Source organism: Chrysemys picta, chromosome 4, assembly GCF_011386835.1.
Source record: "Chrysemys picta bellii isolate R12L10 chromosome 4, ASM1138683v2, whole genome shotgun sequence".
Lineage (NCBI taxonomy): Eukaryota > Metazoa > Chordata > Testudines > Emydidae > Chrysemys > Chrysemys picta.
The window spans coordinates 27,762,080-27,868,687 of NC_088794.1; the positions used below are offsets into that span (position 1 = coordinate 27,762,080).

The following is a 106,608-nucleotide window of genomic DNA, read 5'->3' on the forward strand; positions in this document are numbered from 1 at the left end:
GTAGAAAACCATGATTAAATCGATTCTTCCTGACTAGTGATTTAAATCAAATCCACCCTGTGAAGAAGTCCATGGGTTCAGCCCACCCCACTTCTTCCAGTGCGTCAGACAGCAGTAACTGATGAGACTAACTGCATGGACTGCCACACACCTGGGACGTCTCACTTTGGTACTTGACTTGAGCAGGCAAAAAGGAGCGTAACTCTGAAGATGCTCCTTCAGCTGTTACAGATTAGAAAGAAGTCAAGAGGAAAGGCTCCCAGTTAATATATACAGACTAGTAGAACTGCTTTTGAGTTGAGTGCAAAAGCAGCATCTGGAATTTGATTTAATTAACTGATTTTTTAAACAAAACACTGGGTGATAAAAATCCATTCAGGCATATCAAACAGTCCAAATAAAAGTCACTTCCAGCCTAAGACCAAGCATGAAGATTTCAGATCAAAAGTTAGAGGGCACTATAAAAGCCGTACATTTTAACTACTAAGGAGCAAGTGAAGAGCTCAGGCCATGAAGACAGCAAGTCCTACTCATCTGAGATATAATCTTCCATGCAGCTCTTTTATTTGGGCATTTAGCTTACCCCAAAAAGATAAGCTACGTAATGCTGTCAGTTGTCCATTCAGAACATCTGCACTGCCATCTTAGAGACATACAATCAGACAGGGGTTCTCAAGTGCCACACAACACCATGTGTACACATAAGGGAGAGGGCATAGAAGGAAGTAAAGTGACACTGAGAGGGCAGTGCTGTAGTTTAGTAAGCCTCTGCTCTTCCCCACAGCACATCTCGAAGTGTCAACAAAAACCCACCCCAGACAGGAAGGAAGGTGGCCTTGATTATTTTAAAGCTTTTATTCTATGCAAATATTAAAAAAAACAGACCTTAGAAAAGTTTTTTTTTTCCTTTACACAAAAACCAGGACAACATTGAAACGGCAGGTGGACAGAAGAGGGACATTCTCCTTCCTCAGTACTTTTTCAGGTTGTAGGGCAGGCCCAGTGTAGACTTGGTACCGGGAAGGGGTGGTGAGTGCCAGACAGCAGAACTGGTGCGTTTGAAATATCGCGGCTTGTTCTTGTAGAAAATGTCCTCCAGTTTAGGACTTATGATCAGCCCAAAGAGTGTCTCGATATTTGGAGGGTTGTAGTATTGGTATGTAACCGCTTGATTAAGTGGAGCCCCTGCGAAAATAACCACCATGTTACATGAGCAGTCTAAGGGTACGTCCAGACTACCCGCCGTATCGGCGGGTAGCGATCGATTTATCGGGGATCGATATATTGCGTCTCGTTAAGACGCGATATATTGATCCCCGAATGCGCTCCCCATCGACTCCGGAACTCCACCGGAGTGAGCGGTGGTAGCGGAGTCGACGGGGGAGCCGTGGCAGTCGATCCTGCGCCGTGTGGACCCCAGGTAAATCGATCTAAGATCTGTATCTTTTTGCGGATACAGACTAACATGGCTGCTACTCTAAAACCAATCTAAGATACTTCGACTTCAGCTACGCTATTCATGTAGCTGAAGTTGCGTATCTTAGATCGATCCCCGTCCCTAGTGTAGACCAGCCCTTGGTAGCATCTCAGTGCTCCTGTTAAACCTCACTCCCTTGGTACCATGATTACTGCAAATCAGTGCATGAAAGTCAAGATCTAAAAGCAACCCTCCAGGCTCTCTCGCCCTGCCCACAGAGCCAGTCCTGGAAGAGATTTGGGGTGGACATGGCAGATACTGAATTCTCAGTACTGGATCAAGGTAGGGTTTTGCCTGGCTTCATACAGAACCTTACATTCCCCCTCATGCAGAGAATATAATTGGTTTCCAAGGCATCTTTCACATTCCAGGTATCCCAAGTACTGTGGAAAACCCATCACTGAAAGAAAGGATTGCCAGGCACTGGTGAACTCCCTAGCCTTCGGTTTTCAGACAGTGCAAAAGCACTTCAACTCCAGGGATGGGCACAAGGGATTCCAAATTAACATCCGAACAATAGCACCTGCAAGAATGCAGCTCCTGCTCAGATTACCACTCAAAGCTAGTACCATATGGAACTGCAATAAGCTGAAGTCTCGTGCATTTCTGGCCTAAATTGTGGCTTCCTCTACTTCTAAGCCTCCCTGAGAAATCTGGGGTCTTCCAAATTCTCATAGATGAAGTTTCAGTGGGTATAACAAGATCTGCACGTACCAGTGGCCCAGACAGGGATGGGCTTGCGGGGCTGGCTTTCATCATCTGTGGAGTCATCACTGTTCAGATCCAGCCCATAGTTATTTGGATTTACCTTGGGGAATCTGTGTTCTTTTGATCCTAAAGGGGGCCCCTGATAGGAGTCAGAGACAGGAGATTTCTGAAACCAAATAGAAAAGTTAGATATATAGCCTTAAAAATAATCAATTACCTTTTAATAATACTTCTATGTAGTGGTGCTGATGAGACAGCTTGAGTTTCTAGAAAGAACCCATTGTTGATTTTGGTTAGTCTATTATTTATTTATGATAGAAATATCCAAGGATCTAGGAGCAGGAGATTTACATTGTGTACTCCAAGAATCACTGGTGCCAACAGCAGGTGGTAGGACAGCTAATGTCAGCAGCAACAAGTTTATTAATATATACACAGTATTGCTGCTATCCATACAACACTAGGTTTGAATCACACATTACTGTTCTGCCATGAGTCTCCATGGGCAGGAGAATGAAATAGATACTCTGCCCTGGAGGGAACAAAGGTGAGCCATGGAAGACAGGAAGTGGCAATGGTGTGACTCTGGCAGTCAATGTCACGTTCATACCTGATCTTCAATCCCACTCCAAAACACCAGATCCAGAGATCACGCCTGTCTGTTTATGGGAAGGCAACAATAGCCACATGATAATTCAGAAGAAATATACTGGTTAAATAATTTGGGCTGGGATTTTCAACTGAGCCTAACTTCCTTAGATTCTTGTCAAAGCTTTTATTATTATTTTTTTTAAAATAAACTTAACCTAGACTGGCATCCACATGCTCCAAAAGCAATACTGCAGGGCACTGTCCTATAGTAACCACACACTGCAGAGTGTTTGAGACGTAAATGCCATTGCTATAGGGCAATGACCTACAGAAAGTGCAGCTTCCCTGTAACTGCAGAGAGCAGCCTCTGTAGCCACTCAGAAAAGGCTTACAAGCTTAGCTCTAGTCTTAAACTGCATGTTACAGCACAGAAAGTCACTCCATGTGCCAGTGGAGATCCTTGTGTAGTAAAAAAAGCACTCTCTCTTCTCCTCCCCACCCCCACCCCCCGTGGGGGCTGAGCAGGCTGCTTTGGCTGTGCTTCCAAACCCATGCCAACTAAGAGAGTTTGTGGCGGGAGGATTTAAGAATTGAATGTGGATCTCTCACCTAGTAAGCTACCAGGCTGTGCTGAAGCGTAACATTTTAAGCTACAGGACTGCTGTATACAACACAGTTTACTGAGTTTATCTGAGTCACATTTGATGTCAGACATTTGCTATTCTATAATTAACCTGAAAAAAAAAATCAAGCTAAGTGTAGAGACTCATCTAAAGCCATGTGTTGCTGATAACTTTTTTTTTTTAAATGAGCTGTATACAATCAAGAGATCAACATCAACAATATCATTCTTGGAACAGCAGCAAGTTGCCCTGTTTTTTCACCCTATAGGTGTTCAGCAGCACCATCTTTCATGCAACAGGAATAGTATGGCTGGAAAGTACAACTAAAAGCAGCAGCAACAATTACTCGGATTGTAAACCCACTGATGCTTGTCTATGCAGTACACAGTACAGGACTGAGCACCATTAGCTGTTTGATAGTTCTTAGGTAGGAGGTGGGAAGATGGACAGTCACAGGACCTGTTCCTTCCATCTCACTCCCTCCGTACAGCAGCAGAGGCAAGGAAGCGACTTATCAGAGCCTGCTTGGTGCTCCTGTTCTACAGCAACAAAACCTTCTGAAAAGCACACACACCTAAGGGGCTTCATACAACCATAAAGTGCTTCAGGAGTCAGACCTTTTTCAAACCAAGGGAAGGAGTTGCTGACTCAGTGTTACACATCTTCCCCACCCAAAGAGAACGTAAGCGTCCTGCATTAGTTGTCAGATTCTACGCATAGGGGACAAAAGTCAACATTTGAAGAGCCACCCACTTAACCACCTTTGAATCCCTTCTTAAAGTCTCACTTGCTGTGATGCCTACAAATTGTTTCCATCTGGCACGGGAGAGGCAAGTGCCAAGAAGAGACTTGCATTTTTTCTGATAGTCTCTGTTCATTGTGTAACTACATTCCCCTCACCCTCTCCATTTGTCCACTTGTCACGTCCCATCCGACCCCTGGACTGTAATCTCTCTGGAGCAGGGAGTGTTACTTGTTTGTATAGAGCCTAGTACTGTGGGACTCTGACAGAAATTCCTAGCCATAATACAAGCCATAAGAAGACATGAGGTTTTTAACATTCAACTCCCGACTACAGGTAAGTGCAACACCTAGTCATTTTTAGAAATAAGCGTAAGAACCCATGAGACAGTCACGCAGGCCAATTTCACTATATAGAGAGAGTTTGCTGAGAGCAGAAAAAAGGGCTTTGTTCCAGCATGGCTGAAGAGGGGCAGTGTGTCAAAATGAGACCCACCACCTGCTGCAAGGACATTTCTTATGTGAACCCAATAAAGAGTCCCTCATTTTTCCAGTGAGCTATAAAATACAGTCACAGAATACAAGACAAATCAAGTTTCAGATGGTATCAGGCATCAGACAACCAGAAGTTATGGAAGAGGCAGTAGCTGGCTGCTTGAAAAAGCAAAGCTGATCCATTATGCCTTAAGTCTAGCTTTTCAGTTTGATTCACCAAACACATCTAGGCTAGAAACACAATGGTGTTTCAACTCCAATGGTGGTAGTTAGAGAGTTTAAAGCAACTTGAGAAGCATGGAAGTTTCTCAGCTACCTGATGTCACTAGTGAGAGGCTACAATACAGCACCAACTCCCAGGATTCCTCAGGATCTAGTGCCATCATGTGGCCATTTCCTATCACTTGTTTTACATTCCAAACAAAAGAATTCTCTCCATTGTTTCTGTGTTGAGCCAAGTTTCTTATGGCTGCTCAGATAAGAGACATCCCTGCCCTCTGTGAAGGAGAATGTCCCATACAAAGAGGAAAGGCCTCCACGGACCCAGGAATTTAGAGCCCAGTAGACATTGGAACCCCTGTCTTTGCTCAGGCTCTTGGCTCACTCACCTCCACTGTTATATTCAGCCATTTACTGGGAACAATAGCAACAGATTCTGGTGGCTTGGTTTTATTTTCCTGTGGTTGCTGCCGTTCCTGCTCTTCTGGACTCTGTTCCTCCTGTTAACAAGTCCAAGTTATAAACAGATCACCCTGTTTTCACATCTATTGAATCTGACTTGTCCTATATGAGAGGCCCTAGTCTCCCATTCATCCCCTCCCTCAGCAGGATGGGACACTACCCAATGATGGGGACAGAAACTCTCTCCACAGTGGAGGAACAGCAGCAATTCTTTGTTAGACTCCAACTCAGCCTCTTGCTGATTTGGAGATTATAGGGCGCACTGCTACCCTTCACTAGGAGAATGCAGCTGGTAAAGCTAAAGGCATGCTCAAGGCCAAAGACAAATAGAATAAAGTCCAGTGCATGACACAGAGTCTCAACTCCCCACCTTCTTTTGGTTTTCCTCCTCCTCTGTAACCACTGCCAGCTCCATCTGCAGGTGAAGGGCCTTCCCCTTCTCTTGCTGTTTGTGACTCCTGGCAAATCAAAGCATAACCAAGTGAGTCACAAAGGACCCAGGTCACTTCCCATCCAGGATGCTCAGATACCTGCTTTCTGCACCCAGAACCCTCCACTATAGCCCATCGCTCACACCCTTCTCCTAGTACTGACAAGATCTGCTTTGCCATGCTTGTCGCTCCGCCCCCTTCCCTCTTCTCAGGGGTGTGGAAACAGGCCAGCTCTCACCTCTCCTTTGCCTGTTCCACCTGTTGCTGCTCTGCCCGTTTCTTCAGCTCCGCAATCTTCCTCCCTTTGTCCTGCTGTTCATCCTCTCTCCTCTTCTGCAGGAGCTCCTGCAACTTGCATTCATCCTCCTCCTGGGAAGGCAAAGCAAGTCCACTTCTATGCTAAATGGGGAGGGTGGGTGAGTTATGGGTCAAGTGCCCTTTCCTAACCTGAATGATACCTACTCTGACCCATCCTCATCACCACCACCAGAGTCTTGGACCTTAGTTGTGCAGCCCCTCCTCCTGCCCCCCACATTTGCTGTTTATATAAAGAGGGACATCACCACCCCCAGCACTTATTGCACCTGGATATAGGTGACAGCACAAAGTTACCCATCTCCAGAATTCATTTAGTCATGGAATTGCTAGGAAGTCTGGGATGGAATTATGCACCTGAGCTTTCCTAGTCCCTTACAGGAAATGGAGGGCTGAGTGTTTGGAAAAAGACGGTTACTCACCGTTGTAACTGTTGTTCTTCGAGATGTGCTGCTCATATCCATTCCATTAGGTGTGCGCGCGCCGCGTGCACGATCGTCGGAGAATTTTTTACCCTAGCAACACCGGCGGGTCGGCTGTGGAGCCCCCTAGAGTGGCGCCTTCATGGCGCTGAATATATACCCCAGCCGACCCGGCGCCCCCTCAGTTCCTTCTTGCCGGCTACTCCGACAGTGGGGAAGGGGGGCGGGTTTGGAATGGATATGAGCAACACATCTCGAAGAACAACAGTTACAACGGTGAGTAACCGTCTTTTCTTCTTCGAGTGCTTGCTCATATCCATTCCATTAGGTGACTCCCAAGCCCAACTTAGGTGGTGGGGTCGGAGTGGGACATTGCTGTGTGCAAAACCGCTGATCCGAAGGCAGCATCGTCCCTGGACTGCTGCACTAGTGCATAGTGAGCTGTAAACATGTGGACTGATGACCAAACCGCCGCTCTACAAATGTCCTGGATCGGAACTTGCGCCAGGAAAGCCGTCGAGGAAGCTTGGGCCCTCGTGGAGTGAGCGGTGAGGTGCGGTGCTGAGACACCTGCCAGGTCATAGCAAGTCCGGATGCAAGACGTAATCCAGGAGGATAGGCGTTGTGAGGAGACCGGTGAGCCTTTCATTCGGTCGGCCACTGCAACGAAGAGTTGCGTCGTCTTTCTAAAGTGCCTTGTGCGGTCAATATAGAAAGCCAGGGCCCTGCGTACGTCCAGAGAATGCAAACATTGATCCTGGCGAGTAGCATGTGGTTTAGGATGAAAGATCGGGAGAAATATATCCTGGTTGATATGAAATGGAGAAACCACCTTAGGGAGAAAGGCAGGATGTGGACGAAGCTGCACTTTATCCTTATGGAAAACTGTGTAAGGGGGCTTGGATGTAAGCGCCCTGAGTTCAGAAACGCGCCTTGCTGAGGTGATGGCTACGAGGAAGGCTGTCTTCCAGGATAGGTACAAAAGTGAACAGGTGGCCAGTGGCTCGAATGGAGGACCTGTGAGCTTGGAGAGAACCAGGTTGAGGTCCCACGTCGGAACGGGCTGACGTTGTTGTGGGTACATCCGGTCTAAGCCCTTGAGGAATCTAACGACCATCGGGTTAGAGAATACCAAGGACGCGAGTTCTCCTGGGTGAAAGGCTGATATAGCGGCCAGGTGAACTCTAATTGAAGATATCGCCAACTCTTGCTGTTTTAGGGAGAGGAGATATTCCAATATGAGAGGAATAGGTGCCTGTAACGGGGACGTGGCTCGTTGTTCGCACCAACAGGAGAACCGCTTCCACTTGGCCGAGTACGTGGCTCGTGTTGAGGGCTTCCTACTGCTCAACAGAATCTGTTGGACCGAGAGTGAGCATTGTTGCTCTGCCTGGGTGAACCATGAAGCAGCCACGCCGTGAGGTGAAGAGATTGCAGGTCGGGGTGACGCAGCCGGCCGTGGTCCTGAGAGATGAGATCTGGACATAATGGAAGCGGGATCGGTGTCTGAACCGAGAGTTCCAACAGTGTGGTGTACCAATGTTGTCTCGGCCACGCTGGAGCGACCAGAATTACCTGTGCCTGGTCTCTGCGCAATTTGAGCAGTACCTTGTGGACCAGAGGAAACGGAGGGAAGGCATAAAACAGGTGGTCTTTCCAGGGAAGGAGAAACGCATCCGAGAGGGAGCCCGGAGCTCGACCTTGCAGGGAGCAGAACACGTGGCACTTCCTGTTGTCTCGAGATGCAAACAGGTCTATCTGGGGAAACCCCCACTTCTGGAAGACTGAATGTATGATGTCCGGATGGATAGACCACTCGTGCGTCTGGAAAGACCTGCTGAGTCGGTCCGCTAAAGTGTTCTGGACTCCAGGGAGGAACGATGCCGTGAGATGGATTGAGTGGGCGATGCAGAAGTCCCACAGGCGAATGGCCTCTTGGCATAGAATTGACGAACGTGCTCCTCCTTGCTTGTTGATGTAAAACATGGCCGTGGTGTTGTCGATGAGAACTAACACACAGCGGCCACGTAGGAGATTGAGAAATGCCTGGCACGCCAGGCGCACCGCCATCAGTTCCCGAACATTGATGTGCAGGGCTAGCTGGGGTGCAGTCCACAGGCCCTGGGTATGGTGTTCGTTGAGATGGGCGCCCCAACCCAGAGATGAGGCGTCTGTGACCAAGTGCAGAGAGGGTTGTGGGGCGTGAAATGGCATCCCCTCGCAAACCACACTGTGATCTAGCCACCAGGTGAGGGAGGTCAGGACCGAGTTCGGGACCGTGACCACCATGTTCAGGCTGTCCCGATGTGGGCGGTATATCGACGATACCCAGGTTTGGAGTGGGCAAAGCCGAAGTCTGGCATGCCTGGTTACGTACGTGCAGGAAGCCATGTGACCCAGCAGGGTGAGGCACGACCTCACCGTGGTAGTTGGGAAGGCCCTTGAATGAGGCCCGTGATGGTACAAAAGCGGTTGTCTGGCAGGATGGCTTGTGCACGTCTGGAGTCTAGGACTGCGCCGATGAATTCTATTCTCTGGGTAGGTTCTAGAGTGGATTTGTCCTTGTTGAGTAGGATGCCCAACTCGTTGAATGTGTGCACTATTATGTGGATGTGAGCTCGAACTTGCTCTTTGGTGCGACCGCATACCAGCCAGTCGTCTAGGTATGGGAACACCTGTATCCCTTGCCGACGGAGGTACGCTGCCACGACAGCCATACATTTCGTGAACACTCTTGGGGCCGAGGATAGGCCGAAGGGAAGGACTGCAAATTGATAGTGCACTTTGCTTACTACGAATCGCAGGAAGCGTCTGTGAGGCGGGTAAATTGCGATGTGAAAGTATGCGTCTTTCATGTCGAGGGCGGCGAACCAGTCTCCAGGATCGAGGGAAGGGATAATGGCCCCCAGAGAGACCATGCGGAACTTCAACTTTACTACGAATTTGTTGAGTCCGCGCAAGTCCAAGATGGGTCGCAGACCTCCTTTGGACTTGGAGATGAGGAAGTAACGGGAATAAAATCCCCTGCCCTTTAACTCTACTGGAACCTCCTCTATGGCCCCCATAGCAAGGAGCGTGGAAACTTCCTGTATAAGAAGTTGCTCGTGAGAAGGGTCCCTGAAGAGGGACGGGGAAGGGGGGTGGGAGGGAGGAAATGAAGAAAACTGGATAGCGTATCCCCTCTCCACCGTGCGAAGGACCCAACGGTCCGAAGTTATAAGGGACCAAACACGGTGGAAGTGGGAGAGGCGATCCCGAAAGGAGGGGGCTGGATCCTGGGGGATGACTGGGGCGCCGTCCTCGACCGCAGCTTCAAAAGTTCTGCCTGGGCCCTGCGGGTGGCCTTGGTGGCCCTTGGTTCTGACCGGGTTGAGGGCCGGTCCACCTTCGTCTACCACCTCGCCCTCGCCTCCGGGCCGAGTCCTGTCTCTGACGAGGTGGGGGGGGAGGGTAGAAGCGCTGAGGCTGAGGCCTAAATGGCCTGGGCTGAGGACCCGCAACATGCATCCCCAGGGAGCGCATGATTGTCCTGGAGTCCTTGAGACTCTGCAGGCGAGAGTCCGTCTTCTCTGAGAACAACCCCTGTCCTTCAAAGGGCAAATCCTGCAGGGTTTGTTGCAATTCCGGGGGCAAACCCGAAACTTGGAGCCAGGAGGTCCTTCGCATAGCGATGCCTGAAGCCAGGGTTCTCGCAGCCGAGTCCGCTATGTCCAAGGAGGCCTGTAAGGAGGTCCAAGCCACCTTCTTACCTTCCTCTACCAAGGCCCCAAACTCCTCCCTGGACTCTTGGGGAACCAATTCCTTGAACTTCCCCATAGAGTTCCAGGAGTTAAAGTTGTAGCGGCTCAGGAGCGCCTGCTGGTTAGCCGCTCTAAGTTGCAGCCCTCCGGCTGAATAAACTTTACGGCCAAACAAATCGAGGCGCTTAGCCTCCTTCGATTTGGGCGCCGCGGCCTGTTGACCGTGGCGCTCCCTTGCATTCACTGATGCCACCACCAGTGAACACGGCTGGGGATGGGTATACAAGTACTCGTAGTCTTTGGAGGGGACAAAGTACTTTCTTTCCACCCCTCTCGCTGTGGGTGGGATGGAGGCAGGAGTTTGCCATATCGTATTTGCATTAGCCTGGATCGTGCGGATCAGGGGTAACGCCACTCTTGATGGGGCATCCGCCGCGAGGATATTTACAATGGGGTCCTGCACCTCCACTATCTCCTCCGCCTGCAGGTCCATATTACGGGCCACCCTACGTAGGAGGTCCTGGTGAGCCCGAAGATCTATTGGGGGTGGACCTGTGCACGACGTGCCCGCCACTGCCTCATCCGGAGAGGAAGAGGAAGATGCCTCCGGTGGTAAAGGATCCAAGGGAGGGTCCTGGTCTCCCTGCTCCTGGGCCGGAGCATCACCTGCCCTTGGGTCCAGGACGTCAGGTGGTGCGGACACGGAAGCCTCCATGCCCCCTGGCGGAGGCCGAGAGATGGTGGACTCTGGGGCCCTTCTATCGGAGTGACCCGAGCGAGAGGTCGAAGTTACTGGAGCCCCTTGCGCCTGATGGTACGCCCACGGGGTCCAGAACGACCAGTGAGATGGGCCATGAGCAGGGTCCTCTGCTACCTCCTGCCAATGGCCTATGTCTTGCTCCTCGGCTTGCCCCTGAGGGGGGTATGCCGATCTCGATAAGTCCTCAGAGGAGCGAGACACAGATCTCGATGGCCATGGCGGTGCCGAGTGCGCCGAGACGAATCCCGTGGGATGCGGTGCCGCACGGTGCCGGTCCGGAGATGTTCTATCTCTACGCGGTGCCGGCGATCGGTGCCGAGATCGCGATTGGTGCCGATGACCTCGCCGGTGCCGGGAGTCGGATCTGGACCTGGACGAGGACCTGGAGTAGGCCCGGTGCCGGGAGCGGCCTCTCGACGTCGAGCGTCGATCGTATCGGTGCCGAGAACTACGTCTCGATGTTGATCGGTGCCGACGATCATAGCGGTGCCGAGACGTAGAGCGGTGCCGCGACGATGATCTTGGCCGCGAGTACGACCGGTGCCGAGGTGATATCCGGCGCCGGGACTGCGAGCGGCGTGGGGACCTGCTTCGGGACTCGGACCGGTGCCGTGGTTCCAGCCCCTGCGATGGAGGGCGCATCAAGGCAGGTTTCCCCCTAGATTGGACCGGACGAGTCAACGGTGCCGGCGGTGCCGGTGGTTGGGGCGGTGCCGGCTCCATGAGAGCGATCAAGTCTCTCGCCGTCGCGAAGGTCTCTGGGGTCGACGGGAGGCACTGTATCACCGCCGGTCGCGGTGGTGACCCTGTCTGCACCGGACTCAACGGCCTCGGAGCCGGAGTCGACGGTGCTGGAGGCACCTGCTTCCGGTGCTCCACAGGCGGACGCGGCTCTACCCCCGGCACTGGGGGAGCCGGCGTCTTCGGCACAGAGGTCCCCGTCTTATGGGATTTTTTATGTCCCGGGGATGATGAACGGCGCCGAGGCACTTGCTGTGATTGCGGTGCCGACGAGGTCCGGTGCCGTGGAGGCTTGTCCGACGCCACTCGCGTGGTCGGAATGGTCGGTGCCGCCGGGGCACTGAGCACCAAGGTGCCGGGGCCTGACGCGCTGATGGAGCGTCCGGGCTAAGTGCCGCCTCCATAAGGAGTTGCCGGAGCCGAAAGTCCCGCTCCTTCTTGGTCCTCGGTCTGAAGGCCTTACAGATCTTGCACTTATCTGTTTGATGGGACTCTCCCAGGCACTTCAGACACGAGTCGTGCGGGTCACTCGTTGGCATAGGCTTAGCGCAGGAGGCGCACTGCTTGAAGCCGGGAGCCTTGGGCATGAGCCCGGCCACGCGGCCGGGGGAAAAAGGGGAGACAACCCCCTTAATCCCCTTGAACTATATAACAACTATTAACAAGTGAAAAAACAAACTATTTAACTATAAACAACTAGAACTATAACTATAACTGTGAATGACTGAATAAGCTAGGGAGAGTGGAGAACAGCTACGCCGCGCTCCACAGTTCCAACGACCATCAGGGGCGGTAAGAAGGAACTGAGGGGGCGCCGGGTCGGCTGGGGTATATATTCAGCGCCATGAAGGCGCCACTCTAGGGGGCTCCACAGCCGACCCGCCGGTGTTGCTAGGGTAGAAAATTCTCCGACGATCGTGCACGCGGCGCGCGCACACCTAATGGAATGGATATGAGCAAGCACTCGAAGAAGAACTAATACCTACGTCTGAAAATTTCAGCCCTATGGAAAAGTGTATATGAAGGAGAGGTCAGTAAAAACACCATGCACATTTATGGTGCTATGCAACTCATAATGGTGAGATGTATTAGAACATACTTGGAGAGTGACCTTACCCCACCCTCACTGGGAAGGAAAGAAGTGATAAGGTACTTCAGTCACAAAAGGAGTAGGATATTGGGGGGTTGGGGAGGGAGAGAGAGAGAGAGAGAGTCTGTGTGCGTGCATGTCTCTCTGTGTGTGTGTGTTTGGAGGTAAATCTATTCTGACATACTCATTGGCCTGTTCCCCCACAGCTATTTACTGGTTATTGTTCTGCCCTCTTCCCCATATGAAGCACACTGCGCAGATTTCCCATCATTCTGTTTTTCCTCTGCGAACTCTTCTCCTTAAAGATGGGACCTAATCTTGCTCTTACCATCTGCAGCACTTTCTGTTTTCGGGTCTCCACTTCACCAGTCTTCTTAACTATTTTTTTCTTCATCTTTTCTTCTACCACCTTCTCTTCTCGCACCTGAGAGAATCACACACATCAGATCTGGACCCTGCCGAGCCTCACACGGGACAGTCTTGACATGTTTATCTACCATAGAAAGAAGAGTCAGGCGCTCTTCAGGAGTATGGGGCCCCCATCACATCCCATGGGGGAAGATGCCTTTCTCTGGAGCAGAGTGAAAGTCCAAAGCCCCAGTGAAGCGTATACATATTTTAAAGGCAGATGGCACCCAGTGCAGCAACTTCAGCCCCAGTCAGAGTTCACAGGAGGAGAAGACCATCACCAGGAATAACTGTAAAGAGTACATGAAACAGAGTTACACAGAATCCAAATTACAGGATGCCATATTGCTACGTGACCTTCATCAGAACACGGAAAAGCCAGCAGGAAGATGGGCTTTCCTTTTGCTTGAGGTATAGTTTTCTAGCACGCAAACGGATGTGCAAAATGAACAGGGGACATGGAGGTGAGAAGACCACAAATGCAAGATTCCTTCACTTTAGCTGAGTGGCAGAGCAATAAGCAAGAACATGTGGAAAGGAACACATGGTTGTGAGAAGAGTACCAAGGACTGTATGCAGTTCTGGCTGTTAGTGCAAGGGAAAGATGCAGTCCTTTAGTCTTTCCCCATAACCTTGGAGGATGGATCCTGAAAAGATCTGCTTTATGACCCATCACCCAGAATGGGAACAAGCTCTGTAGCCTGTTCAGTTTTTGTCCTCATTTGGAAGGAGGAAAAAAGGGGTTCAGTTAATGTCAACCTTCTCCCAGAGCTTAAGCCAGACATACCAAGCTGGATCCCCAAGCCCTTGGGCTGCCCCAGGACAGTGGTTTTCAAACTTTTTTTCTGGTGACCCAGTTGAAGAAAATTGTTGATGCCCGTGACCCAACGGAGCTGGGGGGATGAGGTGGTGAGGGCTGCAGGGTGGGCCAGGAATGAGGGGTTCAGGGTATGGGAAGGGGCTCTGGGCTGGGGGTGTAGGCTCTGGGGTGGGGCTGGGGAGGAGGGCTTTGGGGTATAGGAGGGGACCCTGGGTTTGAGGGGGGACTCAGGGAATTGGGGCATGGGCTTACCTTGGGTAGCTCCCGGTCAGCTTCCTGCCTATCCTGGCACCGCAGACCGCGCTGTGCCCCGGAAGCGGCCAGCAGCAGGTCCAGCTCTTAGGTGGAGGTGCGTAAGCCGGGAACTGACCAATGGGAGTGCAGAGACGGTGCTTGGGGTGGGGGCAGCACGCAGAGCCCCGTGGCCCCCCTGCCTAGGAGCCAGACCTGCTGCTGCCGCTTCTGCAGTGTCGGAACAGATAGGGACTAGCCTGCCTTAGCCAGGCAGCACTGCCAACGGGACTTTTAATGACCAGAGCCGCCGTGACCCAGTCCATTCCATTCCATTTTCTGATCTAAGCGCAACCCTTCCCATGAACCTGACTCAGCACTACCACCTGCTCCTGCCCACAGGGTCAGCACTGCGGTGACCGAGCACACCCATGGCTGCATACTGTGTGCTGTGGAGTGAGTGTGCCAAGGAGCTGCAGGGCCTGTCACTCTGCAGTGCACACACAGCACAGTGAAGTGGTGGCAGCTGGCAGGGGTGGGGCACACAGCTGGCACTGGGCTGACTGCACAGGCAGGAGGATGAGAACTGAGCCAACCCAAACCTGAGCACCCCACTCAATACTTGTAGTCTGGTTGCAGGGCACAGGGCCTGCTGATAAGACACCACTACTAGTCCTCAAAGAGCTTAGAGTACCATAGACACTGAAATCCATGATAGGAATAAACAACACTGTTGCATGGACTTGACAGAGCAGAGCCTTTCCCTGTTGAACAGAGGACTACAGATAGGCCCTGAAGTGACTCTTTTTGTGCTAATACCGAGTGGCCTCATTACTCACTCATGGCCCCTGTGGTCAGTGTCACTAGCATCGAGAATTTTAGTAACTGCTGATATGTTTATCGCACAGTGAGGCAATCCATCGCTACCCCCTACTAGGTTCACTGCCCATTGCCGTGAGAAAACCCAGCTGTCCGTAGGGGCTCTGTTTCCAGGCTGGGTCTCTTACCTTCTCGGTCTTCTCCTCACTTTGAGAGAATTTCTGTTCCATCCGCTTTTTCTTCTCCTCTTCCATCTGCTCCACCCGTTCGCGAGCCTGCAGTGCCTTCCTCAGACGCTCCTCACGCTTCCTGGGGGACAAGTGGGGACAGTTAGCTTTGGCTGCACTGGGGATTTGCCCTGGTTACAGCTATCAAGGCGCCAGCACTGGAGCAGCTAGTGCACTGGTGCAAACCCCCAATGCAGAGTGTAAGAGCCTTGCATTGGCTCAGCCTACCCTTGCTTCAAACTGGGGTAAGCTCCACTGGCACCAGCAGCAGCTGTACACCATCAACACTAGCTGTTTGCACTAACGTAGCTGTAGCTAGCTACCAATGGCAGTAATCAGGGCAGGTCACCAGTGTAGACAAGACCTTGAAGTGCTTCAGAGCTGAGCCAGAAAAGGAGCAGCTGGAGGGGCAGCCACTCACAATTTCATCTCCTCGAGGCGCCGTCTCTTCTCTTCCTCCACTTTCTGTTTTCTTTGTTGCTCGGCCTCCTGCTTCTTCCTCAGGCTCTCCAGCCGCTGCCGCTCCTTTTCCTGGGGTGGGCGGGAAGCTCAGATTATACCCAACTGCTAGGGCTTGTTTCTGCCCCAGGCTACTTGGGCACAGGAAGCCAGGGACAACACACCTAGGAACTGCAGCTTCAGTCAGAGACACATTCACACTCCCTCCGGAATAGGCACATGTGTTAGGAAAGAGACAGTGCTGTTTTGGCAGCAGTGCTAGTTCAACAACTTCATTTCCCGAAGAAGAAAAGGAGCTTGGAAGGTGAGTGGGGCAGTTCTCTTGTGTAGGACACCTCAGGCCCAACATCCAAGCAGAAACAGTTACTGCAGAGGACATGTTCAGGCAAAGACACCATCAGTGACTGTGCTGCTGTATTCACCACAAACCACCTAATGCTACTAGCCAGTGTCAGTGCTACAAACATGAAGATTCCTCCATTCTTTTCAGAGCCCTGAAGGGGACCCCTTTAGGTCCTTTTTAGACACGTGGTTTTTAGTCTAGAAGATAGAACATGAGACCTTTTAAGTCATCTCGTTCATTCCCAGTGGCTAAAGCATGATTATTCCCTACAGTATATTCTCCAGGGCTTTGGCCAGTCTAGTTTGAGTGACATAAGTAGTATCACTTCCACTGTTTGCCTTGGAGAGCGTTTTACACACCACGAGATGTCCAATAGCAATCCCCTTCATCAGAGATTCTCAGTTTGTATTTGCCATGGCTGAGTTTTATCCAGGTACTGTTAGATCCCCTTTGGGCCACTCTGAACAATTTTACTCACTTCCTGGTGTACACACCCTCCACATGCTGCCCAGTACATCATCATTTCGCTCTCAGATGAGACTTGGAAGAAATATTAGGTCTGCATGCAGGTTAGTGGTGAGGTTAAAGAGCTGCAAGTGCCCATTAGAGAGGAAATAAATGTGTCCACTATGAGCCCACAGACTCTGTGATTAAGGAGTCATTACTTACAACAAAATCCCCCTGTTTAGATAGAAAAGAGGAGAAACAAGGATTACTGCTTTTGGAGCTAGCCAAGTAAACCTAGAACCACAACCTTTGGACTCTAGTCTCATTTTGCTCAGTGGATCTCAATGCGCTGCTTGTCTTACAACTGTCCAGCAGCCTGTTGGGCAGCAGAGAGCCAATTTCAAATTCAAAGAAGTGTCCACTGACCATCCTAGAGTTTGGCAATCCCAGAATATGATGAGTTTGGGCTGAATGTGACAGAGTAGCCAAGATTTCTCTACATGCATAGGAAAGCTTTAAGGAGTTGATGTTCAAGGTCACAATATGTATTGAGACTTTGATATTAGCTAACTGATAGGGGTAATGGAAGACCAGATTCATTATGATTTTTAGGTGCTTCTATACCATGAAGGGGTTATAAAAATGCACATAAACATGCAAAAATACATCCAAACCTTTGTTTCCCTGCATGATCTCCCCCTCACCCCAATGCAACAGCTGATGCCACCACTACCCCAGGAACAACCTATACTCCTGGGGGAATTCTGTGCCACTGTGCAATGCAGAATTTTGCAGAAATTAATGTTGGGCATGTAGAATTTCCTCCCCTCCACCCCAGAAATCAGCTGCAGAGATTTTGGCCACCACTAGGGCCTGCTGGATCAGCTCGCAAAAAGAAAAACCAGGGCAGGGAGTGGGTGAGGGATCTGGAGGGTTCCCAGCAGCTGCAGTTCCTAGCACGCCCTGAAGGAAGGAGGTGGCGGCATGAAGGAAACTGTACAAGCCCGGGACCCAGCATCAGGCTGTTTCTCCCTCTGGATCCCTGTGCTCTAGGAGGGCAGGGTCTGAGAGTGTGTGGGCTGGGGTGGGGATGAGTGAGTGTCTGGCCCCCAGCTGGGCTCTGTGGGAGTGGGGGCAGAGACGCAGGAACTGGGTTGTCGTAGGGGTTTAACTCTCTATACTTGCTGACTGGTAATTTTGAAACAAATTGCCAAAATAATTGAAACTGGCATGATTCTATAGTGTTTACCACCAGCTTTGGGCTGCATTCCCAAGCAACCCGACTCCAAGAAGACCTGGTCCCGGCGTGCCGGGGGCCGCTACCGGCCTCACATCGTCCACGGGCACCTCTTAACGGTTTCACAAGGTGCCCATGGACGGTGTGAGGCCGGTAGCGGCCCCCGGCGCGCCGGGACCGGGTCTTCTTGGAGTCGGGTTGCTTGGGAATGCAGCCCAAAGCTGGTGGTAAACTCCATCTAAGGCTAAATACTGGCACGAGAATGATTATATAGTGTTATTTTGACAAATAAAACGTGCAGAATTTAAAAAAAAAAAAATTGGCACAGAATTCCCCCAGGAGTAAACCAACCAGGCAGCCATAAAGACAACTGCTACAGGGGAAACTATCCAAACCCAGTACTTTGCATGGAAGAGACTGTCAAAAGGATTTTCAATGAATTAAGCTAAAGACTACAGGCAGTCAATTTCATGCTGATGAAAGATATTAGCATGGCAGTGCATTCCTGTACACCCCTTACCCTGACACGGCCTATGCTGTACTCTCCTGTAACACCAGCGTATCTCACTCTGGAGGGAGCATCTTCAGGCATCAAAGGGAAAAATAATCTTCATGGCCCATTCAGTTTTTAGCCTCTCTGCCAAGACCACTGAGAGAGGAGAGTTTGGGTGCTGGATCGGACATTCAGTCAGCATATCAGAATGGGAAGAGTTGTGATTTAAGTTTGCTCCTTGGTACCATTCCTCATTTGGAATCTTGAACGGCTTGTGATGCAGATTTGCAGTGAGCATTTCAAAGCAGACAACCCTGCCCCATACATTTGCTCTTCCCTTCTCACCCTCAAGGGAAAAGAGATCGTCTCTACCTTGGAATCCGGTCGGGTAGGAGTGTTGCGTTTGATAAGGTTTTTCATGACACTACTGTGCCCTGTGGACCCTGGGGTCACGAGCAGCTGGTTCTTCTGCACAGTCTGTAAAAAGTGTTTGAATGGACGTACGACCTACAAGGAGAGCAGAGGGCATCAGAAGGGGATCCAGAATAGGCAGAGTGATGTGGGGCCATGGAATCTACTCACCTTGTTGGCTGGGCTGGGCGAGGCTAGAGTCTTGCTTGCAGGAGAAGAAGTGGTCTTACCATATGAAGGAGAGAGGTCACAGTCTTCTAGCTGCTGCCCATTACATAGCTCATCCACTGCTTGCTTATAACTCTGTCTCCTGAAAGAGTAAAGGGTGTGTTACATTGACACAGCACAGGAAACAGCATTCCTGGCCTCCACTGCAGCCTTTAATTCGTTTTATACAACCCCTCCTGCCTACTCAGCACCATCAAGTGATCTGTGATGCCTATGTGAACACACCACATATTCAGAACATGCAGCCATGAAGATGCTAGAAAAAGGGGATGGAAGAGGTGCAAAGGGTGGAGGGTTCCTAGATTTACAAAACAATTGAGATATAGCCTATCTTACTAAGCAACCACAATGTTATTCTCCAGCCCCAGCTTCAGTAAGTGATAGATACGAGTTTCTGATAGACACCTGTTTGTCACAGCCAGCATCAGTAATGCAAGGTGGGGCAGGGCACGCGGCATAGTCAAAAAGTGTGTTGTGTACTGTCCATACCCAGCACCATGTGAAAAGTTTAGTTTGCTTTGAAGAGTTTTTGTACATTAGCTTATTTGTAGTGCCAGAATTTGCTGCCACTTTTCCCCCAACTACAGGGGATGTTGTAGATTTCACAAGATCAAACAGAGCCTCAATAGGGGGACAAGAAGTTGAAAAAGGACAGAACTGAGAGCAACAACTGCATTTAAATAAAAGAACAACAGGAGTACTTGTGGCACCTTAGAGACTAACAAATTTGTTAGTCTCTAAGGTGCCACAAGTACTCCTGTTCTTCTTTTTGCAGATACAGACTAACACGGCTGCTACTCTGAAACCTGCATTTAAATAGGCTTTGGTGGATCTTTTACTACCATTCTCTTGTGTATGTAGGAGAATCAACAGCTGGGGAAGCGAAGGAAAGAGCCAAGCTGTTAGATCTTTTAGGCACTTAAGATAAGAGTCTGTTCAAATTATTCTATGAAGGTACTGCACAGCCATCCTTAGCCACCCTACTCCTCCCCTCCAACCAGCACTTAGAGATTTACAAACAATTCCTTACTACGTCCCTGGGGGGGGGGGGAGGGGGGGAGAGAAGAGGGTACTAGTCCCATCCAGAAAATGGAAAGCAGACATAAGTGACTTGCAGTCATACCTAGGTTCTAGTCCCATCTGTGCCTAATTCACTAGGCCATGTCGCCTTTCAAGAGACCTATTTTGTATTAAACTGATGAAAATCTATAACCCAAAAATTTTGGTACATTATGTGGATTTGAAACCCTCTTTGGTCAATCATACCAAAGCTTTCAACCAAGGTACTTGATAGATAACAACTTAGTCATTCCAGATCACTAGTTTATTTTTCTTCTCTCCCCCAGCCTGAGGCCAAGGAGGAACATACCGGATACTCGAGGGCTGTTCTAGTGGCTTGGCATTCTGGGGCTGCTCCTTGCTCCCACTGCTCTGAGAAGTGCCACTTTTTTTCAAATGGCTCTCTGTGAAGAATGCTACAGTTAGTTCCACATGAAAGGTTTCCTACAGCAGAGGTCCAATGCCAGAGGTTCTTGTCTTCATGGCTCCCAAGACAAGCCTCATAAAAATACTGCAGAACACTACTGCTAAGAGCTGTGCCAATCAGAAACCTTATACTGAGCTAAAACAGGAACACACTAGCTATTTTAAAAACAAGTTTTGTATCTGTGCATTAACCAACATCACAAAGAATAGTATTAGATATGCAACTTGTATGATCACACCCCTCTCTGTGTAGAGACCCTTGATGAGACAGATATGTTAGTCCATAAGAGGACTCTGGACACTCCACCCCCATCCCAATAAGATGCTCTAACAGGATCCTTAGGGGATTACACACTTACTGCAGTGAAAGCTGATCCCATCTCATAGCTCCTCACTTTGAGGCAGAGTGAGATGGGAGGGGCTGCAATCTCCTCTTGTTCCTCCTCAGTTTGTTTCATGCATCTCAAGATAGTGTTACTAGTCCAAACACGAATTACTTTTGCTCTTAAACACTAGACACTGAACCAAACTGAAGCTTTAAGATATTTTCCGACAGTTCCCCAACCATTAGTTGCTCAGACTGAAGTGGTTTGTACTGAGTCTGTCCAATTGCTCTCATTTATATCTTGCACATTTATGAAAAACTCTGCTGAATGATCTAGCACAGGACAAATCTTACTCTGCTCTGGAGACAGCAAAGAGCCCTTGCAGGATAAGTGAGGTCAGTAGGTGGCAAAGATGCAAGACAGACTATCAGATCTTTCATAAACCCCAAGGGACCTCCACAGTCCCATGCTTCCTTGCTGCTCCATCAACACAGTTTTAGCAATATTTACCTGCCTGCTGCTCTGCCCCATTCAGTGGTTCAGTCTGAGCTGATTGTTCTGCAACAGGGCTGCCTTCATTTGGAATAATGAAGGTTTTCTGCAGGTGTTTTGGAGCCTGTAGAAGGAAGCAGACTTTAGCAAGACCCCCCACAGAAACAGGGGTTCAGCAAGCATTGTGTGTCCTGGGAAGGAGGAAAAGGAAGGTTGCTAACAAGCCAGGAACTGCTCTTTTCTCTTTGTAAGGGCAGGAGGGCAGACTCACCGAGTGCTGTTCTGCCTACTACGGACACAGGATGCCTGCTCATGGAGCAAAGGCACAGCAGGGAGGGGGTGTTACAGACACCACCCATCAAAAAGCAGAAGAGTCAGATTTGTCCTTCCTCCACTGGGACTTTAAGGTCAAGATTTTTCTAGACTGACTAAGCTATCTCAGGTTGGGCACCCAAACTTGCTAGAGAGGTCTGATTTTCAGAGTCCGTGCTCAGCAATTTCAGGGGGGGGGGGGGGGGAAGGGCGTCCCTTCAAGAGTTTCTAGTTGGACACCCACAAACTGAGGCATCCAAGATCACTAGTCACTTTTGAAAATCTTGGCCAAGCACCTTTAAAAGTCACTTTTAAACTGCCCTAGATTGAGGCTGCAAGCGATTCCCAGCTACTGGGGGAGAAGGGGGGGGGGCAACAACCTCCCTGCACCAGAAGGATTAGAAAAGGCACAAATTCCATAGGCATTGGCACCTCTCCTCTCCTTACAAACCAAGCACTGCACCGTAACACTCAAGCCACACAGCTCTCCTGCACAGACACGTGTGAGAAGTGAGGAAAGCGAGTGATTCCATCAGAAGCCTACACAATCTTGGTGCACAGGTCTTCAGACAGGTCTGTCAAAGCTCAATGGAAGCAAGTTGTAAAACGATGCTGACTTGGGAACTGAAATTATAAAATGTTCTGATACAAATCCTTAATTTTACTCATGTTTTATTATAGTGCCTAGAGATTCCAATGGAGACTGGGGCCCAGTTGTTTGTTAGGCGCTGTACAAAAACAGTAGGGAAGTACGAATCCATGTCCTAAGAAGCTGACATTGTAAACAGACACAGAAGGGTGAATAAAAGGGACACGATATAAAAGCAGAAGATTGGAAACCAAGACAGAGGGTAAAGGCCAGATTTTTAAATACAAATATCATTAAAAATCTGTCCTTAAGTGACTCACCCAAGATAATACAGGAAGTCTTGTATTTGAAGCCAGGTCTCTGAAGTCTCATAGTCTAGTGCCTTAATATACCAAGAACCAAGTTGAGACAGAACAATCCCCCAGACACATTCTCCAGTTTCAGTGACCGTGATTCTATCAGTTCAGCAGAGAGATCTAGACTCCGGAACTAGCAGCTAAGAAGCAGTATAGTTAACTTACTCCATTTGTCTTTGGAAAGCCTGACCTGGGCCTTACCTTGTCACATTCAGCATTTGGTTCCAGTTCAGGCCTGAAGAGAGAGAGGTGTTTTGACAAGTTATCTGCTCCCACAGAGGAAGTAAGGAAATTATGGGTTTTATTCTTGTGGTGCTTCTGTCAGAGGCTTCTAGGCACCTTGGAAGAGCATGTTACAGGTGACCAAGACCACAATCTGACAGTCGGCTTCAGTATAATTATATCTAAGTGTAGTGGGGACAAGATATTCATTCTGATCAATGGAGGAACTGTTCGTACATGCTAGAGTCAAGACTCATGCACTGAAATCTAACTCTACAATCTTCAGGCAGAGAGTGAATTTACTTCAGCATGAGACCCACAGACATAACCCTGTTTGAACAGGCCAGATGGGGGTGGCACAGTAAGTTGCTGAGTTATATGCTAGTGAGTTTATGCCCCTTGTAGAAGGTCTTAGCATTGCTCAGGTCAATAGGTAGGATATGCCACAGCCCTGGGGCACAGACAGGTGAACCTGCCCTACCCTGCAAGTCTTGGAGACCACAAACTGCACACCTCCCCAATCTGGTGATGAGAGTGGAAAAGGACATTAGTTCACAGGGTTCAGGAAGTTAGTAAGATACATGGGACACAACAAACCGGAAATATTCACAGACAGAGCCTAAGGGAACAGTTTCTTAGTCAAGCTGGCCAATATCTTGCAGTGCACGGTCATATTTTGCACAAGCTAAAAACAACGCATCAGCCTTTTTAGGTAGCTCAGTACAGATATCGGAGAGAAAGAACAGAGATCATACCAGCCTTGCTGTCAGAGAGGCTTGCAAGATATAGTCAGGGTCTGAGGAAGGGCCACAACTATGTAGCAACTACCAATCCCAATCACACGTGAAGATTACAGCACAAAGTATTCATTTAGTGACTGGGCATAGGAACGACCTGTAGAGTTTTCTGCAAGATTTTCCATAGCTTCTGCCTATTTGACAGAGCAGCCTCACCTGACATTGCTGGTTGCATCTTCATCCACAAATACCTCCAGGGAGCTGTGGCCTGGAAGGAAAAGGATAAAGCAAGACACTAGCTAGCTTGGTGGTCTTAAATCGGATGCATCCTATAAGCAGCTATTCCTGTGCAATACAGCCCCTCTCTCCAAGGGACACATTGCATTCCCACCCATAGATTTCCATATGCGCGCAAAGCACCCTTGCTTGACTTTCTACAGCTAGAAGTTGCTACATAGTGCAGTGAACTTAAGCACCATAATGGCCCAAAAACCATTTCAATACCTCCCAAGCTTCCTTCCACATCAGCTGGAGTAACTCTGGAAATACAGAAAGATGTTCTCAAGTCTGTATTATGGAGAGATCACTAATAATTCCATAGTTGAAGCTGTGGAGAATTTCAGTTGGAAAAGGGGTTTAAATCCTCATTAAGGATGAAAGCAAGTGTATTTTGTATTTTTGGTAACTGTGCACTTATTCTTTGGGGGCAGATTCAATATTTTGCAGCATTAACAAGTAACTTCAGTAGGTTAGGACTCAGCAACTACTGTCTGAAGTTTCAGGACTGGTGTTTCTCTTGCCCATCAATTTACACATGGCTTTGACTTCAATTGGATCTCCACAGTATTTCAAGCATAGGTTAGGTTTCCTTTTTTTTTTTTTTATTAATTAAAGTTACAGTTTTTACTATTCCTGTAGGACGACAGCATGCCATGGGGCATTTAGTTTTGATTGCCTAAAATCCACGTGCTTCAGCCCTTAAGTGACCCAGCTGGAAGCCACTTTGCTTCTACAAGCAAAAGAGTTTAAGGAGCTGACTATCAGCAGACACTTTCAGAGCCCAGAGACTGTGCAGGAGTTTGAGCTGGAGACACAAGAGAACTGTTGTGTCTTGAAGCTTTAAGACACTGTAAGGTGAGATTTAAAAATTTCAGTTGTACCGAACCCCCTGCACAAGCAGCATTGCAGGTGGCTCCGAGCCCCTCTAAGTCAAACAGCACACTGATGGACAGACAGAGCAGAGAGGCTCTGAATAAAAGGACACACAATTGCTTTTCATACTTCACAAACTTACAGCTCACGTGGCTGGAGGCTGAAGAGGACTCCCGAGCTGCCTTCTTCTTAGAGATAGCCCTGCTGATAGATTTCCGGATCATGCTCTCTCTTTTGCTGGCCAGAGAATACTTCTCTGCTAGCGAGGTCCTGCGGTGCTTATGGGACTTACCCCTCTGGCTTCTGCGTGCAGAGGGATGGCTCGATTTGGACCCTGTTGAGGTCCCTGTGCTGTCCTTTAAGTCCTGGAAAAGCTCCTTTTCTGGCCCCTGAGCAGAAACATCACTCTCAGCTCCGGGCTCCCCATTTACAGCAGCTTTTGGCGTGGATGTATTTGCTATTCTAAAGTTGGCAGCATCCCGGTCTTCTCCTGTCCCCTTTGCCTCAGGAGTGTCAGGGATCACCAGTGCCGAGGCTGCAGACATAGGTTGAAGTTCAGTAATCTTAGGCTTCTTGGGAGCTTGGTCATCAATACTCAGGGAGATGATCTCCAAGGCCTGGTCTATTATTTCAGGCCTATTCCCCTTCAAATACAAGTCAGCACCACTGTGGTTGTCAACACTGATTTCTGTCAAGGGAACCCGCTCTTCTACTAACAAGATAGTTGGTGTCTTAGCCACTGCCTCCGATGGAAGAGAAAACTCTGCTTCAACCTTGGAGTGGAATCTCATTGTTGAAAAAGAAGCATCGACTCCCTTTTGAACATCACTGGGTTTTTCCAGTCCCTCTTTGCTTCGGAGCCTTTGGGAAACTTGCTTAGAGGATGCTGGCTTGAGGCTGCTTCTCCTTCTCGATAACCTTAAAACAAAGACAGTCAAATGAGGCAGGATTTTTCTCTCTGGCCATTTCAGAACCTAAAACTGACATCACTGACTGTAGACATGACTCTCAGTATTTTTTGCATGCAACTATGCTTATTGTCCAGGTACAACTATTTTTAGTGAGATTAAGTTAATAAAACACTGGACCAGGACTCAGGAGACCTGGGTTCTATTCCCTGCTCTGCCTGTTGGGCAACACTGGCAAGGCCTTCCTTTGGCTCAGTTCCCACCCTCCCCCTCCCCATCTGTAAAATGGGTATAATGATACTTATCACCTTTGTAAAGCACTTTAAGATCTACTTATGATAAGAGCTAGATATTACTACTATCAAAGTGTTTAAAAAGATATTGTATACCAAAAACCTCCAGTAATAGAAACTATCATTCCATTTAAAACCTCATTATCTTTTCCTGGATCATTCTCACTCTTTACTAGGAATACTACCATGCAGATAGGATCTCAATACACAGGAGTCCCAGTTGGGGATACCATGAAACATGGGGCGGCTTGCTAGAAAGGAGCAAAGTGGATAGGCTCCAAAGAATTAAATGTGTAGAGCTTGGACAGGAAAGGGGAACATAAAATGATGTAGCAGTATCTGAAGTGGTAATGCTGTGTATGGGGGAGGAATAAGTACAAATAGGATGAAGCTGCCTAAAGATTTTTTTACCCGAATCATCAAAAAGCTTTCCCTGCAGAATGAGGTCTGTCAGATTAGGAAGTGTCTCCAGCATCAAGGCTTAAATTAATCATAACTGACTCAATGTTCAGAGCAAGCAGTGAGAGCAAGTGAACTTCTGAAATGAGATCTTGATTCCACACCGAAGTGTCCTTGTGTAACTTGAGAGAAACAAAAATCCCCAGCATCATGTAATCAGATCTTTTTCTAAATGGAAAGACTCAAAGTTCAGGGGTAACTTCCTCATGTACCTTGAGATTTCCTTAAGTGGGAGAGAATGTTTCTGGAATGCCCAATTTGTCACTTGTTAGACAGAGGCCAATTGAGAAGGTGGGTTTACAGCACTTCTGAGAAAGAGAAACCTTTAACCCTTTGTGAAAATCTTGGCCTAGGTGACTAAGCATAGGGAGGTGTGAATTTCTTTAAGACACCACTCTTTTTTGGAGGGTGGGAGGGGGCTAACAATGTAATTAAGCAGCTAGCTTCTATCTGGACATTTACAATTCCTCCCTGCTCTAGGCTCTGGACATGTTCTCCTCCCTTCCCATTCTTAACCACCTAGTTTCAGCCTCATTTTTAGTTCAAATCTCTCCTCCCTTCCTTCCCCCATGGGTTTAACTGTGGTTATTGAAATAATACTGAGCACAAGGTATCCTATGCTTGCAGCAGTTCAGCTGCATACAGTGCAGACAGCTCTTCAGGAGTAGGCAGTTTTTTCCTATTGTACACAGATCATTAAAAACACGTACCCCCCAAATGTCAGGTATCAGACAGCATACCTATCCTAGATGGATTCAACTTTGTGAGCTTTATAGAAGTGGATTGGAAGGTTAGATCTGAATGGAAATGATGAGTACTATGCAAACGAGGTATAGGAGAGGTTCCAAGCCTAAGGCCTTGGCTACCCTTGCGAGTTACAGCGCAATAAAGCCTCCCCCAGCGCTGTAACTCACTCCCCGTCCACACTGGCAAGGCACTTACAGCGCTGTATCTCCGTGGTTGCAGCACTGCATGTACTCCACCTTCCCGAGAGGAATACCGTGTATTGTGCTGCCGCTGCAGCGCTGCGGCGCCAGTGTGGCCGCCCAATGCGCTGTGACTGGCCTCCAGAAGTATCCGGTGTAGTAAGTGAAGGCAATGTAGTAAGTAAAGGCCTAATGAAGGCCCAGTATGAGGCCTGAACCAAACTAAAGTAATGGTCAAGACTTTACTAATATGAAGCAAAGTTAAGCTGTGAGCAAGAGGCAGGCCCTGCTCACAGAAGTTGGCAAGGAAAGGGCTGATGTTGCATAGTTACAGTATAAACATGGTACCAAGACACACTATACCGGAACATTCCACAGATAACATGGAACAGGCCGACCCATCCCAATGACAGGGGCAAAAGGGTAAAATGATGGATAGAGTTGTTTTGATCGAACCAACAGGTAAAAGGTGAGAGGCGGCACCTTATTACGTAGAGGGGTTGTACCTTGCTACGTAGAGGGGTTGTACCTTGCTACGTAGAGGGGTTGCACCTCAATACGTCAGGAGTGATGTGTAACTTGTTTGTACCTGTGTATAAGAATGTGTCCCTGGGGTGGTGTCTTTGTCCGGCCACGGGGGCAGTGGAAAGTCCCGCCACTGAGCCGGGTCCTTGCCAAGAGGCACTTTTCTCGTAGTATGCCCTGAATGAGGCTCAGAAACCTACAGGGAACTGCAATTGTGTCCGAGATCGCAATAAACCTGGCCGAGGTGCCTTTGTATCTTACTAGACTCTGTGGTTATTGGAGATTCTCGTCGGGTCTGCTGTGTCAGCTATCTGCGCAGAGCTGGGGCAGCACACAGAGGGAACACAGGCACGCAGCCGAGTGATATCAACAGGAGAAAGCAGAAGCACCACACCGGTAGCCTCTCACAACATCCGGCAGTATCCCACAATGCCTGTTCTAGCCACTCTGGTCATCAGTTCAAACTCTACTGCCCTGGCCTCAGGTAACCAAGTATGTGATCTGCCCTTGACATTCCCCAGGAATTTTAAAAATCCCCTTCCTGTTTACTCAGCCAGGCGTGGCGTGCTATCAGCGAATCTTTCCAGGTGACCATGCCTCCACGCGCCAAGCGAGCCCCAGTATGGAGCAATGGCGAGTTGCTGGACCTCAGTGTTTTGGGGGAGGAAGCTGTCCAGTCCCAGCTGCGCTCCAGCTGTAGGAATTACGATACTTTGGGAAGGTATCAAAGGACATGATGGAAAGGGGCCATGACCGGGATGCCCTGCAGTGCAGGATTAAAGTGAAGGAGCTGCGGAGTGCCTACCGCAAAGTCTGCGACGCAAACGGCCGCTCGGGTGCTCCCCCCGCGACCTGCCGATTCTACAAAGAGCTGAATGCAATACTTGGGGTTAACCCCACCTCCACTCCGAGCACCACCATGGACACTTCAGAGCCGAGGAGGAAGAGGACGAAAACGGGAGTGAGGGTGGTGGGGCAGATGGAGACACCCCGGAATCCCTGGAGCCATGCAGCCAGGAGCTCTTCTCGAGCCAGGAGGAAGGTAGCCAGTCGCAACGGCTGGTACTTGGTGGAGGACAAACAGAAGAGCAGGTTCCCGGTAAGCGGGTTCTTTTTCCCCCGGGAAGGAATTTTTTTGGTGCGGGCTCTTTGGGAGAGGAAGGTTAGACATGCATGCCTAGATGCGGAATAGTGCATTGATGTGGTTTATCACATCACGGTAATCGGCCTCGGTAATCTCTTCGAATGTCTCATCCAGAACATGTGCAATGCGCTTGCACAGGTTTATCGTGAGAGCCACCGTGGTCCTTGTCCCAGCCAGGCTAATGTGTCCGCACCACTGTGCCGCGAGGGAAGGGGGGGGGACCATTGTTGCACACAGGCAAGCTGCATATGGGTCAGGGCAGAAGCCGCATTGCAGTGGAAGACCCTCCCTTGCTTCCCAGGTCACCCTCAGCAGTGAGATATCGTCCAGGACGAACTCCTGTGGAAAACGTTGGGACAGTGTTCAGTGTAGGTGCCCCCTGCAGCTGTTGGCTCTCCCCAAGGCACAGAAACCCAGAGGACAGTACAGCCCTGAAACAATCAGTCCCCCTTACTCACCATTTTGAGGCTCCCGTGGGTTGTGTGCGCTCTGTTTGGGACGGGAAAATTATGCTATTGTGTAGACCCTGTGTGTGCCCTCCTTAAGCGTGGGGGAAATCATTAGTCTGTCTGCTATAAACAATGCTACCTCTGTTGAATGTTGCATTTTGCCTATACAGCTGCAACAACCTTGAGACCTCAGTCGTCACTCTTATCGCCTGCTCAGAGACTGCAAAGACTCAGGAAGAGACTGCAAAAAAACAAAGAAGACATGCTGCAAGAAGTGATAGGGCAATCTATTAAAGAGAACGAAAAAGCACAGAACTGGAGGGAGAGAGAAAGCAGGATCCGCCAGGAAAACGCAGCACACCGGCAGCAAAACACGGAGCACGGGCAGCAAAGCACAGATCGGCTCATAAGCATCCTGGAGCACCAAGCAGATGCTATCCAGGAGCTCGTAGCCATGCAGAAGGAGCAGTACCGCAAATGCAAACGCTCACCCCTCCCCCTCACAGCCCTTGTCCCAAAACTCTTTCCCTTGTGCCCCACTGTCCCCTCCAACCTACTTTCCCCAACTTCCAGGTTCTTCACACCACCAGCTGCCTCCAACACCAGTATCTTCACCACCCAGCCCTGAAAATCACGACCCTTACCCTCTGCACTCAACCCCCATCACCATGCAGTATAGCTATCCTGAAATGCAGCACTCACTGCACAGCACACCAGACAGGACATACGCGAATCTGTGATTGTTACTGTTCCCCACTCCACTCCCTTGCCCTTTCTGATTCCCAAGCAGTTGTGTTTCTTTTCAATAAATGGATTTTTTGGCTTTGAAAACATTCTTTAATATTGCATAAAGTAAAAGATTCCTTAGCCCAGGAAATAAACAGGCACTGCAAGTCTGCTTAGCAAACCTGTCCTCGCTTACAGACAACCCCCCAACCTAAAGCAAATACTCACCAGCAACCACACATCACTGAACAAAACCACTAACCCAGGAACCTATCCTTGTAACAAACCCCGATGTCAACTCTGTCCACATATCTATTCCAGTGACATCATCATAGGACCTAATCACATCAGCCATACCATCAGGGGCTCGTTCACCTGCACATCTACCAATGTGATATATGCCATCATGTGCCAGCAATGCCCCTCTGCCATGTACATTGGCCAAACCGGACAGTCTCTACGCAAAAGAATTAATGGACACAAATCTGACATCAGGAATCAAAATACTCAAAAACCAGTGGGAGAACACTTTAACCTGTCTGGTCATTCAGTGACAGACCTGCGGGTGGCTATATTACAACAGAAAAACTTCAAAAACAGACTCCAACGAGAAACTGCTGAGCTAGAATTGATATGCAAACTAGACACAATCAACTCCGGTTTGAATAAGGACTGGGAATGGCTGAGCCATTACAAACATTGAATCTATCTCCCCTTGTAAGTATTCTCACACTTGTTATCTAACTGTCTGTCTGTACTGGGCTAGCTTGATTATCACTTCAAAAGTTTTTTTTCTCTTAATTAATTGGCCTCTCAGAGGTGGTAAGACAACTCCCACCTGTTTATGCTCTCTGTATGTGTGTATATATATCTCCTCAATATATGTTCCATTCTATATGCATCCGAAGAAGTGGGCTGTAGTCCACGAAAGCTTATGCTCTAATAAATTTGTTAGTCTCTAAGGTGCCACAAGTCCTCCTGTTCTTCTTTTAGCAAACACTGATTCCTAAAGATTGCAACTACTGCACTTCACTCCTGTGCAGGGCACCAGATATCACTGCTGGTTTTCAGCATCAAATTGCTCCCTCAAGGCATCCCTAATCCTTGCAGCCCCGTGCTGGGCCCCTGTAATAGCCCTGCTCTCTGGCTGTGCAAATTCAGCCTCCAGGTGTTCAACCTTGGAGGTCCATGCCTGAGTGAAGCTTTCACCCTTCCCTTCACAAATATTATGGAGGGCACAGCACGCGGATAGAACCGCGGGGATGCTGTGTTCGGCCAAGTCCAGCTTCCCATACAGAGATCGCCTGCGGCCCTTTAAACGGCCAAAAGCACACTCCACAGTCATTCGGCACCGGCTCAGCCTGTAGTTGAACCGTTCCTTGCTGCTGTCAAGGCTCCCTGTGTAGGGTTTCATGAGCCATGGCATGAACGGGTAAGCGGGATCGCCAAGGATCACAATGGGCATTTCAACTTCCCCTACTGTGATCTTCCGCTCTGGGAAAAAAGTCCCGGCCTGCAGCTTCCTGAACAGCCAAGTGTTCCGAAAAATGCGTGCGTCATGCACCTTTCCTGGCCAGCCTGCGTTAATGTCAGTGAAACGCCCACGGTAATCCACAAGCGCCTGGGGAACCATAGAGAAATACCCCTTCCAATTAACGTACTCGGATCCTAGGTGGGGTGGTGCCAGAATAGGAATGTGCGTCCCATCTATCGCCCCTCCACAGTTAGGGAACCCCATTTGTGCAAAGCCATCCACTATGTCCTGCACGTTACCCAGAGTCACGATTCTTCTGAGTAGGATGCGATTAATGGCCTTGCAAACTTGCATGAACACGATTCCAATGGTCAACTTTCCCACTCCAAACTGGTTTGCGACCGACCGGTAGCTGTCTGGAGTTGCCAGCTTCCAGATTGCAATAGCCACCCGCTTCTCCACTGGCAGGGCAGATCTCAATCTCGTGTCCTTGTGCCGCAGGCTGGGGGCGAGCTCCTCACATAAAAGCCACTTTCATGGGACTCTCATCCAAAAGTTCTGCAGCCACTGCTCGTCATCCCAGACTTCCATGACTATGTGATCCCACCACTTAGTGCTTGTTTCCCAAGCCCAAATGCGGCGTTCCACGGTGCTGAGCGTGTCCGTGAATGCCACAAGCAATTTCATGTCGTAAGCATTACGCGACTCGCTATCATCGTCGGACTCCTCACTGTCACTTTGGATCTTAAGGAATAGCTCGACTGCCAAACGTGACGTGCTGGCGAGACTCATCAGCATACTCCTCAGCAGTTCGGGCTCCATTTCCCGCAGACAGATCGCGCTGCACAGAAACAGTTGAAAAATGGCGCCAAAGGTGGATGGAAACAAAGGGATTTCTGGGATGCGAAGCGATGCATCACAGGGCGTTGGGACAGGACCCAGAATGCCCCGCACCCATGCACCCTTCCCACAACTCACAGCGCCAGAATGGGAAGAGGTGCTCTGTGGGATAGCTGCCCATAATGCACCACTCCCAATGGCGCTGTAATGGCCGCAAATGTGGCCACGACAGTGTGCTGGCAGCTGTCAATGTGGACAGACTGCAGCGTTTTCCCTACTCAGCTGTACAAAGACAAGTTTAACTCACAGTGCTGTACAGCTGCAAGTGTAGCCAAGGCCTTAGGAATGATAGAGAAAAGAGTCAATAGAGAATTTAGAGGGCACAGCAAGGCAGGAGCAAGGAACCAGCAAACATCCTACTTACAACTCTCAAATTTAGTTTTTGTATCAGAAATCAAGTTGAAAATGGTTGCTGGGCCATAAAGAGAGAAAGAGAGGGTTTGACAAATATTTGAGGTACTAAGACTTCCTGACTCTGTGGTTTTGTTTTCCTATTTTCAAGAGAGCTTCTTCCCTCTGTTGTGCATGGTTCCCCCCCCAACCCCGCAGCAATCAACAGCAGAAACTGACAAATTATACAAGGATAATAGTGAAACTGACTATACACAAAGGCTGTCAAATACACAAAGTAAACAAACTGAGAAAGCCTTAGGGTAAAGAAGAGTAATAGAAATGGACAGTTAAATTGGTAGTGTACCCTGGGTTTAACAATATTTAGGAACAAAGAGATGTTAGCTTTCTCTACAGTTTTCTTCTTGAAGGACAGGTGCATAAAACCTCTCTTCCTATATTTTTTTGGAATCACACCCTAATTAAAAATGTCATTTAAAAAGCCAAACAGGATCAGCTATGTTAGACACTTAGCTTATAAAAGTGGATCCTAGAAGTCTACTTTAAATTTAAATCCATGCCCTTTGAATATTTCTTGCATTTCTCTCACCTTGGACAATTAAAATAGAAAAGTCAGTTTCGTTTTTAATTTATAGTTTCTAAAAATTTCACTTTCAAGTTATCATGCATTAGCACAAAGGATTAGATTGCAAACGGTTGAAATAATGTATTTTAAAATAGAATTCATTGGGATAAAAGAGACCTAGGAAGGTTTCTATTTGTCTTACCTTACTGTAAACCACAAGCTTATACAAAACCGAGATTTTGAACTAACTTTGACCTGGTATCAAGTATCAAAGGGGTAGCTGTGTTAGTCTGGATCTGTAAAAGCAGCAAAGAGTCCTGTGGCACCTTATAGACTAACAGACGTATAGGAGCATGAGCTTTCGTGGGTGAATACCCACCTCTTCGGATGCATGTAGTGGAAATTTCCAGGGGTGGGTATAAATATGCAAGCAAGAGTGAGTAAGGCTAGAGATAACGAAGTTAGTTCAATCAGGGAGGATGAGGCCCTCTTCTAGCAGTTGAGGTGTGAACACCAAGAGAGGAGAAACTGCTTTTGTAGTTGGCTAGCCATTCACAGTCTTTGTTTAATCCTGAGCTGATGGTGTCAAATTTGCAGATGAACTGAAGCTCAGCAGTTTCTCTTTGAAGTCTGGTCCTGAAGTTTTTTTGCTGCAGGATGGCCACCTTTAAATCTGCTATTGTGTGTCCAGGGAGGTTGAAGTGTTCTCCTACGGGTTTTTGTATATTGCCATTCCTAATAGCTGATTTGTGTCCATTTATCCTTTTACGTAGGGACTGTCCAGTTTGGCTGATCTACAAGCAGAGGGGCATTGCTGGCATATGATGGCGTATATTACATTGGTGGACGTGCAGGTGAATGAACCGGTGATGGTGTGGCTGATCTGGTTAGGTCCTGTGATGGTGTCGCTGATGTAGATACGTGGGCAGAGTTGGCATCGAGGTTTGTTGCATGGATTGGTTCCTGAGTTAGAGTTACTATGGTGCGGTGTGTGATTGCTGGGGAGAATATGCTTCAGGTTGGCGGGTTGTCTGTGGGCGAGGACTGGCCTGCCACCCAAGGCCTGTGAAAGTGAGGGATCGTTGTCCAGGATGGGTTGTAGATCACTGATGATACGTTGGAGAGGTTTTAGCTGGGGACTGTATCTGTACATAACCTAAGTCGTGCAGAACGCAATGCTATCCACAGCCTCAGAAACCACCCTGACATCATCATCAAAGAGGCTGATAAAGGAGGTGCTGTTGTCATCATGAACAGGTCTGACTACGAAAAGGAGGCTGCCAGACAACTCTCCAATACCAAATTCTACAGGCCACTTCCCTCAGACCCCACTGAGGAATACACTAAGAAACTGCACCATCTACTCAGGACACTCCCTACACTAACACAGGAACAAATCAACATACCCTTAGAGCCCCGACTGGGGTTATACTATCTACTACCCAAGATCCACAAACCCGGAAATCCTGGACACCCTATCATCTTGGGCATTGGCACCCTCACTGAAGGACTGTCTGGATATGTGAACTCCCTACTCAGACCCTACACCACCAGCACTCCCAGCTAGCTCCATGACACCACTGATTTCCTGAGAAAACTATAATGCATTGGTGACCTTCCAGAAAACACCATCCTAGCCAGTATGGATGTAGAGCAGTGGTTCCCAAACTTTAACAACCTGTGAACCCCTTTCACTAAAATGTCAAGTCTCGCAAACCCCCTCCTAAAAATGTCTATTTCCAGGGATTTTCTCCTTTACCCAAGTATAAATTATAAAAGCAGTGATCTTGGAAACATAAAATTTGTTTTTATGATATGCTTATTACACACTATTTATTATTAAGTATCAGAGGGGTAGCCGTGTTAGTCTGAATCTGTAAAAAGCAACAGAGGGTCCTGTGGCACCTTTGAGACTAACAGAAGTACTGGGAGCATAAGCTTTCGTGGGTAAGAACCTCACTTCTTCAGATGCATCTGAAGGTGATGGTGTGGCTGATCAGATGCATCTGAAGAAGTGAGGTTCTTACCCACGAAAGCTTATGCTCCCAGTACTTCTGTTAGTCTCAAAGGTGCCACAGGACCCTCTGTTGCTTTTTATTTATTATTAATTATCATTACAGTATTTTTATTATTAAAATGGCAACACTCTTCCAAGAACTCACTTTCATAGCTTGTATCAATTTGAATAAGCCTGTTATAAGACAAGGCTCCTATGTTTCATCAAGGAGTATCAGATGTGAAACAGTATGAAGGTATTTAAGAAGCCAACTCAAAGAGTTCCTCCTACACAAGCATTCAGATTTTGAGCAGTCCAGGCCAACACCACATGTTACAACAAAGCTTAAACTTGTTCTTCATAATAATTTTAAAAACAATACTCGCTGCCTATTTCATTTTAAAAACAGCAAAAAATATCCACCTCCCTTTCCATTTCTTATAAGGAGTCTTGAAGTTTAAATCTTCTCAGTGTGATAGATAGGCTTGCTTTGATCTGCTTAGCTCTTGGAAGTCCAGAGGCTCCAGGCTGCTGGCCACATGCTGCCCAGAGTTCCCAGGGACAGCTCTGTCCACCATTAGGGAATTTTTTTCCCCCCGTAACATTACACGAACCCCCAGGGGTACACAAACCCCAGTTTGGGAACCACTGATGTAGAGGCTCTCTACACAAACATCCCACACACAGATAGAATACAAGCTGTCAGGAACAGTATCCCTGATGATGCCACAGCGCAACTGGCTGCTGAGCTCTGTGACTTTATCCTCACACACAACTATTTCAAATTTGATGACAATATATACCTCCAGACCAGTGACACTGCTATGGGCACCCGCATGGCCCCACAATATGCCAACATTTTTATGGCTGGCCTGGAACAACGCTTCCTCAGCTCTCGTCCACTCATACCCCTTCTCTACCTACGCTACATTGATGACATCTTCACTGGACCCATGGGAAGGAGACTCGGGAAAAATTTCACCACGATTTCAACAGCTTCCACCCCACCATCAACCTCAGCCTGGACCAATCTACACGGGAGGTCCACTTCCTAGACACCACGGTGCAAGTAAGTGATGGTCACATTAACACCACCCTACACCGAAAACCCACCGACCACTATGCCTACCTTCATGCCTCCAGCTTCCATCCTGGACACACTACACGATCCATTCTCTACAGCCAAGCACTGAGATACAACCATATCTGCTCCAACCCCTCAGACAGAGACCAACCCTACAAAATCTTCACCAAGCATTCTCAAAACTATGATACCCGCATGAGGAAATAAGGAAACAGATCAACAGAGCCAGACGTGTACCCAGAAGCCTCCTACTGCAAGACTAGCCCAAGAATCATAGAATATCAGGGTTGGAAGGGACCTCAAGAGGTCATCTAGTCCAACCCCCTGCTCAAAGCAGGACCAATTCCCAACTAAATCATCCCAGCCAGGGCTTTGTCAAGCCGGGCCTTAAAAACCTCCAAGGAAGGAGACTCCACCACCTCCCTAGGTAACGCATTCCAGTGTTTCACCACCCTCCTAGTGAAATAGTTTTTCCTAATATCCAACCTGGACCTCCCCCACTGCAACTTGAGACCATTGCTCCTTGTTCTGTCATCTGCCACCACTGAGAACAGCCGAGCTCCATCCTCTTTGGAACCCCCCCCCTTCAGGTAGTTGAAGGCTGCTATCAAATCCCCCCTCATTCTTCTCTTCTGGAGACTAAACAATCCCAGTTCCCTCAGCCTCTCCTCATAAGTCACGTGCTCCAGACCCCTAATCATTTTTGTTGCCCTCCGTTGGACTCTTTCCAATTTTTCCACATCCTTCTTGTAGTGTGGGGCCCAAAACTGGACACAGTATTCCAGATGAGGCCTCACCAATGTCGAATAAAGGGGAACGATCACGTTCCTCGATCTGCTGGCAATGCCCCTACTTATACAGCCCAAAATGCCGTTAGCCTTCTTGGCAACAAGAGCACACTGTTGACTCATATCCAGCTTCTCGTCCACTGTGACCCCTAGGTCCTTTTCTGCAGAACTGCTACCTAGCAAGAAAGAAACCAATAGAACTCCACTGGCCATCACAAATAGTCCCCAGCTAAAACCTCTCCAACGTATCATCAGTGATCTACAACCCATCCTGGACAACGATCCCTCACTTTCACAGGCCTTGGGTGGCAGGCCAGTCCTCGCCCACAGACAACCCGCTAACCTGAAGCATATTCTCCCCAGCAACCACACACCGCACCATAGTAACTCTAACTCAGGAACCAATCCATGCAACAAACCTCGATGCCAACTCTGCCCACATATCTACATCAGCGACACCATCACAGGACCTAACCAGATCAGCCACACCATCACCGGTTCATTCACCTGCACGTCCACCAATGTAATATACGCCATCATATGCCAGCAATGCCCCTCTGCTTGTAGATCAGCCAAACTGGACAGTCCCTACGTAAAAGGATAAATGGACACAAATCAGCTATTAGGAATGGCAATATACAAAAACCCGTAGGAGAACACTTCAACCTCCCTGGACACACAATAGCAGATTTAAAGGTGGCCATCCTGCAGCAAAAAAACTTCAGGACCAGACTTCAAAGAGAAACTGCTGAGCTTCAGTTCATCTGCAAATTTGACACCATCAGCTCAGGATTAAACAAAGACTGTGAATGGCTAGCCAACTACAAAAGCAGTTTCTCCTCTCTTGGTGTTCACACCTCAACTGCTAGAAGAGGGCCTCATCCTCCCTGATTGAACTAACTTCGTTATCTCTAGCCTTACTCACTCTTGCTTGCATATTTATACCCGCCCCTGGAAATTTCCACTACATGCATCCGAAGAAGTGGGTATTCACCCACGAAAGCTCATGCTCTTATACATCTGTTAGTCTATAAGATGCCACAGGACTCTTTGCTGCTTTGACCTGGTAGTGTCTCAGGAAGTATATTAATAATGTTTAATTAGCACATTTATTTAGTTATTGATACAGGTGTTTTGTTTGGTTCTGAAATGGGTAGTTTACTTTTGCCTCTGGCTTGTTTGTTTCTGTAGTTTGTTGGCACAGGAGATCCAAGGCAACCGCCTACCTTTTTCTGGTCAGTTCATTGTTCTCATCCTTAAGAGATAAGGAGCGCTTCTTCCTACGGTATTTCTTCTGTGATGGTGTTTTGGGCATCAGCTCAGGTTCAGCACTCAAGTTGCTTTTCAAAAAACAGAACACAAGAGAAGGAATTTATTTCCTTGCCTGAACACCATGCTGTTCAACCCCTAGCAGCAGCATATTGTTCATTACAGTGGGGACAAGACCAAGCGATACCATAAGGCCAAGATACCTAGGGAGGTGGTGGAATTTCCATCCTTAGAGGTTTTTAAGGCCTGGCTTTACAAAGCCCTGGCTGGGATGATTCAGTTGGTGTTGGTCCTGCTTTGAGCAGGGGATTGGATGACCTCCTGAGGTCTCTTCCAACCCTAATCTTCTATGATTCTATGAAGTCTTTCTGATAAGCCGTTTGGGGACATTCTAGCAAGACCACAGACACTGAACACTACAGGCTAAAACAAACTGCCCAGCATATAGATAAAGTAAATCACTAACATTTCTTTTTGCCTCCGCTTACTATAGTAGCAACTGGAAAAGCCAGGCTCCCCAGTGGCCTTTAGTTTGAAATCTCACCGAGACTAGCCTTATAAACCAGTCCCTAAGAACTCTCAATTGCGATGGTTAAAAGTTCCCATTGGCTAATCCTATAAAACAGTAGGAGGAAAAAAGTCAGGCAAAGGCGGCTTTTCACAGAGGCACATTTGCACAGATAGGCTCAAGACTCATGTCATACTGTCGCACACATCAGAAGGATCCATAGTACTGACAGCTGAGAGAGATGGAACAGCCTGTGAATGAGCCCATCAGAGACAGCTCCACCCTTCTGCCACCCAAATGGTCCTACCTATCGAACATCTTCATGGCCTCCTCCTCAATTTCCCGGAGCCATGCCAAGTGCTTGTGCTCGACATTACACAAGAACTCGGACAGTTTCTGACGGCAAACCTCCAACAGGTGAGTGGGACCCTCCGCCATGGCTCTGCCTGAAACACAAGGGGACAGGGGGAGCAGGTAGTGCATTAGCACCTGTCTGCAGCACCGTTCACCTGGGATGTCACAGCCACCCACACTTACCCCCAGCTACTCCCCCACAGGGGGATAACAAAACATTGCCTCAATCCACACTGGAGGCACAGGACGCCCACCCCCCTGCCAAGCCCTGGGGCACAGGGCTAGGCCCAGGCTGTCAGGGCTCCCCAGCCCTCACGGGGGGAGGGGAGGAGAGACAGGACCCAGCAGCTCCAGCTCCCTACTCAAAGAGAAAAAAAAAGGACCCAGGCATCCTGCCCTACCCACCACCTCAGTCACTGGGGAGGAAGGGGGGGGGTCGAGCCCCAGCAGCACAGCGCGTGCACAGGCAGAGGAAAGGCGGCCCCTGCAGGTAGCTCCCCTCCCTCGCAGGTACCAACCGTCCCCCAGCCCGGGCATCAGCTAGTGCATTCCTCGCAGAGAAGACCTCCAGACCACAGAGAGGACAGCTAGAGCGGCACCCGTGGGGCTTTGGGGGAAACACGTTCCTTCTGGCACTACCCGAGCCTCCAGACGCGTCAAGCGATCCGCCGCGCCCCCCGCCCATCGAGGTCATCCGAGTCCGCACCAATCACAAAGCGCCCTGCCGGAGCGCCATATTCATTGGCTCCCGCCTCTGTCCGTCACGGCCGGGAGGGGGCGATACTGCTAGGATCCCGCCCCGCTACTTACCAGCGAGCTCCTCCCAGAGGCTCCGCATCATAGATTCTAGTGGCTAGAAAGGCCTGTTTTGGTCTCTATGATGAGGGCTGCGTACGCCCCCTTTCACCTCGTGGGACGCTATGTGATTGGGCAGGAGGGGGAGTGACGACACGCGTGTCCGCTGACAGTTAGATTTGAAAATTGAGGCGGGTAGCGGCGCGGCGCGCACCAGGAAAAGGAGGGTTTCTGCCACGGGCCTGCCCTGGGAGAGCGCCGGCTGCGGACGGACAGAGCCATGGAGGCGGCGTCGGGCCCCGCGCACCTACCCGCGGTCTGTAACCGCAAACTGGCCGAGTTCCTGCGGCAGGTGGACGCCATCGACATGGTCTGGCTGCGGGAGATCCGCGAGGAGGCCGCCAAGATGTTCAGCACGTAGGAGCCGGCGGGGGGGATCTGATCCAGCGCCGGGGGGCGGGGGAGGAGAATGGAGCGGGCTGGTGGGGGATGGGTTCTGGTCCAGCCCTGGGCGGGTTGATCCAGAACCGGGGGTAGGAGTGTGCCGGGGGGGGGGTTGATCCATCACCAATTCGGGGGGAGGAATGGATGGGCTGGTGGGGGGATTGGTCCAGCCCTGGCCGGACGGGGTGGGGCGGGGCATGCCACGGAAGGAGGAGTTTGGCCCGGGGCTGGCCTGGGGCAATGGAGCGCACCGGGGTGATGAACGCCGGCAGTGCTGTCCGCTTTCCCCTGCACCCCGCCAGCCACGCAGTGGGGACGGAGGCAGCCCCTCCTCTCCCCAAATAGAGACCGACGAACATGTGGCGAGACCCCACAGACAGAGTGACGCCGAGAGAGGATCCCCCACCCTCCACAGAGACAGGCGCACACCCGCAGATAGAGACAGATACACAAATGCAGAGACCTTCCTCTCCCCCACATGGATCTAGACATATAGAGACCCCCCCACGCACACACCTATAGAGACGTACAGAGAACTCCCCTAATAGACTCAGCTACATAGCCGGTGCCCAGTGGCTGGCTCTGTGACTGGCTGGAGCCAAGCCTGTTGCGTGACCTGTAGTATCCTGTTGGGCATGGGTCCTGCTCCTCACTTGGTAGAGGCAAGACTTTGTAGACATCCTCCTTGTCTGTTCGCCAGCTGGAGACCTACCATGACAGATGTTCCCAGGTGCAAGTACCTTCTTGCCTGGTGATGCTGATTTCTCTTCCTTGCCACCTCCTTGTTAAAACAGCAGCTGCAGTGATGAGCCAGAGCTGATGCCAAAAACACCGTCACAGAAAAATCGTCCCAAGAGGCGACTTTCTAGTGTTCAGGATGAGAACAAAGACCCAATCAGGAAAAGGTGAGAAAGGCTTTATCTGCAGGTGTTAAAGTAGACTCTCCTGATTTGGAATATTAGAGACTGTGCATTAAAAAAAATATTTGTCCCTGCTGCCTCCCTCAGTCACCCACCCATCACCCCTGGCCCCATCGCCCCCAACCTCCCCCAGATCCCGCTGATTTCCCTGCCCCGCATTGCCATGAGCTCCCTTCTGCAGCTTCACACCCCAGGCTCACCTAGCTCCTTGCCTCTTGGCCACGGCATCCGGTAAGGCCGGCCATCCTGAAGCCCTGCTGCCCTGGGATGAAGCCTAGAGCAGGAGCCCCATGGCTAGAGTGGGGAGGGAGGGGCTGAATCCCAGAGCCCGCTGCCAGAGCTCCAAGGCTGAAGCCGCAGGGGAGGGGGTGAAGCCTGTCCCCAGAGTCCTGAAGCTGGAGGAGAAAGGGTGAAGGCCACTCCTGGAGTCTTGCGGCTGAAGCCGGGGAGGGAGGGTGAAGCCTGCTCCTGGAGTCCCATGGCTGAAGCTGGGGCAGTGGAGCTTAAGCCCACGCCTGGAGCCTCTGGCTTAATCGGGGGGGGAAAGCCCAGACCTAGAGTCCCGCAGCTGAAGATGGGATGGGGGAGTGGGGCTGAAGCCCTCCCGCGAGCCCCTCGGTGCTGCAGGGAGGGGCTGCTGCTTTACCACCTCCTTCATCTCTGGCCAGGAGACTGTCGTGGCATCAGGAAAAACCCCTGGTGGCCCCATTTGAGAAATGCTGCTTTCAAGTACAATATTGAACTGCACAGAAAATGTTCTGCATGCACACTTATTAATATTCTCTAACTGTAGCAGCCCTAAACAAACTATACATGCACTGCTAGTATTCTGCAACATATCAGTGCTTGTCAGATTGTTCAAGGGCATCTAAGATCCTGTGACTTTTTCAATTATAAAAATCTCAGAATCCGTGCCAAGCAACCGGCCTTGACTATTGCATGAGAACTTGTGTGAAAACAGGATCTTGCTTCATTAATTCCCTTACTCACATTGCTCGCTACCCACCTAGAATCAGTTGTGACTTACCTCAGGACAGAGTTGGATACATGTCATGAATCTGATAGACTGTCTTACAAAATATCCATTTTTCCGATGGTGCAGCCTACATTTGACTTGCTGAAAAGCTGTGTCCCCTCAGTTCTCCAACCTGGGGTGCCTTTTACACTGCTTTGCTGTGAGATCAACCACTCCTGGTCTGCTCTCACACAGTCTCCAGCATGTAAATTACGCCCAGTTACACTGCATGAGTGCTATAGCCAGCCACTCATGAATTACACTGCAGAGCAACACCAGCAAACTCTCCAGGCCCAGACTTTGCTACAAAAATATGCATCTTGCACTGCCAAGCACTCTCCTGGACTCCAAGCTCATATTAAGTCTGTCATTTATTAATAGAAAATGATATGCACAAGCCTTGATACCCCAAGTGGAGTTTTCCAAACACACAGGTTTAGATAAAACAATAAAACAAGTTTAACCACTAGAGAAACAGATTTTAAGTGATTAGTGGTAAGGCAGAATTGGTTACAAAAGAAATAGAAAGATAAAACCGCAAGCTAATTCCTAAACTTTACCAAGCTAAATAAGATTGGAAACAAGCATCGTTCTTACCACACCAGATGCTCCAGGCAATTCTCAGTTCTTCAAGTGCTTGCTCAGGTCCAGTCCATATTAGCTGTGTGTGCTTGCTACATGCACCGGTGTCAGATGTTTTTCCCCTCAGTGGTATCCATAGGGGACCGGCTCTGGCACCCCTGGAGTGGCGCACACATGCCACAGTATAAAGGGCGCCGCCGGCTCCCTCCACCCTCAGTTCCTTCTTGGTGACAGTGATGGAACAGCTGCTGCTTAGGCTGGCTTTCTTGCTTGCTCAGTAGTTAACAATCTTTTCTTAAAAAAAAAAAGTTGTAAATAGTTGCGAATAGTTTTAGAAAATCCTTAGTGTTAGATTAAAAAGTTAGTGCCAGACAGATTCAGCCGGGGGTCAGGGCATGCCCCGGTTCCCAGGCTACAAACCCTGCAATTTCTGCAGAAAACCTATGCAATCAGTGACCCGCATAGCACTTGTTTGTGGTGCCTGGGCGAGTCCCACATAACCAACAAGTGTCAAATTTGTAAGGCCTTCAAACCTTGGACGAAGAAGGAGCGAGACATCCGTCTCAGAGCGCTCCTAATGGAGTCTGTGCTAACTCTGGCACCGGAGCAGCTAAGGTCCGATTCTGGTCCCAGCACTGTGGCATTGGTGCAGAGCGCGCCCCCGCCAGCACCATCGACGGACTTGTGACAATCTCCCTCCCTGGCACCTGCCAAGCTACAAAAGAAGACCAGGAGAGGAAGATCTGCTACGTCTCGTGAGGGCAAGGAGGTGGGCCAAGACCCAAGGCGGGCGAATCCGATCCTCCTGTGGGTGGGGCCCCAGCTCACAGAGAGTGGGCTAGCCCTCCCCAAGCCATGCCTGCCTCACCAGACCGTGATGTGGGCCACAGGCAACTGGATGTCCTTTCACCACCTGTGGCGCGGCAGGCAGCACAGGATATCATGGCGCTACCAGTGCTTCCCATACCGGCAACGGCAGTACCACGATCCAGGGGTAAATCCACCTTAGGACCATTCCGCAAGTCCCCATCTGTGCGGCATCGCTCCCCATCACAAGTGCCCAGATCGGTGACAGGAGCCTCAGACAAGCCGTAGGCTGCAGTGTCTCGCCCCCATCCAGAGTCAGTCATCTCAGGAGGGGGAACCATTCAGGTCCACCTGGACCCCGAGGAATGGCCACTAGGACCACCACCGGAGGGGGCGGAGCTCTCGGTACCGGCCTCGTCCTCCTCGTCCCCTAATGAGGCGATTACACCCACCCCCCATTTCCACAAGATGATGCTAAGGCGCATCAGGAACTATTGAAACACGTTGCCTCCAGCTTGGGGATCCATGCTGAGGAGCTGGAGGAAATATAGGACTCCTTGCTCTACCGCACTGGCTAGGGTTGCGCTATCCCTATGTGAGGGGGAATCTAAAATTATTAACGTCTTGTGGCAGACCCTCTCATCCCTGCTCCCTATTTCAAAAAGGGCAGAGTGAAAATGCTATGTGCTGGTGAAGGGTCATGAATACTTATATGCCCACCTAGCCCCAACCTCCCTGGTAGTTGCGTCCATTAACGAACGAGAAAGGCCAGGCCAGCTGGGAGCAACCTGAGGGTGGAGGGAGCCAGCGGTGCCCCTTATACTACGGGATATGTGTGCCACTCCAGGGGACACCAGAGCTAGTCCCCTACAGATACCACTGAGGGAAAAACTTCTGGCACCAGTGCATGTGGTGAGCACACACACACCTAATATGGAATGGACATGAGCAACACATCTCGAACACCAGTTACAGAACAGGTAACTATCTTTTCATAGTTTGCAGTTCACAGGCTGGATTTTCTTTCAGCCTGGGACCGGTCCCCTTAGTTCAGTGTTCTTCAGATATTCACTGATGTTATCAGCAGAGAGCTGTAAGGTAGAGAGGAGAGGAGGCCTTCCCCCTTTCTCCCCCCCTCTTCTTATACTCCAACGCTTTGTACTGGACGAGTCCTTGCTGGGTCATGGGGTCAGGCAGTTCCATTGGGTATGTGAGCTGCCAACTATCCTTCAAGTGAATTGTACATACTTTGTGGCCGCTCCCCTCTGGGCTGGTGAATGTCCAATTAAGTAGGGCGTATATATGGAGGATAGGTTCATTAATGGCTATTAGCTAAGATGGGCAGGGATGGTTTGCCAGAAGTCTTTGGTTTGCCAGAAGCTGGGAATGGTAAACAAGGGATGGATCACTTGATGATTACCTGTTCTGTTCATTCCTTCTGAAGCATTGTCGGAAGACAGGATACTGGGCTAGATGGACCTTTGGTCTGACCCAGTATGGCCGTTTTTATGTAAGTAGGTAATGGCTCTTCAACACCTTGCTGGCATGGTATCTTTGTGTCTGAGATACTGGCTTGTGGGTGTTACCTAGAAATACAACCTATTTCAGTAACTATCATACAGCAAAATCTCATAATTTTACATGTAGTGTTATTGAAATGTGTGCAACAGGATAGTAATGATCAGCAAATCATGAGTTTTCAAATGATACCTCAAGGTATACTTTGTACAACTTTTATCATAGTCTTGTAAAAGGGGTGCACATAGGGGTACAGACTGTCACACACGCCCACCTCTTTCTGTTAATTTGTTGCTTTTTTCTATATCAACTCAATTTTGTCTTGTAAGTGCCCCAAACCACACATCATCACCAACACATGGATGTGTACACAGCAACATCAACTTTTCTGTAAAATGCCTAGGTAGTAAAGAATAATGGAATCCTCCCCGGAAAGGTGCTTTTTGATAAAAAGAAAACTGTCATCTCCAACTCTAGCCGGCAAATGTAAATGAAATGTTTGCTTTTATGTGGCTCCAGTTTGCTTCACTGTTTCTGTTATTAGGTTATCAAGGAGGAGTATTAAGCGAGCATCTGCTAAACGATGTTCCAGAAGACTTCGAAGCAAAGAGGACCTGGAAATAATCAGGGCTGTGATGGAAGAGGCCTCCCCGCCTCGACGGGTGACAAGATCCCGGGCTGTGGTTTCTGATATGCGCTCTGTGGCACTCCCTGAGAAATCAGCTGTCCAGCCAGTGGAAGGGAGGGTCCCCTTAGTAGATATCAGTGTCAATGATCGCAATAGCGCTGAGTTGCATCTGAAGAGAAGTCTGCCCAAGACAGGTGCCATGGTTTCCAAAGTCATTGTCCTGAGCTCAGATGATGACTCTCCCAAGAAAGCTGGGATGGTAGAACTGCAGCCTATGTCTGCAGCCTCTGCCTTAGTAGTTTCAGGAATCAACAGCACAAAGGGGGCAAGAGAAGGCCGGAGTGCATCCAAATTAAAAATAGCAAATACAGCAACTAGCAAAACCACTGTAAATAGGGAGCCTGCCACTGAGGAGATGGATGTCTCTGCTCAGGGACCAGAGGGTAACCAAGGGTCAGTAAAGGAACTTTCCCAGAATTTAAAGGATGGCACGGGGACCCCTACAGGCTCCAAATCAAGCCGTCACTCTGTTCGTCGAAGTCTGATGTGCAGAACCTCCATGAGCTGCCGGACCTCATTGGCGGAGAAGTACTCTCTGGCAAGCAAAAGGGAAAGCATGATCCGGAAGTCTGTCAGCAGGGCAAGGTCCAAGAGAATTGCAGCCCGTCAGTCATCTCTAGCCTCCAACTGCGTGATCCGTAAGTTTCTCAGGTTTACAAGGCAGTTTTGCTTTGCTCCGTTCCCAGGCACTCTGCCTGTTTTTCTTCAGCACTGGAAAGGTATAGTATGGAGTTAGTTCTTCAGTGTGGATGCAGCAGGTATCCTTGGGCTAGATACATTTCAGTTAATGTCAATGTGTTTAAACTGGCTTGCTAAAAATATGCACCAGTTCTAGAGAGACTCATCTGAGTGTGACACCTACAGTGCAGTGTTAACTTCACAAAAGCTAGCACTTCTAGCCGGTAACTGGTCACTTAAATAGTCAGTATCCGTGTAGATCAGGGGTGAGCAAAATACGGCCCACGGGCCGAATCCGGCCCATCTAATGTTTCTGTCCAGTCCGCCATGACTAATATTTCTGTCTGGCCTCCTGCCCCCTCACAATCTCTGAGTCCGGGCTGCTAAAAGTCCCACTGTGCAGCGGGGCGCTCAGGCAGGCTGCCTGCCTGCTATGGCCCCAAGCCGCTCCCGGAAGCGGCCGGATGCTGCTGGCACGCCTCTGCGCGTCTCTGGCAGCGGGGCGGTGGCTCTGTATGTTGCCCCCTCCCCGCCCTCAGCACTGTCCTCACAGCTCCCATTGGCTGGAAACCGGCCAATGGTAGCTGCGGGACCAGTGCTTGCGGGCGAGGGCAGCGCATGGAGACCCGCTTCTCCCCTCATCCCAAGGGGTGTGCAGAGACATGCCAGCAGCAGCTGGCTGCAGCCACTTCTGGGAGTGGTGTGGGGCTATGGCAGGCAAGCAGCTTGCCTGAGCCTGCTGTGCCGCCAGCCAGGCGCCGCCTGTGGTAAGCACCACCTGGCCAGAGTCTACACCTCACACCCTCTCCTGCACCCCAACACACTGCGCCAGCCCAGAGCTCCCTCCTGCACCCAAATTCCCTCCCAGACCCCACACTCCTCCATTAATATAGTAGAAACGTGCAGCCCGTGATGACTTACCAAAATTCGTGGAGTGGCCCCCCTGCGAAAATTATTGCCCACCCCTGGTGTAGATGGTAAGAGTGTGATTTATGAAGCCGTAGTCCAGGTATCTGTTCCTCTGGAGTCTCTTGCCATTGTAAAGTTGCAGAAAAAGCCAGTGGACATGATTCCCCTTTTTAAATTGTGCTGACCATGGGGTGGTGTGGGCTCTCCTCAAGTCCTGTGGCTTTCCTCTGGAAACAAAGTAACTATTTTTGTGACCCAATCGCTTAAACAGAAACTGGCCGGTGGTTTTGGAGCCCCTGTTTTCTGGGAGGGCAAGGAGGGGCTGGGGTTTTCAAGACCTAGTATGAATAGAAATGTGCTCATGAATATACATATTTGAATAACTTGCAATGGGAACTGATGGTTGTTTGTGGGGGAATAATTGGATTTTAAAGATCCCTTATTTGCCTTGCTGGGAAGCAAACATTGTTTTAGTGCAGGAGATTCACTTTCTGGCTCTGTTATGGAGCTGAGTGAAATGCAAAAAGTAAACAAACACCAGGTAAATGAGTAAGAGACTCCTGAAGTGTAAACACCCTTGCATCTAAAGAAGGTTGGAGATAAGCTATGTGATGAGACTATGGAAAATAGGAAGAATAGACTTGGCAGGCTGGTCAGTTTACGGCCTGTTATTTGACCCTGATCAAATATTCCAGCAAGAATGCTCTGATGTAGGTGGTGACCTTCTTTTTTGATTGCATCACAGTGCATTTCATTGTGTTTTGCATTTTTTAGTTAAAACAACTCAGTTAAGTAACTTGTTTTTTTGTAATTAGGCTTAAGTATCTAAGGCTATACGCTTGTTGGAGACTAAAGTCTTTACTCTTTAGTTACTGTTCTAATAAATTAGTACTTTAAAATATGAATATTTTGACATTATTTGACAATATTAGACTGGTAAATTAACCAATTATTTTTCAACTGGTCAAATATCCAACCCTAAGAGAGAACGCTGCTACACTAACATTTTTTTTTTCAGTTCTATTGTTCTACCTCAGGGGGTTCCCAAACTTTTTGCCATCACAAATTCATCACTATTTTGATGAAGTACTTCCTGTGCGGATCCCAGAGATTATAGTGGATTCAGTTTTGTAGTGCAAAATGGTGTCCCTTGTGTATCATGACCTCGCATGCAACATACGTGTGAGGACACACTGTGCAAAGCAAAATGGCATCCTCCGCACAGGGGTCATTGCTGATGGCCCTCAATTTGGGAGCCACTGATCTATGTTTTCTAGCTGAGGACTTCCATGACTCTTGAAGATAGATCTGTAGCACAAACAGAAGAGCTTTCACAAACAGTTTAACATGCACCATTAACACAACTGCTAAATTGTTTCATTTAAACCATTTCTTTAGAATCATGCTAGAAGCTGTGGCTTTGTCTACACTGTGGTTCTCCTGGGTCCTGACAATGGCTCAGCAGAATCTGGGGAATTCTGTATAAATTTCTGCAGCATAGACTCTGCCCAAAGCACTTCGTAGACAAGGAGATGAAAGCAGTGCTGACAATATTCTCAGCATGGCTCTCTATGGGCCAGTATTGAAAACAGTTTTGTACAGTTTATGTTAGCACTTAAACCAGGGATGGGCAAACTTTTTGGCCCGAGGGCCACATCTGGGAATAGAAATTGTATAGCGGGCCATGAATGCTCACAAAATTGAGGTTGGGGTGAGGGAAGGGGGTCAGGGGTCTGGTTGGGGGTGCGGGCTCCGGGTTGGGGCCAGAAATGAGGAGTTCAGGGTGTGGGAGGGGGCTTCAGGCTGGGGGGGGTGAGGGCTCCGGCTGGGAGCATGGGCTCTGGGGTGAGGCTGGGGATGAGGAGTTTGGGGTGTAGGAGAGGATCAGGGCTGGAGAGGGGGTTGGGGTGTGGGAAGGGATGCAGGCTCTGGGGTGGGAGCAGCATGTCCCTTCTCCGGCTCCTACGTGGAGGCGCAGCCAGGCGGTTCTGCACGCTGCTCCATCTGCAGGCACTACCCCTGCAGCTCCCATTGGCCGCAGTTCCTGGTCAATGGGAGCTGCAGGGGTGGCGCTTGGGACGGGGGCAGCGTGCAGAGCGGAACCCCCTGGCTGCCCCTAAGCATAGGAGCCGGAGGGGGGGCATGCCGCTGCTTCTGGGAGCCACGTGGAGCGGTCCCCAATCGTGCTCCCTGGCTGGAGCGGGGCAAGCCCCAGACTCTGCTCCCCAGTGGGAGCTTGAGGGCCGAATGAAAATGGCTGGCGGGCCAGATTCGGCCCGCGGGCTGTAGTTTGCCCACCCCGATTTAAACAGTTGTCATCAATTGGAATCCATTGCTGACAATTTGGCCTTCAGTAGAGTAAACCGTGAGTAAGCCTCTTGCTGTAAAATGGCTTAAAAATCCATGTAGGTTGAACAGGGCCTTCCACAATGAATGAAAGAGTCCAAATCTAAACACTTCGTTTGATGTAAATACACAATGTGGGCATGGGGGGTTGGCAGCAGCTAGATCTTGCTTTGTTGAGCCAATCTGTTCATGTACATTGCTTGTACACCTCTACCTCGATATAATGCTGTCCTTGGGAGCCAAAAAATCTTACCGCGTTATAGGTGAAACCGCGTTATATCGAACTTGCTTTGATCCACTGGAGTGCGCAGCCCTGCGCCCCCCGGAGCACTGCTTTACCGCGTTATATCCGAATTCGTGTTATATCGAGGTAGAGGTGTGCCATTCTAGAGAGAGAACTGCACTATGGGAATCTGATTCAATACATAACTGTCAGCATGTATTGAATGTTCATCACAGTGCTTCACAATGACAACAAAAATAAATACATCAGTTGCTGGAACAGGCAAAAGGTTTTGTTCAGTAGTTTACTCAAAGACCTATGTATAACTCAGGCTGTTGTCTTGATTGAGGAGAGTCTACTATTTAAAACTGAGTGATATGGGGAGCTTATCCATTTCTGGGGCAATAAGGGAAGGCAGTTTTGTTGTAGTTCCAGAATTAGTTCACCCCAATTGTAAAGGAATTTGTGGAATCCTGTGGCTGCTTGCATTTATTAAAATATGATAACTTGTAGCAGGAACCTTCTCAAAATACCCTTGCCTGATAGATGTGCAGGTCCCAGGTTCTGAGCTTGATTGACAGGAATAGTCTTTGCTAGGACTTGTTTATTTACATTTTGTTTTTCATGCTCTTTTTTTCCCTCAGGTCACAGCTCTGTGGAGAGCCTTATGGATGAAGAAAAAAATGTCGAAGTCAGGTAAGGCTACTCGTGCAAGGTTTCTCCATTCCCCAAATATTCTTGAGGTCCATCCAGCTCTCCAGGCCACATCCCGAGGAGTTGCTCTGGTGGTCTTCCTGTTCCTTACTAGCCAGAACAACTACAGAACCAGGCTTTTCTCTCAAATTTGAGCTTGTAGAGTCTAGTGTAAATAGTTAAACTACCTGATATTAAATCTAAATTTTAGCATAGTGGATTTCTTACTATTTCATCACATTTTGTTGCCTTCTGTTTTGGCCAAGGTTGCAAACCCATGCAAGAAATTAGGGTTGACAAGATGTTCCTCTTGCCTCACAATGTTCCTCGGTTTCAGATGGCTTGAAAAGTGCCGTTTAGGCATTGGAGAAAGGCATTTGGTTAAAGGCTGTGATGTTTGTAAAGCCTTTTCAAATGGGCCCAAAAGAACTATAACACTCTGCTCCAGAGCCTGCTCCTCCAGGAGGTTCTGGGAGATCCTGTTCCGAAAGGGAGCCTCTGGACACAGGGAGGGTGATCTTTAAGCCTATGTTAGAGCTGAAGCCTGATGAAGAATCCCAGGCTAGAAGGGTTCATTCTCTAGCAAAGGTGCTCCATAAGGAACTAATACAATGGGTTTTGTCAGTTAAGGTCCCAAAGTCTGACTGCAGCTGAGAAAAGCAGCTCTCAGTTACAAGAAGGTGGGTGGCAAGAAAGGTGCCCCGACAAAGAATCCCCCTATTGCATTTGGGTTCTGTGGATTTTAGGGTCCTAAGAAGGATAGGGGCCTCTTCAGATTCAGGCCAGTCAGATCAGTCCTCTGCATCAGGGCACCTTTTATTCACTACTACTTATTATTATTATTTATTTATTATCATTATTGTCTTTGTATTTTCTCTGGAATCTGGACCTTGACTATACCTTGACCAAGGAATTTGGACCTTGACAAAAATAATTGATTATCCCTGCGCTAGAGGAAGAAATATCTGATGCTCCAGAGCAGTGGTTCTCAACCAAGGGTCCACGAACCCTTTCAGGGGGGCCGCGGAGCCCCGCAGCTGAACCCCAGTGCCCCAAGCCCCAGTGCTGAAGCCGGGAGCGGCGCAGGGCTGAAGCCGGCAAACCTCCCTTCCCCTCCCCCCCAAGCCAGAAGCAGCGGGGGCTGAAGCTGGGAGCCCTAGCGCTCCCCTTCCCGAAGTTGGGAGCTGCTCTGGGAGCCCCCGTCCCCCCCGTACAAAGCCCCTAGCTACCCCCTGCTTGCACCCTGAGCTACCCCCTCACTTCACACAGCCCCTAGCTACCTGCTCCCTGCACCCTGAGCGGTTTTCAGACTTTTTGAACTGAGTCCCCCCTTTGAGTTATATATTTGGGTTGTGTCCCCCCACAGCCCAGACAGCCTGGGTAGCCTCCTGAGTGAGTCAGGGGGCGGAGGTGGTGCTCCCTCCCTGGACCCCGCTGTGCGGAGCTGGCTCAAGCCCTGCCAGCTCTTGTCCCCCCATTCTCCCCCAAATAGAAGTAAAACTATGCCTATGCCCAAGGGTCCCATCCCAGCGCAGAGCCCTGAGTCATCCCCCTCTTCTCCCCGCTGGGCCCTGGTGTTTTATAGCATGTTGAGGGGGGCCTCAGCAAGAAAGAGGTTGAGACCCCCTGCTTCAGAGCGCTGAGTAACTCCTTCATTTGTGCTCTTATCTGGTTCATTCTTCCAGAGTTTGGGAAAGGGAAGATTTCCGTGGTGGCTTATTTTAAAAGCAATGTCTGCTTGGAGTGGAGTTATTGTGCAGAATGCAAGTGATGGGTGAAGAGCACAAAATAAATGCATTGAATTCCACGGTTGGAGCATTTCTTCAATGGTTATCCTGGCATAAAATGTATTATTGCCCACAGACAGCTCTGAGCTGGTACTGTTTTTGCCACTAAGCATCTAACTCTTTCTTCCAGGTCTGAGCTGGGATCTACCACCCCCTGTAAGGAGGTAAGATCCGGGTAGGGCTGATGCAGCATAAATACTGGGGGAGAGCTATGAAAAGCTATTTTTTGTCCATCAGCTCCTTAGTTCAACTTGTCCTGGGCAAGTTGATGGTATCACTGTTCCAGAGCACAGCAAGGATTTGGGCGGGGGGATACTTTTGGCTCCTGTTTCCTGGTTCAGTTTTATGTGCTGATGGTGATCAGAAACTTGGTGGGAAAATTCAGAATCTTCAGCCCTTACCTCGGCAGGCAAACAAATGACTTTTCATGGTCGTGGAAAGTGTTTTGACTGAACTGTTACTAAATTGGGAACTTAAACAGAATGCAACTTTCAGAACTTTCCTGTTGACCTTTAAATAATGTTTAGGTCTAATTGAAGGGCTTGTCCATTTTTGCAATTAGAGAACTATTAAATATTGTAACTACCATGTAGTCTGAAACCACTCCCTCCCTGATTTGTGCTCCCTTCAGTTGGTCTCATGAGGAAAAGCCCCACGATTGTGTGAGCACTTGTTTCAGAATCACTTGCTCTTTCCTCAGCTGTCCTCAATTCCTCAAATCCCTGGCCCAGCACCAGGTCTTCTCTCAGGGTAGAATCCTATGATTCACCCCATTTTTAGACTGGATCATGGGGTTACAGCATCCCTGTTTACCAACAGTGTTTGGTACCTGCCAGAGACTTCCCTTTGGGGATCTGTGATCAGTATGAAAATGGGATTCTCAACAGCCTCTCCAAAGCAAAGTATTTTTCTCCAATTGCCATAGGGATACAGGAATCAGAAGACATTGTCGTACCTAAAGCCTGAGGGAATTGCTAACTGTTAGGGAGGTCTGACTTATCCCTCATGCTCATGCTCTTCTGAGGACCAGGTTAGTCTGTTTCTCTGCAGACCCTGCCTCCCTGGGACATTTTCAAGAGCTATCCAGGGTTGTGAGGCACCTCACCACCACCTATGCTTAGTTTAGCCTGAGGAAGTCTCATCTTTGCCTGCTGTGGATCGGCTCCCTGAAACAAGCAGCATTCTGGTAGCATAAGCACTGTCTTCCAGGGCTCACTCTCTATGTACAGATTTGCTATAGGCACATAATAATCCCAAACTTCTCCAAGCAGTTCCTCATCCACTGGATGCTCACAGAATAACCAGGCCAACTCAATTCCCTGCTTTTAGCAGGCTGCTCCCAGCTCTACCTGGCTGGAGTCTTGTTCCCTGGTGTCTCAAACTCTCCTGCAGTAGCCTGCTAACACTCTGCAGCTTCCTTGCAAGATACTATTCAAATAGAGGTATACATCATATTAATAAATTAGAGATCTTCTATGTTCCTCCAACCTCTTAGCATGGAATTAGGAATCTGAAGTAACAGGCACACAATCACCAAGTGGAATGTTGATCTGCCATTGCCTGGAAAAAAAGGCTGCAATCAGCACAGTTATCCAGCCTTGACTGTCTTGGGTGTCAGATGGCCTGTGTTCAGCCAGCTCAATGTGAGCAAAAAAATCCCTGCATATTGTGGCCACTCTTGTGTTCTATGCAAACAGCTGCTATTTACTTCAGTGCTGCAGCTTGTTACTCAGGTGGGGCTTTCTCTCTCTCTTACAGTTGCAGGGTGGGACTTCACTTGTATTTCCAGTGCTTTGCCTTGTGCCAGCAGGACACAGAGTACTTTAAAATGCTGACTGAGTTTTTATTTCTCTCTGTGGGCATCACACTGAAATCCAGTTGCCTTTTCTGCAGGATCCCCAAGGCCCCAGGATGTCCCTTCGTTCTAAGAATGCCAAGACAGCTGTTGGCAACCATGTCCAGGCAGAGCAGCAGGAGGGGAGCGGTACAGGTAACTCTCTTCCAGAGCCCCATTGCTGACTGAGATTCAGGGAAGGGCAAGACTTTGCTTTGAGGGTTGGTTAATTTGTCTCACATTCTATTGACCAGGTTCCTTGTGCAAGAAACTGGTCTGATCTCTCAATCCGGGGGTAGTCAGAAACATTTTTCACGTGGCAATAACAATAATGATAATAAATAAATAAAATGATGTTGTGGTCTGTTCAAAAGTGTCTGGTGGTCCAGATGTGGTCTACAGTCTGCCAGTTGACTACCCCGTCTTAAATCAAGTGACACTTGGCTGTGCTGGACTCTTTTGATATAGGTTTTCCTTCAGGAAATGTGGTAAATGTGCTTTCCCATTAGAAGGTTGGAGGATTGTTATATCTTACGTGGGTAGGGAAGGAGGATCTGAAACCTCTTATGGTTTGATGCAGGCTGTTATCTCGGTGGATCTACATGCAGAAGGCCAAAGCATAGTGCGTACCACAGACAACGTTCCCTACAGTGTTTTGTAAAGATAACACTTTGTATTGGTCAGAGTGCTGGGGTTTGGAGGTGGCTAAGTCGCTTTCTGCCATAAGCAGGAAGGTCCAGTCTGTTAAGTTCATGGCAACAGCAGAAGAGGTTCCCAACAATGTACTCAGGGGGCTGAGCTGCTAGGCCTGATGACTCTGGCTTTGGACTCTCCTGAAGGGAACCTTTCAGATGGAACTAACTGTAATTCTTTCTCTGCAGAGAGCCATTCCGATAAGAGTGATGAGGCCCAGGAACAGCCCCAGAGTGTCAGGTACATTCTCATCAGAGGGAAGGGGAAATAGTCTGGGTGGGCTGGACTGATTTCATTCAACATTATAGGGCTTCAATGAAAGCTTGTCTGTATCTCTGAAGAAGGGTTTTAATCCACATCTCCTAGCATGGCTTTATAATACCTCATTAGCCAGGTAATTGTACCAGATAATTACCTTTAAAAGCTCTGATACACATAGTTTTGTGGCTCTGTATTTTTGAAAGATTTAAAATATTTTGCTTTGCCTATGGGATATTCATAGCGTTATTGATGCACTAGTCTGTAGGTAGCTGGAATCACTCGGGGAATTAATGCAAATGCCCAGTGCTAGTTATGCAGATACTCATCCCTTTGATGCTTTGCTTCCTGGAGGAAGGGCCCTTGACTGATTATTATTATTATTATTATTATTATTATTTTCAAACCTGGATCAGGAGGCCTGGAAACAGAGCCCCCCAAACTATATAAAGAGTCAGCCTGGTCTGACTCACAGACTCACCGTGGAATACAGAACTGATAAATTTTTCTGTACAGACCTACCCAGATCCCATGTGGGTGATGGGTAATACCTAGTAGAGCTTAGCATGCATATAAACTGTTAATTTGTTTTCTGTGTAATGCTTTTATCCCAGGGTGGGCAAACTTTTTGGCCTGAGGGCCACATCTGGGAATAGAAATTGTATGGCAGGCCATGAATTCTCACAAAATTGGGGCAGGGGTGCGGGAAGGGGTGCAGGTTCTGGCTGGGGGTGTGGGCTATGGGGTGGGGCTGGGGATTAGAGGTTTAGGGTGCAGGAGGGTGCTCCAGGCTGGGATCAAGGGGTTTGGAGAGTGTGAGGGAGATCAGGGCTGGGGCAGGGGGTTGGGGCATGGGGAGAGGCTCAGGGGTGCAGGCTCTGAGCGGCGCTTACCTCAAGCGGCTCCCAGAAGCAGTGGCATGTCCCTTCTCCGGCTCCTATGCGGAGACTCGGCCAGGCAGCTCTGCACGCTGCCCCATCTGCAGGCACTGCCCCTGAAGCTCCCATCGGAGCGCCGGAGGGGGCCATCGGAGTGTGTAGGAGCCGTAGTGGGGACATGTCGTGGCTTCTGGGACCCGTGTGGAGCGGCCCCCAGCTGGAGCGCCGGAGTGGGGCTGAGCCGCGTGGTGCATCCCCCAACCCGGTGCCCCAGCTGGAGCGCCGGACCAGGGCAAAGCCAGATCCCTCTCCCCAGCAGGAGCTCGCGGGCCGGCTTAAAACGTAGTTTGTGCATCCCTGTTTTATCCTAATAAACATTTTGTGTTTTGGGAAAGCTGGCTGGTCGCTAATTAACTGTCATTATTCCTGAGAGAGACCTGCAAGTGCTAAATTAAAGTCAGACCTGGTGGGGTAAACATAGTGGATTGCAAGGGAACTGCAGCCCTAAAAGTCTGGTCTGGAGGAAGAGACATGTATGTTCCCTTCCCGAGAGAGGAGCTGACTAGAGGTCTGAGTCCTCAGGGGGTGCTCTTGAGACCACAAAGGATACTGAGGTGCAGTTAACCCTGGAACTGTGACAGTGTGAATCATGAGTGCTGCTAAGATCAGGAGAAGAATTTCCTCTGTTGGGTCGCTGTGTAATAGATGTGTATTAACTTTTGCAGGAGAAAGCCAAGTTACAAGAAAGCCGTGGATGAGCTGTATGATGGGCAGCAAGCGGAGGAAGGCGGGCTCTCCCCTCCAAGAAAAAAGACTCCATCGCCACTCTGTCCAGCCAGCAAAGTGAGGCAGAGTCCCAGCCCCAGCATACTTCCTCTAGGACTCTTCCCTTCTCCTTCAGCTACCAGTACTCTGTGCTCTCTTCACAGGTTGTGCGTCCATTTAAGACCTTTTTACATACTGTGCAGAAGAACCAGCTGCTGATGACCCCGTGTTCGGTGGGGCGAAGTAGTATAAAGAAATCCTTCATCAAACACAACACTCCACTCCGAACCGATCCCAAGGTAAAGCCCTTTCCCTCTGTTAGTGGGATGGGAGGGGAGAGAGCCAGAGTGGCTGCAAAGGCCTGCCATGCAGTGTGGTAATTGTAACCAGCTACTGGCAAGGATGGGATTAGGGTCCTGATTCTGCAAGCTGCTCCATGCAAATGGATAATTAAATCCAGGTGGTGCCACTTACTGCCCACCGCCTCCAAAGTCAATGACATTCTGGAGGCAGACCCCTGCAGCCACCTAGATGAGCCAAGAAGGTCTGGTTCTAGGTTTATGTGGTGATTTCCAAAGGGAGTAACTGTTGTTTTTCCCCATGTTCTGTTTACACAGGGTGAATTTGTCGTAAGTAATGACTCTCCTTAATTATAGACTGGGCTTACAGTAGGTGCACTTCTCACATCACTAACGGGCAGTGGGTGCTTTTTAATTTGCTCACTACCTGCACACAGTCCTAATATTTTTGCTTTACAACAATGAGAAGAGAGGTCAGCATTCAAAGGGCAGCAGGAACCAGCCAAAGTCACAGTTGTTTAGAACATCAGTAAAGTACAAAGGGATAAGGTTCACAGGAATGCCCAGTAGAGGCAAGGGTGCCATGGATGCATGCCTCCTGCTTATGCTCACTAATACAGGGTGCCTTTAAAATAAACATGAGATCTGCTTGGGATGGTCTCTTGTTGTTCCATTGTCTAAAAATTAATTGAAAGTACTAAAATCTAAATTGTATGAAATCAGGTCTTGCTTCCAGAAACCTAGACCACTGAGTCCTGTCTGTCATCTACAGCCTGTTTCCAGTAACAGATAGCAGAGCTGCTAGTGCGTTGCTGGGAATCTTTGGGCCTACACCAGTTAGTGGGTTCTGCTGTACTCTGAAGGTGGACTTCCCTTCTCCACACAAGTAGTGAAGGATTTAATCTCCCTGGTGTACTGCTAATGACACACACAAGCTTACTGCACAGATGGTGGTGCCGCCCGACATTTTGATTAAAAAAACTAGAAACTAGATTAAAATTAACATGGCCCACACTAAATGGATTAAAAGCTGGCTAACCGGTAGGTCTCAAAATGTAATTATAAATGTGGAACAGTCATCGAGCGGTTGTGTATCTAGGGGGATCCTGCAGAGATCTGTTCTTGGCCGTATGGTAGTTATCATTTTCTTCCAGATCACTGGTAAAAAACACAAAATCATCAGTAATAAAGTTTGTAGCTGACCCAAAAATTGGGGGAGTGATAAATAATGAAGAGGACAGATCGATGATATAGAGTGATCTGGATTGCTTGGCAAACTGGGGGTAGGCAAACAGTAGAACCATAGATACAAAGGATTGGAAGGGACTTAGATAGGTTATCTAGTCCAGTCCCCTACACTGAGGCAGGATTAAGTATTTTCTAGACCATCCCTGACAGGTGTTTGTCTAACTTGTTCATTATTGGAGGTACTTAACTAGTTTCCATAACCTTCCTAGGTAACTTGTTCCAGTGCTTAACTACCCTTCAGTTAGGAAGTTTTTCCTAATATCTAGCCTGAAACTCCCTTGCTGCAATTTAAGCTTCTTGTCCTGGCCTCAGTGGTTAAGGAGAACAATTTATCACTCAGTATTTATGAAACAGTATACATCTAGGAACAGAGAATATGGGTTAGACTTGCAGGGTGGGGGGATTCTGTCCTGAGAAGCAGTGGCTCTGAAAAAGATTTGGGGGTTGTGATTGATAATCAGCTGAACATAAGCTCCGAGTGTGACACCGTGGTCAAAAAGGTTAATGCAATCCTTGGATGCATGAAAGGGAATCCTGAGTAGGAGAATACAGATTATTTTACCTCTGTATTTGGCACTTGTGCGACCACTGCTGGAATACTGTCCAGTTCTGGTGTCCACAATTTAAGAAGGATAAATTGGAGAGGGTTCAGAGAAGAGAACAAAGAGAAGGTAAAAGGGTGGCTTGATTACAGTCTAGAAGTACCTCTATGGGGTACTAATATTTAATAATGGGTTCTCCTATCTAACAGAGAAAGTGAGAACACAACTCAATGGCTCGAAGTCAAAAATATGCAGATTCAGACAGGAAATAAGGTGTAAATTTTTAACAGTGAGGGTAACTAACCATTGGAACCATTTACCATGGTTGTGGTGGATTGCCCATTTTTCCGATGTAGGAATTATTTTGGGGAAGTTCTCTGGCCTGTGTTATACAGGAAGTCAGACTCGTGATCACAATAGTCCCTTCTGGAAATCTGACTCACCTACTTGGTGAATGTTTTGTCATCCCTGCATGGGCTATGGTACTTTGTACTTCACTCCAGTCACAGCCAAAGGTGATGCAGGATTCCACAAGTCTAAACAATGCCCCCACAGGGCAGGTTGCCTGTCCAGAGAGTCCTCCCTTTATCAGATGTTTTGGCACAATATAGGTTTTTGTTTGGTTAAGATCCGTCCCCTCAGTTAAGAGCAGGGAGGGGTCAGAGGAGTTACCTAAGCATCCTGGGATGGACTGTGACACTAATACAATGAGAAGACTCTTGTGGAACTAGTGGCCAGAGCTGTCCCTTGAGTAGAGCGAATCAGGGTGACTGCCCTGGGCCCCATGCTTTGATAAAATCGGACTGTCCCGATATTTAGCCCTTTGTCCCACATTCCAACCAATGTACAATCTGGATACCATTTGTCCTGATATTCAGGTGAGGAGGCGGCGGGGGAGGGGGGGGGGCGGGCAAGTGGGGTGGGGAGGTGAGCGGGATGTGGGAGGGGGGTGAGGAGGTGGGTGGACGGGGGGGCGGACAGACAGTGAGGAGACTAGCAGGCAGGTGGGCGGGCGGGCGGCAAAAAGGAAAGCAGCGTGTGGGGGGTGGGTGGCGAGGAGACTTAGCGGGGAGGTGAGCAGCAGGCAGGCCGGGGCGTGCCGGACGGATGGCGGGCAGGCAGGTGGACGTCAGGGAGGAGTGCGTGGGGGGGTGAGGAGGCAAGCGGGGAGGCTGATTTGTCCCAGGCCCTGCACCCCACTAGGGACGGCCTTGCTAGTGGCCTCCATTTCCCTCCTCCTGGTAGCACATTCAGCATGGGTCACGTGGTATGTGTGCGAGGGAACTGAGTGCTCTGCATTGATTTATTCATTTGGTATAGGGCTCGCTGTTGTAATTGGGAGTTCATTCTAGTCTGCCTCAGCAGGAAGCATGGAAGCCACAATTCAAACCTTTGAGAGAACCTTTGGGTGGAAAGTAGGGGCAATGGGGGATCTTGAGATGTGATGTGAGCAGAGGATTACCTAGGACACCACCTCTTCCCTTGTCTCATGCTGAAGTCTAGCACTGATGCTGGCTAGTGACAGTCGAACTTCTGTGGTGAATGCAGCATAGAAATCACGGACAGTGCTGCTTGCCCAAATGCACCCTATGCAGTAACATACTGATCTTGGGGTAATGCTTCTGACACACAAGAAGTGCCCCACAGTTCCTCTCCTGCTCCTAGAAAATGGGGTGGCTGAATTAGCACTGCTGCTTTGTCTCTTCCCATTGCAGCTACTTCTACAGGTTATTAGAGCTGGGCTAGCCACCTTGCTGGGCCACTGTGGTACTGGGGCCCTTTGTGCCCCCTTCCAGGGAGGTTTGTATTGACTGTGGTTGCAACTTCAAGTTCCCTGGTGTGTTGTTTCTGGCTGCCTATGGCCACCCAGACTGCACCAGCAACTAGCCCCAGCAGCTGGGTATAATCTGAGCTTCCCACCCATTGCAGGAGAAGGAGCGGCAGCGGCTGGAGAGCCTGCGGAGGAAACAGGAGGCCGAGCAACAGCGAAAACAAAAGCTGGAGGAGGAAAAGAGACAGCGCCTGGAGGAGATGAAACTGTGAGTAGCTGTCCCTCCAGCTGCTCCATCTCTGGCTCATCTCAGAATTGCTTCATAACTGGCTGTCTGTGTATCCTACAGGAAACGGGAAGCGCGTCTGCGCAAGGTGCTGCAGGCTCGGGAGCGGGTGGAGCAGATGGAGGAGGAGAAGAAAAGGCGGATTGAGCAGAAACTTGCTCAGTTTGATGAGAAGAGTGAGAAGGTAAGAGGGCCCAATCTGACCATGGAACCTCTTGGGACAATGGTTTTCTTATGGGAGTGGGTAGGGTGGAGAGGGGTCACCTCACTTTGGGTCATGTCCTCTCTTGTATAGGGGCAAAGGGGACTGACATTGCTCAGACTCAGGGAACCAATGGGGAAATCTTGCATTAAAGGTGTGACTTGAACCTTGGAGCTAAGGGGGTTTGAGTTCCTGCTGTGTTTTGGGATTATAGCTAATCCTGATAGGAGTCTCTGTTGGCTGGAATGATGAGGGAGAATGCAGGGGGAGGTGCATTTAGGTCAGCAGAGACTCCATTGTCAATTAGTACCAGTCTGGTTAATAGACAAAGAATGTGCGCAAATAAACCATCTCCTCCGTAAGCCTCCTGTGTCTGAAAGTCTTGGGCTATTACAAATAGGGCAGGGGCGTTCAGATAGGTATGAAGAGCCAGAGCAGCCTTGTTTGTGGAGCCTGCTTTCCTCTGTCCCCTTTGCCACTGTGGGCCATGTTCCCTCTTAGGAAACCCTTAATTTGAACCAGATGGAAACTGGCTTACCCTTGGCCTTTGGTTTGCCCTGCAGCTGCCAGAGTCTCTGCTAAGTGACACTCATTCTATTTCAGATATGCTCTGTGTGTTCTGAAGAGCTTCTCCTCATGTGAACTGTCCCAGGTGCTGTTGGACTCACTGCACTGGGTGCTGCCTGCCTTTAAGATAAGGTAGCACCCAGAGGCTTCAGTTGGGATTGGAATCCCATTGAGCAAACCCAGGGGAAGACAAGGTCACTGCCCCAAAGAGCTTATGCTCCGAGAAATATGCACAGACCCCACTGGACCTCTTGACTCTCTGGTACAGGGAAGGGCATCTTTTGCCCTTTGGGCAGATATGTCCCTGACTCCCCAATGAGCTTGATGTACCTGAGAGGACGTAATACATATAGGGGAGTTGTCCCATGTGCAACAGCAAGATCCAGACCCGATGTATGTGTGACTGTCTCAGGTGCGGGAGGAGAGGCTGGCAGAGGAAAAGGTAAAGAAGAAGGTAGCTGCCAAGAAGATGGGAGATGTTGAGGCCCGGCGCAGACAAGAGGAGGAGGCCAGAAAACAGAAAGCGATGCAGCTGGTGAGCTGTGCTGGGGCCTGTATGCAGGAAGGAACGGATTGGGCTAGGGGAATGGGTGTGGTGACAGTGCTGCACTCTGCCCTATACATGGCAGGGGAGCAGCCAGAGTAACACTGATCTCCCACAGTCCCTGTACATGGGGAGGAGGGCAGGACTATACAGTGAGTAGCTGAGGAAGAATTAGCCTACAGGAGGGAAAAGTACAGTCTTCTATCCCCCAAAGTCCCTCGGGTCCCTTTGGGACTCCTTGTTGCCACCCCATCCTTCCCTTCACTACAGACCAGTTTCTGTGCTTTTCATGAGTTTCTAACCATTTCTTCCGCATGGTCCATGAGCTGACCACATCCTCAAAAGTCATAGTGTTTTGGGGAGGTCAGTGCTTGTTAATCCATCTTCCCCGGTTCCTGAGGTGGGCAGGATGTAAATGGGGAGATCTCAGACATCAGGTAATCTATAAAGAGTCTCAACTGCAATTAACAGAGGACCAGAACTCAGGAACCACTGTGAGCCTGGGGCTGAGGGCCATCGACATTCAGGGTGACAGAGCTGAGACCTAGTAGGGGTATCACTCTACGGTGCCAGTGGGATGGGGAGAGCTGAGCAAGCGATTGTGCATCTCTGAAAGGGAAGCAGAAACTACACCGAAAGCTTCAGTCCATCAATGCTGTAGTGATGAGCTGCGGAAAGGCATCAGGCAGGCTGACCCTCGTGCTTTTCTGCATATCCCCCTCTTCCCTTGCAAGGTGGAGGTAACTGCTTCCTTTTGCTTGTCAGGAGGAGGAGGAGCGCCGACACAAGGAGCGAATGCAGAAGAAGAGGGAGGAGGAAGAGCAAGAGCGAGTGAGGAAAATTGCAGAGCAGAGACAGGCGGAACAAGAGAGGGAGAAGCAGCTGGCAGCAGAGAGAGAGCTTGAGAAGAAAAAGGAACAGGAGAGGATTCAGGCAGAGAGGTGAAAAATGACCCTCCATGTACTGAAGCTTCTGTTGTGACCCTGCAGAGAAGAGCAGGGGCTGAATGGCCCAGTGAAAGGGCCTGGCAAAGCCCTATATTCTGTCAGCTTAGCCCTGGAGTGGGGGATGAGCGATGAGCAGCCAGGAAGAAGTTCTGGGCCCCAGAGTGGGAGATATGCACTGGGCAGGTGGTGAAGGCCCTGGACACTGGGGTGAAGGATGAAGTTCAATAGGCATCATGGGGGAGATGCAGTATGCACACTTCTTCTTTCTGAGCGTGACCTGGTGTGTTTCATTGGTTCCCAGAGAACGTGAGCGGCAAGAGAAGGAGAAGGCGGCTCGCCTACAGAGGGAGCTGATGGCAGCTAGAGAGAAGGAGCGGCTCCAAAAGGAGATGGAAGAAAAAGAGAAGAAACGGGTAAGGAGACTCAACATGTATGTATCTGCCGGCAGCAGCCATTATAACAAGTGCTGTCTCCAGCAGCAGCAACTTGGCCACCAGCCTCAGGTGGGCTGTGGTGCTCCTGGAATAAATTGTCATAGAGTTTAATCTCTGGGAGAGTCCTAGCTATCCTGTCCATTACAGGCAGCGCTGCTTGTTCCCTGTAGCAGGTGGTATCCCACCCATGCCACGGAGGGGGTTGGTTACTCCTAAAATCTTAATACTTACACACTGGTGATTTCTGCTTTAGCAAGAGGAGCAGCGTCTAGCAGAGCTGGAACGGCAGGAGCAAGAGAAGAAAGCCGCAGCTGCTGCCAGTAACCATCTGAATGTAACCGTGGATGTGGAGGTAAGGGGGGGACATCAGTGAGATGCAAGCCTGAGCACAGCACTCAGGGAGGAATGGGGCTGTCGTGCTGTCTCCATTTGTTTTCATGAGGGGGGTGGTGCTGGGTAGTGGTTACAGCCGGGGATCTGGCTTCTGTTCCTGATGCCAGCACTGACTTGCCCAAGATCACACAGCAAGTCATGTAATCTCTGTTTCCCCATCGTTAACATGGGGATGAGCTAGTTTTGTGTGCCATGCTCATCACCGTGGTCCCTGAGCACCATTTCCCCTCTGTAAATGGCTTTGAGGTTCTCAATGAAAAGCCCTCAAGGAAAAAATATCAGTGTTTGTCATGGACCTTCAGCAGGCAGCCCCATGGTGGATGCGGGGAGGGAGGAGTCTCTGATGTTCTCACTCTTCCCTGAATTCTTCCGTTCAAAGGAGACTGAGCCCCACATAGAGCAGGAATGTTATCAAATGAGGGTGAAGCGCGGAAGCTTTAAATAAGAGAAATAGCCCCAGGATGGTGCTGGGTGTCTGTCCTGTAGTGTAGCATCTGCAACTATGTGGCTGAGAAACTGCCACTGAAAACTCTTCTGAGTTGCTGACCTTTCCTCAAGTGCTTCCCTCCTGGTCTGATCCTAGAGGGGAATGATTGTGGCTGAAACATTAAAATGAGCACACAGACCGGTGAAGAACATACTTGATTTTTTCTGGAGTGGGGCTCTTTTTAAACAAACTTTAAATGCACAAAAGTTAATGAAGTTGAGGCTTTAAGTAAGGAACAAATTCTCTTTTCCCCACTTGCTTGGGGTAGGAATTTTGATTAAAACCTCCTGTTTTAATCAAACTCCTAGGAAAAGATTGACAAAAATGTTTGTCTGGGTTAGTACCTTTCTTTTTTTCTAAGGTTAAATTAAGGCTTCTTCCTCTTAGCTACACCTTCCCCAGTTTAGTTGTCCCTATCAGCATTCCAGTAACTGTCTTTACATGATTATATAAATCCTCTACTATAAACGTTGCATAAGTGCTTGTGATTAAGTATGTGTAGTTTTAAACATAATCAAACAAGACTTCAACTTTAGTCTTACGGGAGGAGAAGAAAGTCTGCACCCTAAAATCACCCCCAGCTTTGGGAGGAAAGCAGTCATCTGTGATTTAAACCCTATTTACTGTGTAGAATTGCTGCAGCCATCTATTAAACCTAGTGTGTCTATCTTACCAATATGACGCTCACCTAAGTTAGAGAAGGGAACGTGAAACCTTATTTGTACCAAAACTCTCACTTTAGGATTCTTATCATTTTAATACAAATAACTAAGGCTACGTTTTAGTCACAGGTATTTTTAGTAAAAGTCATGGACAGGTCATGGGCAGTAAACAAAAATTCACTGTCCATGACCTGTCCATGACTTTTACTATATATCTCTGACTAAAACTGAGAGCGGGGTAGCTTGGGGGAAAATCCCTGGGGGCATAGCCTGGGGGGCACCGCAGGGGCTGGGGGGGTTGGCGGGGCTGGGGCAAGTTTCCTCCCGGCTCCTGGGAAGCGGCAACCTCCAGCTCCTAGCTCCATGTGCTGCCTCCGTCCCAAGCCCCGACTCTGCAGCTCCCATTGGCTGGGAACTGAGGCCAATGGGAGCTGCAGGGATAGTGCCTGTGGGCGGAGGCAGCATGTGGAGCTAGGAGCTGAGGGAGGGGAATTTCTGTTGCCCTTCTAGGGAGCCCCCCACCAGGTAAACACCGCCCCACACCCCCATCCCCAGCTCTGAGCCCCTCCACACCCAAACTCCTGCTGATGGGGGGTGGAGTGGCCCGAGACTGCCCCAGGGGCTGCCCGAGCTGCCCAGGCAGCTCCTGGGCCAGCTGCCTGGGCCAATGCAGAAGTGACAGAGCCTTACGAATAGCTGATCTACCACCCAAGATGCAATGTTAGGGGTTCCTGGGGCTCAGTGTATCACTAGAACCCTTCAGTGTGGTGCTATTATGATCGCTTAGGGCTGCTTATCTTCTTTCTGTTTCTAGAATTCCCCTGTCTGTAACTCCTATCAAATGACCCCGCAGGGCCCAAAAGGGCCTAAGCCCCCCACCATCAATCCAAATAATTATGGGATGGATCTGAACAGTGATGACTCTACAGATGATGAGAGCCAGCCCCGCAAGCCCATCCCGGCCTGGGCCAATGGTATGTGCCAGCTCACTGTGAAATCTATCCCTGACCATTCAGAAACCCCTGCTGGGTCCCTCAGACTGGTAATGAGACTTGGTGGTAGCTTTCTCTGCCCATGGCATAGGGAGATGAGGTGTTGTGCTGTTAAAGATGCCAGCCTGGAGCTGTGCAGATGGAATGTTATACCAAGATGTGCTCAGCCTCTCTGGAGGCCCATGGGACAGCATCAAGATAACAAATCACTTCCTTTGAACTAGCAGCCTTAGCACATAGTGAAAGGATGAATTGTAATGTACATTTTTGAAACCAACATTTTGGACCTAAACCTGCTTGCCAGTGACTGTTGTTAAAGACCCTGTGCTCCTTTGTAGGGGTAATACCAATGTCCAGGCCACCATTCCCTCTGAGTGCTGCTTTCTAAGGCTGAGTGCTACAGCTGAGCTACATGCTGGTTGCTGTTCTTGCACTTCTGCTATCTGACTCAGTTACCTTATTTACCCCCCTTTGGGATACCTGGAGCAGGACTAAATATACAGAAACCTTCATTTTCTCTCAGAGAGAAGGTGCAGGGTTCTGCTGAGATAGGCAAAGTCTCCTCTCCACTTTCCCCGATTTACTGCAGATCCTTTTGATAAGCACAATTCAATGCTTAGCACATTCACCCTCTGTGCTACCTAAGTCCATGCCAGGGTTCTGATTTCCTAGTGGGCCACTGCGAAGTTGCTCCTCCCCAGGGATCTGCAGTGTTGGAGGCAATAGGGGGATGGGGATGTACAGCTTGAAAAGCAGGCTGTACACACCTAAGTTTCAATGAAGGAATTAAAGGCCAGTTCAATCAGTCTAATAAACTGTTCACTCTTACTTCTCCAGGGACTCAGCTTAGTCAAGCTGTCATCCACCAGTACTATAACCCTCCTGATGTCGCCACGCTCTTTGGGGCCATCATAAGCCCTAAGCTGGAGAACATTTTCTACAAGAACAAGCCGCGATACTTTAAGCGCACCAGCTCTGCTGTCTGGAATTCCCCACCTTTTCCAGGTGCCAAAGCTGTGCTAGGCCTGCCCTACAGCCTGAAAAAATACTGAGGATGGAGGAATGTGTCTCCTATGGAGTAGTGGGGTTTAGTCTTTGTCTATGGAAGAAAAAGGATTTTTATAATCAATCTCTGTAAATCTCTTAATGTTTGTAGATGAATAAAGGTCAGATGTTACTGGGGCTTTTCATGTTTGTCGCACATGGGATTTTTGTTGAATTTTCTCTAGTGGGAACGTGGGTGAGAGACCCAAACCTACAGGGGATATTCCCTCTCGTGCACACTAGCCTCTTTTGCACACCTTTGACTCACTGCATGTTCAGTCACTTGAGAGATCAAGGTGTATCCTTAACTAAACTGCAGGAAACACCATTGATTTAGCTCTGTCCTTATAGAATTTTGCAAAGATGTGGGTTTGTGCGTTAGGCTAATTCTCTTCTACACTTTCCAGCAGACCCTCTACTACAGAAAGACTTCAACACAAAGGACTACTGTAATTTTAATAAAAGTCACTTTTTTTAAACCAAATGCAAGATCTTGCAGTAGAGCCTGAAAGAGTTCTAAGCAGAATGAACTGATGACACACAAGGTCCACAAGACAGGAACTGAAAATGAACACAGCTTTGTCTAGTAGATAAATGTGTCTAAAACTAATTCCACACCTCATCATAGGGTAGAACAGATGTTTTTAACCTTGACTCCCCCATCCCAGGATCCTCTTCAGTGTTTCAGGAAAAAAAGATGTTGCAGTGTACAAACTTAATTTACATTCAGCAATTTAATAACCAAGAGCGTTAGACACTTTTCTTAATGGAAGCATAGCTCCTTACCAAAATCATTGCCCCTCAGGAAAAGCAAGTTTGACAAACCTCCCTGTAGGCAAGGTGGATTGATTTTCCACTGGTATGCCTTAGTCTTTACCAAAGAGAGGCTGATGCTCATTGAGTAGTATAATTAGGTAGTACATGTTTACAGACCAGGAAGATACACTGTATATCCATACATTTATTCAGATTAATTTTATGTGGAAGTGATGAATTATGCATTTATTTACTAGTTAATTTTTTAAGCGTGATTTATTTTGCACTGCATTTAGATGGCACTTGGAATTGTAAAACTGTTTATTCATTAAACAAAACTTCCTTAAATAGGCTGGATAAAAAATAGAAAAAAGTTTATTAAAACATTTTGCATTTTAAAATTGATTAATACTTTGTTTAATTAGCTGCACTTGCAGAAGAAGCTAATGCTAACAAAAGGTTTAGCACCTCAAACTGTTTCCACATGCTTAGCTAGTGAAGTTCAGTGGTTTGCCTTTAAAACTTTGGCTGCAAACATGTACTGCAGTGGTATTCAATTACAAATTCTGGGCATCTGCATCAGGCAATGTTCAAATGTTGGTGGACCACAGGGCTCTTCAGGTGTTTGCTCTCTTGTGCAAGTACGCTAATTCTTCACTTAACTGGCAGGGATTGGGATGTGTGTCAAAGATGGTTGGTTTCTGAGTGGCACACAGACTGCTAATCTAATTGGGCACATTTTGTACAGGTCATTTATCCAATTTTCAATTAACCGAAAAACCTGATTATCCAAATGAGCAATGTGCTTCCCCTGTTCAGTTGGGTAATTGGGATTTTTGGTCCCCCGGGAGAGAAGGAGTAGCAGCATCAACAGGAGACAGGAGCCTCCTTCATAGTGCTTGAGTGATGGGAGGCCCCAGAGGAGCAGGGGCAACTCCCCCCTGGAGCTCATCCCTGCCTTGGCTGGCTCCTGCTCCCACCTGGGGACTCTGCTATAAGGATGACCCTTCTACTCAGCTATGACTCCCTGTGTCCCCTGCCTGGCCCGGTTGTAGCACCCCTGCATGCCGACCCGCCTCTGAGCATGCCACCCTGCAGGCTCACAGGATGCTCTGCAGCCAAAGAGGGGAAAGGGCTGCTGGGCAGGGGAGTACACAGGCTGGAGCTGCCTTTGAGGGCCTGCTAGAGGCTGCTGAGGGCCCACAGGCTGCTAATGAAGAACACTAACAAAACAATATTCAAGCAGTACATCAAACCCGTTTTAATTAGGTAATCAGTTTAGCTCTTAACATAAGCTGGCATCATTTAAAATTTCACATCAGAAACCTAAACAATGAGGAGTCCTGTGGCACCTTAAAGACTAACATTTATTTGGGCATAAGCTTTCATGGGCTGGAACCCGCTTCCTCAGAGGCATCTGACAAAGTGGGTTCCAGCCCATGAAAGCTTATGCCCAAATAAATGTTAGTCTTTAAGGTGCCACAGGACTCCTCATTGTTTTTGCTAAAACAGACTATCACGGTTACCCCTCTGAAACAATAAACATATTTTTCCTAAACATGGATTTAAATAAAGTCATCAATTTCATTCACCCTGCCTGTTAGTCGTGACACCAGATGTTAAGAACGACATTTGTGTAAATTATCAGGGGGTAGCCGTGTTAGTCTGTATCTACAAAAACAACAAAGAGTCTGGTGGCACCTTAAAGACTAACAGATTTATTTGGGCATAAGCTTTCGTGAGTAAAAACCTCACTTCTTCGGATGCATCCGAAGAAGTGAGGTTTTTACTCACGAAAGCTTATGCCCAAATAAATCTGTTAGTCTTTAAGGTGCCACCAGACTCTTTGTTGTATTTGTGTAAATGAATAGCTATCCCACAATCCTCAAATGGATTAGAACATATGATTTTTACATTATTATCTTTAGATTGCTTCTGTGACATTTCAGCTCCTTATAAAGATGAGTAACTAAAGGAAAGGAGAGGTGGTTAAACTGTATATCCAGCTCTTTCAGGGAGTGGTTTATACTAAGAGTAAGTGATAGGTCTCTCATGGCCTCTGTGAGATCGCAGCAGCTCAACCTAGAGAAGACAGAAGAACATTATTAACTGTCTCTTCCCCTTTATGGAGGTTAATAGACCTTAAAAATAGTTATCTTGTGCACAAAAATCCTCTAGTCTTTAGGAGAGCAGAACAATGCTGCCTATTGTCACGTGCCCCCTCTGCAGGACCAGGGCAGGGCCTAACCTGGGGAAGAACAGGCTTTTCTATAAGCGCATCATTTATGTTACATCGTAGAGGAAGGCCTTTGACAAAGCAGTGTCTGCTGTCATGAAGAACAGTATCTTTGTGAAAGTGCCCTGCCCTGAAAGACATGTTTTGCTGCCAGCTGAAGGGCTTCACAAAGATCTCTGTTTTTGTCAACGTACCACAGCTGGGCTGGAGATCCTTTCTGAACATACAAACGCTGGGACATGAATCCACAACCACCGCACTGGGGCGTGTCGGTTCAGGTTACACTATACACAACATAAGCTGAAAAGCTAAGGCATGTGACAGGCCGTACCTTCCAGACAGCCACAGAAAACACACACACACAGCTTTAGCTCAGCCCTAGTGAGGATGGCAGCCTTCTTCCCAAACATTAGTAAGTGTGACTTTCCAGAACTGCACAGAAGGAATAGGGATAGGTGAGCGTGGGGAAGCTGGTCTGAGTCTCACGGTGGGGAGCTGAGGCTGGAGTATTGGAAGGCTGGCATCCCTACTGCGGCAGAGTTGAGGTTGCCATGTAATGGACATACGCAACACATCTTGAAAAACAACCATTGTGAAAGGTCAGCAACCATTTATTGCAGCTTGCACGTTTCAATCTTTCACAAAGCCATTTGCCCCTGAGTATCCCAGTTCGTTTCTCTCCAGGTCCAGCTCTCTCAGAGTCTAGTTGGTTCTAAGAACAGAGGAGAGATTTCCACACCAGCAGTTGTGAGTTTGCAGTAGACAACCTGCAGCAGTCAGAGATTTAGAATAGCCTTAGGGTTTGAAATCATCCTTTTTCTTACCTAAATCATACTGCAACCCTCTGGTAAAGGAAAATGAGAACTGTCTTATGTTAAATGGACAAGAGAGAAAACCAGTGATCACATATGAATGGCTGAGACACGTTAAATATAGGCAAAGAAAATGGACCTCGAGTTCAAACAAAGTGAACTCTGTCATTGAGAATATCAAACACATTAGAGACAAAACCTTCACAAAAATCACACAGATAAATGGCCATGCGGTGATGCTTCCCTATCTGGTTTTGGACACTAAAGATGGAAGGGATGACATTGTTGCCCCTTTTCAACCCAAGCAGCCAGTCAAGGTTCAGGGCGCTGAGGATGTTCACATTGGAATTGATGGACTCTGCTATTTTCTTTGATGTAATCTGGTTTAATTACAAGGAATGTACAAAGTCCTGCTACTCCAAATGTGAGAGGGACCAAGAACAAAAGTAGTAGTTTCTTAGTTTACAGCCCCAAACCTCCTTAGCCAACTGACCCACAAGCTCTCACACTTTTGCCAGGGTCACACTGTGCTCACAGGCTACTGCTTGGCTTTTGCCCTGTTCTCTGTTATTGTCTGTCCCCAGTTCTGTTTGTTCTCTCCCACCCCACCAGGTCACAAGAGGCAGTGGAACTCCCCTACCCACATGGGGGCTAGTTTCTGGGGAGACTATCCGGCTTTGTTATAGGTATATGGGCCCTGTAAGTGTTTCTTAGAACTATCTGAAGTAAAGAATGTATTCACACATCAGCTTGAACAAGGCTTTAATTCAACCCATAGCAAGGTTTGACACAGCACACAGGTGTTTGGAATTGTTTAGAGCTGGAGTGGATTAAATCTAATTAGGATCCAGATAGACACTGAGACCCCAAAACCACACCTGCACTCCACCTCCAATCTACTGTAAGGGAGTGGTCTCTAATGTTCTAATGCACCTCCTATGGCTAGGGTTACCAACCCTCTGGGATTGGCCTGGAGTCTCCTGGAATTAGCATCAGTCTCCCGGGGATGATTGAAAGTGAACCGGGAGATTTTAATAGGACATTTTAAGAAAATAACATTATGTCATGTTGGGTGGAAAAAAATCTCCCGGAATAGCTGCAGTCAGTGTTGGCAACTCTACCTATAGCTCCTTATCCTCACACCCATAGGAGTGAGAGTGATGGAGGAGGGCAGAGAATGCTTTTCTCTTTCCTTCATGACATGGTCTGGGATGTTCTAGCAAGTCCTCTTTTTGGAGCTGTTCCTGTGTTTCTAATGCTCCTTACAAAGAGAGATTCTGGTGTGTGGGCGGTGGGGGGAAGAGGAAGCAAACACTTTCTGAATACACAAAAGTCTGGATTGTTGCCAGTAGATTTGCTGCTGCTTCAGACATTGACAGTATTAAAATTTCAACTTTGACCTAGTCTCTTACAAGTCCATACAACATGTTTCTGGACTGTTGCCTATGCATAAAGCAGGTTGGCTTCTAGCTCTGACCATGGAGTTGTCTAGGTCTTCACCGGACCCTGGTGCCATTCTTGGCAAGTCACTCACATACTTCCCGTACAGGAGGGAAAGGAAGCAAAGTTTGATCATGTTCCAGGAAGTGCTGCTGGATTTGACCTTAATCTTCATTGGCTATTTCTTTTATTTACTCAAGATGTCAAAGCAGTTACTGATTTTAAGCCACTGGTGTGCCCCTCAGATGTGCAGTGGAGAGAAATATCAGTTATCACCAAAACCCTCAAGTAACAGAGATTTTGGCACTGAGTGTTTCTGCCCCAAGAGCACTTATTCTCAGAACTACCCTTTCTGCACCTTTCTCAGTTCTTTATCATCATTTATAAAATGTCACCCAGCACAATGTTCCACATGCTGTCTAATGAGCTATATATACACAGACTGGAGAGCGAAGCAGAACTGCACTTACTGGAAAATTGTAAAGAGAACCAGCAACTACTTACACCAGTTTCTGCAGTTTGCAGTCGGGATGTTTCAGTCCTTCACACAGCAGCTTCACTCCTGAATTTGCCTGTTTGTTGCCTTCCAGATCCAGCTCTTTCAAAGTTTGATTTGTATTTAGAACTGAGGCAAGATACTTGCAATCAGAGGCTGTGATACCACAGTATCCCAACCTGCAAAAGACAGGCAATTGTTTGCTTGATTCTCAAATATCCACTGTGTCCATAGTGTTTTCTCACGGGTTCTCTTTTCCAGAATTGTAGCACTACAGTAATGCTATGAGGGTGGAGTCCTGGATGCCCCGTATTTACGGTTAATTACACAGTTCGGTTTAACAAAAATAAATAAATAAATAAAAATAACTTTTTAAAACAAGTGCAAGTTTCTGCAGCATGGCCTGAAAAAGAGTTCCACTCTGAATGAACATATATGACAGCATGGGTCAACAAGCCAGGATTAGAAAATGAACACAGATTTGTGTAGAATGGATGAATGTGGGTCTAAAACTAGTTCCACACCTTAGTGGGGTAGAATAGATGTTCTTAACCTTTTTTCTCTGTAACACCCATATATAACCTCAGACAGTGGTTTTCAAACTTTTTTTGTTTGTGGACCCCTAACAAATTTTGAATGGAGGTGCAGATCCCTTTGGAAATCTATTTTCTGTAAACATAGTTGAATTCTGTTCAGTCAGTTTTCAGTCTAAGTCTTTCGCAGACCCCTTAGACATAGTCCACAGACCCCTACAGGTTGAAAGCACTGACTAGGATCCTCTTCACTATTTCAGGAAAAAAATACTGTAATGTAGATACCTTATTAAATTATATAGTTTGTTTGTTCCTGTTTGTTCCTTCTCCTGGTCCGGGTGGAGGGCTGTGTGGTCTTCAGGAAACACTCAGGCCCAAGGGGTTACTCTGGGGTACAGATGTGGGGACCCACATGAAAGACCCCCTAAGCTTATATTCTACCAGCTTAGGTTAAAACTTCCCCAAGGTACAATTCCTTTCCTTGTCCTTGGATGGTAGTGCTGCCACCACCAAGTGATTTACACAGAAATTCAGGAAAAGGGTCACTTGGAGTCCCTGTTCCCCCAAAATATTCCCCCAAGCCTCTTCACCCCCTTTCCTAGGGAGGCTTGAGAATAATATACCAACCAATTGGTTACAATGTGAGCACAGACCAAAAACCTTTGTTTTTAGGACACTGAAAATCAATCAGGTTCTTAAAAGAAGAATTTTATGTATAAAAAAAGTAAAAGAATCACACCTGCAAAATCAGGATGGAAGGTAACTTTACCGGGTAATAAAAAGATTTAAAACACAGAGGCTCAGCTTCAAAAGTTACAAAAAACAAAACAAAACAGGAATAAAACTCCCTCTTAGCATAGGGAAAATTCACAAGCTAAAACAAAAGATAATCTAACACATTTCCTTGCCCTTATTTACAATTTTTTTAATCTTAGATGCTCATTTCAGGTATGTTTTCAGGAGATGTTTTTCCTGCCCGGTCTCTCTCTCCGTCCAGAGAGGGAACAAACAAAGAGATCCCAAAAAAAACCTCGCCCTCCCCAGATTTGAAAGTATTTTCTTTCTCCATTGGTCCTTCTGGTCAGGTGCCAACTAGGTTAATTGAACTGATTAACCCCTTACAGGTAAGGCAATTCAATAAAGCTGCCCTGTGTATATTTATGACATGCCCCCAAATCACAGACGGTTCTGGACAGCCTATTCCACACTGGCTGTGATTTCTTCCTGGAACTCTAGGAGGAAACAGAGTTAATAAGACACATGCACCTCTAGACATACCACTGATTATATAAAAACTAACAATATTTTTCACATTTCAAGGACAATTTTAATCAGCTGATTCTGGGAAGCTTTCACAGGAGAGTGCATCAGCCACTCTGTTAGAAGCCCCTGAAATGTGTTGTATTTCAAAATCAAAATCTTGGAGAGCTAAACTCCACTGAGAAAGTTTTTTGTTATTTTCCTTGACGGTATGAAGCCACTTCAGTGCAGCATGGATGGTTTGCAGGTGGAAACGCCATCCCCAAACATATAGGTATGGCTTTTCCAGATTATATACAATGGCGTAACATTTTTTTTCGGTGATTGACCAGTGGCTTTCCCTCTCAGACAGTTTTTTGCTGAGAAACACGACAGGATGGAATTCTTGATCCGGTCCTTCCTGCATTAAGACTGCTCCCACCCCACGCTCGGACGCATCTGTGGTTACTAGGAAGGGTTTGTCAAAGTCTGGGGCCCTTAGCACAGGGTCAGACATGAGTGTCACTTTAAGCTGGTTAAAGGCCTTCTGACACTCTTCAGTCCACTGAACTGCATTTGGCTATTTCTTTTTGGTCAAGTCTGTCAGTGGGGCAGCGGTTTGGCTGTAGTGTGATACAAATCGCCTGTAATATCTGGCCAAGCCTAAGAAAGATTGAACCTGTTTCTTTGACTTTGGGACAGGCCACTTTTGAATAGCATTCACTTTGGCCTGTAGGGGGTTGATAGTTCCTTGACCCACCTGATGTCCAAGGTACATTACTCTGTTTAGGCCTATTTGACACTTTTTAGCCTTAACAGTTAGTCCTGCCTCCCTTATGCGCTCAAAGACTTTCCGTAGATGCTCCAGGTGTTCTGCCCATGAATCAGAAAATATGGCCACATTGTCAAGATAGGCGACTGCAGATTCTTCCAATCCCGCTAGGAGACTATCTACAAGTTTCTGGAAGGTGGCAGGTGCATTTCGCAGCCCAAAAGGGAGCACATTAAATTCATACATCCCCTTGTGGGGGATGAAGGCTGACCTTTCCTTGGCAGATTCATCTAGCAGTACTTGCCAGTACCCCTTGGTTAAGTCTAAGGTAGAGATGAATTGGGCATGTCCCAATTTCTCCAATAGCTCATCTGTGCGTAGCATTGGATAGTTGTCTGGGCGAGTTATAGCATTTAGCTAGTATAGCATTTAGTAGTCCACACAAAAGCATATTTCCTCATCTGGTTTGGGAACTAGAACCACTGGTACTGACAGCTCCCGCTGAACTTGATAATAGGGACTGGGAATATGCTGTCCAGGCCACTCTGTGCGTTACTTGCTACAGGGTCTCACCCTGAGCCATACCTCTGGCAATCACACTGCACATTTTGTGTGAGACTGGAAAGCTGTTGTTGTTTAAAACAAAAGATTCTTGAAAGCTCTTGCAAAGTGTTGGAATCCATTGCATTTCATGCATCTTTTTCTCACATGCCGGGCATTATCTTGGAGTTGTACACACTGTGGCAACCAACACAAGCCACGTGCTCTTTTTGCTGAACTCTGACTTGAAAGTCTCCATGCCTTTGTGCCTCGGGTCTCTTTTCTTGCAGTATTTTGGATTCTCTACCATGTCCACAGTGCCAAAGCACAGCCCACCCTCCATAATCTTCCTTCCGGACTGGGTGACTTCCATTGCTTGACAAGTTCTAACAGATTTGTCAACAGTTAATTATGGCTCTTCCAGTAGCCTCTGAGATTTTTGTTCCAGATCCCAGTCACAATCTGGACTCTTATCAGGGACTCAGTTTTAGCCCCCCCCAAAATTAAAAGTTCAGCTCTTCATCCTCAGATCAGTCACAAATTCTTGCAGGCTGCAAGGAATTCTGCTATGGAAATAGCACAATTGGTTATGATCAGCCAACTTTCTGTAGAAGAAACTATATTATAGACTAGCAGAGGGTGCTGCAGGTCAGGACTGAGGGGCATCAGAAGAGCTGTGGATGTGTCAGACCTGAGGGCTGGAACCGCAAGGTGGCCTATGGCTCAGGACTGAGGCGCTTTGGCAGAACTGGGTGTCTATTTCATATCCCAGAGCTATAATAATGAGGTCAAGATTGAGAGGCCTTGGCAGAACTGGATGGAGACCCAAGACTGGAAAAGCAGGAGGTGCTATATGACAGGATTTATCCCTACTGCTTTAGGATGCTATGAGGTGCCTGTATTGTCTCTCTGGTGTCAGATGTCTCAAAGCAAACCTCCCTTCTCTAAATCTGAGATCTATTTCAACTCTTTGTTGAAAAACCTGGAGCAGGGAATGGAAAATACCTGCCCATTTGCAAAACTAACATCAGATGCCAGGACCTCACTGTGGGGCATCAGGGGACATCGGATAAGCTGATTTTCAGGACCAGTTCCGCTCAGATAAACTTGTATGAACTGATAAGATTTCATACACATTTTTTCATACAAAATGTTAGGCCTGCCCAGTTCCAGGCCCCTTTGTTAGGGTTGTCACTGGCCTAAGGTGACTTTACTCCCAGTCACATGGAAACCTCATCCTTCCCCTGGTGTTTGCTTGTCCCCACAGGGTTAGGAGCAGATAGTGCTAAATGGAAAGTTAAATGCCATTTTTTAATCGCATGGGATTCTCATTCTGATGTCAGGCAGAGCACCTACATATTTCACCCAAGAGCTGTCAGGTGACAAAGCCTTTCACTACAGAACTGGTTAAGCTGGAACCAGCACCATACAAGTAACAGGCTCTGGAGCCCACTCCCCTGAGTCAGCCAGTTGCTCAGATTCATGCTGCACATCCTATTTCCAGTCCACTAACTGCAGCACCAGTTCCCCATTACATGGTTGTATTGCAACTGGGGCCCAAGGTGTGGAAAGCTCCATTCCCATGATGGTACCCTCTCTCCCAACAGGGGTCCAGCCAGATAGGAACCAATGACTGAGAGGTAAATGTCTTCGTATCCCATTCCAGTTCTTCGGTGCCGCCTGTATTGTTCTTTGGAACAACCCAGAGGCATTTCTTTTCAAACTTAGCCACAAAATGTCCTCTAACTCTCATCTGTTCCTTGTGAAGGATGCCCCCATTTTCAGGTTACAGCCACGTGAAGATGGAAATCTATGAACTTGGAGTGTTCTCCAATCTACTCATAGAAGTCGATGTTTCTGTGGTTGGTTTAAGGCTGTGCCTGCACAGCCTCTTCTCCACACAAGCCCAGGAGAACCAATATCTCCTGTTTACTCCTGGCAGGAGATTTTCTGGAGCATGAAGCCAGCATGGTCAGCTGGGCAGTTGTGGTCAACAATAGAGATCTACTAGGAATGCTTGCAAAGCTGGGGGCGGGGAGGCCTTCCGTTCTATGTGACCCCTAGGCAGTGAAATTTACAATGGTGTGGGACAGCTGCTGGAGGACAGTTAGAGTTGACGTAAGTAACACAGTGTCTACAGTCACATTGTGTCGACCTAAGAACATTGACCGTGGCGCTACACTGCTTGGGGAGGTGGTGTCAGCATAACAGGGCACTTACATTGGTGGGAGACAAATTTAAGCGTAGCCACATGCATAACTAGGTCAATGTCAGCTGCCATGTTTCGACCTAACTCTGTTCTATGGGCCAGGCCTCTGACAGTAAAAGCAACTATTTTGGAAACACGTGTCACTCTCACTTAAAGGAAAAGGACTCGGGGCTTATCTACGCTGGGAAGTTCCTTTGTGTTAAGGGAGGGCGTAAATGTAAGTGGAATAGCTGTTCCTGATTAACTCTCTGTGATAGCCTTAATCACGTTCTGCAGCAACTCATCCTGTGCACTAGTTCTGGGCAATCACAGTTCTCATACCACGGAGACGAGACTGGGATTTTTTAAATCAGATTGGCATATATAAAATCAAACTCTGGACTTTGCTCCACTGCACTCTGATCCAATGCTCTAGAGAGCATGTCCACAACCATGAAATCTCTCCCAGGTTTGTATTCAATTTGCAAATCATACAATTGTCAATTCAAAAATTATCTATGTTCTCACGGGGGGTATCTGCCAGACCCCTTTTGGCAATCAGTGGTTTATAGTCAGTTTCAGCTCACACTTGCCCTCTTATATATATATCACAACAAGAAATTCTTTACTAACAGGGATTAAAGTCAAAGTCGCCTCCTCTGTTTGAGCATATTGACACTCAGGTTTTGTTAGCGCTTGCTACACAAGCTACTGATCTCCACTTCACCAGCTGCTGTAAGAGAAACCATTGAAAGATACAATTTCTCTCACCCCCAGGATGCTGCCCTCCCTGCTGCCTGCCCTGGTCATGGAGGCAGTTCCTGCCATCAGCTAGGGGATGCTCTGCATGGAGTCAGTGAGTTATTATTTGTACTGGAGTAATGCCAGAGGCTGCAATCAAAATCCCATTGTGCTAGGCACTATACATTACATGTAGTGAGAGGCAGCATCTGCTCTAAAGAGCTTCCAAGCTGAACAGACAAAGGGAGGATCATTAGTCCCATTGTACAGATGGAGAACTGCGGGACAAAGAAGGAAAGTGACTTGCCCAAGATCCCACAGGGCATTTGTGGCACAGCCAGGAATTGAACTGAGGCATCCTGAGCCTCAGGCTAATGCCGTAAACATAAGCCATAATAGGAGGAGCCGTTAGATTGTGCGTCTTACACTGCAGCTTGTTGTTACTCCTCTAGGTGTAGAGGCCTCATAAACCGAATCAGACCGTCAGCTTTTGAATCAAACATTACTATTCCCTGTGTGACCAAGCTGTCAGAACAGCTGTGGATCAGACCCTTCCACTTCCTCCATGTCACAGTCATAGAGACTCAGCTGTACTGTTGCGACGGATTAAAATTAAAATTTAATTATGCTAATTGCAATTATATTGTGTGCATTTAGCTATTATAAATTAATGAAATAAATACACTATATAGTTAAGGGTTAATTAAAATAATTTTAAATGTGAGGTTAAAACTAGCTCTAGGCTTGCAGTTTTTGCTAATTAAATTTTTTTAAAAATTAAAACAAAAAAAAGTAAATAAAAACCTTAAATTTAAGCACCTTTAATATGAGAGCTCATTATAATTAAAATGGTTAATCAATAGTTTATTTAAATTTAAAAAGGCAATGCCCCAATAGGAGTCCCTATAACCTGTGTGTTTTATAAAATTAATTATAAAAAAACTAAATAATAAAATATACTGTAAAACTGTTGTCTAAAGCTATCCTAAAAAACTTTTTCCTAACGCCTTGCTCCCCAGCTGTTAAGGCTGGCTGAGCAGGTAGGGAAAACCCTGAGTGCTCCGCTACTGCCACCACCACTTGCCTCCCTGTAGGGAGGCCCTGTACCTATGGCACCCACAGTATTAAATAGAGTGTTACAAAAAATTCAGGAAGCTGGGTTTATTAAAAAAAATGCAAAAAGCCCAGTTGTGTTCCCAACAAGTAAATTATTTTGAAGTGACTTGGGACAGGAAGGGTGCTCCCTTAATCAACAAAAAGAAAAGCTGATTTTTAAATTACCAGCTCCCACAGATGTCACAGCTCTTAAATCCTTTTTGGGAATGGTTAATTTTCCCCAAAACGTTATTAAGGGGTTTTCAAAAAAGGCAGCCCCGCTGCATAAGTTGTTAAAGAAGGGGGTGAAATGAAACAGGGGCCCTTTGCAGCAGGAAGCCATAATCCAGTTAATGCAGGCCTTAGTTCAGGCTCCAGTTTTAGCATATTCCCAGGTGGGACAGCCGTTTGTGCTACAACTGGCAACTACAAAAATGGAATGGGGAGGGTACTAAGTCAGAACCATGGAACAGGGCTCCATCCTATGGCTTATGCCCTTAAATAAAGTAGAAAGAGGGTTTACTCCTAATAAAAAAAAAACCTTAGGGCACCCAAAAAAGGCATAGCCCCTATATCAACAAAAAAACCCCTAAACAAATAGATGTAATCACCCTTCAAAGCAGGACCCCAATCTAGCAGTGACCGTGGCAAAAAAAAAATACAGAAAATGGACAGTGTGGCAGCATAAATCCAAATTAAAACTAGCCACTAAAACAAAACAAACAAAAGTAGTTTGGATGGTACCCACAGCATTAAAAACAGAAATAATTTCCCTAGCCCATGAGAGGGGGCATTTGAGAGTAAAAAAAAAATCTTTAGCTAAATTGCAAGCACCTGGCTGGTGCCAAATATAAGCAGCACTATAAAATAGTTTGTAAATAACTGTCTGTCCTGTACAGCCAATAATGTTAATTCTAATATAATCAAAAGGCCTCTAAAACACCAGAGAATAGAGGGGCCTTGGGCTCATTTACAATTTAATTACATTGGCCCATTAGCAAGAAAAGCCAGGGGTAGTCAGTATTGTTTAGTAATTGTTAATCTGTTTACAAAATGGAGTAAACCAATCCTCACCCAAAACTACACAGCCCAAACTACAGCCCGTGTTCTGATTGAGCCGATAATAACCAGGTGGGGTATTCAAAAAAATACTAATTTGGACCAAGGGCCCCATTTCATCAAGAATATTACTAAAAGGCTTTGTCAAGCCATTCGAATTAAGCAGAAATTGCATATAGCAGGACACCTCCAAGTTCAGGCCAGTTAGAACGGGCTAGCCGCACTCTTAAAACAGCTTTTAACAAAATAGTAAACCAGCAGGGCAAGGATTGGGATCAGCGACTACCATTTATTCTTATGGTCATAATGGACTCTGTGGTCTCTCATGGAGTTATCCCATTCAAGGCAACAACTGGAAAAAGACATGTGCCTTTTAGAACAATGGTGGGTAGGTGGCGCATCGCTAATAAACTGCAACCCCGGGTCCTTACAGACCAGTGGATGCAACAGCTGTTAAAAGTTGTTGCTAGTACGCATAGGCAGGTAGCTGTGGCCCTAGCAGCCAATGACTAGTGGTGTTCCCCAAGGGTCAGTCCTCGGACTGATCCTATTCAACTTATTCATAAATGATCTGGAGAAAGGGGTAAACAGTGAGGTGGCAAAGTTTGCAGATGATACTAAACTGCTAAAGATTGTTAAGTCCAAAGCAGACTGTGAAGAACTTCAAAAAAGATCTCACAAAACTAAGTGATTGGGCAACAAAATGGCAAATGAAATTTAATGTGGATAAATGTAAAGTAATGCACATTGGAAAAAATAACCCCAACTATACATACAATATGATGGGGGCTAATTTAGCTACAACAAGTCAGGAAAAAGATCTTGGAGTCCTCGTGGATAGTTCTCTGAAAATGTCCATGCAGTGTGCAGAGGCAGTCAAAAAAGCAAACAGGATGTTAGGAATCATTAAAAAGGGGATAGAGAATAAGACTGAGAATATATTATTGCCCTTATATAAATCGATGGTACGCCCTCATCTCGAATACTGCGTACAGATGTGGTCTCCTCATCTCAAAAAAGATATACTGGCACTAGAAAAGGTTCAGAAAAGGGCAACTAAAATGATTAAGGATTTGGAACAGGTCCCATATGAGGAGAGATTAAAGAGGCTAGGACTCTTCAGCTTGGAAAAGAGGAGACTAAGGGGGGATATGATAGAGGTATATAAAATCATGAGTGATGTGGAGAAAGTGGATAAGGAAAAGTTATTTACTTATTCCCATAATACAAGAACTAGGGGTCACCAAATGAAATTAATAGGCAGCAGGTTTAAAACAAATAAAAGGAAGTTCTTCTTCACGCAGCGCACAGTCAACTTGTGGAACTCCTTATCTGAGAAGGTTGTGAAGGCTAGGACTATAACAGAGTTAAAAGAGAACTGGATAAATTCATGGTGGTTAAGTCCATTAATGGCTATTAGCCAGGACGGGTAAGGAATGGTGTCCCTAGCCTCTGTCTGTCAGAGGATGGAGATGGATGGCAGGAGAGAGATCACTTGATCATTGCCTGTTAGGTTCACTCCCTCTGGGGCACCTGGCATTGGCCACTGTCGGTAGACAGGATACTGGGCTAGATGGACCTTTGGTCTGACCCGGTACGGCCTTTCTTATGTTCTTATGTTCTTCTGTTCAAAAAATGAATAAAAGATGGGTCCAATCCTAAACCCCATCAAAGAAACAATTCACTTGAATGCTCTTATATTCCTTTATTCTACTGGGGGTAAGATTACAGGACAGAGGGTGAGTGTGGGGTGGGATCTCTAGACCAATACGTGGTGTTGGGGCTCTAGAGAAACGGAGACTCTCCAGGGTCAGTGTTCCATGGCAGTGTCCCGGGGACGGCGCTGTGTTCACGCCACAGAGGCCAGGGCCACCTGGTTGTTCGCCCTGTCGAAGACAACGTAGTACTGGCGGATGAAGACGTCTCCGAGGATCCAGAGCCCTCCGACTTCGATGCTTTGAAAGCCGGAGGTACAAGAGCCTGACTCCTGCACCAGGGGAAAAGGGGACATGGTAATTATTGGGCTGGAACTTCAGTGAGTTATCATCCTTAGGGCCTGCTGGTGCCTGTTACCATCTTGGGCTGGGATCTCAGAGCTCTCAAACCAAGTAGCTTTAGGCTGGGCAGGGCTTCGATAGGAGAACTCTGTGGGCTGCAGGGAGTGACATTGGTGAGTTGGGCCCCAATTTTTGGTGCTTCTTAGATGCCTAACTCCAGTGAGCTACCTTTGTGGATGTGGGCCTCAGAACAGCCCCAGTGCCTAAGCCTGAGCCTAAGGGTTGCAGTCTGTCAACTGGGAAGAGAAGCAAGGTCCTGACCACTTCTGTTCATGACACATCCCTTGGGGAGGCAAGGCATGCTCTCTCCAGGCTCCTGGCCAGATTCCAAAGGGAGCAATTACATTCTGCCACCAGAAATCCTGCTGTGATTATAAGTGGATTTGGGCTTCCCCACTGCCTGTCCCACCTACCAGCTGGTGTTGCTGTGTGCTGTTAAAGCAGCTTACCTGTTCCTCCCCAGAGGAGAGCAAACTCTTATAATGGGGAAGGAAAATCCTTCCTGATGCCCAGGTACTCATGCCCTGGAGCATGAGGCAGTAATCTCTCTTGATCTAACCTCCTAGCTTGGGTAGCTGCTCATTTAATTCTCTCCTAGCCCTGTAAGGCCCCTGCCCTGGTGATCTCCTATGGTGGCCAGCTCTACAGGCTGCCTCTCTGCTCTTCCGGTATGTCACTTTCACTCTGGGTCTGCCTTGATCTTGAACATCCCTCCCCCTGAACCTCTTTGGGGGAAGAGCTCTCTGCCGCCCCACTCTCATACTGGGGACAGACTCTGAGCTGCGTCTCAGTGATGCTCCTGCAGGCTCATGCCGGCTGTGCAGGGGCCAGTTGCCAGCACACTCAGTGCAATGGCCTCAGGCACAAGCCCTGGCTAAGAGACCCCGAGGCGGCTTTCTGAGTAGGACACTCACATCAATGATGTAGGCACTGGCGGGCACAGGGAACTCGATGCCGTTGATGGTGAAGACGATGTTGGGCAGGCTGCTCATGTCACTGCAGCTGATCTGCAGGGAGGAAGGCAACACATGGAGGAAAGGTTAGACACGTCTTGGGCAGTAGGTTCCCCAATGAGAGAGATGGAGCATCGCATCCGTGTGTAGCAGACACCTCTAGAAATATCTGTCCCTTCTCCCTGCCCTTACCGTGCCATCACTGGCACCGATGTAGGAGTTGATGTTGGAGATGCCAGTAGGGGGCCCAGCCAGCAGAGAAGTGCCAGTGTCAATGATAGCCTGGCAGCCACCAGAGCAAGCGATGGTCTCTCCGTTCATGGTGACGCTGCAAGAGAAAGAGTCAGGGGAACATCCCTATGGACACTTTCGATCTCATTCCCACTCAGCCCACGAGCCAGCAGTGAGAGGCCTGTAGGGTGATTCTTGCTGACTGCCAAAAACTTTCCCCTGATGTTTCAGCCTCGACCTCTCCTTCCTTGACTATTGCCCATCGCTCCTCATCCTACAACCTTCTGGGACTGTGACCGATCTAGCCTGGGGGTCACAAACAGATGTCAAGGGATCATGACCACCCTGCCCTTTACTTTATTGCTAAACAGAGGAGAGAGGGGTCCTAGCAAAGGGGACGCGAGGGTGGTGGTGCTGCCCTTACCCTGCCCCCCTACTAGTGGCAGACACAGATCATCTCTGGGTCCTGCTACGGGCAAGGTGGAGAACCACTCATCTAACTGCCTCACTGGTGAGCCCCTTTCCTATAACTCTGCCTTGTCTCTCATCTTCTCTAGACTCTAAGTTGAGCTTCCCCCGACTCCCACATCATCTCCTTTTGCATGTCTTTTCAAAGTAACAAGTTGAAGGGAAAGGGCCAAGGGGTGGGTGATACCTGTCCATGGTGATTTCCCAGTAAGTCTCAGAGGAGAGAGGGATCCAGTTGAGGCTCCCAGAGTAGTAAGATGAGTCGATGCCGCCGAACATCACAAAGCTCCCAGTCTGGCCATTGCTGGAGAATGGAGAGAGGAGAGTGAAGGAGGATGTATGAATGGTCGGCTAACAAGACAATAGCAAATGCTCCAGCTGTTAGGGAAGGACCACAGCTGGGGAGAGCTGGGGTACAGTCAGAGCTGGGCACATCAGCATCTAGTAGCAGAGATAGGACAGACTGGTTGGATGAGAGGAGCACCTCACTCCCTGCTTTGATATCACTTTGGGCTTTCTCTTCCTAGATCTCAAAAGCTAAGCACATTTGGGCCTGACCAATATGTGGATGGGAGACCACGAAGCAAAGGCCCAGGTGTTTGAGGCAGTGGTGTCAGTGACTCAGTAGGTGCTGCTCTTCCCTCAGAGTCAGTATCAAGCAGATGGTTCAGCCTGGTGCTAGAAGGTGTTGAGCCAGGGTATCATCTGGGTGACATGTTAGGGGGAACTCTTCTCCCAGGAGTCAGATTAATACCAATGCCCTAGTGTTTATTTCTGCTCCCACTAGCATAGAACAGTGGCCATGTTCCACCCCAGAGGTGGCTGCTTTGGGGGAATTCTGATGCAAACATTGCAGGGATCACTCATTGTGAGAGGCGCTATAGGAACATGAATCTCACTGCAGCAGATGGGCTGTTTCCAGCCCTGACTTACGAGCTCAGGTAGACGGAGAAGAGGTCCTGGGACACCAAACCCTCATTCATCATGTTGTCAAAGACGGGGATGGCATCAGAAGAGGCGATACTGGGGAAGGCCAGACCCAGGATCCCGTCAAAGGGGGCGTAGTAAAAGGTGGAGCCAGGCTCAGTTTCACTCAAACCGAAGATCTGTTTGGTGTCCACAATGCCTCCAACCTTGGGAGAGGGATGGGGATAATCAGACACACCCTACACCCTGGGAGAAGCTGGCAAGTCGACCACAGGGTCCTGATGGCCTGGGGAGTTCTCAGAGGCTGGCGTGCCCTGCACTGTGGTCTCTCCCCCATATGAGAATATTCTGTGAATGGTCTCATTGCCTCTTTTTCTATCCTCCCTCTCCCAGTTCATACCCATATTCTGCTTTAGCTTCCCAGATGCGTTCTGTCCTTCTAACTCCAAATCTTTCACCATGTCTGCTCCAGGGGCTTTGATCCTTTCTTGTGATTTACCTGGACAGTGTCATAGGCCAGGATTCCGGTCATGCTGCCGGTGCCATACTGGATGGAGAGGTTCTGGCTGGTGGCCTGGTAGGTGGAGGAGTCTGATGGGTTGAATTTGTTGTGGTTTGCTACAAGTACAGAAGAGTCAGATGGTCACAGACTGACACTTGTAACTCTCCCCATGCATTATATGGAGAGCCTGGGTGCCTAGTGAGACTGTGAATTCCTTGGTGGGATCAGGGTGCCTAAGAGTCACACATTGCAGTACTCAGCATTGCCACCCTAAGTGCCTTTGTAGATCTAGCTTCTTGTCTTACTAGGGCCCATTCCACCTCTGACACTGTGTAGTATGTGGAGGGACAATGAAGGGAGACCTGCTGCACTCTGACTTCCTGGATGAATAAAAATCAATGATGAAAAATAAAATCTGATTTTCTAAAATGTCAGTATATTTTTTTTTTAAAATAAACCTATTTAAAATTAACTTTGAAATTATGACAACATATGGTAAGGCTTAAACTTACTATAATCTACTAAAATCATTTAAATTAAATACAAAGATTATTATTAAGCAGTGAATGTTTCTGGCTTTAAAGAAAGTCAACAGAACAGGAAGATTTCATTGACTCAGCACCTAGAACCAGAGTTTCCTTTGTTTCAGTGCTAAACGAGCTTTTTTGGCAGCAGTAGTCTCTTCTGCAGGTGCAGAGAGAATACTTTTTTCATGTCAGTTTATTAACTAGTTCAGTTCACCGACTAGTTCATTCCAACTTAAGTAACCGATTGGGAGTTAAAAAAGTGGGAACACTTGTTTTCCTCTTCCAATCTCTGAATAAAAGCTAGGTGCGAGAGGATGAGCTCTACAAGTTTTAAAATCTTGTAGGACACGCTGGTCAGAAACAATAGTTCAATTCACTGACTACATATAACACTTCCTTTGTTTCATAAATCAATTAGTTTTAAATGCAAAACATTTGATACATTTTTCTTTCTTGTATATACAGCCCATTGAAAGGTGTTTTAACTAATTTTTTTAAAAGCTGGATTTTGAATTTTAAAGTGAATTTTCCAATTTCCATCCAAACTGAGTCTGATACAAACCAAAAATTAATCATAATATAGTAAATAAGAAACGCCTCCTTCACCATTTTCTAAAATAACTAAAAAGTGAACAAAGTAAGAATTTGAATAAATGTATATAAAGCTATGTTAATTGCTTAAATAAATGTGTATTGACATAGTGTATCCCCCTGATTTGCTAAAGGAAGTAGCAAATATAATGTAAATATATAGTTGCAAGTCAACATGTTTATAGTGATTACAAACCAGTGAGAATCAACTTCCTTTAGAAAAATCAATGAAATTAATTATTTCAATTAAGGTTCCTCCTTTCTAATGTAAATCCCTATAATTTCAATCAATCCGCCCAGCTGGAATGTCAAGGCAAGAGGCGTTGCAGGTGACTTACTGCAGGCTTCGCTGGAGCAGTACACGGAGGGCACCCACAGGTTGGAGGAACCGGTGTCGAAAATGACAGTGAAATCCTGAGCAGGCGTGCCAATTGAGATGGTTCCATAATAATCAACCTGTCAAAGCAGGACAAAAAATAATGGAAAAAGAGGGAACCCTTGCCATCCAAGGGCTAGATCATCGCCTGGAGTAAACCGGCGTAGCTCCACCAGCTGAGGGTCTGGGCCACAGTGTCCTTGCTAAAGGCCCAGCCTGAGCTGGTGTTTCTCTGCCATCACTTTCCCCAGCATGGCTCCTAGCAACTCCTGGCATCCAATAGTCACAGGTGATCAAATGCACACAATTATTTAGCCTCAGATCCCTGAATCTCAGCGTGTGGAAGAGCATGATTGGAAGAGGGCAGCCAGCAGACCCTGGGAGTGCTATTCCCAATGCTCTTCTTAATGCCATCCAATGACAGTTGGGGGCTGGGTGGCCCAGCACAGGTTCTTGGCTGAAGCAAGATGGGAGCTTGGTTGGAAGCACATGGGAGGGGGAGTGGGTTGGGGCACTTTTGGGAGGAGGGTGAGATCAGCTGTTGGCAGAGGAGTGGGAAGCTTTGTTAAGGAGAGGGAGGCTACAAGACCTGCTCTCCTGCCATACTCACGTCCATGTAGTTTGTGAGTGGCTCACTTGCAAACTCGCTGGACAGGCTGGGGAAATACTTGGAGGCCAGGTTGTAAGGATGTTTCTTCAGGAAATCCTCCAGCAAGCCATGTTCCTTAAGGTTCTGCCTCAAGGATTTCCCCTTCTTCAGGGAGACCCTAATCAACAAGGGTAGAGAGATTTCAGAGTAGCAGCCGTGTTAGTCTGTATCCGCAAAAAGAACAGGAGTACTTGTGACACCTTAAAGACTAACAAATTTATTAGAACATAAGCTTTCATGGGCTACAGCCCACTTCTTCAGATGCACAGAGAGAGAGACCGATCAATAGGAAATAAACAATAGACAAGCCTTGTGTTCAGAGCCTAAAGTGCAATCCAGCTTTTACATTGCACTGAGACCCCTTAGTACACCTAGGATTATGAAAGGAGTGCAAAAGAGTTGGGTGCCCAGTGCACTGAAAGTCAATGAGAGTTGGGCACATAATTCCTGTAGGACTCTCGGAAAATCCAAGCCTATATGTACTAGAAGAGAGATGGCTCAACGTTCTGGGAGCTGGACTAATACATGGAAAGAGACAGTTCCTGCCCTGTAGAGGTTACTGTTGAAATAGACAAAATGGACAAAGGAAGTATGATCCGCCACCTTGACTCCGTCAATCATGCTGTTCTGCTTGAAATCACGTTCTCCCTTAACTTCCATGTCTCTCCTCTCATGGTTCTCCTCCTACATCTGTAATCACTCCTTTGATGCCTTCAGAAGATCTGCCCTCCAACTTTCTGTGGGAGTTCCACAGGGCTCTGTCCTTGGTCCCCTTCTATTCTCCTTCTACCCCTTATCTCTGTGTAATCTCATCCACAAACACAAATTCCACTACAACCTCCATACTGATGACTCACAGATCTGCTTCCCTCCTCCAGACCTGTCTCCTTCTGTCCAAAGTGAAATCTCGACCTTCCAGGCCTGGCTTGATGGGAGTAATTGAACATGGGAGAGGCCTCATTTTTTAGGAGGCAGGATTAGTAAGGTACTGTGAATAGATCAGCAGGCTGAACACAGAATGTCTATGCTAACCAGGACAGATGAGTGCATGGGAAGCCAAGAGACAGAAGGGCTGAACTAGCCAAGATAAGGCAGAGAACATCAAGGGAATCATTTACAAAGGACAGGATAACTGTGGACGAGATAAGATGGGAACATAAAGATGAGTAAGTCACACATGGCATGGATAGAGCATGCTGTACAGGGATTGGTTCCTACAAAGAAAGCCAATCCCAAAACATGTGAAACAACTTTTCTCTAAAAAAACAACAAGGAGTCTGGTGGCACCTTAAAGACTAACAGATTTATTTGGGCATAAGCTTTCGTGGTTAAAAACCTCACTTCTTCAGTTGCATCTGAAGAAGTGAGGTTTTTACCCACAAAAGCTTATGCCCAAAATCGGTTAGTCTTTAAGGTGCCACCAGACTCCTTGTTGTTTTTGTAGATACAGACTAACATGGCTACCCCCTAATACTTGAAACTTTTCTCTAGCTCCTCACATCCAGTCTATGTCTAAATCTTGCCAAATCTTCTTGCAAAAACTCTCTGAGATGCAGCCTTTCCTAGCCCTTCACGCAGCTATAGCTCTTGTCCCAGCTCTCCTCCTTTCATGTTTCAATTGCTGCAACATTCTTCTCCCTGGCCTTGACAAATGCCATTTTGCCCCATTCATGTCCATTCAGAACATTGCTGCAAAGATAATCTTCCTAGCAAGTCACTTTGAACATGACACTCCTCGCTTTGGGTCCATCCGGTGGCTCCCCCTGCTCTATGATATCAGACATAAGCTGCTTGTCTTCACTTCCAAGGCTCTTCGCGTTCAGTCCCACCCTACCTCTCATCCCTCATTGGCTATCAAGCTATCGATGCCCACCTTCCATTGGCCCATGATGCCAGCCTCTACTGCCAACTTGGTACATTTTCAATCACACACCTTCGTGCTTTCTCCCACCTGCCCCCTCTGGTTGGGAGGTCCTCCCCATAAACATCTGCAAAGCTACCTCACTGTCCTCCTTCAAATCCCTCCTTAGAAACTCTCCTTTGTCGTCGTACCTATAAAAAAAACATAACAACAGTTTGGCTGCTGGTGTGCAGAGACCACTGTCCATCAAACTGACTGATTGTACTCCCCTCTCAGTCTGTCTGCATGTCTCTGTTGTCTCTTATGTCTTAATGAGGTAGTTATCTACTTAGGGAAGGGACAGTCTTCCAGTGTCTAGCGCAATGGAGTTCTGGTCCATGACTTATGGGTCGTAGATGCTGTGATAATACAAATAATAAACACTAATATTATCACAGAGAACTGATCCCCACAGAGAGACTCTGTCACTTGCCCATGGTCACAGAGGGAGTCAGTGGTAGAGCCAGGCATTAACCCAGATCTCTCAAGTACCACTCCAGTGCCTTAACCACAAGACCTTCCTTCCTCATTCCTCTGCTACAACACAAAGCTAAGAGGTTGTTCCCAGCTGCTGCCTATACATGAATGGAGAGTAGAGAAAAGAATGAGAGCGGTGCAGACACTCCCCTTGATAACCACACATTGCTATGTAGAAAGCCAAGTTCAGGATCCCAAAGGGGTCTGTTCCCCCAATACTCACTTTGTCACCCTGCACTGAGAGATCGCCACCAAACTCAGGAGCAGAAGCCACTTCATGATGTTTTCTGACACACAAGCCAGTGGTGATGAGTGGTGAATGTAGAGAAATGCCTGGGTGCTGCTTCTTATAAACACACAGCCCAGAGCTTTCCTTATCGCATTAATAACCCCGATAAGAAATGTAAACCTTCCCGATAAGATCTTCCAAAATATCCTTAAACGAAATTTTGGAGAACACTCAAAGTCCATAGATTTCCACCTTCACTTCGCTGTGACCTGAAAATGGGGCATCATCTAGAGGGAAGGTGTGAGAGTTCAGGGACGTCTAAGCTTTGAAAAGCAATGCCTCTGGGTTGTTTTAAAGAACAAGGCGGGAAGCGCAGAGGAATTTGAATGGGATATGGAGACATTCACGGCTCGGTCATTGATTCCAATCTAGCCCTGTGCTGGGAGAGTGGGTACCTCAATGGGATTGGAGTCTTCCACATCTTGGGCACCACTTGCAATACAGCCATAGAATCACAGAAGTGTATGACTGGAAGGGGACTCAATAGGTCATCTAGTCCAGTCCCCTGCACTCGAGGCAGCCATGCAGTGGGGAATTGGTTTCTTTATGGGAATTGGGGTATGGAGCTTTACACCTCTAGGTCATTGGTAAGGATACGATTCTGTCACAGAGATCACAGATTCCGTGACTTCTTCCAGTGCAGGGCTGGAGCAGCTGTCAGCCCTGGGCCATCAGACCAGCAGCCTCAGGGCTGAAGCAGCAAATGGGGGTGGCTCAGCCCCCTTGGTGCTGGAGCAGCTGTGGTCAGCCTCTGCCACAGGAGCAGCAGCGGGGCTGAAGGAGCTGCTGGAGTCAGCGCCTGGCAGCACTCTCACTGTTAGACACCCACCCTCACCGCCCCCGTTCCTACCCCCCCCCCACGCCCCCGGCAGGGCTAAAATTCATACCAATGACTAAGGCTTTGTCTACACTGGCAAGTGAAAGACAAAACTTTTGGCATTTGTTAGAGGGCTTTCCCTTCCCCCCCTTCCCTGGTTCTTGTAATGCAGACGGAAAGCAGAAGACCAGAAGTTCGAAGTGCAGGCAGTGCGATGTTTATTGGGGTTAGTTCCAAGCAAACATATTCCGAAGCCCTTCACACCAGTCGGGCTTATCTCTATATGCCGATAGAGTTTTCCCCTTCCCCTCCTCCAACTACAGTTCTATACGCCAATGGAACCCCTTCTTCTTCTAACCCCTAGCTCCGCACACCAATGGAGCTCCCTCTTCCCAGTGTTCTGTTTCCAGCTCTGATGCTGCAGAGCATTTAGCCTGTGTCCCCCTTCCCAGCTCTGATGCTGAAAAGCCTTGTCTGTGTCCCTGTTCCTCATTCTCTATTCCCACTCCCCCAGTCTCCCATTCCTCTATTACCATTATCATTCCCCTTCCCACTCCCATTCCCACTCCCCCTCCTTCTTCTTAGCAGGCCCAAATATACCTGCAGTGCACGCCCCTAGTCACACCCCTTATAACTTATGGTCATGTTCTGTTCTGGAGGGTCATGAGTCGGGGTCTTCATCCCACCCCTTTTGTACCCCATGGGAGGGGTAAGGAGTGAGGTTGTGCTCCGGTCAGGGGCAGGCATTTCTCTGGTCTTTTAGTGTTTTACCTCCCCCCGTAATCCTCCCTTGCCCCTCCTGACTGGTTGCCTGACCTTGCTTTGAGATAAGGAGTTGAGGTACTCGTCAAATATGCGCTCATATATTGCACTCCCACCATACCCTGTAACACTTTTAGCTCCATCCCTTTGTCTCATTGTACTAAAAGTCCCATCTGGTTGTGGGAAATGCAAGACACAGCATCTTTGTCCTTTGTTCTTCATACATATTAGTAAGGATGTAAGAGTATTAAACATCAAACCCAAAATTCTATCTCGGGCTAACAAACAGGCTTATAAGCTAACAGCATTCAGAGGTGTTAAAAAAAACACACACACACGAAAGACAAAAGTTTTGCCGACGACAAGTGCCGGTGTGAACAGTGCTTTGTCTGTAGGAGCGCTCTCCTGCCAACAATGCTAACACCACTTGTTGGGCTGGAAGTTTTTTGTTGGCAGGAGACCTCTCCCCTGCTGACAAACAGTGGCTACACTGCACACCTTTTAGTGGCACGGCTGTAGTGGCACAGCCGTGTCGCTAAAAGCTGCACAATGTAGACATAGCCTAAGGCTAAGATTCTCTTACGGGTATTTTTAGTAAAAGTCAGGGACAGGTTGTGGGCTTCTGTGAATTTTTGTTTATTGCCAATGGAGGCCCCTGTTGACGGGCGAGAAGCAGATGTCCAGCCCTCCTTGGGAACAGGGTAAGGTCACCATGACTTAGACCTTAGGGGGAGAGAAAAGGAGAAAATCCCAGATGGCCCCAAACCTGGAGGCTGATTCCCTGGCCCAGGAGCAAATTATGGGTTCAAGTTCCAGTGGGTTGGATGTGGGAGAGGACTTCTTAGTCCTGGTACTTCAGCCATCCTGTTCCTCTCAGAAGACTATCCATTGGACTTGGGTACCAGGCCATGCACCAGGAGCAGCCACTCTACCTGAAATAAGAATGAGAATCCCATCAGATTAGACAATAACGTTAATTTTCCATTTAGCGCTACCAGGCTCCTGACAAGCAAACACATCATGAGCCACATTCCCCCACCCACTAACTGGGGCTTAATAATCATAAATATGTATGAGGAGTGCTTGGCTCGAAATAAAGACCCTTTTAAGAAGCATGACAACCAAGGGGACTTGCCATCTGGCAAGTTCAAGAATGGAAGATGGAGCCATTTGCTTTTCATTGTGCCTCAGTCCAATCTGGCCACAAGCTGGGGAACAACTGGCTCAGGAACATTAGGATTAGCATACAGAGCCTTCCACTTCTAGGCCCCTAGGTACAGTCTGAGCCCAAGTCAAGGGATGAATGTTTGGTGGCCCCAGGTCAGATGAGTGGGAAGGGGATGGGTCTCAGTCCCAGACCCTGGTGGGACAGGTGTCCACATTGCCAGATAAATTAATCATAAGGGGCACTAATTGGGCCCCTTTATCTCAGTATACAAGTCAGAGATCATAGAAACCAATCCTTTCTTTTCTCCCATCTTTAGATGTAACCCTTCCAGGTCAGGGCTGGAACAGTTATTGGACTTGGGGATAGAGGTCTTCTCTGTCCTGGGACCTTCAATTCACAATAAGAGATCTATCCCTGATCCCCCTTCCCTTCAGCTTCCTGTCTGAGTGAAGCTGTGTGTATCATATCGCCTCCCACTGGCAGCCCTGTTAAGGCTGAAGGTCTAGAAATCATGGAGATTCTATTCCAGTGACTCAATGAATATGCATGAGCTCATCTACGGAAACAGCAGAAAATGTCTCGATTACAAGAATTTAAACCTGACAAAGCTCCAGCGTGGAACAAGTTTTAGGAACACAAGAATTGCCATGCTCCTGGCTGGCTCTGGTTTGGTGCCAGGTAGCTCTGAGAGCTTCTAGAGCCTCTGCCTCTGTTTGTTCCTTCTCCTGGTCTGGGTAGAGGGCTGTGTGGTCTTCAGGAAACACTGTGGCCCAAGGGGCTTGAAAGAGCCCCTCTTCACTCAGTCACTGAGTTGCACCTGCCCCTGCTTCACAGGGCATGGGTTTCTGCAGCGCCCCTCCCCCAGACTTCTTGTGTCTGGGAAGCTGAATGCTCTGAAAGGTACAATTCCCAATATCCAGCCACAACATAATAACAACACTTAACAACCAACATGTATATAACTCGCTCCTCCAAACACTCATAACCATCCTATTAACGAACCTTGCTAATAATGTTCAGTTAATCTCTCAGGTGCCCTGTGCTGGTCTCCCTGCCAGATCAGCACTATTGTTGTCAGAAGGCTGTGAGTCCATTTTGTTCTGGAGATGGCATGTTTTGGGGCTTGGTTGTCTTGACCTGTTACCTAACTGAGACCCTCTCAGGCCAAATGTCTGACTTTACAACCCTCCTCCCTCTATTCTGGATGTGGAGAAGGTGTCACCTATCCCTCATCAGCATGAGTCCATCTGAGGTGATAGCCTCATACAACTGCAGGGCAGTCTCACTTAATACCACCACTGTTGGTGACCATTGATTTCCATCACAGATGTGCGCTGCATCATATTCACAATTTGGTGGACGCTCCCGGGATCCCAAATCATCTGGCTTTTTTTTAATTTGTTTTCTCTGTCTCTCTTTATTCTTCTGCAAATCCCCAGTTCCTCGAACAGCAGCTTCTGTCATCGCAGGTGTTCTACTTGTCAGTATTCTGTTAAACCACATGTCTGCAGGTGACAAACGATGTTTCATTGGTACCATCCTGTAACTGAACTGTGCTAAGCCTAGCTCAGAGTGTGACTCCAGAGCACTTTTCAGTAGCCATTTTATTATTTTAACACCATTTTCCACCAACCCACTGGTTTGGAGATAATGGGGATTTAGCAGTTACATGTCTAAACCCAAACTTCACTGCAAACTGCTCAAACCCATGCCCACTAAACTGCTGCCCATTGTCAGACTATACTATGTCAGGTATAACATGGCTAGCAAAAACAGATATGCACAATCACCTGTTCAGCTATAGTATCTTCCAGTAAGGCTATCTCAAGAAAGTGAGAATAGTCTAGAATGAAGACATAGCTTTTTTCCAGCCAATGTAAACAAATCTCTGCCTACTTTGCTCCAGGGGGCCAATTATTCCTGTGCCTCCAACATTGGCTCTTTTGCTAGACTTGGCCTGTACTTTTGGCATATACGACAAGCCTTGATGGCTTCCTCAATGTTGCTGTTCATTTGAGCCAAGTGTAAAACATTTCCAGCACTTCTCTTAGGGTACATCTACACTACAGGGGAGAGTCGATTTAAGATACGCAAATTCAGCTATGTGAATAGCGTAGCTGAATTCGACGCATCGCAGCCGACTTACCCCGCTGTGAGGACGGCGGCAAAATCGACTTCTGCGGCTTCCTGTCGATGGCGCTTACTCCCACCTCCGCTGGTGGAGTAAGAGCGTCGATTCTGGGATCAATTGTCGCGTCCGGACGGGACGCGATAAATCGATCCCCGAGAGGTCGATTTCTACCCGCCGATTCAGGCGGGTAGTGTAGACCTAGCCTTAGATTTCTCAATTCCTAAATCACAGTCATTTCTCCTTCATAACACATTTTACTGTAGCATCTTATGAAGCACCATCCTGATTCCTTTAAACATAGTCCCATCTGCTACTGCCAGCTCCCTCTGAACTCAAAAATAGGGACTGGGAATATGCTGTCCAGGCCACTCTGTGCGTTACTTGCTACAGGGTCTCACCCTGAGGAGTAGGTCTCGCAATCACAGTCAACATTTTGTCTTAGACTGGAAAGCTGTTGTTTTTTTTTTAAAATGGTCCTTGAAAGTTCTTGCAAAGTGATGGAATCCATTGCATTTCTTGCATCTTTTCCCCACATGCCGGGCATTATCTTGGAGCTGTACACACTGTGGTAACCAACACAAGCCATGTGCTCTTTTTGCAGAACTCTGACTTGGAAGTCTCCATACCTTTCTGCCTCAGGTCTCTTTTCTTGCAGTATTTTGGATTCTCTACCATGTCCACAGTGCCAGAGCACAGCCCACCCTCCATAAACTTCCTTCTGGACTGGGTGACTTCCATTGCTTGACAAATTCTAACAGATTTGTCACAGGTTAATTATGGATCTTCCAGTAATCTCTGAAATTTTTGTTCCAGATCCCAGTCACAATCTGAGATTCAGTTTTAGCCTCCCCAAACTTACAAATTCAGCTCTTCATCCTCAAATCAGTCACAAATTCTTGCAGGCTGCAAGGAATTCTGCAATGGGAATAGCACAATTGGTTATGATCAGCCAACTTTCTGTAGAAGAGACTATATTATAGACTAGCACAGGGAGCTGCAGGTCAGGACTGAGGGGCATCAGAAGAGCTGTGTATGTGTCAGGCCAAAGGCTGGAATAGCAGGGCAGCCTGCAGCTCATGAGTGAGGCGCTTTAGCAGCGCTGTGGGTGTGTTTCATACCCCAGGGCTATAATAACCAGGTCAAATTTGAGAGGCATTCGCAGAGCTGCGTGGAAACCCAAGACTAGAAGAGCAGTGGGTGCTATTGGGCAGTATTAATCCCTACTGCTTCAGGGTGCTACAAGGTGCCTGTATGGTCTCTCTGGTGTCAGATGTCTCAAAGCAAACCTCCCTTCTCTAAATCTGACATCTATTTCACCTTTGTTGAAAAACCTGGAGCAGGGAATGGAAAATACCTGCCCATTTGCGAGACTAACACCAGATGCCAGGATTTCACTGTGGGGCATCAGGGGACATCGGATAAGCTGATTTTAAGGACCAGTTCCGCTCAGATAAACTTGTTCAAAGTGATAAGTTTTCATACACAGAGTAGCAAGGTTAGGCCTGCCCTGTTCCAGGCCCCTTTGTTAGGGTTGTCACTGGCCTAAGGCGACTTTACTCCCAGTCATGTGGAAACCTCATCCTTCCCCTGGTGTTTGCTTGTCCCCACAGGGTTAGGAGCGGATAGTGCTAAATGGAAAGTTAAATGCTGTTGTCTAATCTCATGGGATTCTCATTGTGATTTCAGGCAGAGCAGCTGCTCCTGGCATGTGGGCACATGGCCTGGTGCCCAAGTCCATGGATGGCCTAGTGCCTGGAATAGGAAGGCTGCAGTGTCAGAGCTAAGCAGCAAGGCCTCTCCACACATCCCAACCATGGAGATTTGAACCCATGATCTGCTCCCGGTGCAGGTAATCACTTGCCAGTTTGGGGACCATCCAAGATCTCCTTTTCTCTCCCCCTAAATCCTATGTCATGGTGAACTTACCCTCTACCCAACCATGGCTGGACATCTCTTCCCTCTTCTCCTCCACTGGTGGCCTCCATAGCCCACCAATGCCTTAGTCCTGTCATTTCCAACCACAACTTACCATTTGCCCTCAGACTTGTTGAGGGCAGTCACGTCACATTCGTAGAATCATAGAAGATTAGGGTTGGAAGAGACCTCAGGAGGTCATCTAGTCCAACCCCTGCTCAAAGCAGGCCCAACCCCAACTAAATAACCCCAGGGTAACCCATTCCAGTGCTTCACCACCCTCCTAGTGAAAGTTTTTCCTAATATCCAACCTAGACTCCCCCCAGTGGGGGGGAGGGATAGCTCAGTGGTTTGAGCATTGGCCTGCTAAACCTAGGATTGTGAGTTTAATCCTTGAGGGGGCCATTTAGGGAACTGGGGTAAAAAAATCTGTCTGGGGATTGGTCCTGCTTTGAGCTGGGGGTTGGACTAGATGATCTCCTGAGGTCACTTCCAACCCTGATATTCTATGATTCACTGCAACTCAAGACCGTTGCTCCTTGTTCTGTCATCTGCCATCACTGAGAACAGCTTAGCTCCATCCTCTTTAGAACCCCCCTTCAGGTAATTGAAGGCTGCTATCAAATCCCCCCTCACTCTTCTCTTCTGCAGACTATATAAACCCAGCTCCCTCAGCATCTCCTCATAAGTCATGTGCCCCAGCCCCCTAATCATTTTCGTTGCCCTCCACTGGACTCTCTTCAATTTGTCCACATCCTTTCTGTGGTGAGGGGCCAAAACTGGACACAATACCCCAGATGTGGCCTCACCAGTACCGAATAGAGGGGAATAATCACTTCCCTCGATCTACTGGCAATGCTCCTGCTAATGCAGCCCAATATGCCATTAGCTTTCTTGGCAACAAGGGCACACTGCTGACTCATATCCAGCTTCTCATCCACTGTAGTCCCCAGGTCTTTTTCTGCAGAACTGCCACTTAGCCATTCGGACCCAGCCTGTAGTAGTGCATGGGATTCTTTCGTCCTAAGTGCAGGACTCTGCACTTGTCCTTGTTGAACCTCGTCAGATTTCTTTTGGCCCAATCCTCACTCTGAACCCTATCCCTACCCTCCAGCGTATCGACCTCTCCCCCCAGTTTAGTGTAATCTGTGAACTTGCTGAGGGTGCAATCCATCCCATCATCCAAATAATAATGAAGATGTTGAACAAAACCGGCCCCAGGACCGACCCTTGAGGCAATCCACTTGATACCGGCTGCCAACTAGACATCGAGTCATTCATCTATCCACACCCAAACCAAGTCCTCACACCCGATCCTTCCCTTCCCTGACATGTCCCACTAGGAAATGCATGAAGACCATCAGCATATTTCATCCACAAACTTTCAGGTGACAAAGATTTTTTCTACTGAACTGGGTGAGCTGGACCAGTGCCATAGAGGTGAACGGCTCCATATCCTCTGAGTCAACCAGTTACTCAGACCGTTGCGTGCCATGCATCCTATTTCCCTGTCCACTAACTTCAGCTCCTTGCACTGACCTGGGCTCAGATTCATACCAATGAGCTAGAGGTGTAAAGCTTCATATTCCAGTTCCCATAGAGGAACCAGTTCCCACTACATGGCTGTATTGCAACTGGGCCCAAACTGGAACCAGTGACCTAGAGGTGTATAGCTCCATATCCCATTCCAATTCCTCTGTGCCTCCTGTTTGCTCTTTAAAACAACCCAGCATCATCTCTTTTCCTTAGCCAGGAAACCTCCCCTAACTCTCACCCCTTCCCTCTAGAGGATGCCCCCATTTTCAGGTCACAGCCAAGTGAAGGTGGAAATCTGTGAACTTGAAGTGTTCTCCAAACCTTTCTTTCAAGGACATCTTGGACAATCTTATCAGGAAGGTTAGCATTCTTATCAGGGTTACTAATGGGCTAGGAAAGGCTCTGCACTATGTGCATATAAGGAGCAGCATCCCGCGTTGCACTGCATTTAGCAGCCACACTTTCCTTTCCCCACCAGTTTGGGTGTACAGGGACATCATGAAGTGGTTTCTGCTCCTGAGTCTGGTGGCGCTTTCTCAGTGCCGGGTGACAAAGTGAGTACCGGGGCGGGAACAAGAAACATTGGGATCCTGAGCTTGGCTTTCTACAGAGCAATATTCCCTTAGCAGCAGCAGCTCCTACATCTCTCTCCTCAATACTTCATTCTTTAATAGGCAGCTGGTGGGAACTACCCCTTGGCTGTAAGGCACAGTAGAGGTATGAGGAAGGATGGGCTTGTGGTTACAACACTGGAACAGGACTTGGAAAATCTAGGTTCATTCCCGGCTCTACCACAGACGGCCTGTGTGACCTAGTGACTGAGTCTCTTTGTGCCTCAGTTCTCTGGATAAAAATGAACATATGTCCTTTGTCCATCTTGTCTATTTCATCAGTAAGCTCTATAGGACAGGGGGACTGTTTTATACAATGTATTAGTACAGCTCCCAGCATACTAGGCCCTCTCAGTGCTACTTACACATGGGCCAGCAGTTTCCAAACGTCCTACGGGAATTATATGCCCAACTCACACTGACTTTTTGTGCACTGGTCACCCAACTCACCTATACCCTGTGTTAATCCCAGCTATAAAAAGGGGTCTCTGTGCAATGTAAAAACCAGATTTTATTTGTTATTGATCGGCCTGTCTCCCCACCCTTGTTGATTACGTTTCAGAGTAGCAGCCGTGTTAGTCTGTATCCGCAAAAAGAAGAACAGGAGTACTTGTGGCACCTTAGAGACTAACAAATTTATTAGAGCATAAGCTTTCGTGGACTACAGCCCACTCCCTCGGATGCATATAGAATGGAACATATATTGAGGAGATATATATACACACATACAGAGAGCATAAACAGGTGGGAGTTGTCTTACCAACTCTGAGAGGCCAATTAATTAAGAGAAAAAAAACTTTTGAAGTGATAATCAAGATAGCCCAGTACAGATAGTTTGATAAGAAGTGTGAGCATACTTACAAGGGGAGACAGAATCAATGTTTGTAATGGCTCAGCCATTCCCAGTCCTTATTCAAACCGGAGTTGATTGTGTTCTTCTTTTTGTTGATTAGGGTCTCCCTGAAGAAAGGGAAATCCCTGAGGCAGAATCTCAAGGAACATGGCTTGCTGGAGGATTTCCTGAGGAAATACCCTTACAACCTGGCCCCTAACAAACTACATGGACGTGAGTATGGCAGGAGAGCAGGTCTTGTAGCCTTCCTCTCCTCATCAAAGCTTCCCACTCCTCTGTCAACCAGGGCTGCCCGGGGTGGGGTGGGGGGCAAGTGGGGCAATTTGCCCCAGTCCCCGGGCCCTGCAGGGGCCCCCACGAGAATATCAGAGGCTCCCCCCATCCCCCGGCGCCTCAATGGCTTGGACGGGACCTGAGCTCCTCCCGCTCAGAGCTGCGTGGTAAGGGGGCAGGGCTGCGAGCTCCAACCAAGCAGTGGGAGCTCTGGTCCCGCTGGAGCCACGCCGCTGCAGCGCTGTCCAGGGCCGCTCCTGGATGCAGCGCACTGAGGCTCTGGGAGAGGAGAGAGGGGAGAGGTGGGGGTAAGCAGCATGGTAAGCCCCTCTGAGCTGGGCACCCCCCCGACCCCATCCCCCCGCAGCCCTGAGCCCCAGCTCTGAGCCCAGCCCCTCTGAGCCGGGCACCCCCCGACCCCATCCCCACACAGCCCTGACCCCTAGCTCCGAGCCTAGCCCCTCTGAGCCGGGCACCCCCCTGGCCCCATCCCCCCACAGCCCTTACCCCTAGCTCCAAGCCCAGCCCCTCTGAGCCGGGCACCCCCCAACTCCATCCCCCCACAGTCCTGACCCCCAGCTCTGAGCCCAGCCCCTCTGAGCCGGGCACCCCCCAACCCAGAGCCCAGCTCCCCACCGAGCCCTGGGCAACAGCAGCACCACCCCCAGGTAGCGACAGCCCATTGGCACCAACCATCACCATCACCCAGCGACAGCCCATTATGTAATTGCAAATGTACACATACCATTAAAGCATTTAGTGGTTTTTAAATAATGTATTTTGTGTATTTTCAAATTATTAAAAATTATTTTTTGAATGTATTTCACTGGTTATTTTTTACATTTCCAAATACATGTTACTATAGTATTGCAACTTTTTTTATGGACGGGGCCCCCAAAATTGCTTTGCCCCAGGCCCCCTGAATCCTTTGGGCGGCCCTGCTGCCAACAGCTGATCTTGCCCTCCTCCCAAAAGGCCTCAACCCACTCCCCCACTGACGTGCTTCCAACCAAGCACATACCTTGCTGCTGCCAAGAACCCTCCCCAGCCCCCGTGCTGGGCCATCCAGCCCCCAGCTGTGATTGGATGGGATTAAGAAGAGCACTGGGAATAGAACTCCCAGGTCTGCTGGCTCCCCCCTTCCCAACACCTTGAGATTGATGGGAACTGGGGATAAATAACTCTGTGCATCAGATGCCAGCAAGTCCTAGGAGCCATGCTTGGCAAAGTGATGGCAGAGAAACAGCAACTCAGGCTGAGCCGTTAGCAAGGACACCGTAACCCAGACCCTCAGCTGGTGTAAATCAGCTGGTGGAACTATGCCGGTTTACGCCAGCTGAGGATCTAGCCCTTGGATGGCAATGGCAATGGTTCCCTCTCTTTACATCATTCTTTGTCCTGCTTTGGCAGATCGAGTACTTTGGAACCATTTCCATCAGCACCCCAGCCCAGGATTTCTCTGTCATCTTTGACACTGGCTCCTCCAATCTCTGGGTGCCCTCCGTGTACTGCTCCAGCCCAGCCTGCAGGAAGTCACCTGCAACGCCTCTTGCCTTAACACGCCATCTGGGTGGTTTGATATTTAAGTCAACAATGAGGAAACTTTGATTGAAATCACGGATTTCAATCTTGCTTTGCATTTGTACTTTTTAGTTATTTCCCTGAAGGAAGTTGTTTTTTGTTGGTACCCATTAAAACATGTTGATTTGCAACTAATTATAGCTTTTACACTAAATTTGGTACTTAACATACATTTATTCAGATTTTTAATTTGTACATTTTCTAATTATGAGAAAATGGTGAAGGATGCATTTTTCATTTTGCTAGCTGACTAATGTTGTTACTTGATGTATGTATTCACCTTTACATGGTAATTGGAAATTGATTAAAAATGAAAAAAAAAGCTTTTAAAAATTATTAGTGAAATAAAACTACCTTAAATGTCCTGGATAGCTAAGAAAAAAGTGTATTAAAACAATTTATATTTAAAACTAACAATGTATTTAAAAAAGGAAGTGTTATCGATAAGGCCATTGTGGAGAAACAAAATGAATTCTTTGCATCGGTCTTCGCGGCTGAGGATGTGAGGGAGATTCCCAAACCTGAGCCATCCTTTTGAGGTGACAGATCTGAGGAACTGTCCCAGATTGAAGTATCATTAGAGGAGGTTTTGGAACAAATTGATAAATTAAACAGCAATAGGTCACCAGGACTAGATGGTATTCACCCAAGAGCTCTGAAGGAACTCAAATGTGAAATTGCAGAACTACTAACTAATAAATTTTTAATTTTTAGTCTTTTTCCTAAAGGAAGATTGATTATCAGCTGTTGGTATAATCTGGGACTTAAAAAAACTAAACAAAGCAAAAAAGAGGAAGTTACTCACCTTATGCAGTAACAGAGGTTCTTTGAGATGTGTGCACTCTACTTTAGGTGTTGCGCCTCTGCGCTCATAGCTGGAGATTTAAGGTAGCAGTACCCGGTTGGGCCACACATGTGCAAACCCTGTCTCGTATTGCCTCAGGTGATTAACTGATGCTGTGTGGCCAACCTCCCCTGCCCCCTCACTTCCTTCTCTACTGCAGAGTCTGTATAGGCTAGAACTCTGAAGCAGAGGGAAGGAGGGAGGGTAGTGGAGCACCCACAGGGACACCCATCTTGAAGAACCTCCATTACTGCACAAGGTGAGTAACTTCCTCTTCTTCTTCTTCTTCTTCTTCGAGTGCTGACCCTGTGAGTGCTCCACTTTAGGTGACTTCAGAGCAGTGCCCTCCGAGGGAAGGAGGGGGCTTCAGAGTTGACGTCTTAGTGGATGATAGCACCATGTGAGCAAACGTGGTATCGGAATATGCATGTTGTAGCAACGCATATTGTTGTGTAAAAGTATGAGGAGAAGTCCAGGTTGCAGTTCTGCAAATTTCCGCAATAGGGATGCTCTTGAGAAAGGCTATTGATGTTGAGAGACTCCTAGTAGAATGTGTGCAGATCCCCGTAAGGGTTGTCGTTCGTACTGGAGATAGCAAAGTTTGATACAGTCTGATATCCATTTGGACAGGCATTGTTTAGAAATGGCATGTCCTTTGGATTGATCGGTGATGGAAAGAAATAGTTTTGGAGACTTGCAAAATGGTTTCATTCTGTTGATATAAAAGGCGAGAGCCTGACAGATGTCCAAAGTGTGTAGTCTGGATTGTTTACTGTCCATATGTGGCTTTGGGAAGAATGTGGGTAAGTATATCATTTGGTTGAGGTGAAAGGATGATACCACTTTAGGTAAAAATTTAGGGTGTGATCCGAGACACACTTTATCTTTAAAAAGGATGGTATAGGGTGGGTCAGCCATGAGAGCTGCTAGTTCTCCCATATGTCTGGCCGATGTAATGGCCACAAGAAATACAATCTTCACAGAAAGGTGTGATATGGAGCTTGTGGCTAAGGGCTCAAAAAGGGGCCCGGTGAGGAGGTGGAGGACCGAATTGAAGTCCCATGGTGGAACTGGTTTTTGCTCATCTAGATAGGAATTTGAGAGGCCCTTTAAAAAGCGTTTTGTGATGGGATGCGTGAAAATCAAGAATCCATTGATTTTAAGATGAAAAACCGTAATGGCTGACAGGTGGACACGGATTGAGGGTATGGAAAGTCCAGTTAGTTTGATTTCCAGTAGGTAGTCTAGAATAAGGGGTAAAGAGGCCAACACAGGTGCAGTTTGTTTCCATTGGCACCATGATTTGAAGCGTTTCCACTTATGAATGTATGTGTGCCAGGTAGTTTCCCTATGGCTGTTTAACAATATGCTCTGTACTTCTGTGGAACATGTCGTTTCAGATCCTGAGAGCCACGGAGTAACCATGCTTTGAGTTGAAGTTTGTGGGGATCCGGATGGATAATGCGTCCTGCATCCTGCGATAGGAGTTGAGGCAGAGATGGGAGCTTGCACAGTGGACAGACTGCCATGTGGAGAAGGTATGGATACCAGGTTTGTCATGTCCATGTGGGTGCTATTAGGATCACTCTGGCCCCGTCCTGTATTATCTTGCTGAGTACTCTGGGTCTGAGGGGAATGGGGGGGAGAGGAAGGCAGAGAGTAGGGGGTGATCCACTTGATGTGGAAGGCATCACCCAGAGAGTGATGTCCGAGTCCTGCCCTGGAACAGAATTGGGGGCATTTGGAGTTTTGTGAGGTTGCAAAGAGGTCTATCATTGGGAGCCCCCACAATCGGAAGGTATCTTGGAACTCCCATTCGTGGTCTTGATAGAACCTCCTGTGCCATGTTGCTTTAGCAGCCAGGTAAGTACGATGCTATCACATGGACGTTGTGTTTGATGCACCATTGCCAGAAGCGCGTGGCTTCCATGCACAGGGAATGTGATCGTGCTCCGCCTTGTCTGTTTCTATAGAACATACTGGTGACATTGTCCATGAAGATCTGTATTGTTTTGTTTCGGATCAATAGCAGGAAGTGTGAGCAGGCATTGTGAACTGTGTAAAGTTCCAGCAGATTGATATGAAGTTGGGACTCAGCTGTAGACCAGTCGGCCTGCATGGAATGTGTCTGTAGGTGTGGCCCCCAGCCTAGTAGGGATGCGTCCGTCGTAATTGTAAGAGTAAGCGGATTCTGTGTGAAAGGCACTCCAGTGCAGACGTCTTCTGGGTTGGTCCACCATAACAGGAAATCCTTGACTGGATTTGGGCATGGTGAGGAGTTTGCGCAAGCTGTGTCTGTGAGGAATGTACTATGTCTGTAGTCAGGATTGAAGAGACTGCATGTGTAACCTTGCATGATAGACAACAAAGGTCGTAGCAGCCATATGGCCTAGAAGCTGTAGGCATGTCTTGGCAGAGACTGGTGGGCTGTTCCGTGCTGTTGAGACTAACATGGTTAGAGTCTGGAAGTGTTTTATTGGAAGGGAAGCAGTTGCTTCGAGGGAGTTGAGGTCTGCCCCAATGAATTCGAGGCGCTAGGTTGGTGTTAGGGTGGACTTTTGAAAGTTTATTTGAAGCCCTAAGGAGATAAAGAGGTGGATCATACGTTGGGTGGAACAGGCAGTCGTTCAAGTATGGGAATATCATTATGCCCTCTCTGCGTAGGTGGGCCACTACTACAGCAAG

General features: G+C 48.0%; 3 protein-coding genes across 9 annotated transcripts; 1 reads left to right on the forward strand and 2 right to left on the reverse strand.

Moving 5' to 3' along the window:
• Positions 1-840: 840 nt before the first annotated feature.
• Positions 841-40,003, reverse strand: LOC101937702 (inner centromere protein-like). Of its 6 annotated transcripts, none has more exons than XM_065591852.1 (19): positions 39,847-40,003; positions 39,282-39,420; positions 38,424-38,537; positions 24,752-25,527; positions 23,674-23,725; positions 22,700-22,733; positions 21,260-21,365; positions 20,308-20,401; positions 18,882-19,020; positions 18,672-18,806; positions 16,792-16,803; positions 15,742-15,851; positions 15,282-15,402; positions 13,144-13,239; positions 5,986-6,116; positions 5,687-5,774; positions 5,244-5,354; positions 2,192-2,351; positions 841-1,185 (listed from the first exon to the last, which is right to left on the reverse strand). In XM_065591852.1, the coding sequence occupies exons 1-19, from the start codon at positions 39,863-39,865 to the stop codon at positions 971-973; spliced, it is 2,652 nt and encodes an 883-aa protein (XP_065447924.1). In that variant the 5' UTR covers positions 39,866-40,003; the 3' UTR covers positions 841-970. The 6 variants fall into 6 exon arrangements, 5 of the variants coding, with proteins under 5 accessions (XP_065447924.1, XP_065447925.1, XP_023966416.2 ...); XM_065591853.1 differs by having other exon boundaries at positions 39,734-40,002; XR_010600437.1 differs by lacking the exon at positions 5,687-5,774.
• Positions 40,004-40,098: 95 nt separating this feature from the next.
• Positions 40,099-67,717, forward strand: INCENP (inner centromere protein). Of its 2 annotated transcripts, XM_005289237.4 has the most exons (18): positions 40,219-40,540; positions 41,362-41,472; positions 45,954-46,735; positions 50,898-50,949; positions 52,864-52,897; positions 54,627-54,723; positions 55,449-55,500; positions 57,122-57,239; positions 57,326-57,460; positions 57,779-57,790; positions 61,180-61,289; positions 61,371-61,491; positions 62,489-62,611; positions 63,386-63,561; positions 63,869-63,980; positions 64,255-64,353; positions 66,358-66,517; positions 67,373-67,717. In XM_005289237.4, exons 1-18 carry the CDS (start codon positions 40,404-40,406, stop codon positions 67,585-67,587), a joined length of 2,646 nt encoding a protein of 881 aa, XP_005289294.1. In that variant the 5' UTR covers positions 40,219-40,403; the 3' UTR covers positions 67,588-67,717. The 2 variants fall into 2 exon arrangements, with proteins under 2 accessions (XP_023966415.1, XP_005289294.1); XM_024110647.3 differs by lacking the exon at positions 57,779-57,790 and having other exon boundaries at positions 40,099-40,540.
• Positions 67,718-82,041: 14,324 nt separating this feature from the next.
• On the reverse strand, positions 82,042-91,457 carry LOC135982942 (pepsin A-like). The gene is made up of 9 exons (XM_065591856.1): positions 91,368-91,457; positions 88,729-88,885; positions 88,081-88,198; positions 86,622-86,740; positions 86,129-86,328; positions 85,383-85,499; positions 84,683-84,824; positions 84,458-84,550; positions 82,042-83,473 (listed from the first exon to the last, which is right to left on the reverse strand). Exons 1-9 carry the CDS (start codon positions 91,421-91,423, stop codon positions 83,336-83,338), a joined length of 1,140 nt encoding a protein of 379 aa, XP_065447928.1. The 5' UTR covers positions 91,424-91,457; the 3' UTR covers positions 82,042-83,335.
• Positions 91,458-106,608: the final 15,151 nt, after the last annotated feature.

What these genes read in the sequence shown, in the direction of transcription:
- LOC135982942 (XM_065591856.1), bottom strand. Translation starts at nt 91,423, where the DNA reads ATGAAGTGGCTTCTGCTCCTGAGTTTGGTGGCGATCTCTCAGTGCAGG. An exon ending in TGGGAAATCACCATGGACAG is followed by an intron (nt 84,825 to 85,382) that starts GTATCACCCACC and finishes TTTCTCTTGCAG; the next exon opens with CGTCACCATGAACGGAGAGA. An exon ending in CCAGTGATGGCACGGTAAGG is followed by an intron (nt 84,551 to 84,682) that starts GCAGGGAGAAGG and finishes TCCTCCCTGCAG; the next exon opens with ATCAGCTGCAGTGACATGAG.
- INCENP (XM_005289237.4), top strand. Translation starts at nt 40,404, where the DNA reads ATGGAGGCGGCGTCGGGCCCCGCGCACCTACCCGCGGTCTGTAACCGC. An exon ending in CTACCACCCCCTGTAAGGAG is followed by an intron (nt 52,898 to 54,626) that starts GTAAGATCCGGG and finishes CCTTTTCTGCAG; the next exon opens with GATCCCCAAGGCCCCAGGAT. An exon ending in CACTCTGTCCAGCCAGCAAA is followed by an intron (nt 57,240 to 57,325) that starts GTGAGGCAGAGT and finishes CTCTCTTCACAG; the next exon opens with GTTGTGCGTCCATTTAAGAC.
- LOC101937702 (XM_065591852.1), bottom strand. An exon ending in AACAGAAAGTGCTGCAGATG is followed by an intron (nt 6,117 to 13,143) that starts GTAAGAGCAAGA and finishes TTGCCTTCCCAG; the next exon opens with GAGGAGGATGAATGCAAGTT. An exon ending in GGCTGAATATAACAGTGGAG is followed by an intron (nt 2,352 to 5,243) that starts GTGAGTGAGCCA and finishes ATTTGGTTTCAG; the next exon opens with AAATCTCCTGTCTCTGACTC.